At 37.9% G+C, this 130,498-nt stretch overlaps 9 protein-coding genes and 3 long non-coding RNA genes across 17 annotated transcripts; 4 read left to right on the top strand and 8 right to left on the bottom strand.

Moving 5' to 3' along the window:
* Positions 1 to 26,586: 26,586 nt before the first annotated feature.
* Positions 26,587 to 28,823, bottom strand: LOC126583133 (trihelix transcription factor ASIL2-like). The gene has a single exon (XM_050247429.1). The coding sequence runs from the start codon at positions 28,028 to 28,030 to the stop codon at positions 26,966 to 26,968; it is 1,065 nt and encodes a 354-aa protein (XP_050103386.1). The 5' UTR covers positions 28,031 to 28,823; the 3' UTR covers positions 26,587 to 26,965.
* Positions 28,824 to 36,325: 7,502 nt separating this feature from the next.
* On the bottom strand, positions 36,326 to 39,008 carry LOC126634068 (adrenodoxin-like protein 2, mitochondrial). Its single transcript, XM_050304553.1, has 8 exons — positions 38,913 to 39,008; positions 38,528 to 38,611; positions 37,891 to 37,958; positions 37,742 to 37,800; positions 37,417 to 37,523; positions 37,017 to 37,066; positions 36,746 to 36,828; positions 36,326 to 36,640 (listed from the first exon to the last, which is right to left on the bottom strand). The coding sequence occupies exons 1-8, from the start codon at positions 38,929 to 38,931 to the stop codon at positions 36,529 to 36,531; spliced, it is 582 nt and encodes a 193-aa protein (XP_050160510.1). The 5' UTR covers positions 38,932 to 39,008; the 3' UTR covers positions 36,326 to 36,528.
* A 4,106-nt stretch (positions 39,009 to 43,114) lies between these two features.
* Positions 43,115 to 45,211, top strand: LOC126583311 (acyl carrier protein 1, chloroplastic-like). Its single transcript, XM_050247651.1, has 4 exons — positions 43,115 to 43,216; positions 43,425 to 43,538; positions 43,859 to 43,978; positions 44,860 to 45,211. Exons 1-4 carry the CDS (start codon positions 43,115 to 43,117, stop codon positions 44,983 to 44,985), a joined length of 462 nt encoding a protein of 153 aa, XP_050103608.1. The 3' UTR covers positions 44,986 to 45,211.
* A 236-nt stretch (positions 45,212 to 45,447) lies between these two features.
* On the bottom strand, positions 45,448 to 56,293 carry LOC126583312 (dormancy-associated protein homolog 4-like). Its single transcript, XM_050247652.1, has 3 exons — positions 55,771 to 56,293; positions 46,348 to 46,450; positions 45,448 to 45,849 (listed from the first exon to the last, which is right to left on the bottom strand). The coding sequence occupies exons 1-3, from the start codon at positions 56,012 to 56,014 to the stop codon at positions 45,822 to 45,824; spliced, it is 375 nt and encodes a 124-aa protein (XP_050103609.1). The 5' UTR covers positions 56,015 to 56,293; the 3' UTR covers positions 45,448 to 45,821.
* Positions 51,386 to 51,779, top strand: LOC126583313 (uncharacterized). The gene is made up of 2 exons (XR_007609717.1): positions 51,386 to 51,462; positions 51,631 to 51,779. It is a non-coding gene; the product is annotated as an uncharacterized LOC126583313 (long non-coding RNA).
* Positions 56,294 to 64,145: 7,852 nt separating the features above from the next.
* On the bottom strand, positions 64,146 to 68,754 carry LOC126582806 (uncharacterized). Of its 3 annotated transcripts, XM_050247012.1 has the most exons (7): positions 68,602 to 68,754; positions 68,344 to 68,470; positions 67,838 to 67,931; positions 67,660 to 67,730; positions 67,163 to 67,219; positions 65,297 to 65,539; positions 64,146 to 64,676 (listed from the first exon to the last, which is right to left on the bottom strand). In XM_050247012.1, the coding sequence occupies exons 2-7, from the start codon at positions 68,446 to 68,448 to the stop codon at positions 64,524 to 64,526; spliced, it is 723 nt and encodes a 240-aa protein (XP_050102969.1). In that variant the 5' UTR covers positions 68,449 to 68,470; positions 68,602 to 68,754; the 3' UTR covers positions 64,146 to 64,523. The 3 variants fall into 3 exon arrangements, with proteins under 3 accessions (XP_050102969.1, XP_050102970.1, XP_050102968.1); XM_050247013.1 differs by having other exon boundaries at positions 64,146 to 64,680; positions 68,344 to 68,738; XM_050247011.1 differs by having other exon boundaries at positions 68,344 to 68,737.
* Positions 68,755 to 72,456: 3,702 nt separating this feature from the next.
* LOC126582529 (calcium-dependent protein kinase SK5-like) lies at positions 72,457 to 74,438 on the bottom strand. The gene has a single exon (XM_050246671.1). It carries the CDS (start codon positions 74,161 to 74,163, stop codon positions 72,667 to 72,669), a length of 1,497 nt encoding a protein of 498 aa, XP_050102628.1. The 5' UTR covers positions 74,164 to 74,438; the 3' UTR covers positions 72,457 to 72,666.
* A 1,797-nt stretch (positions 74,439 to 76,235) lies between these two features.
* LOC126582531 (uncharacterized) lies at positions 76,236 to 82,877 on the top strand. Its single transcript, XR_007609545.1, has 2 exons — positions 76,236 to 76,292; positions 82,809 to 82,877. It is a non-coding gene; the product is annotated as an uncharacterized LOC126582531 (long non-coding RNA).
* A 6,817-nt stretch (positions 82,878 to 89,694) lies between these two features.
* On the bottom strand, positions 89,695 to 93,987 carry LOC126583939 (probable complex I intermediate-associated protein 30). 4 transcript variants are annotated; one of them, XM_050248486.1, is made up of 9 exons: positions 93,747 to 93,977; positions 93,555 to 93,610; positions 92,599 to 92,669; positions 91,993 to 92,106; positions 91,660 to 91,710; positions 91,108 to 91,199; positions 90,632 to 90,712; positions 90,423 to 90,521; positions 89,695 to 90,034 (listed from the first exon to the last, which is right to left on the bottom strand). In XM_050248486.1, the coding sequence occupies exons 2-9, from the start codon at positions 93,593 to 93,595 to the stop codon at positions 89,849 to 89,851; spliced, it is 735 nt and encodes a 244-aa protein (XP_050104443.1). In that variant the 5' UTR covers positions 93,596 to 93,610; positions 93,747 to 93,977; the 3' UTR covers positions 89,695 to 89,848. The 4 variants fall into 4 exon arrangements, with proteins under 4 accessions (XP_050104443.1, XP_050104447.1, XP_050104446.1 ...); XM_050248490.1 differs by lacking the exon at positions 90,423 to 90,521 and having other exon boundaries at positions 90,583 to 90,712; positions 93,747 to 93,987; XM_050248489.1 differs by lacking the exon at positions 93,555 to 93,610 and having other exon boundaries at positions 93,747 to 93,975.
* A 1,377-nt stretch (positions 93,988 to 95,364) lies between these two features.
* LOC126633701 (uncharacterized) lies at positions 95,365 to 97,575 on the bottom strand. Its single transcript, XR_007627139.1, has 2 exons — positions 97,105 to 97,575; positions 95,365 to 96,887 (listed from the first exon to the last, which is right to left on the bottom strand). It is a non-coding gene; the product is annotated as an uncharacterized LOC126633701 (long non-coding RNA).
* Positions 97,576 to 100,832: 3,257 nt separating this feature from the next.
* Positions 100,833 to 101,552, bottom strand: LOC126634203 (agamous-like MADS-box protein AGL29). Its single transcript, XM_050304699.1, has one exon. It carries the CDS (start codon positions 101,550 to 101,552, stop codon positions 100,833 to 100,835), a length of 720 nt encoding a protein of 239 aa, XP_050160656.1.
* Positions 101,553 to 103,799: 2,247 nt separating this feature from the next.
* On the top strand, positions 103,800 to 104,193 carry LOC126582147 (uncharacterized). The gene is made up of 2 exons (XM_050246159.1): positions 103,800 to 103,979; positions 104,068 to 104,193. Exons 1-2 carry the CDS (start codon positions 103,800 to 103,802, stop codon positions 104,191 to 104,193), a joined length of 306 nt encoding a protein of 101 aa, XP_050102116.1.
* Positions 104,194 to 130,498: the final 26,305 nt, after the last annotated feature.

Raw genomic sequence — 130,498 nt, 5'->3', positions numbered from 1 at the left:
TGCCACCAACTAGGTGATGAAATGTACAACCTGTACTCTCATTCATGCCACCAACCAGGTGATCAAAAGTACGCCCAGTACTTCAAATTATACATGAGCATTACTCATGTCATTCATACATAAACATTCATGAGCATCCTTCATGACAATCATGCATAAACATTCATGACCATCATTCATGTCAACATTCATGAGCATCACCCATGTTAACATTCATGAGCATCACTCATGACAATATCCATGAGCATCACTCATGTCAATCAAACATTCATGAGCATCACTCATGTCAATCAAACATTCATGAGCATCACTCATGTCAATCAGCTTCAAAAGCTTCATTTACAGAGCTCTAGCTTCAAAAGCTTCATTTACAAAAGCTCCAGCTTCGAAAGCTTCATTTACAGAGCTCTAGCTCCAAAGCTTCAACTTGCAAAGCTTCACCTACGAACAACCGCCACTTCGGCCCATACATAGATTCAATTTGAAGTCTCCAGCCAACAGATTCTATTGACTGAAGACTTGGGGGACTACACACACCATATATTGGGCCTCAACTAGGCCTCATGAAAAATACTTAGGGGACTTTAGCCCATTATTTATGTATTGATGAGCGAGCCCTTATTTTATAAAAGGGATTCCCTCACCATCATTAGAGCAGCATTAACTCTAACCCATTATTCATGTGCTGAGGAGCAAGCCCTTATTTTATAAAAGGGACTCACTCACCTTCGTTAGAGAGCAACGCCGCTAGTTGAGCAACCGCCTTGCCGTGAGCATCACTCCTAACTCATCACTTATGTATTGAGGAGCGACCCCTTATTCTATAAAAGGGACCTCATCACCTTCAATCGCCACAAGCCGAGCCAACCAAGGCAACATAAGCCACAAGCCGAGCAGTCTCGCAACATGTGCTGCTTATAGTTGAGCATCATTTCACTTTGAGCACCGCCTTTTATCAAGTATTAGTTCAAGACGACATCTAGTTACTTCGGCACCCACACATGGACTGAATTTCAAGTCTCCAGCCAAAAGACTCTTAACTGAAGACTTGGGGGACTACTGTTTATACCATATTTAGGGCCTCGTATTTAGACCTCGTATAAATACTCGGAGGACTTAAATGTAATTATGTAATAAAAGAATGGGCAAATATGTAATAAGTGATGAGTTCTTATTCTATAAAATGACCCATCACCCTTACAATTAAGGAAGGCCAATTCCTAAGGCTCCACTTACCCCCTCTCAACGCTCTTACTCTCAAAGCTCTCTTTCTCCCTCAAATAAATACAATCAGTGTGGACGTAGCCCAAACCTTGAGGTGAACCACGATACATCTTGTGTTATTTACTTTACTTGCAGATTCACGGTCGGATTTACGTTGTTCCAAGACCTCCGGTTTTGTGCATCAACACCTGTTTGTACCATACTTAGGGCCTCCGTATTTAGACCTCGTATAAATACTCGGGGGACTCAAATGTAATTATGTAATAAAAGAAGGGGTAAATATGTAATAAGTGATGAGCTCTTATTCTATAAAATGACTCCTCACTCTCCTCATTCGGGGAGGCCAATTCTTAGGCCTGCGGAGCCTCATTTTCACCCTCAGAGGCCAATTCCTAGGCCTGAGGTCTCTCATATTCAGAGGAAGCCACCTCACCCCAGAGGCTTCACTCTCACCTCAGAAACTCTCTCTCCCTCACAGATAAATACATAATCAGTGTGGACGTAGCCCAAACCTTGGGGTGAACCACGATACATCTTGTGTTATTTACATTACTTGCATATTCATGATCGGATTTACGTTATTCCTAGACCTTCAGTTTTATGCATCAACATTTGGTGCCATCTGTGGGAATCGAGAAGAAAAGCTATGTCGGTTCTCTTTCATTTTTTCACCTCCACCGTGAATTTGCAAAACTCGTTTCAAATCTCCAAACACCACTCAACACAACTCAAGAAAACCTCAACTCATCATTGTTTATTTCGCAATGAGCTTCTCTGCTGCTTCAATCTTTGTCGTTCATCATGGTAATAAACACTAAAACCCAACTTGTGGAGCTCAAAATGTGCAGAGAGACGAAGGATCTGTTTCTCGAGCTCGATCAAACGGTCCAGAATCCTTCAAAATCCCAGATGTTAGTACTGTCCCATGTTGCCGACTCCTCGCAGTACGATCTCCTGCACTCCCCGACACTCCTCGACGGACGCCATCTCTCGCCCACGCAGAAACTAATCGTTAGGTGTAAAGATCTGACGTTGGAGATCTTCTGCTGGAGAACTGATAGTCCCCGAGGGCCACGTCCTAATCTACGTCGGCGAAGAGATGGAGCGGTTTATGGTCAGCGCCGAGCTCCTGAACCACCCAATCTTCGTCGAACTCATCAACAAGTTAGAGCAGGAGTACGACTAGGAGCAGAAGGACATCATCCCGCCCTTTGATCCACTCGGTCACTCAAGCTCTACAGGAATGACTCTCTCTCGACCCTACTCTTTGTTTTCCCTCTTCAACACCACTTCCCATTACCAATTCATCTGTCATCTCACACACACAAGAGACCAAAGAGCGAGTGGTTGATTGAGTTCGTCCGAAGTATGATTCAAAACTGATATATGGTTGCGTAACATCCCTCTATGATGCTGCTACCAAGATTCAATTTTTCACCCTCCAACTTTCACCATGATTGCAGGAAAAGAAAAGTAATTGGGATTCGGGAAGCGATTCAAGAGTCACCAGCCGCTCCAACTCCAAGTCTCTGAGGATGGGTTTGGCTGCTTATGACACTATGTGTAATCCAATGTACTAACGTGTTTGCTAGAATGAATTGTTTGCTTCTATATTCTGGTAGGCCTTTGAATTTTGGGCTTATTCCCTAAGGTATTGATCAAAGTTGAGTCAGGAACACCGTCGATCTCAATGCTTATTCCCATCCTCGAGAGCTTCTTCAAATTATTCCCCCAAAGTCTACCATCAGAGGTTCATATTCTATTGTTGTTGCAAAATCCTTCGCCCACATGCTTAGCTTGGCCAACTTGGCTGAGGAGGTCCAGATTGCTTACCATAGACGAAACATGCAGATCCGGAGGTTATCAACGCCTAAGAACTCATAGAGGGTCTCGAAGAAGGACGAGACATGCAGCAGCAACAACATGCCGATTAAGGTTTTGGATTCGATTGCCCTCGACGCCAAGCTGAAACAATTAATCGCAGAGTAAAAAAAGCAGAGTAGCAAAACACGAAAAAGAAGGAAGCAGCGAGCAACAGATATGGAGTTAAGGGGTAGGAACAGACAAGTAACTGGGCACGGGCAGGGTATAGGATGAGCACATCCCTCAGCTGCTTCGCCTCCTTTCTCTCTCCCCCGTCACCAGATCCATCTGGTTTCTTGCATGCGGCGGCACTCACGTTATTGCCTTAACCTTAGGTAGGAAGGTACTGACATGGGGAAGGGATGCAGAGATCTTTTCACGTGCGGAGATGGCTCGTTTGGTCAGCTCGGGCATGGTGATTTCCAGTCGCATTGCTATCCTATCTACCTTTGCTTTTGTCGATCACCGAAGAAGATGCCCACACTTTCATCATATACAGGTTCCCATTTTTTGAGAAAGCCAGAGAAAAACAAGTGGGTGTTGTCAAGGCTGTCCAGGCAGCTGTTACGTTTTACAGGAGAACATGCAGGAAATGCAAAAAAGAAAGTAAAAACAAAAGGAGAAAGCAAAAGAAGCAGACATAATTGCAGTGGTGATGACATGCAGAAAAGGGAATTATGGGCGTGACCCATTGAGCAGAGGGTCAGATTTATTTTTGAATGATGTAATTTATTTTTCGTATCTTTCGGAGATATCTGTATAACCCTATCAGAAGGTAATAATAATAAAAAAAAACAACAAGCCCAAAGTAATAGGCTGGAATATTATGTGGAGGGCGAAGACCCATATGCGCAAAAAAGCCAGGCCCTATATTATCACTAACCAGGTGATCAAAAGTACGTCCAGTACTCTAAAATTATTCAGCAATACGTCCAGTACTCCAAAATTATTCGGCAACCAGCCGTTATTACCACCAATCAGGTGATCAAAAGTACGCCCAGTACTCCAAAATTATTCGACAAGCCTGCCGCTATTATCACCCACTAGGTGATCAAAAGTACGTCCAATACTCCAAAATCATACATGAGCATCACCCATGTCATTCATACATAAACATTCATGAGCATCACTCATGACAATCATACATAAACATTCATGACCATCATTCATGTCAACATTCATGAGCATCACTCATGTCAACATCCATGAGCATCACTCATGTCAATCAACATAAACATTCATGAGCATCACTCATGTCAATCTCGCTTCAAAAGCTTCATTTACAGAGCTCCAACTTCGAGAGCTCCAGCTTTAAAAGCTTCATTTACAAAGTTCCAGCTTCAAAAGCTTCACTTACAAAGCTTCACCTACAAAGCTTCAGTGCAAGGTATACAAATACGGCATCCGAACAACCACCACTTCGGCCTATACATGGATTCAATTTGAAGTCTCCAGCCAACAGACTCTATTGACCAAAGACTTGGGGGACTACATTATGTACCATATATTGGGCCTCAACTGGGCCTCATGAAAAATACTCGGGGGACTTAGCCCGTTATTTATGTATTGAGGAGCGAGCCCTTATTCTATAAAAATGACTTCCTCACTTTCATTAAAGAGCACCCATTATTCATGTACTGAGGAGTGAGCCCTTATTTTATAAAATGGACTCCATCACCTTCATTAGAAAGCATCGCCGCCAGCTGAGCAACCACCTCGCCGCGAGCATCACTCCTAACCCATTATTCATGTATTGATGAGCGATCCCTTATTCTATAAAAGGGACTCCCTCACCATCATTAGAGAGCATCGTCGCCTACTAAGCAACCACCTCGCCGCGAGCATCAACTCTAGCCCATCATTTATATATTGAGGAGCGAGCCCTTATTCTATAAAATGAACTCCCTCACCTTTAACGTCACAAGCCGAGCCAACCAAGGCAACATAAACCACAAACAGAGCAGCATCGCAACATGTGCTACTTCTAGTTGAGCATCATTTCAGATTAGGCACCGCCTTGTATTGAGTACCAATTCTTGATGACATCTAGTTACTTCGACCCACATATGAATTGAATTTCAAGTCTCCAGCCAAAAGACTCTTTTGACTGAAGACTTGAGAGACTACTGTTTGTACCATACTTAGGGCCTCCGTATTTAGACCTCGTATAAATACTCGGGGGACTCAAATGTAATTATGTAATAAAAGAAGGGGCAAATATGTAATAAGTGAGGAGCCTTTATTCTATAAAAGGACTCTTCACTCTCCTCATTAGGGGAGGCCAATTCTTAGGCCTGATGAGCCTCATTTTCACCCTCAGATGCCAATTCCTGAGGTCTCTCATATTCAGAGGAAGCCTCCTCACCTCAAAGGCTTCACTCTCACCTCACAAACTCTCGCTCCCTCACAAATAAATACATAATCAGTGTGGACATAGCCCAAACCTTGGGGTGAACCACGATACATCTTGTGTTATTTACATTACTTGCAGATTCACGATCGGATTTATGTTGTTCCAAGACCTCTGGTTTTGTGCATCAACAAGTTGTTTGACTCATTCTACATTCGTTTAAAACGATTTATACCATCTACTATTGTTTTCGTGAAAGAAATGGGTTTGTTAGACTAGTTAACTGCATATTACACATTTTATGATATTCTCCCTGCCTAAAATATGTAATAGGTTGAAGTTTATATTAGATGGTGTAACCCTTGCATCCATTTTTCCCTTTCACACATTTCATGTTAATTTCCGTCATTTGATCATTTTCAATTTATTCGATCAAACGGACGGAAATTGAAAGGAGTGTGTGGAAGGTAAAATTTGGTGTGTAAATAGTACAACTTGTTAAAGGATGAGCATAAGTGTATGTCTATTTTGGCCAAATGTTTAAGTGCAAATCAGTTTAGAAAAGTCTTATTGGATGAGGTTTGGATGCTTTAGTTTATGAACGATTGAAACTGAGAATTGATCATATAATTACTCACTTATATTAAAACTAGGAGACAATGTTAGATTCCTACAAGGATTATGTTGATGCACAAAACCGGAGGTCTTGGAACAACGTAAATCCGACCGTGAATCTGCAAGAAAGTAAAGAACACAAGATATATCGTGGTTCACCCCAATGTTTGGGCTACGTCCACACTGATGTATTTCTCTTCTCTGTATGAATTACAAGTGTAAAAGGGAGTCCCTCAGAGAAAGAAAGAGTTTGAGAGAGCTCTCTGTCTGTGAGGATGAGAGCTTGGGTTTTGTGAGGGTGAGAATGCCCTTTTATAGAATAAGGGCTCATCACTTATTAGATATTTGCCCCTTCATTTATTACATAATTACATTTGAGTCCCCCAAGTATTTATACGAGATCTAAATACGGAGGCCCTAAGTATGGTACAAACAGTAGTCCCCCAAGTCTCCAGTCAAGAGAGTCTTTTGGCTGAAGACTTGAAATTCAGTCAATGTGTGGGCCAAAGTAACTAGATGTCGTATAGAACTGAATACTCGATATGAGGCGGTGCTCAATGTGAAATGATGCTCAAACTAGAAGAAGCACATGTTGCGAGGCTGCTCGACTTGTGGTTTATGTTGCCTTAGTTGGCTCGGCTTGTGGCCTTGAAGGTGAGGGAGTCCCTTTTATAGAATAAGGGTTTGCTACTCAATACATAAATGATGGGTTAGAGTTGATGCTCGTGGCGAGACAGTTGCTCAGTAGGCGGCAATGCTCTCTAATGATGGTGAGGGAGTCCCTTTTATAGAATAAGGGTTTACTCCTCAATACATAAGTGATGGGCTAGAGTTGATGCTCGCGACGAGGCGGTTGCTCAGCTGGCGACGAGGCGGTTGCTCAATTGGCGACGATGCTCTCTAATGATGGTGAGGGAGTCCCTTTTATATAATAAGGGTTCGCTCCTCAGTACATAAATAATGGGCTAGAGTCGATGCTCACTGCGAGGCGGTTGCTCAGCAGGCGGCGATGCTCTCGAATGATGGTGAGAGAGTTCATTTTATAGAATAAGGGCTCGCTCCTCAATACATAAGTGATGGGTGCTTTCTAATGAAAGTGAGGGAGTCCCTTTTATATAATAAGGGTTCGCTTCTCAGTGCATAAATAATGGGCTAAGTCCTCTAAGTATTTTTCATGAGGCCCAATTGTGGAAGCCCAATATATGGTACATAGTGTAGTCCCCCAAGTCTTCAGTCAATAGAGGTTGTTGGCAAGAGACTTCAAATTCAATCCATGTATTGGTCGAACTGGCGGTTGTTCGGAAGCGGTCTTTGTATACCATGCACTGAAGCTTTGTAGGTGAAGCTTTGAAGTCAGAGCTTTGTAAATGAAACTTTTGAAGCTGGAGCTTTTGTAAATGAAGCTTTCGAAGCTGGAGCTCTACAAATAAAGCTTTCGAAGCTGGAACTCTGTAAATGAAGCTTTCGAAGCTAGAGCTCTGTAAATGAAGCTTTCGAAGCTGATTGACGCGAGTGATGCTCATGAATGTTTATGTTGATTGACATGAGTGATGCTCATGGATGTTGACATGAGTAATGCTCATGAATGTTGACAAGAGTGATGCTCATGAATGTTTATGTATGATTGATATGTGTGATGCTTATGAATGTTTATGTATGATTGATATGTGTGATGCTCATGAATGTTTATGTATGATTGACATGAGTGATGCTCATGTATAATTTTGGAGTACTGGACGTACTTTTGATCACCTGGTTGGTGATAATAGAAGGCCTAGCTCTTTTGGGCATATGGGCATTCGCCCTCCACATAACATTCCAGCCCATTATTTTGGGTTTACCGTTTTTTGTTTTGTTTTTTTTTTTTTTATGATTACCCTCTGATGAGGTTATACAAATGTCTTCGAAAGATAAAAAAAATAAATTACATCATTTAAAGTAAGGAACCCTTATCTTCCTCCTAGGTATTCTCGTAGCTTTCTCAGAGAATGGGCAGGGAACATGCATTCCCTTTCATGATGAAAATTTCATTGTTGGTAGGCATTTTCTTTGGTGGTCGACAAAATGTTGATGCACTGATAATAAAGATAATAAAGTTATCTTCTTCCAGTGGTCGACATCATTTTTTGTTTATGGCTTTTCACATGTTATGGCATAATTTCCCACTTCCTTTCTTTTCTCTTTTTGATTTTGCTTTCTCTTTGTTCTTTCTTCTTTTCTTTCTGCTTTTGTTTCCCACTCCATTTCCAGACATCTTTTGCTTTTTCTTTTCTCTTTCCACTGCGCCTCTCTCTGTCTCTGTCTCTGCGTTGCCAGAGATTTGGCTTCCACTTGAAAAGCTCAGACCAGAAGTCCTTGCAGATGAACTTAATTGCATCCAGATGATCAGTAAGCCAAGGCCGCTCCATCGTGTAGCGTTCGGAGAGCTGGTGGCCGACCTGGTAGCCACTGGAAATTAGCCCAACAAAAAATGAACAGTCCAAAGCAATTACCTTGTTAGAAACAATAAGTACAATCTTCAGAATCTGAGTGGCCTTATCAAGAACACCAAGCGCATAATTGCAGTACTGGTCACTCGTGGCCGCACCAGTATAGCTAGTCCCGACAAAATCAACATTGGTCCCATCTAGGTGCACCACAAGCTCGACCCGTTTGGCTCGGTTGGCGTTTCGAAAGAGCTCGGTTTTGGTCGAATTGGGGTCTGGCTTCTTGGTGGGGTCAAACCCAGATGAGAAATGGGCCACTATAGGTGGGGTTTTCTCTGGGTTTTCCTGGTAGACTTGGACGGTGACTTGGACGGTTGGAATGGTTGGTACGGTGACTTTCTTCTTCTTCCTCTTCATTTGCTGCGGCAGAAGGCTAAGTTTTTGCTCTTTTAATTTATTTGCATCCGTATTTTCTTTATTTGCATTTGCACTCTCTCTACAAAGCGTAGAACTCAACTTTTTGGAACTCTCACTCACCACCACACCTTCAAGTGGCTTGGATCTGCGGGTTTGGAGAGGTGAGCAGAAGAAAAAGGCATCGTCTTTGGAGATTTCACTGGTGCTGCTGTTTGAAATGGCGTCGCCTTGGGTGAATTGAAGCAGCGAGTCGTCTTCTCCTGCGATTTCGATGAGTGGGACGTCGGACTCCATCTCTTTCTCTCTCTCTCTCTGGATATCTAGAAAGATCGAATGATCGGAGGAAGTTGTTATGGATGGCAGAAATGGTCGAATCAAATGGGTGTGCAAAGTAGAGTAATGGAGTGTGCAAAGTTTATGTTTCTGTGTGGGTTTTGCAGATCCACGGCGGAGGTGAAAAATTGAAAGAGAACTGACATAGCTTTTCTTGTCGATTCCCACAAACAGCGTCGAATGTTGATGCACAAAACCGAAGGTCTTAGAACAACGTAAATCTGATCATGAATCTGCAAGAAAGTAAAGAACACAAGATATATCGTTGTTCACCCCAATATTTGGGCTACGTCCACACTGATGTATTTCTCTTTTCTGTATGAATGTATGAATTACAAGTGTAAGGGGGAGTCCCCCAGAGAAAGAGAGAGTTTGAGAGAGCTCTCTGTTTGTGAGGATGAGAGCTTGGGCTTTGTGAGGGTGAGGAGGCCCTTTTATAGAATAAGGGCTCCTCATTTATTAGATATTTGCCCTTTCATTTATTACATAATTACATTTTAGTCCCCCTAGTATTTATACAAGATCTAAATACGGAGGCCCTAAGTATGGTACAAACATATTCTTATAAGAGAATCAATGAGATTGTTTGTCAATATAAATGTAGAAATAGTGAACCCTATTCTCACATATAAAAGACACTCGTTATTGGTCCACAGACCTATTATTTGGTGAAGCATTTTGTATTTGATAAAGAAGATAAGCTTCCTATTGAAATCGGTCATGACTTCATCTTTTTAAATTTCGTTCAGGTCAGATTTTGTTCTTTCATGTGGTATCAGAACCTAGATTGGAAACTTCGGATCATACAAGTATTGTATTGATGATGACTTTAATGTTATGAATGTAAATGATATTCCAGTTTTGGTAAGACCAATTTTAATTAATTATGGTTATGGTTAAGGTATTGCATAGTTTCTAGCTGAAACTTTATGGTGTGCAGTGCAGTTACGACTGTGTTGGCATGTTCCTAATTATCTAACAACATGTATGTTTGAATATTTGGGTTTCAATTACATGTTGATTGTTGCTAGTTGATACTATTAGTTTGAACTGTCATTCAAAAGAATGGCCATGAGTAGAACTTATTGTTGTTTATAATCTGTTTTATTATACTTGTGAAAATGATAGAGTTTTAAGATACTTCGCTCATGGATTGGGTTTTGTGACTTTACTCGATTTTTGTTACTATCGCACGAATATGACTATTGGAACTTTAAAGAAATTAAATTTATTTTATGTCAAAATTTTGTTTTTCTTCAAATATAAGTTCTTTTGTTCCTCTTTTGATATATTTATGATTTCGATTATGATTCATGCTTCCAATATTTAGATTGGAATCGCAAATTGAGACTTATGTTGTGTCCATTTGATTATCTCTTAGGATTTGTTGATGTATTTGAAATCTAGGTGTCTTTAAAAAAAATAAAAAAAGCTAAATTTTAGTGATTTTCTATTTACTTGAACTCATTATAATTCATATAGTTTTTAGCATAATACATATTTGATTCTTGCACATTCAATATTTTTGTAAAACTAACTTCTGCAGGAAGATGAATTTTGAGTTTTGGAGAAGTAGTGGTCATGATTATCTCGTTTTAATCAATACATAATATTATTGCGATATCTGACTAGTATCAAAATTTTGGTTGATTTTGTTCGATGGATATGAACCAATTAGAACTAAATTGAATACAAAAATATTATGCTTGCTTTTAAAATTTTGGTCGTCATAGGAATTGGTGATTTTAATTTATGTGAGATGAGTTGTTCTGAAATGATTGAAACTATCTTTTAATACATAAACAGTTTGAATAATGGAGTATTATTTGATCAATTAGTTCAATTTCATATAATGCAAGAACTATAAAAATAAATTCATCATGAACAATTGGTTCATGTCTTTGATTTCATTATTAATTATGATAGAGCTTCAACTTATGCTTAAGTGGAAGAATGATAAATATTAGCATAAAGTTTAAATGTTAGACTTATTAAGTGGACTATAACTTCATTTTTTTTCTTATGTTAAAGGTCAGATGTATTTCTTAAATATAAACATATTTAATATATACTAAAACCCAAAACAAACTGTTTTACTGTTCATAAGCACATTGTGCTTCCCATTTTACCCCTATCAAGTTTGGGTTTAATCTGCAACTTGATGTGTTTGGAAAGGCTCAGGACTTTATATGCGTGTATGGAGAAAGAATCAAACAAAAAGCAGACCTAAATCACGTTGAAGATCTGTGGTATCCAGTAGAATGCCAAGCTTCGAGGGAGGAGTTTGTCAAGCACTACCGTACTTCTTGGTTAAAATCCGATATCCCTAATTCTCAAATTTCAATTTTTATTCACATTGATTTTGAGTTTATACAAGGATTTGACTTGCTTTACAAGATAAAACGTTAGAATCTACTTTCAAGCAAGATTCGTTTTTGTTTTCTTAATTTTATTTAAAGATTACTGTTCTCATATTTAGTTTTTTTTTTCATTCCCTGTTTAGAAAACAATCAAAGGTATAAATATTTTGCATCATTATAATTATTCTACTTGGTTAGCTTATACAAAGATATGACTAATTGCTTTTTTGTTTGTTTGTTTTTTTTTTTTTTTTTTTGTGTAATAAATTATCAGCTTTTGATTTCATCTTGTAAGTTTTTACTTATTTGTAAGCGAAGTATTTTAGTCACCAAATTGTTGGTTTTTGTAGAGACAATGTGTTGTTCACCAAATTGTTGGTTTCATAGAAAGAAGTTTTGTAACAACAAAGTTGCTCCTCAATATATTCCCATACAAAACCTAATAGTGTGCATTTCATGCCTTCAAATGATGTCAATCAACGAAAATGGGTAAGAAATGATCATTGCTTTCTTTGTAGATCTTCTGTTAATGCATTGTTGACAACTATCATAATTCTTCTGTTGAAAAGATAAAATGCGTTGGATGATAACTTCCATCATGGTTTAGTCTAGATACAGTTTAAGATTTCTACTTATATGACTAATTTAAACTAGATTCACATGTTATAGTATGTGGTCAATTTAACCTCACTTTCGAATTCCTCAAGTCCTTGAGTAGATGTTTTCGAAAGTCTTTAATGTTATTTCCTTATCTCTCCACAACTTACCCTAAGAAAACCAACCACACAATTTATATGTGTATGTGTGTGTACATATATTATATACGAGTTATATACATTACCAATGTCGGTAACTTGGAAACCCCATTGGATAGCTGCAAACTCCTAAACCCTCGTCCAACACGTTGCATTGTGAAGGAGAAAACAATGAAGAGGGTTGAAAAAGGAAACAAAGTTGTCGACTCTATCTCTTTCTCGGTCTCGGTGGAGTCGGTTGAAAAATATAGAACAATAAGAAAATGGTGTGAAAGGTATGGTTCAGGCACAAGAGACCTAAACTTATCCTTTTAGAAGTTGTTGAGGGATGTTTTGTCCGATAACAAGATCCAACTCTACACTACGTATATGAATGTCTTACCACTTCACTTTGCATCCTACATTTTAGTTGCTTCTCATTGCAGTTTCTACCGTGCACCTTGGCGTTGGGCCTACCGACCCAAGGAGAAAACACCAAATGGTCACCTAAGAAGGCATAAATATAGCGGAAATGATGTCTGCACTTCCTTATTAGCTCGTTGCATTCCTTTTTGTTTCGATATTTTTAGGGGAATTTTTTTTTTTGGGTCAAATCAAAGAAAATTATGAGATCAAAACAAATGAAAGAATGCAAAAAGAGAAAACGAGAATGTAAAAAATCATTCCTTAATTTAACACCCATATCAAAATAATATACTTTTCCAATACTCACTGGTTACTAATCTCAAACCCCATTGCTTATATGTAAAGTATGTTTTGCGTGCAAATCAATGTTGCATAAGCTTTCCGTTCAGTCTTAAGGGAACTTTAGTAACATATTCCTTAGTTTAATCCCAGTTTCTGCATTCCTTTATAATTCAAGGTCTTCAATTCCCTCGAAGGCTAATTAACACCAGCAACCACAACTATTGCATCTTAGGTACAATTAAACAACCATAATTCCCAAATTTTGATTTTTTTTTAATTAATCCGCTGCCTTTTAAATACGTAATCACACCATCCATGTTGATATGAACAACCGATGATGTGTGTGTGTGTTTTTTTTTTTCTGTTGAATGTAAATTTTTATTTTTTTGGGTTTTTTTCTTGAGTTTCTTTATTTGTTTGAGTCGGTTATTGTTTGCTTATGCCTAAGTGTTTGGTGACTTTGTATTGCTATTGAATATTTGATTGTTGAGTATGAGATAAAAATGTAAGCTTTCACATAAGTAAAATATATTTTGCTTCCAGTTTTGTGTTGTCATCTGAGTGTTTTTTATGATCATCACTTCCAGAAGATAGATTTAGGCAGTGCATGTTCAATTTGGAGATTGGCCACTTACATAAAGTTTATATTTCCATTGAAGTGATTTTGTTAGATGTTATACCAAGCAATCGTTTTATATTATAACCTATTCTAAGATTATAGAATACGAGTAAGTAGGATTCTTTCTGACCAGATTAGGGCAAGAAAATGCTGATGAATTTTCTTTAAATTGTCATTAAGCTTCTACACATTTGGTTTAAAAATTTATTTGCATCTTAAGATTTTGTATTATAAGGTATGTTAGTATGTTTTTTTTCTTCTGGTTTTTAAATACTATATGCATCAAACAAAACATTCCCAATCAGTACTTGAATTTCATTTTTCAAGCAGAATATTTTCAAATTGTATTTGAAAATAAGGTGTCTTACATGTAACATGATTCAATTGTTGCAAAAGATTGCAATGGGGTTAATAGGTTTATTGTATGACTAAATAGCTGAGAAAGATAAACATGCACAACACATAGGCATGGAACTTAATTCGTCCAAGATTAGTTTATAGCCTGTTTGGTATCCTATTTGAAATTTTTTATCATTTCTCAAAACATTTTTTAAGAACATTTCTTGCAAACAGTTTTCTTGAAGACTAAAAAACTTGATTGGTTTCCAATTTAAAATTTTTAAATCTTACGACTTAAACTATAACAAAGAGATCTAAAAAGAGGGGGTCGCAATAGATGTAGAAAGAGGAGAGAGGAGGAAAGAAAGTAAGAGATGACTTAAGGAAAAAGAAAGGAGAGAGAATCGGACGAGATAAAGAGAAAGATAAATGAGAAAAAGAACCTAAAGAATGAAGAGAGCGAATTGGAGGAGAGACAAAAAAGATTAAAAAAAAAAGGAGAGAGAGAGAAGAAAAGAGAGATAGATTTGGAGTGAGAGGGGAGGAGAAAGAAAAAAGAAAAAAGTGAGTTTAAGTTTAAAAACTCTAAAAACTCACTTTTTATGTTTTTGGAGAATAGACTATATTTTTTAGTTAGTTTTGAGTTCAGTTTTTAAAAATAGTCCTACCAAACAAGTTTTTAAAGCCTAAAACTTCAAATTTGTTTTTGAGTTAAAAAAGTTGGATTCAAGTACACTACCAAACAGGCCCTTACTTTTTGTTGAGATATATAGCTTCCCTCTTTTTATGTAATCAGTTTCATATCTACCTAAAACTAAAAAGGAGGTGCGCATGGATTTGATGACTTACATATTTTGGTAGAAAAATCAACGGCCTCAAAAATCTATGATGAATTGGGTTTTTTTTTTTTTTTTTTTTTAGCAAATTGGGTTTGAAGGTGCTCAACCTGTGGTGAAATCATTGTTCAAAAGGCTTGGTGTGGAGCCGATCGTGATTGAGTTGGATGAACTAGGTACGAATTTTTTATTGTCTAATACATGGCAATGCTTCAATTTGCGGTTCCGTTTTTAAATTAATGTAAATTGAATTTTGTCATATTTCTGAGCCCGTTGTTTTATCTTTGTTGGGATTGTGAACGAATTTTTACTATAAATTAGTATGAGAAAATATATATACTATGAACTTTGTCAATAACTTTCATATTGATTTGTTATGATTAATTTAGAATAGTTGGTTTTAGGAGCCAACTGAGAATGAACAAATTGATGATGAAGAAGATACAGCCTATGACATTGTGGAGCTCATTTGGATTCTTGGCTTGATGTCAGCTACTCCACATTCTGTTTTTCTTTCTGCCACTAGTGTTTCATCTTTTGTTTAAAACAAAAGTCTTAGTTCAAATAAAAATGTTAACCTCTTTAACACTTTGTATATGAATGAATCAAGAGAACACACCCCGACCTGGAATGTCTACTAAGACTCCGTATAGAGCCGTGTTGGCCGACACCTGGAAGGTGACAAAGCCATAAAGTGTATTGATGTGGAAAATGAGAATAAATTTAAACCTAAAAGTGTCTAAATACAAGAGTGCGCTAGTGAGCGGGAATGAACTCATTTCACACGTGATGTCAGAGCATAAGTAAAATACAGTAAAGTAGGATGAGAATTATACCTTTAAAGGTAATCTCCAATACCAAGATTTGCCAAGAATCCTTGTCGATATGTAAGCTCAGCTACTGAAACCTGGAGGGGCCAAAAACAAGGGTGAATGGGTTTGAAAGTAAAGTTTTATAAAAACCTTTTGAAAACGTTATAACCCCTCGCCACAAAACAAGTATAGTTTCCAAAATATATATACTACGTGTAGTAAGAAAAATACCTATTGTAGCCTGCAAAATCATAAGATTGCCATAAGTCGCAGTATTGCGTAAATGAACATATAACAACCAATATCACATAATCTCACCTAAGCAAACATATCATATCATGTGCTCATTGACACATGTTGACACGTGAGTTCATGCAGAGGTATTCTGACATGAACAGGACTAGGTGTAACAATAATATACGTTATGGTGCTACAATCACGTTAAGACTGGCACTATTCACGATCACATACAAGTTGGAGTTGCCTATTGCAACATGTACGGGACTGGCACCTAGCTGGATCCAAGGTGAGTCTGCGGTGCGGATGTGAACCCAAGGAATATTCCAAGAATATTCCAGCCTATCACAAAAATTAGGCCGACCTGGGACAAAGTCTCAAAGGTTGGGTCAAAGATTTTTGGGTCGGGTTTTTGGGCTTCAAGCCTTTTTTTTTCCTTCATTTCTTCTCCGGCCGGTTGCCACTACAACCGCTGGATTTAACGGGGGCCGGTCGACATGATTTCTCAACTATTTTCAGCACACGATATGTGGATTTAATGGTATCGAAGAGTATATTAATAATATACCGATATGGAGCTAAGTTGTGGCCGGTAATGGCCGAAAAATGGCTTGCAACCGTGCGGACTTCGAAGGAAACTGGGGAAAACTCCCTGAGATGTTTCAGTTTCAATCTCCCTCCAAATAAAATTACAAGGTCAGGAATGATACTAGATCATGATTAAAAAGGAGAATCTAAGAAATCCTGAGGCTTACCTTGATCAGAGAACCGAGAAACCCCACCGGAGTTGGTCTAGCTAGGTTGGGTTTCGCTACTGCTTGCTTTATACCAGCTGAGGTAGAGAGATAAGATAAAGATAATGAAGGAGGGAGAGAGGGTCAGATAATGGTGGTTCATATGAAGCACGTCGGAGGATGGTGGCTGCGTGGTGTAACTTGACAGCTTGAACAAACGATGACGATGGTTCGTTTTGCAGAGAAGAAGAGAATGTCTAAGAATGAGGAAGGGCAGAGAGAGTTAGAGGGAGAGAAGTGATGTGGCAGCACATGAGAAGTTAGAGAATTTATAAAATAAAATAAAAAAAAGATAGAGAATGTTTCAGAAAGAAAGGAACACAAGAGTGTGGGGAGAGAATGGGTTGTGGGCCCCACGTGGCACACAAAAAAATATCTCTAAATATGAAATTACTAAATCTCTCTTCACGTTTCTTAGTTTTGTAAAATCTTCATCGTAGCTCCAAATTTGTTTCCGCTTGCGCCTATGCGTTCGTATCGTCGAGTACTTCGAGAATACGGTAAAATAGTGGCTTGTACATATCACGTAATGATGGTCAATAACAATCAACAATTCACCTCAAGGGGCATTTTGGTCAATTCACTCTCTTAAAATTTATAAAATTGTAAAATAAGGGACGGGTTGTCATAATCTACCCACCTTAAAAAAATTTCATCCCCGAAATTTGAAATCATTTGCTATACATAATAAACTCCAAAAGGTAGGAAGAAAGTACATATAAGGGAGAAGTCAAGCTAGAGCGGTTGCATAAAAGAAAATGTCATTCTGTCGCGATTGGAGTGTGGTGATTCCTCTTTCATGCCCCCAAACTCATACTTTCCTGCTCCTTCAGTACAACAATATAATATACTACTTTTATAAAAGCATAACGTCGAAAATATTTATATATGTATAGTAACATCCCATCAAAATACATCTATATAATAATGCAAAGTTAAAGTATTTATACTGAAATTAAAAAAGAACATAGAATATTTTCCACCTACGCACTCGATGCGTTACATACTTCGAAGGTAAGCGTGTAGTATCCTTAGCACAGAAGGCTTTTAATGCAGAAGGCTCGAAAAATTGATACGAGGTATAAATACCCAAAGATCGATGAGGAAACTAGATACCCAAAGATCGAAAAATTGATTTTGGCGCTAGTTGTTGCGGCTCGGAAGCTTAGACCATACTTTCAAGCTCATACAGTTATCATCATGACTCAATATCCTCTACAATCATTCCTACATGGTCTGGATACTTCTCAACGAGTGATGAAGTAAGCGTTGGAACTTGGCCAATACAGTTTAGTTTTCCAGCCCCGCATGGCAATAAAAGCCCAAGCCTTGGCGGACTTCATAGCAGAATTCACGCCTAGCCTAGGCGACGCAACAAAGTAGCCCAATGACGCCTCGAAAGTAGCCGAGCACACCTTAGCTACGCCTACTTCCCCCAACAGAGACTTCTGGCATTTGCATGTTGATGGCACATCTAACTACAAAAGCTCAAGAACAGGCGTGGTTCTTATCACCCCAAACGGTTCAATGCTCGAGCAGGCGATCGCTTTAGGCTTCAAAGCATCCAACAACGAAGCCGAGTACGAGGCCCTACTAGCAGGTTTCCGAATGGCAAAAGACTTAGGGATAAAGAAGCTTGCAATTCATTCCGATTCCCAGCTAATCATCAGCCATACTATTGAAGAATACACGGCAAAACATCCAAGGATGGCGCAATACCTAGAAAAGGTATACGAGCAGCTTGAGGCATTTCAGACTTACACTCTCACTTAAGTTCCGTGGACAGACAACCCCCATGTAGATATGCTAGCCGGCTTAGGCTCCGCTCTCAACCACCAACTCAGACGCTCGATTCCGGTAGAGTATTTAGACAAGCCAAACATAGAGGCGAAGCCGGCAGCTGAGGTGTCATAACTTAGTATAACTCCCAACTTGCAAAGTTCTATTATAGACTACCTGGTCAACGACACACTCCCCATGAAAAAGGTTAGAGTCTAGAAAACTCCAAATAAAGGCAGCATGCTACTCCATGTGGAATGGCATTCTCATCCGAATATCCTACACCAAACCACATCTCCGCTGCCTAGCGCATCCCGATGACTTGAAGGTTCTAAGCTCAATCCACGAAGGCATTTGTAGAAACCATTCTGGAGGCTGATCCTTAACACAGAAGGCACTTAATGCAGGCTACTACTAGTCTGCCATGCACCAAGATGATAAGGAGTTAGTACAAAAGTGGGACCGCTGCCAACACTATAAGCCAGTACCAGCACTGCCTGCCGAGCGCGGAACAACCTACACCAAGTTCCAAAGTGTTATGGTACTTGATACACAACCTATGAAATTTGAGAAAGCCAAGGTTAACAGCCTAGTGGTTACGCGGACTTATCTACTTCTGTAAGGAAGGCATCTGGCTGCTAACCCTATGACTAACAACTTTGCAAAGTTTTACACCAACACTTATGGCTACGTAGGCTACGCAGGCCTGTTTGCTTGTAGAAAAGCAGCACGCCCGCCACTGGCCTATAAAGTCTAAAAAATTAGGGTATGAACAGAAGAAACATAAATCGAGAAATGCGAAGGAAGCAAGTTTGTTAAATTTTCTAGCAAATTTGATAAACAATTAGTAAAGGCCGAAGGAGTTCAAGCAAAAGCAACGAGGAAAACAAAGAAAATCCTAAAGGTTACCTAGAAGACTACTCTTTAGCAGCTTGGACATCCCACGACTACTCGGTTACCACACCTTCAACAACTGCGACACCTTCAGCAGCGGTATCATCCAGCGTTTCATTCCCAGTTGCCTCAGCCTGGGCACCAACCTCTCTGACTACTTCACCAATAGAAGACTCAAAAGTAAAGGTGAGTAAGTCTTCTGGAGAAATAGAGAAAGTCTTGAAGTCTTTACCAGAAAATTCAAAGTCGGATAGCCACCTGAAGAAATGATCTACATAACCCAACTTGTAGAAGTCAGCTTAATTCTGAGTAAGTGAAGCCTCAAACCCAGCCTCGAACCCTTCAATTGCTTATTCTCCTCGAGCAGACAAGCACGAACCCATTGCAGCTCCTCCACTTCTTTCTTCAGATTATCGTTGATCTTCAAGGCACCTTGAAGTTTCAACAATTAAGGCTCAAGCCTATCAATAACCTTCTTGAAATGGATCACTTGGTTGTAAGCAGAGATCAGTTTTTCATCCTTTGTATAAGCAACAGAGCGAAATTCAGAGATGACACAAACTTCAGCACCGGATGCATGAAGAAACTTCTACGCTGGGTAATCCTATCAACGATCGAACTAGTAGCCTTCGGAACGGCAGACGTCACCGGTACAGATCTAGCAGCCTCCTCTTTCTCACTCTAATCATAAGCTTAGGAGCAGCCCGTGAACCCTTGCGAACAGCGGAATAAGTCTTCGATTTCTCCTCAGCATGTATCTTTTAAGCAGCCGGTGAACTCCCGCGAACAACAAAAGAAGTCTTTGATTTCTTTTCAGCAAGCGTATCTTGAGTAGGCAGAGAATGCCTCTTTTTCCCACCTTTATTTATAGCAAGCTCCACCATAGTGATAGGACGAGCCAACGCCTCAGCCTTGATTCATTTTATCTCTTTTCTCAAGGGTAGCCTACCTTTTTCCCTACGAAGATTACTAAGCAGTCAACGCCACTCACGATACTCGGAGGGGATATCTAGAGCAACATGCACTTTCTTCATGTCCAGAGAAGTCTTAGGAGTGAAGCCAAATTTCGAATCTAAAAAGCAGCAGAAGACAATTAGAAAATTAAAGAGCAACTTAGCACAAATACAAAGTAGCCGAGAGATTAAGCAGCCCACTCACCAGATATGAAAACCGTTGGTACACGCAGCTCGGGGAAAGAATCAGACTCCCATTCTCCACTTATCTCCAAAGTCTCATTGGCCCAGTCATGATCTCCCTTGCTCGAGTTATCAAAAAGCATATGGCAAGATCGCAGCTGCCCAACTCTCTCAATATGACCTATGTCAAGGAAGTACCAAAATTTGTTGACGGTTAGATCTAAGTCAAAGAATTGGCTTAGATTGTGGAATCCCACCATCACACGAACCGCATTCGGAGAACATTGGGTGAGGGCACATCTCATGGAGCATAGCACTTCTTGGAAGAAACACGGCATAGGAAAAGTAAACCCCAACACAAAATAGTAAAGGTGGAACTTGATGGCTCTCCGAGCCCCATCACATGGTTCACGACTGCTACCATCCTTAGCATGCTTCACACGTATTCCCAACAGAATGGCATGCCTATATGCCTTGAGGAAGTCTCTAAACAAGTCATCAGAGCTAATCTTGAAGTAAGCAACCTTGCTCAAAGACCCGCCTTGACAATACAAGGGCGGCACACCATCATCATTCTTATGGCTCGAGGAAAACATGTTTGAAGAAATTCTACAAAGATACAAGAGGAATTCGTTAAAGGGCTATTAAAATAATAAAACAAAACAAAATAAAATAAAGCTCTCGGCCTAAACTTCAAGCAGGCCAAGCCTTTGGCCTTCTTCCTTTCCTCCTATGCCAGGCACGGGCCTAAGCCCAACCACAAAAAAAAAAAAAAAACGAAAGGTAGCTTTCGGCCGAACTATGTGGGCCAAACCTTGCGGCCCGCTGACTTCCACTCTTCCTTCAAGCATGGGCCCCAGCCTAACTTAAAAAAAATAATAAGAAAGATGCCCACGCCTCATCTCTTGGCCTGAGCTAGTCATGCGCCGCCAACCCTCAACCCAAGCCGAGTTACCTCCATGCCAAGATTACCCCATGGCAGCCTTTGAAACTGTGGCTTTTCAAGCCATTTTCTCACACTTCCTCGACCCCCATTGAGCCAATTTCAAGCCCCGAGGCTTCCAAAAAATTATGAAGACAAGAAATTAATTTTTTTCTTACCTAGAAGCAATGAGAAGACGAAACAAGCAACGAAAGACGATCCTTTGCACATGCAAGATGTAGAAGATTGCTAGAGGAGGGGGAATAAATATCCTCTAATATCTCTCTCTTATAGGGTAGAATAAATCGATCTCCAAAGTTGATTTAATAATCCACTTAAGGTGGACTTAAATAGGCTTTGAGATAAATTTATTTCCCTTTCCTAAAAGGATCTATTTTCCTATTAAAGAGGGAATCTACATCAAAATAGGAAACAGTCCGAAGTTTCCTAAAGCAAACAAATCTCTACACCTGTTGCCCTTTTCTGCGAGCAGCCCAATAAGTGTGAGAGCATTTGTGAAGCCAAAAATAATCACAAGACGACACGTGGATTTTTGGGTTAAAAATAACAAAATTACCCTTGAGGCAAACCGGGACTCCTACGCTCGAGCAGTGGGCAATCATCCCTCAATCAAGTCAAAAGTGCCCAAAATAGGTAATAATTCAAAACTTATTTCATCCATCTTATCAAATCCTCTCCACAAGGTAACTTCCAAATCATTCCTCTTTTATTATATTAATTAGCAAATTAATTGATTTATTATTCAATTATTCCTAATTAGCTACAAATCATGAACATCACCCAAAATACCAACCAAATGGTTGGTCCTCCTCCTCCTAAAGGGGCCGGCCACACCTCTATAAATACTACATCATTCTCTCCAAAACTCAATTTGAATTCTCTTGCTAAATTCTCTAAATTCTCTAAACACTTTTCCCTCCTCACCCCCTATTCATCGTTGGCGCATGAGGCTCTAGGCCTTGACCTAAGGTGTTATTTGTTTTGTAGGTACAATTTTGTCCAAGATCAAGGAGGAAGAAATTTTTGGTCAATTCATGAAATGATGATCAATAACAGTCAACAATTCGCCTTAAGTGGCATTTTGGTCAATTCACTCTCTTAAAATTTATAAAATTTATAAAATTTTAAAATTAAGGACAGGTTGTCACACAAGATCCCAATATATGGTACAAATTAAATTGTGGTGACATATAAACATTTGGCCAAAATTGGGCTTTAAGACATATTTACCATGTAGTGTCAAATTTTTATCTCATCGTTTTTAATGAATTCTTTATGATCAATGCATAGAGAACCCTTTATGCCTTTTTTTATGTTTTTTTTTTTTGGGTACTAAGGGAGAGTTTAATATGTCTTAGAAGACCGGAGGCCTTTACTTTAACTTTCAAATCATCAAATATGCTTATGTACAGAACTATGTTTAACCTGAATAGAAGATTTTTTTTTTTTTTTGAACAAACAATATTATGGGCTAAACCTCACAATAGGCTAGTAATAATTTGGTTCAAAATCATCTTTGGTGAGAATCAAACTTAAGATCTCTCACTTACAAGTGAAGAAGAATACTAATAGACCGTTATACTAAATGGCAGAAGAGTTAAATACTAATTCTTTTCTTTGACCCTTTTAATCTTTTTTTTTTTATTTGATAATTACCCATATGAAATTTGTGATTAAATTTTGTAACATTTTTTATAAAATTTTAATATGTAATTTGTGTAAAATATGCAAGGGAGTTCAAAGTCAAGAGGGGTAAGCATATATTAGGGCTATAGGCTATGTATCTCAATCTGATTGTTTGTAGATTTCATATAATTTTTAATAGGACTATCTTCAGATCTTTTGAATGTAACTAGTATGGATACATGTTAAGATTATCCTTTGAATGTAAATAGTACTATATACAAAATCTTCGTACATTTTTCAACACTGCAGTATTGCGCTGGACATTTCTTGCTAGTTGCTTCGTAAATCTCATTAAGAAAAAGATCCCGTAAACCAAGTTCTCTGCATTGCACAGTTACTTTTCATGAAAGAAATTTGTGCCATTGTTATCACTCTTTTGTTTATCCATTAGTTTTATTCACGCAACACAAGCTAACAAGGGATATAAACATAAACCACAGAAGAATAATGTTTAAGAATCCACTAGAGTTTGGAAGAAAACCGAAAAGTTAATTTAACTAATTCTTGAATGTGTATTACAATAGCAGCCAAAAGGCTTAAGGGTGCGTTTGTTGCACCAGACTATCTCGTACTGGACTAGCTTCAGATACTAAGCTAGACTGGCTTAGACTAGACTACGTTGGACTAACTTAGTGAAGCGTTTGGTGCAGAGGCAGCGCTGAGGGAGAGCGAAAGGTGCAATCTCATAGGGCCCCCAAATTTTTTTGGTATCTTATATTTTTATGTAATAATGTTATATATTAAAAAAATACTTTTATTAGCATTTTAAAATCTTATAGTGCACTTTTATAAGTGTAAATTTTTTTTCTTTCTAAATATAAAAATTTGGAGTGCACAATGAGATATTAGGAGTGCTAATAACAACACCTTAAAAAAGATTTTCTTTTCAATTTTATTAATTATATAATAATACTATATTTTCAAATGAAACTCTAAAGTTATAGTTTTTGAAGCTTTATTTTTCATTATTTGATTGCTTAAGATTGAATTGTTTTTTTTTATTATTTAGTGAAGATTATGTTTGTAACTCTTTTTACTTATTTAATGACACTTGTAAACTTACAATCGGTGAGTCCTAAAGGTTGTTTTAATTTAAGTTATTTTTTTCTGGTACCAATATATTGTCATACTTTAAAAATATATATATCTTAAAAAGTGGCCCTTTTATAAATTTCGCACAGGGTCCCCGAAATCTTAAAGACGGCCCTGGTTTGGTGCAGTGTCGGACTAAAAAACAGGATAACTATTAAATTTAGATACTAAATTATTTAATCTCTATTTATTAATATTGTATTATTAATCTATCATTTTACTTGTTTCTAGAAACACCTATCTAATGGCCAGTATTTTTTTTTCCAAGCATATCACTCTAACCCATTCCTCTTTCCTCCGTTACTCTCCCTCCCCTCTCCCTCTTTTTTATCTGGTTCGCCACTTTCTAGAATTCTCTTCCACTCTCCGTATACATCTCTATATTTTCCTCCGCCCATCTCCCTCCCATCTCCTCTTTTCCACCGTCCACTCTCTCCCTAACCTCTCCCTTTTTTCCTTATGCAGAGGATTCACCAGAGCTCACCACCCAACGCCTCCTCTGATTTTCTCGAAAAATCTCGGGATTTTCTGGTGATTTTGCGTTTTTTGTTTTGAATTTGTTAAGGACATTCGTCTGCATGTTTTTGGGGGAATTTTAGATTTGGATTTTGAGGTTTTTGTTTTGAATTTGTTCTGGAGATTCGTCTGCATGTGCTTTTGGGGGAATTTTAGATTTGGATTTTGAGATTTAGGTAGTGGGTGGTGTTGGGTTTTAGATCTGGACAGGGGTAAGGGAGTAGGAGTTGCAGATGACAAAGGTGTGCAAATGATGTTGGAGACGGGATTAGCAATCCCATGGTTTTTGGGGGGTCTCACTAGGACGACTTAGCGAAGCTCTTAGTTGGAACGAGTCCAACTTAATCCCATTAAGTTTAGTCCAGCTTGCACCAAACACGGGATTAGTAGTCCTACCAAAGTAGTCCAATCCAGTGAACTTTAACGAGGGCAAACAAACACGCCCTAAATAGACTTAAACTTAGCCTTCAAAAAGTTCAACAAAAGAGACCGGCAGTTGCCGCACTATCGCCTAACGATCAAATTGACGGTTTGACTTCGAATGTATGAAATTACAACTCAAATACAAGTTTTTGTATGAGATTAAAATGTTTTAAAGATATTATACAAGGTTGCAATTGCATCAAAACCTAAGGGATAAAATGTAATTTACGCAATAAAAATGAATGGGTTGGGTTTGGAGCCAAATCATTTTAGGGGTCACAGCCACCACCCCTCACCCTCTCTCTCCCTCCCTTCCTTCCTAACTCTCTCTCATGGGTGCACGACCACCTATACCCTTTATCCGCTATCTTCTCATTTTTTATTAACTCCTCACCAAACTAATTTTGACGGCGCTCCACCCACCTGGAATGGGGCTTTAGCTTACAAAAAAAGAAGAAAAGCCATTGTTTCTCTAATTTCTTTTTGCAATGGGTCTCCATAATCAATTTTAATAGTACTGATGAGGGTGGTGGGAGATGCAGAGGACGAAGAAGAAGAAGAAGAAAGGGTTTAGGAGGCCGGTTTGAGTTGAATTTCACAGTTGAGATGGTTGTGCCAATTTTGTTCTCTATTTTTAAGTATGGACAACTTAAAAATATTATAAATTTATAAGGGTGTCCTAAAAATCATGTAACTTTAGTAGAGGTGTCCAAAAAATAAAAATTGGGTGTAGAAAAAACCACTCTCTATGAACAATTTGTGGCCCAACTTATTGACTCGATCCATATAGTACACCCAACATAATATGGGCTTAATCACTTCGGCTATGGAGCTCATCAAGTAAACGGTAAACATCTCATACAAACATTCAATCTCATACTTACATTATCAGTTCTCACCACACTAGAGATTTACAAAGTAGTTTTTCTTTTTTGGCTGAAGTCCGAGGCATCCCATACCCTGAATGGTAGGATTAATCTCTAAAGAGCTCGAAAAGACAAAAGGAATTCAATGCACCTGAGCGACGACAGTCAAATAGTACACGTCCTTTCCAAACCAGGGAATCATTCGTGTTTTTACCAGCATCATCCTTCAAACCCAATACCAAGAGCATACCTGACTTAAAATTCTACCGCATTTCCAATTGATCACATATGCTAAAAAAAGCTTCTTTTTTTCCCCATCAAAACGTTTCTGCCTACACTTTAAAAGTGTTTTTGGTTCCCATAACGCTTTTTAAAGAATCTTAGGTGCTCCTTGCGAAAGCACTTCCAACTCTTTACAAAAAGCACTTGGGTTTTAAACAAAAGTTTCAATGTTTTTCTAATAAAAGTGTTTCTACAAAAAGTGTTTACGAGGATAAGTGTTTCTTACAGACGCACAAAAGCAGTCCTAGACGAGCCACCATTCATCTCATAAGCAATCTACAACCAGCAATGACAATTCGAGATTCTCACAGTAACGACATTTCATTACAAGTGACCATAAAAATACATGAAGATCATACACTTGATAAGCAGCAAGCAACAACACTAAATTTTTCGTTACTCCCTTCGCTAAGGTTGATGCTTACTTCATTAATCCGACAATACTTCCGGTAATAATCCAACTCTAAATCCTAATCAACCATTTACCAATAACCGCTACTCTCTCCTAACAACATGATTTCACAAACTGACTCAACTAATATGTCACAAACCCCACAAGAAACAGATCATACACTCAAATCTACCATTTTTTAATACAAATTTGCCAACATGGGTTGGTTTTTTTACCTTTCCTAGCTGCTACAATCACTGTTGTTGTTGTTGTTGCTGCTACGATGGTAACTAGCATTCCCGACCCCCATTAACCCCGCTTTTTCTTCCACTTCCGCTCTTCAGCTGAGAAATCTCCACCTGTGTCTTCATGAAAAACTGCAGCCTCTGCAACTCCAACTCCTTGGCAAACTTCATCCTCTGCTTTTCCATCTCCACCACCTGCTGCAGCTTCGCTGTTTCTGCGTGCTCATAAGCCTCCCCAAACTTCAATATCGCCCTAGTCAATTCCCTCACCGAGCTCCCCCACCCTCCGCCTCCTCCTTCTTTCTCTCTACCCACCGCACAAGGCTTTAATCCACCCCCTACCCCCTTCCCCACATTGGCATTGGCATTGGCATTGACATTGGCAGTCCTCCTCCTCTTCCGCTCGAAAACCTCATTATCAATCGAAAAAGGCGACAGCTCCCGCGACTCATCTGAGTCCCATTCCACCAAATCCTTTTGTCTAATCTTTCCCTCCCGTTTCGCCCTATGCCCCAGAAACTGGCTATGTCGAACCCCGACCGGAATTTTCTGGCTATGGCCCGAAAACTCACCACTACCACTACCACCACCACCAGACCCAGGACCCACCTTGGCACCAGAGGGACCAACCAAATGATCGAGCCTCTCAAAAAAGGGCCACTTGCTGGGTCCTCCTCCAGCCCCAATCTTCGATTTTTCCAGCTTATATTTCTTCTTCACAGTATCAATCCTATTCTTACACTGTATGTCAGTCTTGGGAATCTTACCGTACTCCTCCCTGCTACTCACGACGTCTGCCACCTCCTTCCAGTGCTTCTGCTTCAAATTCCCCCTGCTCAGCTCCAAGTACCTCTCCCCCCACGCCTCGATCAGCACCGCCGTCGCCCCCTCGCTCCAGCAATCTTCCCTTCCTCCGCCGCTACTCCGCCCTTGCTGCTTACCCGACGACGGGAGAGCTAGGGTCAGCGTTTTGTTCTGAGACGGCGTCGATGCTGGAATCTGCGCCGGCGGCACCGCCACCGTCACCGTAATCCGACCGTTCTGCCTCTGCGACGTCGGAGATCGGCTTCCTCCAGACGCCGGTGACAGGATCTCGTCGTCCTCTTCCATCGATGCAACTGCTATCCCACGCCGATCTGGATCGGTCCGATCTAGATCCAAGACTCGGTGGCAAACTGCGTAGAGGTGCGTCGAATGTCACCGATCTGGGAGCTGGGAACGGTTCAGAGGGATTGAGAGTAAGGATTATGGTGGGCGCTACCGTGCGCCGGAGGTCGTACGATATGAGATATCGGCGATGTGACTTTTAGGTTTTTGGGGGTTGGAATGCATTTAGTGCGAGAGACGGAAGAGAGGAGAGAGAGAAGCTGTTTTGGGTTGACCGGCTTTTCGCGTTTACGGAAAACGTTAATTTGGTGTTTTTTTGTTGGGTTGCGTTTACTCGGTTGACGGAAAAAACTGAATGGGGGAGGGAGAGGCGTTTGGGTGTTTGACGGCGTCCGTCGAGGGGTACAGAAGGTGGGGACACGTGGCGAGGGTTGGGGACGGGGCAGTGGAGATGTCCGGATTTGATTGGGTGAGAGGTAGAGTCCCCGTCACCGGCGTCACGGGAGAGCCGGCTTGGTAGGTAGCGTATGGAACTTGGTACCATTTGTCCATACACTGCAGTTACCGCAGCGGTCATTTCCTACCTACCTGACCTCTAAATGGCTCGGATTCCCTGATCTGAATTCCGGTGTTCCGGAATTCCTAATAGGAAAAATATTCTTTTGATCAAAGTTAGGGTTATTAGTACATGAACTGGAACATACACAAAGATCAATATTTGTTTGCTTTTCTGGCAGAGGATCGTCTCCGAATTCTCCAATCGTCATGTGTTTAATTTCCCTCAAGTCATTAATCTATTTGATTTATAATACGATTATATTTTATTAATGTCGTCAGGCTATACAATTATAACGAGTCGTACCCATGCATTGAGAGCTATATATACGTAAACTCGAAATACTCAAACAATGTGAAACATAGAACCGGGATTTTCAAACGATGCGGTCATAATATCAACTAAAAAAGTTTTATTAGGCGATTTCGTCAAACACCTAGTTAGCACATGCCAAAAGTTTATGCCAACATGTGTCGATAACTACTATTATATGTCGAGGCTTGTTGAGGTTGGATGCAGGATATAGTAGAATAATGTTGAAAACTACTAATACTTGTCAACTAAGGTATTTCATCCAACACATGGTGCATAAGAGAGAAAAAGAAGACAAAAATGATAGAAGAAAATAGAAGAAGTAGAAGGAGAAATACATTACACAAATAAATATACATGAGATTTTTGACGTTACTAGTGTAAAGAACAACTAATGACCTGATTAGAGTATCATACTCAAATTTCTCTGTAAGATTGTCTGACTATTCACCTGGTTAGAGTATATGTTGACCTTAAAAACTATTAAGCCTACGTGACGCGCAGGTTGAGTAACTAATAAGCTAACTACGTCCTTCGATTATGTGCGAGGCGTGCCAACTCGTCGGCCAAGCTCAGCCAGGGAGTAAAATGTGTTGATGTGAGCGCGTTGCTAACTTCTCGATCTTGCGAATATGGCCAAGGAACGAACACGTTTTGGCCTTCGGGTTCTAGAGCCTGAAGATAAGGCTGTTAGTTTTATGAAGTTCACAAATAGTTGGTGTTGGGTTCGATCTCGGTAATTATATTTGTGAGAGTATAAGTATGTCGAACATGTACCAAACTATATAGACACAAATACTCGAAAGAGATAAATGTCTTGATCGTTAATGTGGTTCGGCTGTCGGAGTGCCGAACTCTAAAATGTATTTGTGAATATCCAATCATAAAACAAAACTCGGCTTTCAATGTGCCGAGCCTAGTAACCTAGTAACACCTTAATTTGCCGAGAAAGCTGATGAGATAACCTCTATCAACAAGGACTCGAAAATCCTTGTCGATCGAGACTTGGGTAATAACTAGTCGGCCTCGAAGCAGTGTTGTCTATCCAAACTGAAGGTGTTCTTTGATTGGTTGATTCTGTGGCTCTAGTGATGTCTATCCAAACTGAAGAAGTCACCGGTTGACTTCACAGTGCTATTTATCCAAACTGAAGATGTGTTAGCGAGAAGAAAGGGTAAGAGGATAAAATCTCAAGATTGTTGAGAGGCTTTGCGCAGGGCAATTTGTGTGTTGATTTAGAGAGGCCTTGAATGATGCACTCCCTTCTCTGTTTATAGTAGTGAACCCCCTTCATGACCGAACTATAAATGTACTTGGATTAGAATTCCTCAACCCAATCTGATTATGTTTCAGCCAATCCTAGCTCCAATGGGACTTTGAACTGAACTTCATAACAAACCAGATTCATCCCCTAATTCTAAGCATCTTCAATTTTAAGACTCCTTGTTGCACTAGGGTTCGATTACCTCACCTTTATCTAAACCAATCATTCTCGCAACAGGATTCAACCGACCTTGACTAGACAGCCCATAACAAGATTCCAGATGAATGCTACTGGGCCGAGAATGACTCTAAGCTCAGCCCAAAATATTATTTTGGGCCCAAACAATATCATACTCAAATTTCTCTACTTTCGTCATGCAACCAAGAATATAAGTCATATGGCATGTTTTCTCTTACCATTAACTCGTTTTCGCGTTATTGAAAAAAGTTCAAATTTCATTAGCATCAAGAGTTGATACGAAGGAATCAAAGGTATCATTTGTCCAAACAATCCACACAAATTACAACCAAAAGGTTAGATGACAAGAAAAAGAAATAGGACATAAATGTATCAATATGTTGAGGGTAATAAAGTAATTTTAGTTGAGTAGTTAAATTGTCAAGCGAGCACAGCAAAAGGCTCGGCATTCCGGTAGGGTTGGGAATTGGAATTGCATTCTTCATACATCAAGGAAGTTCATTTAGTCAGTCACCGCTTAATCGGACGGTAAACCAACACTTGCCAGTGATCGCTGGTGATGCCACAATAAGGGAACGGGCTCACGTAGGACATAGGTAAGGGTCGTTGGGAGCTTGGACGCTGTCAGGCTGTCACGGGGCTGCACGGTCAAAGCCGGCTCTGATTGGCTACGTGTGATGTGGATATGCCAGTTATTTAATCTCCCACTCTCACAGCTTTACAATTACCGGAAGCTACTATGGCATATAGTTATGAGTTTTTATCATTAATTTAATATTTTATATTTCAAACTCATCAGTTTCGTCCTTACATCACTTTTGACCTTGTTGATGGGTTTTTGAATAACACATAAACGCGGTTCACATAAGGTGATAATGATAGTTGATTTTGTGGTTTGTTTGATAAGTTTATCGGTTTTCAATTTTGCATGTAGTTTAATATCCTAGTATATAAGGTGTTGAGTTTTCACTTATGATTCTCGTGTTTTAAAACTTCACTATCCCCTAAATTATTGTAAGGTAATGCTAGAAAGACCAAAATATTAACCCAAATTTACAAACTAAATGATATGTTACTTGAAACAAATAAACACCTTAATCAATTCAATCATCAATAATCATATCATTTGATTTAAAATTTTGATTTCCCTAACATTATCCTTATTATAAAGTTTCAAACCCTTACTTCCCTTAATAATAAAAATAAAAAAAATAAAAAATCCCGGTCATAGAAAATTTTATAATTAGTTGGTTCCAACTAATTTAATGTTGTTGTAGATGTCTGGCTCAAGAAAAATAAAAAATATGGTAAAAAAAAAATCAACTTAAGGAAAAATAGGCTTCATACCCACCCAAGAAATTTTAGATTCCAGTTTCAGTTCCAGGGTTTATTTTTTATTTTTTAACAAACGATATTATCTACACTAAAATGGAGGAAATGGATTTAGCCTCATAATAGGCTAGAAATAATGTGGTTCAAATTCTCTTTTGGCCATAATCGAACCTAAAACCTCTTACTTATAAGTAAAAATGAATACTAATATCACTATATTGTAGTACTAAGTGGCACTAGGGTTCTTTATTAGTTGCTTCTAGTTACATATTCTTGGATTTAAATAAAATTTAGTAAAAAGAAAGTAAAGTTCTATTTACACCTCTATTTTTTTTAATACATCGATATTTTCATACTAAGGGGAGGGGGAATTCAGTTAAGTCATATAATGGGCAACTTAATTTAGTATCGAATTCGTCATCCATGAGATTCGAAGTTAAAACCTTTTACTTTCAAGTGAAAAGGAATATCACCAGACCGTAGTACTGAGTAGCATTTGCACCTCTATTTTTACTTTTTACATATATTTGTTGGAGAATTAAAAAAGGGTAAATTACATTTTACCCCCTCATGTTTCGGTGCAATTACAACCTCATACAACATCTTTAAAACATTTCAATTTCATACATTTACTATTATTGTATTTCAATTTCATACAATTGTTACAAAGTCTGTTAAATTAACCGTTAAGTGATGATATAACGAATATGGAATCTTCATTTGTGCTAACATGGCTACCAAATTAGTGTCACGTGGCTAAACACTTAATAAAAAAATTAAAAATAATAATTAAAGAAAAGTAAAAAATAATAATAATAAATAAATAAACAAACAAACAAAAATCCCCTTCGTCTTCCCCACCCGAGCCCACCCCCTTATCCCATCCCCCATCACCCACCCCTTCTCCCATTAATTCTCAAACCCAAAATTTGCAAAAAATTACTCACACAATGAAGACTTTCTTCAATTCGCGCATGGGTTCGGATATAGGTGGAACTAAGTTTAGATTTGAGTTCTTCGAGTTGCGGGTCGGGCTGGCGGGTCCAAATCAAGCAACGACGACATCGAGGTTCTACCATGATGCCGGTGCGAGATTTCTGCGCTCCACCTATATCAAATTTTGAAGGCAACCGAGAGTTTTGTGCACTTCGGGGTCCTGGTTCTTGTTGACAAGGGAGTCCAAGAGAACCCTAGCATTAGGAAATTGAAATTTTGAGAGAGATGGAGGTGCAAAATTAATGGGGGAAGGGGTGGTGATGGGAGATGGGAGAAGGGGGGGGCTCGGGTGGGGAAGACAAAAGGGAATTTGGAATTTTGGAATTTTGGGTTAGATGGAGGTGTAGTATTAATGGGGGAAGGGGTGGGTGATGGGGGATAAGAGAAAGAGGTGGGCTCGCGTGGGGAAGACGAAGGCGATTTTTGGATTTTTTTTTTATTTTTTTATTTTTTTTTATAATTTTCTTTAATTAATTATTTTAACATTCTAAATTTTTTATTAAGTCTTTAGCCACATAGCATAAACGTGGCAGTCACATCAGCACAAATGAGGACTCTATATTTACCATGTCATCACTTAACGGTTAATTTAACAAACTTTGTAACAAATGTAAGAAATTGAAATAAAATAATAGTAAATGTATGAAATTGAAATGTTTTAAAGATGTTATATGAGGTTGTAATTGCACTGAAACATGAAGGGGTAAAATGTAATTTACTTATTAAAAATTTAGCTTTAAATCATTCGTCAGGTGCAGACTGGAATTGAGGTTTTTCTGTTTAGCGCGCTAGGCTTGTTTTCCAGCATGTTGGGCTTATGTGATGTGGCCTGTAGGGTGTAAATTTGGTCCTTATTATTAATAAATTGTTTATTATTATTATTATTTTTTTTAATAAACGATAATATCTACACTAAGAGCAATTTCACCGTTGCTAAGGGCCCCTAGGGCTATTCACTATTTAATCCATCCAGTGAACAGTAACAGCCCTTAATAAACAATAACAACCTTTTGCATCTCCACCCCTACACTGAATAGTTCTGGCAATAGGCAATAAAATATTAGTATTTTTTTATTTATAAAATAATAAAAAATAATTTTATTTGTAATTTCAGATAAAATTTTTAATCGTTCTCATTATGCCACGTGTCATTATCCGAAAAGACAATTATTCGTGATGGATTTCTATAAGATTTTTATCCAATGTCATCGTACCACGTGTCATTACCTTTTTTAGAAATTTGAGGATAGATTTCCGATAAGATTTTTAACCAATCACGTCGCGCCACGTGTCACAATCTGTTTACAATCTTTGAGGATAGATTTCAATCAAATTTTTAACGAATGACAGCATGCCACGTGACATTATCTACAACATAATCCTTTCTGAATCCTTCATATAATTCATCATCCATCCTCAGGGGGGAGTTTCCGGCACTTGTTATGGGTCATCTTCATGAACATGGGAGGAATGATCGAGCGTAGAGTGTAGAGGGATGTTGTTCATGACAACTTCTGGATCGACATGCACAACTCTAAATTTAGGACAATCTTTGACAATATTCCAATATTCCCACTGGGTGAATGATTGCTTTTGGTTTTTTGATTTGGCATTATACCAAGATTGTGCTTGAAGTGTCTACAGAATGTGGGAGATGAAATAATTATAATCAAAGTAGCTAATGTATATTTGGGTATAGTACAAACAAATAAATAATATATTGTTACCTAATCCGCCATATTTTTCCCACTTCGAAGATTACTACTAGCTTGTGCCAAGGCGTCTCTCCACATACTAAACGATTGGCTAAGTATTTTCCAACTACTAGACATCGATTCTTTGGTTCTTTTCCCACCAATTTTCTCAAGATAATTGGTATGAATAAGACTCAACATTTCTCGCAACTGCATCTCATTATCCGTAATCGGATCATGAGTAACTTCAACCTAGTTAGTACACAACACAACATCTTCAATAAGCGTCCAATTCGTACCTGCATCATTAGTCATTTTGTTGGAAAAAAATTGGATTGAAACTTTGAGAGAAAGATAGGAATGTGGTTGAAAGTAGTTGAGAAAATATGAAATTGTGGTGTAAGGTAGAAGATATTTATAGAAAAGTACAATCTTTTTTTTTTTTTTTCAGATTTTTATTAATTTTTTACATTTTTTTTAATTTTTATTCACATAATTAATCTATGCCGTTGGATTTTTAAAAAATTTTGAATTCCAACACTCCAGATTGTGCCACGTGGCACAACGGTAATATTTCAAAATTTTAAACTTTTTTTTAATTTATAAAGGCGAATAACGTGGACCGTTGATCTCAGATCCAACAGCTGAAATTAAATAAGGTTTTTAATTTTTTTTTACCGTTGGAAATCCAACGGTCCATAAATTGTTGCCATCGAAATCCAACGGACGTGGGGAAGCCACGTGGCCTCCCCAACGGTAAGATTTCTGAAATACGTTGCAGGCCCCACGTCTGAAACCTTGTCTGCGGACGCACGCTTGAAGTGCACGCACCTGACACAAAAAAGATATATAATGTGGCTGACGTCAGCCTTGGATCACGTGGCCTTCAGGCTCTCGGGTCGCCTACTCATGCCAGGTCTCTCCCTTGGGCCCGCTAATGCTCAATCACCAGCAAACGCTGGACCTTCTTGCTCGGGCTATTTGGCCCTGTTTGATAGGCAGTACATCAAGCTACAAGCCCCGCTGGAGCTGCTTTAAGGAGGTGAGAGATTGCGCTAAGTCTTACAATGAACTAGTAATTATGTGGTTCAAATTCGGCGAGAATCGAACCTAAGAGCTCTAACTTGTTTATTAGGTATTTTTTATTAACTTTTTTTTTAATCTGAAAGGCTTTTCATTAAAACCCTCTAAAAAATCGAAGCTAAAAATTTCGTGTGCATGAATGTATGCTTTTAATTACTTGAGCTGCAAATTATCTTTTGCTTTTAAGTGATTTTAATCTAACTTTAATATGATAGCATGGACTTTAGTTATGTTTGCCTGAGCAGATTGACCATCGATGTTGGCTTTAAAACTCGAAAGTCTAAAGTAATAAGGTAGCTCACAATTAGCATGATTTGCTATTGAGTTAGAAACTCCTAGTTTTTTATTCCAGAAGCAAAATGGCTTACCTACGATGGGATAATTTCTTTGGTCCCGTAAACCGCGTGGATTGTCCGGCAAAACACACTAGGTGGAAGTAAACGTGGAGAGGGTCTTTGGAAAGACATCTGGATTGGGTATGGTGTAAGGGAAGTGTTTTGTGTCTGGGTTCAGACGATCACGTGGTCTGGTTGTCGGACCTCAAAATTTCTCCTAAATGTGGGGGTTGGTGAGGCCGGAATGCAGGTATTTTCTCACACATGACGAGATATAGAATGTGACTTTACATAGTGTGTAAGAAAGAAAGACAAATTTATTGAGGGTAAGCTTAAGTTTCAACCTAGAAGAAGAGCTTGATGACTATATCCTCTTTTGTCTGAGGACTTCAATGTAACCCAGTCTTCTTGACGGGGGTGAAGCGATTTTTGTACTAACATTTTTCTCCTCATGCTTTTCGTTTAGGATTGAATAACTCAAATAGAATTCAAGAACAAAAACAAGGTAAGTAGTGCAAAAAAAGAAAATAAAACGGAAATGTGAAAATCAATACACATAAAGTATTCAACCAAATTCCTAGCACAACCAAATTTCATCGAGTTGCTTCTTTAATTAGTTTTTGAAGCGTAAAACTAGCAATATAGGACGTGCTACAAGAATGGCATAGCTCCATTTGCTTCCTCAGCAAAAATTGTCCTACCTGTCTCCTTCCTATCAAAAGAATTCTATTCTATGTGGCCTTGGCACGCCTATCAACAGCAAAGTTGCGCGTTGCACTCGGCAGTTCAAGGCAAATTCCGTCTAGTTCTGGTTTTGCAACCATTTGACAACCCAGACGAGACCTGCAAACGAATATCAACTTATATAGAATTCAGAATTCATATTTCAGCTACTACTACTTTGACATAATATTCCCTGCAGATTAATTCCAAGATATAGGGGCTTACGTCTCTGTGAGCCCGAAAGCAAGATCCAGCATGTCATTTTCCTCATCAGTTGGATCTTCGAGTTTATTGTAGTATTCCATATCCTAACCAAGAGTTCCAGAAGTTAGCTCAGATGAAATTTTAGTGCGAGGAATGGAAGTTTTCAAGGCAACTTTCACCGGATACTAATGAAACAGAAACCAGTTCATTTTGCATGTCTCCTTGTATCCAGTGAATATTGCCTTCCTATTATGATTCTTTGTCTGCAAACATCAGGTTTCAAAGTACATACTCTCACAATCACATGACATGTCGAACAAGCACACGATCCTTCACATGCTCCTAAGATCACATTAAAACCAACTTGTTAGAGATAGACAATAGAGATAGCCACACTGACGTAGTTGATCAACTCGATTCAATCCAGCCAAGCCTTGGTTTTAATCACATAAGTTCAATTTCCAATTTCATCTTATCAATTCAATTCTAACAAGCACTTTAATAGTCTCATAATAAAACAATCTTGAAGGGCAAGCTCACTCATCAACACCACTAAAACAAAATTGCAAGGAGTTAACAGGGTCTATATTCTACATAGAGCTCAGAAAAGTTTTTGATAAAAGTTAGGATCCTACTAAAACAAGAGGAACCAAAGTGGAATGCACAAAACATCAAATGACATGCCAGAGTACCTTCAAGTTCTATGTCATTTTCATGAGCAGCTTCTAACATGGACATTCCAACAGGAACCTTAATATGCTTCTCCATCTCATCCTTGTCAACAAACGTGACAGAAATTCTGCAGATTTAAACAGAAGGTTAAAGAAATCTACAAAAAGATGCAAGTGTTCCAATAACACAGATATTTAGTTGCAGGATAGGATGAGAGCTTGTCTTTAATGAAATATGCCAAATACAGGAATTCTCTCCAAATTGTTCACTGATGATTGAAACAATATGTAAAGAGTTGTTGCTACAAGTTCAACACGGTTCTTTTTATGTGAAAAAGCAACTTACTCTTCTACTTTTTTATCCCCCTCCTCATGCGGGGTTGTCGTAGAGAAAGCTTGATGCTTCTGAAAAAATAGAGCGAGATTTTGACGGGTTAGTCCGAAAATTGAAAATGAAACAAAGGTCCATTGAAGAAAATTCATTAGGAAGCTAACCGGAGTATGGAAAATATAACTGTAAAGTCCACCGAAGTTTCCTGTCTTTGGTGAAGACTTCAATGGACCTGGAAAATTCATATCAATTAGTTCTGAATTGTTTTTAAAGATACCAACTTAAATTACAATTTAAAATCACAAGAGAACCTTCACTACCTTACTGGAATCATAAGAGAACCTCCGCTTAAGCAGTAAACTAATTATACAGTTGTACCTTAATTGAATTAAAAAGACACCAATAAACTAAAACTATATGTTATCATGTATAAAACTTGAAACGTTGAACAACCCATCATTCATCCCAACGATCCAACATAGCAGATATCAGTCTCCTGTCACACATATCGAGCTACATGTCAAACAAGATCATTCCTTGTGCAGCATTACCTTAGCATTTACCACAACGATTTCACTCCCAGCACCTTAGGGCATTACATATTATATATTAATTGCAGTTTGGATATTTGGTAATAAACAACAGTTCAATAAAAGTTTCAATGTCGATGTAATTAACAAGATATTAAGCAAAGAAACGAGCATGGAAGAAGTTAATGTTGAATTTTAATAAGGGGCTGAGAGTATTGGAAAAGCAAAATAAAGATAGACCAAAAATGAAAAAAATTCACAGAACAAAAACCTTTTGTTACATGGTTGATCATCTGAGTTCTGACAGCGGCTAGTCTAGAAACAAGCATGGTCGGCAGGAACCTCCCAGAAGCACCTGGGAAACATGAACAAATGAAGTATTACAACATAAACCACAACGAATAAAAACCGAAACGGTTTCGTACGTCTTTCATACAAAGTAACTCTGAAAAGCAGAGAACTTGGTTTGGTTTATGTCATTGGAAGAAAAAAAGAATTTAGTACGAATTTGGAGGAAATTCGGTATCAAGATTGAGAAGGAGACTTAAGCGGCATTAACACAAACAGATGGTTGGCGCCCGAAAGGAGAATGTGAAACCATATATACACACACATATACGAAACGTAAATCTTAAAAGTCTCGAGACAGAATCAACCATAATCTGCATGAATCATTCAAACACAAAGCTTATTCATTTTTGGAAAGAAACGGAAGCATGGTGCATGGACGACGGACCTCTGTGATCTTTTTGTCAGCGGCACAAGTCGAGCGTCTGTGGGGCACAAGAAAGTCACCAAAGCAGATGTATGTCGGCATCCTACCCAAGACACCTCGCTATTAGGTGTGATTTTACAATTTTGGTCTTTCGAGATTTTTATTTTTATTGCAAATTATATTCCACGCTACTTTAAATAAAATGAAACTTTAAATGTAAAACTTCTGATACTGTTCATTTTAACGACAAAATTATATTTTTACATTAAAAATTCAATCATAGTATTATTCACTTTACCTCTTATTTTGTGTTTATCTTTAAAACTCAAAGTTTTTAAGTCATTTTTATTAGTTTTCCTTTAAATAAATGACAAGGATAATGGCTTGTAGTTTTTTTTTTTTTTTTTTTTTTAGAAAAAAGGGAACAATTGATGGTAAGCAACATTTATCCACTCATTTCTAGTCCGAAAAGGTCATGAGGAATTCCACCTTACTTGTGGTCAGAGTAAAGCAGACTCATCAACTCGGAGTATTGAACCCAAGACCTCCTATATTTTTTTTGTTCATTGGAGAGCCATAATCCATATCTTTACCACCAAGCCACTTAAATTAGAGGTGGACACAGTTTGGTCAGGTACAGTTTAGACCTCAAACTGCTACTGGACTAGTACAACATCACTGTTTGATTTGACCTGGCTAGGTTATAAACTTGGATAAGGATCGTCTGCCCTCCTTGTTCTCGTGCCCTCCCATGCCCTCCTGTTTTGTGTGGTCACGGTTAAGCCACGTCAACATTTTATATTGTTTTTATAGAGATAATAAGACAAAAATGAATAGTAATATAAAAAGTTGATTTGGCTTAACCGTGACCACACAAATAGGAGGGCACGGAAGGGCACGGAACAAGGAGGGCAAACAATCCTTGTCCTATAAACTTAACTATGAGTGTAACATAATCAAACGAATTCATAGTTATCGAACCACGCTCATCCTTTTAGTTAAGACCTCTTCTTAGAGCACCTCCAGCGGGGGAGGTTGCTCGGGGGCCAGTGGGTCAAACAGTAGCAAATTGCTGGGGGGATGACCTCCAGCGTATGGAAGCCCGAGCGACAGGCGAGGCCCGAGGAGCAGGCCCGTCGAGGATTGCCAGCCCGAGAGCCCGAGGGCTGCGTCAGGCGCGTGCGTTTCACGCGCGCGTGGGCGCGAGTCGTCCGACAAAAAAACAGGGCAGGGGCCCGCGATTTCAGTTTTGAAAAGTTACCGTTGGGGAAGCCACGTGGCTTCCCCATGTCCGTTTGATTGAAACGGTCCTATTTTATGGGCCGTTGGATTTCCAACGGTAAAAAACATTTAAAAATCTAATTTAATTTCATCCGTTTGATCTAAGATCAACGGTCCACGTTATTAGGCTTTGTAAATTAAAAAAAAAAAGAAAAAACAGTTTAAAAATCTAAAATGTTACCGTTGTGACACGTGGCACAATCTGGAGTGTTGGAATTTAAATTTTTTTAAATCCAACGGCAGAGATTAATTAGGTGAATAAAAATTTAAAAAAAATGTAAAAAAATTCTTAAAAATCCGAAAAAAAATTATGAAAAATTATAAAAAATTTTGATTTCACTTCACCTATAAATACCTTCTCATTATCTTCTACCCTACACCACAATTTCATATTTTCTCAACTACTTTCAACCACATTCCTATCTTTCTTTCAAAGTTTCAATCCAATTTTTTTCCAACAAAATGACTACTCAACCAGGTACGAATTGGACGCTTCTTGAAGATGTTGCGTTGTGTACTAGTTGGGTTCAAGTTACTCATGATTCGATTACGGGTAATGAGATGCAGTTGCGAGAAATGTGGAGTCTTATTCATACCAATTATCCCTGGAAAACCTCGCATCTCGCCTTTCTTCAGAAGCCTTTGCAAGTCCATATGAGTAGGTCTCCGGAGGTACTCTGCGGTGTAGATAGATTCGATTGCCGAACAAAACCTCATGAGGGACTCAAGAATGGTTGATTGTCCCATCCTCGTTATCTCGTCCACTTGGTCTGCAGCTGCTCCATATGCAAGCATCCGCAAGGCAGCAGTAATTTTTTGCTGAGGCAGGAGACCCATAGCACCAAAAGCATCCGGCTTTTGCACAAAGTAAGAATCATGGTTGCAAACAGCGCCCATGATTTTGTTGAACAAATGTCGTTCCATTCTAAAACGACGTCGGAAGTATGTTTCAGGGAATGCACTGTTACGGACAAAATAATCGTCCAAGAGCTCCTGACCTCGTCGTTGCCTGTTTCTATCAATGTTTACAGCACGGTTGGGCCTGCAGATATGAGCCACAGCTTGGACGACTCGACGGGATTGTGAGGCTCCTGCCATTCTTGATTCGTCATCTCTCCGTCTACGCTCGTCATCCTCTTCCATCTCATTTTGGGCCCAATCCCTAACATTGAACATTCCTTGTGATTGGTTAAACAATTCTTCCTCTTCTTGCTCGATTTCCCACATCATCTTTGAAGAAGAAGAAGAAGACATTGTAAAAAGGAAGCAGAAACTATGAATAATGATAGGGATTTTGGTGAAGAAGGAAGCAAAAACTATGAATAATGATAGGGATTTTGGCGAAGAAGGAAGCAGAAACTATGAATAATGATAGAGATCTTGAGAAAATTGGTGTGAGATTTATGAGGATGGATGGGGGATTATATGGAGGATTTAGAAGGGATTAGGTTGTAGATAATGCCACGTGGCATGCCGTCATTCGTTAAAAATCTGGTGGAAATCTATCCTCAAAGATTGTAATCGGATTGTGACACGTGGCACGACGTGATTGGTTAAAAATCTTATCAGAAATCCATTACCAATAATTGTCTTTTCAGATAATGACACGTGCCTTGACACAACGATTAAAAATCTTATCGGAAATCCATCACCAATAATTTTCTTTGCGGATAATGACACGTGGCGCAACGAGAACGATTAAAAATCTTATCCGAAATAACAAATATAATTATTTTGAATTATTTTATAAATACAAAAATACAAAAATTTTATTGCTATTGGCTTTTCGGATAATGACACGTGGTGCAACGAGAACGATTAAAAATCTTATCCGAAATTACAAATAAAATTATTATGTATTATTTTATAAATAAAAAAATATTAATATTTTATTGCCAATTGCCAGGGCTATTCAGTGCAGGGGTGGAGATGCAAAAGGCAATTGACAGGGGAATGCACTATTCATTAAGGGCAGTTACTGTTCACTAGGTGGATTAAATAGTGAATTGCCTGGGGGGAGGGCTCCTACACTGGAGTTGCTCTTATACCAAGTCAATAAGGCTTCGTTTGGTATATAGAATGAATTGGAGTGGATAACTGTTAATTAAAGTTATCGTGAGAGGAGAAATGAAATAATTATGTCCAACTAGGATTACTCAGGAATAAAACTTTTCTATTTCAATCTTCTTCAAAATGATAGGATTACAAGGGATGAGTTTTCTTCATGCCTAGTCCTTCCCTCCAAATGAAATTTCATTCACTTCTACACTTCAATAAGTTATTCATTCTAATCCAACGTACCAAACCAGCCCAAACTATCAAATTATGTTGGTCTAGTGCCCAAAACATAAACACAATTAGTTTAGAATCAAAAGTTGATGCAAAGGCAGATTGAATATGAATTATAACAAGGGTAGTGCGATATACACATCTTTTTTTACCTTCTAGATATTCATCTCAATTTTTGACCATTTGATCGAATGAATTGAAGAGGATCAAGGGATAGAAATTAACAAAAGGTGTGTGAGAGGTAAAAATAGGTGTGTGGATGGCACAACCCTTGTAACAAAGTTTAGCTTAAGCTTATATGTTGTCTTTGACGAAGGGCTCTACTGAGTCCACCCAAAGCCAGCTTTACAAGCACAAGAGACACAGTTTATGGTATTATCCGCCAATTACATGGTCATTACCATATGATTTATTGTAATCATCGACCAAACCCCTAGACATTTTTCATGTATCTCTGCATTATATATGAAGCAAATTACAAAACCTATATGCCTATACGCATTGTAAGAACAAGCTGTTATCGTTATTATTCTTCTTGTTTTACATAATTATTCAAGCTTCCAACTCTTGATCATGGCTTCTTTTGGTTCAATTTCCCCAATCTCTGTTGCCACTCTACCTTACACCGCCAAGGGCAGAAGCACAACTTGCCAACTCAATGGATTCTTTAGAATTGTAAGTGCCACGAATTTTGCAAGAATCATAGATTATTGGGTACAGGCTGTCGTATATATGTCACACTATGTGGGAACTCACATGCATGGTTCTGTTCATCGTGAGCAGTTGCAACAAGCTTCGCGTATTCCACAGTTTATGAGTGAGAATAGATAATAGAGAGACCGGATTTTTCACTAATTGTATGATTTGATTGTTTTCAATGCAGGAAGGGCCAGTGGTCAAGGGGCTAAGACTTGTACCAAAGATTGCGATCACCAAGGCAGGAGGAAGATCATTTGCACTCCCTAGTTGCACTAAGACTACAATCTCATGCGCCATTGTAAATATATTTACATATATTTCTGCAAATATATATTTTAACTTGGCTATCTATAGTAATTTTACACTTGCTTTCTCTTGCATCTTATTTTTTTCTCCTTATTTTTTTTGTAATTTCTCATGCGATAACTTCCACTAACACATGCATCAGAGTTATTAGTTATAAGCTCTACCGAATGCCATCAGAAATGTATGCAGTTACTTGAAACATTTTTCGCGGTACACTTTATCCGTGCTTATTCTATGTATGTTATTTTAATCATATCTCTAATCCGTGATTAACTAGAATAAGCACTTACCTAGTTTGATTACCTTGTGCAGGCTCAACCAGAGACCCTGCTAACTGTGCAAAGCACAATTGCCAAGCAACTCTCCATTGATGAAAGCACTGTGCTTCCCGAAACAAAGTTTGTCGATTTGGGGGCGGATTCTCTCGACACAGTATGATGCTCGATCTTCATGCTTTCTCTAATTACTCTATAGTTTTTTTTTTTTTTTTTTTTTTGTCTTTAGCTTTAATTGGTGATGAGTGATGTTTTGGCAGCTTTGCATAATATATCGTAACATGTTAAATCGATTAGCTGTGACTTGTAAAAAAGTACTAATAATTGTGGTGTTCTTCATATAATTTCCACACGAAATATACGTAATTTATTTCAGTTTGCTATATTGTAACTTTCAAAAAAAAATGTACCACTTAATTATTAATTATGACTTTTATCATGTAACTTATCGTTAATCCTATATATATAGGGTAAAAATGAGGCCCTTGGGGTTAGGATTAGCCAAGTGGTGAGATTGTGAGAGAAAGTGATCGAAATTGAGTTAATTAAGAATATTATAGTTTATTGATTCGAACGCTTCTAATGTAACCAAGTCATATGCTCATTAAGTCATATAACAAACACATAATCAAGTAATACAATTTTATTTTTTTCTGATATTAATATTTAATTAGGATGGATGAGTACTCGATTAAGTGTATATAATCGTTTTTGTGGTGATGATTAATACCCAACAAAACTTTTGTATCCAGAAAAAAGGATTGAAAAACTAATTCAGAGATAATTAGGTATTGACTTAAGTTGGAAGTTGGAACTCTCTCTAATTGATGGTATAGTGAATAGATTAATCACCCATTAATTTGACGTCAAAGACCAAATATTCATATGCTTGATTAATGTCATTAATTTGACGTAAAAGACTAGATATTCATATGCTTGATTAATGTCACCGATCTGTTCAATATTTTACTTTTTGTTCAATTATTTATTTCACTCTCTGCACATAAATATCTGATCAACGGAAAGAAAATGAAACAGGTTGAAATCCTGATGGCTTTGGAGGAGAAGTTCGGTGTGTCCGTCGGAGAAGGAGGAGCTGAGAACATCGCAACCGTTCAAGACGCTGCTGATCTGATTGAGAAAGTGAAATCTGGTTCAACATAGGGACCTCCAGAGTTGATATAAAAAAAAACAATACCTTGTTTCTCAGTCAAGTTTTGTTTCTTTTTTCCCCCTTCATTTTCCATTTAGATTAAGTCGAACTCGAATGCGGTATAGGGCTCGAACAGCAACACTCTTGAATATTCAAGATGTCAATTTTCATAATTATTGTGTGTAATCCACATAAGAAGTTTTACTCAAAGCCAGAATATCTGATCGAATGTTTGAATTTTATGTTTGGTTTCCAATATTATACAATAAACACAGCAGGAAAAATATTGCACTTTGAAAATAGCTAATTATTAATCCCACACTTCTATACGCATGACGCATTCTCACACTTTTATATGCATGTCGCGAAATTGTATGGGTTCGTTTGATAACCATTTGTTCTTTATTTATTTTTTTTGCTTGAAATATGAGGAAACTTACTACTGTGTGAACAAACAATGATGAAAATCAAGATTTAAGAGTAAACTTTTAAGTTAATTATTAAGCTCCAAATTTAGGAGTTTCATGAAGGGGAGGATTGAATACACAAATCCATATGTACAAAGATCAAATAAAAATACAAAACAAAACTTGAAGATCACATGGAAACATGAAAATAGGTGAAATAGCAAACCCTACTTCAACTCCTCCATAATCTCCAAGGAGCATCGGTTCCTCTGCTGTTCCTCGTCAGTTGAACCGTCTTATTATTATATGTAGTTCGTACTTAGATAATTACATCTATACACTTGTATATGCATCAAGTTCCCATAAAGGTAAGGTTCTCTATGTACAATGATGTGGAGTCGCCGGCCGATACTTTAGCAAAATCTTCTTCACTTCCTCTCTCAACGATCCAAAGCAGTAATTACCATCCTGTAATACACACAAATAAGAAATAATAAGGGAGGTTAAAGTATAGCTAGTATTTGTTAAACAATCTTCTCCTCCGATATTAATGCATCGATTATCTACAAAAAGAACCTTAGTATTTTGTGAGACCTATATAAGGAAGACTGTGTCAAGTCTGCACGTTATATTATCATACTCAATCTACATGCATTTTGAATGCATGGTCACGTTTGACAGTCTAACAATATAACATATCAGATTATTTAACTACCCTATGCATATCTAGCCCAAGGGTAAGAGTACCAAATTCATTTCCTAGATAGTCCCAAATTCCTAATCTTGTTTTCAATTGGGGTTGACTTGATCAGTTCTTAATCTAGTGAGAATTATCTAAACCAAATGATATATGCATGCTTCTTCAAGTTGACTCTGATATCTACTGGGGGTTAGCTAGAGAAGCAAGGATATATATATGCATGCTTCTTTTGATTCACTATCATTCTAAACATAGCTAACACTTACCAATCGTAACCAGTCGGACTTCTAGGTTCGGCGCGTGTCAAAGCATCAGCAGACGATTTCCTCCTTGTTAATTTCTTGAAATTCCTTGCACCTGGTGTTCCAGCTGCACGTAAAATCAAAAGAATTCATAGACATTGTTGATGCACAAAATCAGCGAAGACTTTGGTACAACAGAAAGTGTCAGGTTTTGTGACCTTCGCTTGGTTGCTTGGTTGCTTCAGTCACTAGTGAGGATAAGTACGTAAATGAATAGAGACAGAGAAGCAAACACAGGATGTACGTGGTTCACCCAGATTGGCTACGTCTACGGAGTAGAGGAGTTCTTATTAGTAGTGAAGGGCTTACACAAGTACAAAGGATCAAGCTCTCAATTTAGTGGGTTCTTGTGAATGATTTAACACAAAATGGCATTAGGCAATATTGTGGGGGAATGACCCCTATTTATAGAAAAACTTGTAGCTTTGTCACATTGACATGTGTCATGTTATGATTGGTTCTTGATGTTGACACGTGCTGCGCTCTGATTGGCTTCTAATCTTGACACGTGTCGAGTAGTGATTGGCCTCCTGGTCGGAGGGGAACTCTTCTGGGTCCTTGACAGTATAGCGTTGGCTGGTGCTCGGTAGTTTCGGGATTGGTCAAGTATGGTACAAACAGTGCTCCCCTAAGTTCCCGAGTGAGGGAAACTCCTCGGTTGGGGACTTGCAAGATCCAATCCCTTGAGTAATCACGAAACTTCTAAGTACCAAAGTGTGGTCTGATCTTCATCTGCCCTTCTCTGGAAGTACTTTTCCTCCATCCGGGAATGGTGTATTTAGCTGATGTTGACGCACAAGGTAATGTATCAATTTCACTTGAAGCTTAGTTGTAGTTTCGGGCTTAGTCAAGTGTGATACAAACCCTATAGTAGGAGTCCCCCAAGTCGCCGAGCTAGGAGATCTGCCGAAAGAGGTGACAGACAAGGTAAGCAGTAAAACTTCCAAGTAAGCAACCCAGGATCAGAGGTTTGACTTCGGCTTCCGGTTGATTGTTCTCATTCTCCTTGTCTCTCATTCAACTGCCAGGATAAGGAGAAGCAAATGGATAAGAGATGATATGAGATACTTTTGCTTTTGAAGAAGTAACTTTCCACAGGCTTATTCTTGAACTGTGCTGGAGGGTTTTCTGGTGCCCTTCAGAGTATAAGGCCGACTCAAAAATTTGAGGGTCAAAACAAGTCCATCAAATCTAGAGTACGTTCGACCTTGATGATATGGGATACTTTTGCTGTTGACGGAATAATGAATGTGGTATGGAAAGGTGTCGTGCTGTAGTGATCTGTTTTAGCTCACCGTTGAACCTTCTGCTTCAATCTTTTGCATGGCAGAAGTGGTGTGCAACCTTTGCATTTAAATGGTCCTTCAGAACATTCCTTCATAGTGACTCATCCACGCTTGGCAGCTTCAGTGTAAAGAGCCAATATCTGATCAACTGTCATGAGGTATTTGCCGGTGGAATTCGTGACCTTGACAGCAGTTGAGGATGAGTACTCGAGAGCAATGCTAAGTAAGCAACCAGGCAAAGGCTCCAGGCAGTCAGTTCTAAATTGGAGGTTTGATTTCAGGTTCCGACTGACTGCTCTCTTTCTCCTTGTCCTGCAGGTGTGGACAAGGACAAAGACAAAGATAGGGAGAAAGCATGATATGAGATACTCTTGCTTTCGACCCTGATGATATGAGATACTCTTGTTCTTGGTGTGGCTTATTTGCTGAGGTATTATCGGGGGGAAATAAAGCTGAGTATTTCGAGAGGTTATGTTGAGGGTGCCTTTTCGAATGCGAGAAAGGGTTGAGCATTTTTGCAGGTTTGCCTGTCCGTTGAGGAGGGAGGTCAATGTATATAGGGATTTCCCAATAACAAGTAGTAATGCTATTCCTTTACCCTTCTTGGTCACAGCAATGTAGTGGGAGCTGCCAGCTTCACGTGTTTTAATTTTGTCAGAGCACTTTGAAAAAGTGGTATGTGGTATCTGGAAAGCTGATGTTACGTGTGAAGATTACAGACAAGCTTTATCTAAGGAAATCTGGCTCTCGAAGTTCTGAGAGTTGTGCCTCTTCGGTTTTCGAACAAGCAATCCCGTCGAGGATCTGACTCTCGAGATTCGGAAAGCGGTGCTACTCCGGTTTTTTAGAAAGTAATTATGTTGGGAGTCTTTTCTCGAATGTGAGTAAAGGTTGGACGTTCTTGCCAACCTGTCTTGCCGCAAAACCCGGAGGTCGACACACATAGGGACTTTCCAGTTGTCAAGCAGTGGTGCTGTTCCTTTACCCTTATGGGTAATAGTAGGGTAGCTGGAACTTCGAAATTCTCGTGCCTAAACTTTGTCAGAGATCTTTGACAAAGTTATATGTGGTACCCGAGGAGTTGATGGTGCATATGGAGAGCGGTGATTGAACAGTAAGATTCACGTGCTTTCTACTTCACCAGAAATCTTCGACAGATTGCCCGTAATTTCCGCAAAGCTGAGTGTGCATGTGACAGGTGCTGACGAGGCTGAAAAAGCAGGTGCTTCTTCGATTTCTGAGATCGGCCCTCGTGGTCTCTGAGCAGCCCAGCTTTTGAGAAAGCAAACGCCTCTTCGATTTCTGAGATCGGCCCTCGTGGTCTCTGAGCAGCCCAGCTTTTGAGAAAGCAAACGCCTCTTCGATTTCTGAAGCTCCGTCGAGTGCAGATTTTTATAGAGGCTGGCATTAAGTTCCACAGCACACTTGAATCTCTACCAGTAGAAGCTCATTTCTTGCACTTCTAAGATCTTGATTTGTCTGACCTCTTCCTTCTTCAACACATTTGAAAATGTCTGGACCCTCCGACCGTCGTTTTGACTTGAACCTTGGAGAAGAGACAGCCACGCCTTCTCCAGACAACATATGGCGCCCATCCTTCATATCCCCTACTGGTCCTCTTACCGTTGGGGATTCTGTGATGAAGAATGATATGACCGCTGCAGTGGTGGCCAGGAACCTTCTCACTCCCAAAGATAATAGACTACTTTCCAAACGGTCTGATGAGTTGGCTGTTAAGGACTCTCTGGCTCTTAGTGTTCAGTGTGCAGGTTCTGTGTCTAATATGGCCCAACGCCTATTTGCTAGAACCCGCCAAGTTGAATCATTGGCTGCTGAAGTGATGAGTCTCAAACAGGAGATTAGAGGGCTCAAGCATGAGAATAAGCAGTTGCACCGGCTCGCCCATGACTATGCTACAAACATGAAGAGGAAGCTTGACCAGATGAAGGAATCTGATGGTAAGGTTTTACTTGATCATCAGCGGTTTGTGGGTTTGTTCCAAAGGCATTTATTGCCTTCGTCCTCTAGGGTTGTACCTGGTAATGAAGCTTCAAATGATGAACCTCCAATGCCTCCTCCTTCTGGGGTTTTGTCAAGTACTGAGGCTCCGGATAACCACCCTCCGGTGCTTTCTCTTTCTGGGGCTCTACCGACTGCTGAGACTTCCCCTAAGCAACCTTTGTGAAGGCTCCCTTTTGTTTGTTTATTTTGACTCATGTATATGTACATATTTGTGGCTTATCGAAAATATTAATAAATAAGCTTTGCTTCATTTCAACATATTGTGTTAAATACACCAAAGCCTTCTTCATAAAGTTCTTTGAATTTTTGCTTTTGTTGAAACCTGTATTGTTGAAGCTTTGTGAGTGAAGCATGTAGTTTGAGGTAGTGTTCCCTTAATTTCCCGAGTGAGGAAAACTTCTCGGTTGGAGACTTGAAAAATCCAAGTCACTGAGTGGTTGTGAGACTGCCGAGTATCAAGGTGCAGTAGCATATGGTGGGAGTCCCCCAAGTCTTCAGGCGAAGAGAGTTGCCGAATGAGGTGTCTCGCGTGTTACTAATTTGTCAAAGTAACGAATTCTTGTTTCGATGTCACACATTCGTATATGCTTTATCTAAAAATATTTCCAACTTTTGTGTGTTTGATGCTGCATGCTATTGACTAGACAAGATCAAGTGCAATTAGTAGCTTTTCTCTCTTTTTCATCTTTTCTTTGGTGGAATTGCTTTTCGTTTCCACTAATCAGCCTGAGTGGATGCAAGATAACACCTTTCTCTATAGCTCAGATTGCAAAGTCGTCTTCATGAAAGTTTTTCCTTATCTTGTGAACTACAACATATCCAAATTTGAGATCCATCGGAGTAGTACAACTTCAGAAATTCAAGTATGATGAGTAACTGTTCATCAATGTTCTGTTAATCCGTCAGACTTGTTGTGAGCTTCGAAACTCCATTTTCTCTTGTTCAGATCAACATACTTTCTTCATTGAAGTTGTTCCTCATCGACTCTTTCATAACATATCAAAAATTCAGGATGAACTAACGGTTAAATATTTCCAGATCTTCGAAACATCACAACAGCTTCGAAATCTGCAAGAAGCCGACTATCATGTTTGGAGCTTCAACACTTTAATTTCCGTCGCTCAAATAGAAATGGTTCCTTCTTGAAAGTTGTTCATATGCTCAAGAACTATAGGGTGTCCAAAATTCAGCTCCATTGGAGAAGAGCAGAGGTTGCAGAAATTTGATAGATGAAAGGAGGCGGAAGAGGGAGAGAGAGAAAAAGTCTCTTGGGTTGGATTTCTATTTTGGGGCAGATTCCAATTTTTGTAGCACCTTCATTATTGATGAATTGCTTGTACTTTTGTCCATTATGAAACTTGGGACTTTGGCTTGTTGTTGGATCTATTATAATATGTTTGGGAACATATATAAGTGAATAAATAAGAAGGAAAATTTTGGGCCCTTGTGGGTGTAAAACAAAAAATGTTTATGTTTACCCAAGTGTTTTTGTACAAGTTCAAGGGCATCTTGGGTTTTGTGAACAAAATTTGTTTATTTGGAGCAAGGTTTTGTGTTGAAGCTTTGTAGGTGAAGCTTTGATGGTGAAGCTTTGATGGTGAAGCTTTGATGGTGAAAGTATGTAGAGGGAGCTTTCTAGGTGAAGATTTTTTAGGTGAAGCTTTGTAGGTGAAGTTTTTTTAAGTGAAGCTTTTCGGGTGAAGTTTTTTTTTTGGGTGAAGCTTTGTGGGTGAAGCTTTTTAGGTGAAGCTTTGTGGGTGAAGCTTTGGAGGTGAAGCTTTTCGGGTGAAGCTTGTTGGGTGAAGCTTTTTAGGTGAAGCTTTGTGGGTGAAGCTTTGGAGGTGAAGCTTTTCGGGTGAAGCTTTTTGGGTGAAGCTTTTTAGGTGAAGCTTTGTGGGTGAAGCTTTGGAGGTGAAGCTTTTTGGGTGAAGCTTTGGAGGTGAAGCTTTTCGGGTGAAGCTTTTTGGGTGAAGCTTTTTAGGTGAAGCTTTGTGGGTGAAGCTTTGGAGGTGAAGCTTTTCGGGTGAAGCTTTTTGGATGAAGCTGTTTTTTTTTTTTTTTTTTTTTTTTTTTTTTTTTTTTTTTTTTGGCGCTTGACACGGTCTTCATTTGCTTGTTTTGTAGTGACTGTGGAAGACGGATTGCTTTCTGATTGAGAAGGGTTCTGGCATCACTTGCTATGAATGTAAAAGAGTGAGGGCTGAGTTGGCTAAATTACCTCTTTATTGAATTCATTGCCAAATGGCCTTCATTACATAGGATGCCGAACGGCTATAGCTCAACACTTGTACATCGTGAGTCTATTTGTAGTAGTACTTCAAGTGATCAGCGTTCCATGGATGGCCAAGGGTCTTGCCATCAGAGCTTCTAAGTGTGTAAGAGCCAGGGCGACTGATGCCAATGACTTCATACGGTCCATCCCAGTTTGGACTAAGTGTGTCTTCACTCGGGACTCTGTCGCAGAGTAGTCTTTTCTTTAAGACCCAGTCTCCTATTTTGAAAGAACGAGGCTTGACCCTAGAGTCATAATAGTTGGAGATGCGCTGCTTGTAGGCGACATTCCTCAAGTGAGCTTGGTTTCTGTGTTCCTCGACTAAATCCAAGTTGAGGGTGAGTTGTTTGTCATTTTCACTTTGAATGTAGTTCTGGACTCGGAATGTTGCTTGCTCGAGCTCAACAGGGACAACCGCCTCTGTGCCAAAGGCAAGTGAGAATGGAGTTTCTCCTGTTGAAGTCCGATATGAAGTGCGATATGACCAAAGAACTTGGGGTACAAATTCTGGCCAACAGCCTTTAGCTTTGTCTAAGCTGGTTTTCAAAGTGCGCTTGATTATTTTGTTGATGGCCTCAACTTGTCCATTAGACTGGGGATGAGCTGGAGAGGCAAAGCATAAGTTGATGTTGAACTTAGAGCAGAACAACCTGAACTTCTTGTTGTCAAACTGTCGCCCATTGTCAGTGACTATCGCATTGGGAATGCCGAATCTACAAAGGATGTTCTTCCACACGAAGTCTTCTATCTTTGCCTCAGTAATGGTTGCCAAGGGTTCTACTTCGGCCCACTTTGTGAAGTAGTCCACTGCAACGACTGCGTAACAGACTTTGCCCTTCCCTGCCGGCATTGGGCCGATCAAATCAAGTCCCCACTGGGCGAAGGGCCAAGGGCTGATCATAGGAGTAAGAGGCTCTGGAGGGGAATGAGGAATAGTTGCATATCGTTGACATTTATCACATGAGCGGGATACTTTGATGGCATCCTGGTGGAGTGTTGGCCAGTAATATCCTTGGCGAAAAGTCTTGTGTGCTAGGGACCGAGATCCAGCATGATCTCCACAGACTCCCTCATGTATTTCCCGAAGGACGATTTCCGCCTCGGCAGGCGTAAGACACCTTAAGTATGGCAGGCTAAAACCTCGCTATTGTGGCGATACCCTTGACGCGAGTTTGACCCACTGCATTGACTGCCTGGGGGCGAGCGCTATTGTGGCGATACCCTTGGTTATCGGGATAGTGTCCCTTACTCTTTTTACTGAAAGGAGAGTGGTGAGGATGGAAATCCTTCCTCTTGCCTTGAAATTGATATGTCTGTTGATTCGGTGAAGCATTATGCAAGGCATGGGGAGGTGCCACTGCTGTTTGGAAAGTCGAGGTCTTCTCATTTAGGTGAGTCTGGCTTCCACCTCCCACTTGTTGATAAAGGATGGTTGTAGGGGGTTTCTCCTGATATGTCTTTGCCTCGGCGGAGGCATGGTTATAAGCCTGCGCCATCACCTCAGAGTAAGTCTTCCAAGTATTGGCATTGATCATGTATTTAAAGAAACAATCACGTAGGCCTGCCGTGAAGGCTTTGAGGGCAGTCTTGTCGTCTGCCTCGGCACACCGGGAGTATTCATGGCTGAAGCGGCCAACATACATACGTAATGACTCGTCTGGCTTCTGGCGGATAGTGTACAAGTCATCTGCAAAGTGCAAGCGATCGGTTTGGAAAATGTGTTGGGAAACAAATAGTTTCCTCAATTCCTCAAATGAGTCTACCGTCTCAGGTGTAAGACGACAATACCAATTTAGAGCTCCACTAGAGAGGGTGAAGGGGAAGAGAAGACATCGCTCTTCGTCGGTGTGCATCCGGTATGCCATGGTGGATTCAAAGAGGTTAAGGTGCTCAATCGGGTCCTCTTTTCCAGTATAAAGTTGCAAGCCAAGCTTTTGCTTTGTCTTTGCTTGAAGGGGGGTGTTGAGGATCCTCCTTGTAAGAGGGCCAGGCCTGGGTTGGTTCCAGTCAGGTATTTCAGCCTGACGTTCAGCCTTCAACTTGTTTACTTCCTCAAGAAGTTGTAGGACAAGGGGGTCCTGAGCGGAGTTATGTGTTACTGGAGCTTTCTTTCGTAAATCTCCATCTCCTATTGGAATTAGGAAGGTTTGATCAAGGGCATGTGATTTTTCCCTAGACTCGCTGTACTGGCTTCCAGGGTATGTCTGTCGGAACACCTCTGAGTCCCCTGTACCCTCATGTCTCTCTGGGACTTGTTGCCCCTTCCCCAAATTGGTGGCCGGCTTGGGCCGTGGCAGGGGACCGAGTCTCTCAGAAATCCTTGGGTCATTAATCTTTGAGCTTATATGGATGGAATTCTCTCGACGTTGCTTCAGGAAATCCCGACAATCGCGAAAGACGGCTTTCGATCCTTCTGCCCCTTCAACAAAGAGGTGTCTCCCTCCACTTCTCATGGTTCGGGTCGAAGCAACTGGGTTAAGAGAAGCCTCATGTTGATTATCAAGTCGAGGGGTAATCTGTTCCCTATCAGGGATATCTATGTCGAATGCATGTGACCCTCCATGTTGGAGGGCACCCAGTTGATGGTTGACTTCCACGGGGGCAACAAGCTCGCGTGTCTGAGCTTGCCTAGCTTCGTGGAGTGTCTCGAAGAGCTTCTCATATTGCTCCTGGAGGACCTCATTCCTCATTGCTATCTTGTTGTTCTGAGCTTCCAACTCATCGACTTTAGCTTGAAGAAGAACTCGTTTTCCTTCCTTCTTTCGTTGTTTCGCACTATGTGCAAGGGGGGTGTCATTCTGTGTGCTGTGGCTTCCTTCGCTTCCCATGTTGGAGAGGGATGCCTGGTCAAAAGAAAGTGTACGAATGATAGAAACCAGCTTGACACAGCTGAAGAGAGTAGGAATAAGTGTCGTTTCCCACAGACGGCGCCAAATGTTGATGCACAAAATCAGCGAAGACTTTGGTACAACAGAAAGTGTCAGGTTTTGTGACCTTCGCTTGGTTGCTTGGTTGCTTCAGTCACTAGTGAGGATAAGTACGTAAATGAATAGAGACAGAGAAGCAAACACAGGATGTACGTGGTTCACCCAGATTGGCTACGTCTACGGAGTAGAGGAGTTCTTATTAGTAGTGAAGGGCTTACACAAGTACAAAGGATCAAGCTCTCAATTTAGTGGGTTCTTGTGAATGATTTAACACAAAATGGCATTAGGCAATATTGTGGGGGAATGACCCCTATTTATAGAAAAACTTGTAGCTTTGTCACATTGACATGTGTCATGTTATGATTGGTTCTTGATGTTGACACGTGCTGCGCTCTGATTGGCTTCTAATCTTGACACGTGTCGAGTAGTGATTGGCCTCCTGGTCGGAGGGGAACTCTTCTGGGTCCTTGACAGTATAGCGTTGGCCGGTGCTCGGTAGTTTCGGGATTGGTCAAGTATGGTACAAACAGACATAAACAAAATTAAACATACAAATATCTCACAAAAAAAAGAGTTATACATTTAAGAATATGATACCTATATCCAAGCAAGTTGGTCGCAACAGGAGTGTAGTATATTTACACTCGTTGTATCTAACAATTTTTCCATGCTAGACAAACAATTTTTCCATGCTAGACAAATATATCGATATTTCCACATATTTGCATATCAATGTCCACTGATACAATATTTTAAACATTAGAATTACTATTAGCACACCAACTAATTCTGTTATTTCTTTTAAGGCATACCAAATTTATCACGGTGTCAATTCATGTTATTTGTAGTTAATTTAGAGACTATAAATTAGATAACTTACGGGTTCTTGGAGTTCCTGGTGTGGTTGGGGACTCTGAGGGGGAGCCGGAATCAGGTGAAAGGTTTCCAAGGGTGGACGAACTAGTCCTAAGAATAGTAATGCTCCGAGTGACCGGAACCTCATTCGCAGCCATTGGCAAAGAGGACGGGATAGACATGGAGTCGTACTTTCGGAGCTTGCCGAGGCCGGATTCAGGTGCCGGTCCGGCTAGTGTTTCATCCCAAAGCTTGTGAAGAAAACCCATGATGACTTATGTTTTTATTTATTCTAAAACTAATTGTCTCTCTGTAACAACCGACGAAGCTGGCCGTGTGATGTACCAATGAACGTTGTTAGTGTAGGTTCGTGACCCAAGCTATACGACTGTTACAAAGAGATTGGGAAAACAAAGCAAATGAGAGAGAAGATGTGAAAATTAAAACGTAGAAAGGAAGGTCTTTCTATGAACACAAGGTGTTTCAGGGTTCTTATAAGAAGACGAAGGCTTTGAGACTTGAGAGAGAGAGAGAGAGAGAGAGAGAGAGAGTTGAGGTGGTGATGGCTTAAGCTAAATTCAGTAAAAGAGCAACCGGCTAGAATTGAGGTGGTGATGGCTTAAGCTAAATTCAGTAAAAGCAACCGGCTAAAATGGCTTCATTACTTTGGAGCCATCCAATTTGCTTCTGTTTTTTTTAGAACTTATTTGAGCAACTACTATAGTGTTTGGGGTTAAGGGGGCAATACACGTAAGCATATCCAGTAATTTTGAGTGATGCTATTTTCACCTCATCTCACTCTCACAGTCTCACTCACCTGTTTTTTCTCATTCTTTCAATGTCTTTATTGTAAGGATAATTTCCTTACTCACTAACTCACTACTTAACTCTTATCTATTTTTAATTATATTTACACATATTTGTTAATTTTGTCTTAAAATAGCCAAACAGGATTTACTCCGATCTAGACTTACACCGCTCCATCCAATACTTGTTCTTCCATTTACAATAAGAGGTATTTGTTGATTTGCTCTATGAACTTATATGCAGCTGCTAATTTTTCTTCTTATTGGAAGTCTTGGATGTCTAGTGGTTTATTAGGGTTTCTAAAGTATTATGGTGCTTCACTGTAAAACTGGACAATAGGGGTTTAGTTACTATTTCCTAAGTGCCGGCTATTTTATTTTTCTTGTGTTTAGCAATCCTTGTATAGTTGTCAACTCCTTAATTCAAGGAGCTGTTGTTAGCTTGCCTAAGCCGCTCATTATGGCGTAAATTAAGGAAGGTTAGAGTCTCAAGGAGGGATGGCCTCCTTATACATGCCTGTATAGTTGCGTTGCAGATTATGAAAGAAATACAAAACAACCTTTAAACATCAACACTTCTGAACTTTAATTTTAGTTGATTACCCCCTTAAACTTTTTCAATTAGCAAATTTCTCCCTTGAACTTGAAATTTAGCCGATTACGTACCTCCTTGAACTTTTATAAATAGCTAATTCCCCATACATTAGATTTTAAAAAACAATACTTTCATTCAATTTTTCATCCATCCAATTTTTCATCATTTTTACCCTTATACAGTTGTCATGTGTTGTTTTCGTGATAAAAATGGATGGAAAATTGAATGAAAAGTTTTAAATTCTAACACCAGGAGGGAAATTGGCTATTTATAAAAGTTCGAGGGGGTAATCGGGTAAAATTATAGTCCATGAGGGAAATTGGCTATTTATAAAAGTTCGAGGGGGTAATCGGGTAAAATTATAGTTCAGGGCGAAATTAGCTAATTATAAAAGTTCAAGAGAGTAATTGGCTAAAATTAAAGCTCAGGGGGAAATTGGTATTTCCACACAAGTTTAGATAGTAAATCAATAAATATGCCTTGTAATAATGTATCTTAATCATACAAACACATAATAGGTGCCTTTTATTTGCTTTATTATTATCTAAAGATTTACAAAAAATATAAAAATAAAACATTCAATAAAAATAATTTAATCATATTCATATGAATCAAACAAATAGACATATTTTTTTTCCTTTTTTTTTAGTAAAAGTAGCATTCTCAAAACAATAAAAAGTAAGCTTAAAAAAAATGAACTTTAACAAAAAAAACTTTCGTACTGTTTATTTTAACGAAAAACAATATTTTTACACTAAAAAAATCAATTCTGATACTATTTACTTTACTTTTCATTTTATTCTTATCGTTAAAACTTAATATTTTTATACCATTTTCATTAATTTTTCGTAAAAAATATAAAGACAATATAGTTAACCCACGTAAATGAAAAAGATGACAAACTCATGCAGCGAGCCAAATTCTGGGAAGCCAAGCAGAATCAAGCCACGGATATAAAAGATCGGAGATCGTAATACTGGAAACAGGATGACTAGGTCAAGTGGTTCGACAAGTGTCCCATCCTTTTTAAAGATAGCTTTTACACGTCACTGGATAAGCTTGAAGACAATCTAGATCCACCAAACATTGAAATGTTGAGGTGTTCTGTGGGTCCACCCTGTGTCACGTTACAAGGATGGTACATCGCCCTCCCTGAGCTCCTGCAAGCTTGAAGACAATCTAGGTCACGTTAAACCCTAAATCAAAGTTCCCAGAAAAGAGACCCTGAATTCTGTCTAGTATTGGATTGGACTCAACAACTCATTAGATTCAAAATATATTAAGTAACAAAAAAGATAATTATGTTCTTTCCAATGCACGAAACTTCTTCTGCATAATTTAAATTAATTTAGTGTATAGTACCACCAATATAAAAAAGAAGACAGTATAATATTAATGGAAGGGTCATGTTTAATAATTGTGTTTATTGTCTTTTAGGTAAGAAATTAAGAATAATGTTTCTTTTTAACTTGTAGAACTGGGGACATATTAGACTCATATTGAAACATTTTGAAGTAAAAAAGACTACATGGTGGAAATGAGTTATGCTATTGTATCTCGACGTGAGTTTGAACTCCGTCAGCTCTCTAATCTAACATTTAACCACTAAGCTATTGTCTTTTCCCAAAAAAAAAAAAAAGACAAAAAAAAGCTTAAACCACTGAAAATCAAGCCAATAACAACCCTAGCTAAATATCTAACGGTTAAAGGTTAAGTACTAATAATTATTATCTGCCTCCAAATCTTCGACCAACCAACTCTAATAGGACAGTGCTCCAATGTAAAATCCACTTGATAATCCAATATTGCAGAGAATCTTTGTACACCACCTCCACCTTCTGAGTTTTTACATGGTAAAGTTCTCGATTGCATTGATTAAATGACTTTTAAATGAAAGGAAAGTTAATGAAAATGGTTTGAAAACTTTGAGTTTTAACGATAAAGACAAAATAAATGGTAAAATGAATAGTACCATGATTGACTTTTTAATGTAAAAATGTGATTTTTCGTTAAACTAAACAGTATCGCGGACTTTTCCTTAAAACTCTCTTAAATGAAACGATCCAGTATTTTTGTTTTCTTTTTAAACAACTACAATTGGTCTTTGATGCTCATGTCAGCAAATCCTGACCGTTAATACATTTCCTACATCCATCAGCATTCAGGAATTGCCCACACATTTACGGGTGACTCACCTTAGAACACTCTAATTATTCGTTTTATTGGTCTAAAGTCAATTGATGATTCGAATACTTAATCACCCAGATAAGGGCTCTTCCAGTAAATAAACTAATTAAAACGTCTTGTTCCTTTCTTCTGGGAGAGAAAAATGGACTTGTCTTGTGATTCCACCATAGGTAATATCATTATAAAAATGGTCCCAGTGACTGCGATCCCTCTTAACTTTTGTCACAGCCTTCAATCAGAAAATTAGATGCTGGCCCCTACACAAAGACTTGAAGACAATTAGATCATTGTTTTCAATAATTCAGTAGGGTTTGGTTAGGTAGTGCTATCAATCTATGATTGTGAAAGGAAACACATCATAATGTTTTTCAAATTGGACAAATTAAGCACAATAATTTATCAGTACTAACATCAACTTTCACTTATTTTTTCTTATTGGGAACGCAAGCCAATTAAGATTATCTCCAAGTTTTCTCATCCCTTATGATACGTTAAGATGCTAATATTCAACCACATTCGATTGATACCATCTGAGATATCCTAGTTCTGATCGTAGCCATCTTCTCTTTTGAGTACTTATCATGATCAATATTATCATGACATGAACATTAGTGAATTATGAGTCTTCCATGCATCAACGATTATAAATCAACACATGCGACTATAGTTGTATCTCATATCAAAATACATACCACAAGCATTTTGATTCAACATTCACAATAGTGGTGACTACAAAAAGAGGAAACATAGTTTTTTTTTTTTTTTTACCCCAAATCCCTTTTCCCTTTACTTTCTTGTATTGAAGATCTTTTCTCTCATCTAATACTCTCCACTGGTGCTGGTATGTTCTGAACTGAATACCGAAATCAAACTTAACATATTTATTATACAATTTAAATCTTGAAGTTACATAAAAATTTGGCACTAAATTCAAACCCTCAAGCTCACATAAAATTTACACCAAAATTTGGCATTCAAAATCACTTAAATAAAAATAAATAAGAACTCGAAAAAAAAAAAGTCACTTAAATATGAGCCAGAATTGAGAGAACTCAAAAAATTAGGCCTAACAATCAATAATGCCCATGGTATTAAATATCGATGATATCGGTAGTCCAAAAACATGGAAATTTCAATGAAAATATTGGGATATTATCGATATAAATAAAAATTGAATAAAAACCAAGGAAATTGTAAGAAAAACTTGGAAATTTTTATTGAAACTTTGGATAATGTTTATTTAGTCAATTATCTATTAGTTTATCAAAAAAAAAAATTAGAAGGCAATGCATTACATGATGGATTTAACTGATTTAAGTTGATTATACAGCGAGCTGACAAACACTGTGAGTGTATAAAATATGTAGTAATTAATGAAAAAAATATTAAACACACCATAATCATTTATATATAATGATTTACTACAATATTTTACACTTTATACATTGCATGGTAAGATACATGAGTGATTTAGTACCACATAAAGTTCCTATGAGGTTCAAAACTTTCACTATCTTCATCATCTCTATGTGTAGAGTAAGTTTATTGTGAAGAGTATTCATCAAATGATAAATCCCCAAAATAGTTTTGCATGTAATTGTTAACATGCCACTCATATAAATATAAATATTTTAGCATATTATCATTAAAATATAAGTGATATATGGTGGTTACGGTGTTGGAGGAGTAAAATGGGAGGGGTTCAAATCCCCTTTGTATGTACATGGATATGTTCCGAAATATCCGTGATTCGAAAAAATTGAAATATCCTCAATATTTCGTCGATATTATCGATATTTCAGACTATGATAATGCCCAATCCAATTTTGTGTTTACCAAACCAAATTGAAACCCATCTAATTTTAGGTTTATCGAATTTTGGTTTACCTCTCCCCGATCAAAAAATGTTTTTACCAATAAATTTTGTTTGGCAAGCAACCCAATGTGGCTGATCTGAAAACCCATCACAACGTTGGATTAGGCACTCATTGGAGGCCTGCTTTAAAAGCCCATCATAATGTTTTTTGATTGAAGGCACAATGAATTGCTTTGTAAAGCCCAAGAAAATAGTTGAGAATGCACCAAAACTAACCTTTACAAGTATTAAGAACCCTAATATGTTCATACTCACTTCATTCACTCCCTAAATGTTCTCATTTATTTTTCGGTCTCTAATTTATATATTGGGCTCTTATTTGTTCGTAAACGCTCAAATAAAATACAGAAGTAGGGAGAGGAGATCGCATGAGTAAATTCTGAGGAAAACTAATGAAAAGGGCTTGAAAACTTTGAGTTTTAATGATAAGGACAAAATAAAGGGTAAAGTAAATAGTACCAAGATTGACTTTTTAGTGTAAAAATGTGGTTTTTCGTTAAAGTGAACAGTACCGGATGCTTTTCGTTAAAGTTCCCTAAATTCTGTACCTAAACCCATCGAAAAATGTGGTAGAAAATTTCTAGAAACCTCGCGGACACCGATGAATGTGAATTTTTTTTAGAGAACATGGGTAGCAAAAATAGTGAGCAGGGAAATAACATTCACTCGCCCTTGTGTGAATATGCCGGTGTGTTAAATTTGATCGAAGCTCCACAATCAGAGGATACCATTCTTGCAAGCAAGTTGCTTATTTGCTATAAGGGTACATAATACGCTACTGTAGAGAGAGTGGGGTTTGGTCCACACTATATAATGGGTGATAGACTTTCGGCTGATAACATGTGAGTATATTAAGAGAATATGCCAAGGAATTGGAATATTATTAAAATTTTACAACTCTAAATACCTGATCATCACGAAATATACTCTTATAAAATATGGGATTTTGGCAACATAGAAAGGACCTTCAGCTCAACTCACAAACGCCCTGTGAAAATCTCGTTCTACGCCAACCTCTCTCATTTTCTGAGAAATCACTAACTTTCCTAACTTCGTCATCACATCTTCAGTTTGGATTAACAACTATGTATTGACAACTAGTGACATCTTCAATTTAGATTAATAACACTGGAGTCAGGAGACCAATGAGCATCTTCAGAGAGTAACAACACTGCTTCAAATTCAGCTAGTTATCTATCCAAGCCTTTGCCAATGAGGAACGCTTGGTTTTCTCATCGAAAGACGTCATCTCATTAGCCTTCTCGGTAAAGCGAGGTGTACTAGGTTATTTTGTGTTCGGCTCATTGAAAACCAAACCTTATTTGAACTTCACTAGCAACCTTGTCTTCAGGTTCTAGTACCCAGAAGCCTAGATGTGTTCCTTCCTTGGTCATGATCGATTGGATACATAAGTCAACAGCGTGTTCGACACCATCACCACATTCATTGAGTTCGGTGGCGAGTCGGTGCGCCCGCATTCACCAGAAGGACATAGTTAGCTCTTAGTTACTCCGCTTGCGCGCCACGTAGGCTTAGTAGTTTTTAAGGTCAACATTATGTAACTCAACACAAATAGTAGACCTCATTGTCATCTATAAGAGCTGAACATGAGGAACCTCTCACTTCTTAGTTACAAGTTTCTTTGATTTAGACACGCAAATCAACCCTTGTTGACACGCCTTCTGATACATGTGAATCTCATATGTACAATCATTTATTAAATAGCATTCAACAAATCAATTTTGTGCTTCTAAGTACAATTACTATAAGATCACACATCAATAATTCTAATCTTGTTAGTTTCCTAGTTCCTGCTTAAGGATCCAACTTTGACCATAGTACTTTCCAAAGAATAAGTATAATATGAAAAGTGATTTCCACACGCATTTTTTCTTTCCTACACACTTTTATTTATTTTTAGCATAAATTGAGTAGAAGGAGAATCAATGGATGATAATATCGCAAATGCAAATACAACTAACATGAGTGTAGGAGCAAATCTATTTAGACATTCTCCAAAGTTTTGAATTCAAACATACAAAATGTGCTACTTGATTCATAAACAAATGAAAAAAGTAGTTGTTGGCCTCGAAAACAACTAATACTATAATTATGGTCATGCAAATTGGGATTATGGAGGTAATTAAATAAAATTAAAGATCGATCATCTTCTAGGCAAACGAAGACTTTGATATATTATTCTATATGTGCCAACTAGTTGCCACCCATACATGTACTATAATACCTGGACTTTTCAGTCCCTAAACATCGTTTTGACGTTTTTTTTCTTCACATTCCTTCCACTTTTTGCATACCAACTTGCCCATTCAACACGCTTTGCCCAACTTGTGCATTAACATTTGCTTAGTGCCATGGAAATTTGTTGAAAACGATACACCATTTGTCGATGGACGACCCACAATAACGATCTGCATTATCATTTTGGCAACTTGCATGGGACTTTGAGGTCCTAAGAATATTTTTAATAACGGAAAAGATAAACACACGCTGGCTCTTTTTAACATTTTACACATTCCTATTTAATTTTATCCGTTACTTTTATTTAATCTGTCAGAATATTCATTCTGACAGCGACTAAGGCAAATATAATAACGTGGGAGATGATAAAACTGGCGAATAAGTCTAAAAAAGGACGGGACTAGTGGGTCAATTTGCCTGCCTTTCACCATCTGAAGGCGAAAGGCATAACAGCAGCAGATGAACGAGGCTTTTCCTAGGCAAGGAAGAGGGGTCACTAGCAACACACGTGGGGTCTTCACCCACGTGCCCCGTAGGGCTCCACTCTCTATACCTTACCCATGATTAACAACCAAACTCCAACTTTGCCACTTCTTTTTTAGGACAGACAAATCACAGTTATGGTCGCTAATCACAATCTAACATATAAATTAGTAGAAGCGAAACAAAAGGAAATCTTCTGCACGTGTCAAACTGATTTGTCCATCTGAGAAAAACTACATCCTACATGTAACGAGTCAAGTATTTTTCCGATTTGAAATAATAAAGAAAAGGGAACTACTGAAATCCCAACATCAATGGGTAACTAAGATTACAATTGAAGACTTTGAAACAATGCCATTACCACTAATGGTATGGCATGGCAGGAATTGCAACAATGAAAGCTTAAGCCCTAAACCCATCCCACCCCCTGCTAAACCCTACAATGCTGCCTTAAAGTAACAAGTAAATTCCTCGTGGTGGTGGTGGTGTTACTCTTCTGCACTCTCCAGGGTGATTTAAAAATTTGCCAATTAAGTTCCCAAATAAGTCCCTAAGTAACAGGATCAATAACTTCATCTAGCTGATATACCAGAGTAGTCATTTGAAGAAACATCATTACCAGATGTAACCTTTTGTTTCCTGCCATGCCTTCGATTACCGGTGGCTTCTGCGCGAATCACTTCTCTTGCTGCCGTCCCCTCCCCGATGTCTTGAAGGCTTTCCACCTGTCTTCATAGCACCAATCACAAACAATATGAGGCTTGTACATTACAACAAGTGACAAAAAGAAGAAAAAAAAAGGGGAAAAAAGAGGTAGTTAGCACAATACATTTATTTACTATATAAAGAAACCGAAAGAGCACTTGATGCTTATTTTTTCATACCTTAAGGCTTAAGTTCAGAGTCCACATTTGTTTGCCCCAAATGTTATTTTATTTAAGAAGATAATGCCTTCACCAGTTTCACAATGCACACATAATACATTAAGCACTTGTTAAGACACAGTTCCGAGACTACTAGATGGAACGAAAGTCGCTTTAGCCTACCATTCGGTCGTATTATTTATTCAATAACGATCAAATTTGACTCGAACTCTGGTCAGTAATTGGATTCCTTTGTCAACTTAAATGAAAAGTAGATTAATTTTAGCACCTAGGATTTCGACATAAGACTAAAATATCTTAATTTCAGTGCCTTGCGTTTTATAAGGATAACGGATTAGAGAGCGTCATCCTCCACACTGGATTTCATTAGCTTATCAAAAGAACCGTCGTCTATAGGTCTCATATTAAAAGCACGCTAAGATAAAAATCAGGTTACTAAGCATAAAGAGGAGGGTACTGACCCCAAAACAAAAGCTCTGAAATTGAGTGTCGAAGCCAGAAGGATCATCCAAGGTCGCCTTCTCATAGTTCATTTCAGAGCAATTCCGCTTAGTACTGGAACTTGAACTTTCACAGTAGGACACATATGAAGACGTAGAACAGGAACTAGGAGGGTGAGAGACTGGCCCATAACTCCCAGTATCCCCTTCAAACATTTCATCAAAGAGATTTTGCAATTCTTCAAAGGTCTCCTGCCCATTTTCCTGTCAATTACACATTCTTCATATGTCAGTAGGTACTCAGAAACAATATCATCATCGGCATCATCATATGATTAGTCAAGATGAAATTTCTCTAGAAACTTCCAATCATATAGAAACTGAAAAAGACTGTAAGTTCCTAAAGTTTCTCACTGCATTACCATATAGATTTATGATTAGTCACAATGTTCAGCTCACAATTTTTATTAAACCTGGAAAAAGATGAAGAACAAAATATGAAACTTTTGACAAAACAAGCTCTCAATCATTCAACATAGCTGATAGGACTAGCGCATACCCCTTCAAAAATGTTAGACTCCACGTTTTTGGGTGTCCTTAATATTTTGGAAAATACAAATTAATTTAACTTTTTTCAAATGTTGAAAAAAAAAAATTATCATTTCTCACTGAATGAGCACTAAACGGGCAATAGAGCACATTTTAGTGCCCCTAAATTGTCTGTTTAGCCTCTTTTTAGTGTAAAAAGTTGTATTTATGTGTACTTCCTTAATGTTTTTGCGAATATTACTGGCCGATGCCCTTTGCCGGAACTGGAAGTGACTACAGCTAACAGAGATCTCATACAAATCAACAGCTTACACTTGCCCACACGCGTGTTAGTAACTACAACTAACCAACCTCTAAAAGGTCGTACCCAGTGCACAAGGCTCCCGCTTTACGCAGGGTCTGGGAGAGGTGAATGTCGGCTAGCCTTACCCCCATTTATGGAGAGGCTGCTCCCAAGTCTCGAACCCGAGACCTACCGCTCATGGGCGAAGGCACTTGCCATCGCACCAAGTGCGACCTCTACAACTAACCAACCTCTAATTACAAATATTTTCTAGTCAATCATGAAAATATGAGCATTTGAACACAGAACAAGTCCAATACACTTGTCATATGCCAGGTGACACCTGATGAACTTCTTATAACTATAAATTTATCACTAAGTAGTGGGCTAGTGGCACCTCAATGCCTACCCTTCGTCTTGGGCTTCCCTAGATCGCAATTAAACAAATAAAACTGCATCACGGGATTGGTGGGTCCACAGTGACTGGTATTTTAATCTATACTAAAAGAAGATAGATTCAAACTAGAGTCCAGAAGGGTGAGCGACTAGGCTCCACCCACCTGCGGTCAAGGCCCTAACTAATGGGCCCTTCAGGAATAGACTTCACCAGGATGTTACTACAATTGTAGTTGGACCTATACATTTGAACAGGACTAAATGGCCCTTCAACACGCTTTTCTAGAATGTCTTGGCAAAAGTGAGGGCTCAAGGGAAAAGCTAAAGTAAACCAAAAGGTTTTCCCAAAAAGTGCGAAGTTTTTTTGTTTTTTGTATTTTTAGAACTTTAACGAAAAGCTTCAGATACTATTCGTTTTAACGAAAAATCATATTTTTACACAAAAAAATCAATCATATTGCTATTCACTTTATCCTTTATTTTGTCATTTTCGTTAAAACTCAAAGTTTTCAAACATTTTTTTTTATTAGTTTTCTTTTTTTTTAATTTTTGCATCCCATTTTTTCCCTAATCTATTTCAACGTGTTTAAAACATATATATGTTAGTAAACGCAAGGAAGTTGAAAATTAAAAAGGAAGAAGGGTGAATTTGTACATACATTAGGCTTCGTTTGGCGCATCATCATTGCCATCTCGTCCAAAAACTCACCCATCCCCTGCACCAATAACAAATTTTAAATCGGTCCACATGTGAATCAGATGGGCGGCTACATTTGACGGATTTCATACAAGTAATAAATAAACATTGGCGAATGTCATCGGGACTGGAGCAGTTTATAAACTACCAAATTTGATACAACTTGGTAATAACCGCAGGGATTACAGGGATACAATTTCCGCTCACCCCAATTAAATGCATTGAGTGTAATGAGGAATAGAGTCCTACTGTGATTGGTTAAATGGTCAAAAGTGAGCAGTATAAGTGTAGATAATGCTGTAAATTCAATAATAGAGAGTCCACTAATTGAAAAGAACAAAAATTCTTGATGCTGCGTAATTGTTTTAGCCGTTAAATTTTATATTTTTAAACAAAGATCTAACGGTTAAAATATTTAAAATACAGACCTAATCAAATCCCAAGAAAAAAAAAGCTTACATTGTTTTCGTCATCATCACTGCCGTAGGCTCCAACATCGTACAGAAACCTCTTATTCGCGTCAGATAAAACTGTTCAACAAAAAACAGACCATACGCTTCCCTCGTGAGTCGTGACCAATTTACTAAAAAAATAATTAAAAAATAATAATTAAATGAGAATCGGAGGTTGAAATTACCAGAATAGGCTTCTTGGATGTCCTGGAATTTCTTCTTGGCTTCCTCCACGAACTTAGAATTTCCGGAGGCCGAACACCGATCCGGGTGCCATCTCTACACCAGCAAGCATATAAAAAAATCAACAAAAAAATTCAACAAACTCAAGAAAAATACACAATTCCCTGAATTTCTCAAGAATCCCAGAAAAGTTTCAAACTTTTTCGATCTTTCTAACCTGTTCTGATCATGCAGTGAAAACCCATTTCCGGGATTTACATCCTGAAAGCCCAATTTCCCAGACGTTTTGAAGGAACCCAATGATGTTCAACCCCAACAAATAGTAGAAAGGTCCCATTTTTCAATGATTTGGCAAAGACCCAGAAATTCAATTCAGGAAAAGATTTCTACTTTACCTCTAAATTTCAATTCTAAAAGGACCCAAATGAAAGAATTGTCAAAAAAGGGGTTTAAATTCAATTGTGCAAAAATGGTGATGAAATTTAGTCTAAAAAAAAAAAATTCTAACCAGTGCAAGTTTCTTATAGGCATTTCTGAGCTCCGAGTCTGTGCATTCCTTTTCCAACCCCAAAACTGCATAGAAGTCACTGCCTTTCTCTTCCCCATCCGCCATTTCTCCTCCCTCCTTCCAACTCCTTCAATTCAAACAAAATCCAAAAAATACCCAAGAAAAACAACCTTAATTTCCTCGTTCGTTTCTTGTCGACAAATTATAGGACCCAAAATCCCAGAACAAAACACAAAACACAAAGATTTTATGTCGTACGTAAAACTACATCCTTGTGATTTGGAGCACGGAACCTCTAATCGAACGGGAAAGAGTGAAGGAAGAGGAAAACCTGAGCAGCTTCCGCCCTTCTGCACATAGAAACTCAGGCCCAATTAAAAGAACACTCCAGAACCCAGCCCCATTTAAATAGTTATTTTATTTTATTTTATTTTATTTTAATCGATTTCGAGGATCTTTCGTGATGGACGGTTGAGAGTGCGCGAGAGGAGGTAGATATTTATGCAGATTGTGAATCCAGAAGGTTCTCTTTCTCACTGTTTCTGAAGCCCTTTTTGACGTCAACTAAAACAGACCAGGATCGCCTACGGATTCTTATTATGAGGACACTGAGATCAATTCATCTTGGCCGTTTATCAAATATCATATTGTCATGAGTCAATGTTTTTACTTTACCATCCCTTGAAGAAAGCTTCAAGCTCTTAACGAAAACACAAAAATCGAGTTGAGAGTTTTCAGTGAATTAAAATAACTTTGGCTTGAGTGGCTGCAAATTTTAAATTGAAATAAATACCCCTTCTCTCAATATTTTTCAACTAAAAGAAATATGAAGCATGAACTGGTTTTTTGAATCTTTCAATTTTCAACATAAAGTTCCCTAGTTTCATTTTTTTTTTCTCTATAAAAAAGAAAATTGATAAAAGATAGCAACATTTTAGAATGTGATGTTTGGTGGAAACCATTGTTTTTTTTTTTTGTCAAACGATAAATTTTGTTAGATTAGTTACCGATTGAGTGTAAACCTATGTCATCATATAAAAGCTCAATATATTTCTATCACTGTGATAAATTTTGTAGAACTTGGTTTGCATTCGATGCTTTTGATCCAATTTCTTCAAATACGAAGTCTAAAATCCCTAATTATTTTTTTGGAACACATCTGAAATCCCTAATTGACAAAAAACTAAACACTCAATTGACATAAACCCAGATGTTGACAAAGAGTTTGAGCGTTAGGTGTCTTATATTGTGTATATTGGGGTTGAGGGTAGTATTGAAAAAAATGTGGGGTGTATTAAGATAAATTTTAGTTCAAAAAGTAAAAGTGAGGTTTATTAAGTATATAGAGTGTAGTCAACAAAATGTGGGGTGTAAATAAAACAACCCTAAATCTATTTCTATTAATTTGTCTTTAAATTTAGGTTTTAATGTTATTCTTATGAAGTTATTGTTTGACAGAACTTGTGATATTGCATGTAGTTCAATATTCTAGTGAATAGCGTGTTGAATTTTTACCAGGGCCGGTCCAGAGATTTTTGAGGCATGGGGCGACGTAAAAAAAAGTGCCCTAACTTCATGTAAAAAAATTATTTATTTTCACACATAAGACATCGAAAAAATTATACTTAGAAAAACACTTCAAACTCAATAATTTAGAAACACAGAAAGATTAATTTATTTTGTATTGAGAGAGGGAAACAAAAAAACTTCGGGCTTACAAGTAGATAGATGATGAATTTTGTTTTCCATCTGAACTTTGAATGTGTTTTTGAATAAATCGTGAGATTTTTTTTCTTATTTACTAACCTTGTCAATATGGGACTAAAAAATAATGATGTTTTCGAGTCTTTAATTGATATGTATTATTAATGAATAGGCACTAAATTGAACATTTTGATGACATGTCATATAATTTGCAAATTTGGTCTATGTATTATTCTTTGTTGAAGATTAGACTTGAATTAAAACGAATATTTAAAAATAACAACCCACATAGCTACTAGATAGTAACTAAAAATAAATTAACAACCAAACAAAAATTTGTAAAAATTGAAAAAAAATAAACATGCACATAACATTTCAAACTTAGGATCTCTTGTTAATTTTAAACAACAAAAATCATTATTTCTAATTAAACTTCTGGATCCTTTAACCAAATTTTATAAATTTATACTCTTATAAAAAGAAATTTGTAAAAAATGGAAAGTAAATATGGTGTTTTGAACCCAAGACGTCCTCATTATTTTCAAATGACAAACCACAACTTCTAGTTAAATTCTATGTCTTTGAACCAAATTTTATGAATTTATACTCTTATAAAAACATATATAAATATACCATCCCAATAATTTTGGAGCTCCTAATTTTTTTGGGTCTTGGACGGTCGCCCTGCCTACACATGGGCGGGCCTTAATTTTTACCTATGCGTTTTAGGTTCGAAATTTTCTGTTTTTTAAATTAATGTAATAGTTACGTATTCTTGTCTTTAACCTTTAATAGTAGTAAAATTAAAGAAAAATATGGACACTTGTGTCACTGAATCAAGCATACCATGTGTTTGATGGCCTTGTTAGTAGTATGGAGTTGGCACACGCTAAAATGCCTCCTCCAATTTGGACAACAGGCTGATACAAATGACACGACAAAGTAAAAAGGCATACGTCTTCTAGCTTCTAGAGAATTTTTGTACGAGCTGTCATGTGCGATGAGATTCAATTCCAATGAGGATAATCTCCAAATTCTTTTTACGATGATCTTGAGAATTCTCAAATAATGTTAATTTATTATATATCGTGCAGTTATAAATTATTTTAAATATTTTTATTTAAAATTAAATATGAATATTACTTGACAAAACTGACCTTACGATATATAATAAATAGACACGATTTGAGAATTTCCAAAATCCTCATAAAAAAGATCCCGAGTGGATTCAATTCACATGTACGATGATCGGTGAGGTCTATTCACCTTTTCGTTTTGGGTCTACCAAAGCTGCTAGTTCAATCACTTGTAGAAAACACTTCCATCTCCTCTTCTCAAACTTGGAATTTTGACCCAAAAAATAGAAAGAATTCGGCGTTGATTTAGTATTTAATCAGTGAAAATTTTGACCTGTAAGAACTCAAGTTTGTGCTTTGTCGGTTGCCAGGATATGAGATATGGGGAGAAAGAGGAGGAGGAAAACAAAGGTGCATCACCCCTGGTTTTGCTTCAAGTAAGTTTTAAAAAGTAAATTTAATCTTAGGCCGCACGAGGCCAGGATGATGTGGATCCCTCGATAAAAAAATTCGGAGAGGATTCTATTCTAAAATTGGGGCTGTCCATAGATTTTGTAACTTCATGTTTTTACCACAATGTTTTCTACTGCTGGCACGAAAATTGACGTTAAATTGTGATGTGTGAGGTAGGCCATAAAGAGTCTCACTTTTGAGAGTCTTCTTAGCATTTCTTAACATGAAATTAGTGGTACCCAATCCAATCTAGTGATAATTTTTTGGGAATTATGTCCGTCGTCATCGTTTTTTTTTTCAAACCAGAAACTTTCATTCACTACAAATTATTAAATGAAATAGAAAGCTCAAAGACAATCCAAATACAAGCATAACTCAAAAGAAAATATAACAAAAATACCCAAACAAAATAAGTTTACAACAACAAAAATCATAAATCTAGAAGGTTGCTGCCTCCATCGATGTTGTAAATTAGATTATGTATTTGCGTGTCAGTTACAAATCTGTCATGTTTTTACTCGCTCCTCTTAGTGTAGATAATTTCTATTAAAGTTTGTGTTTGTTTTGTGATTCAAATTTAATGAGACTAAGTTCACTCCCTCATCTTAGTGTAGATAATATCGTTTGTTAAAAAAAAAAATTAATAGGACAACTCAATAAAACAGAAAGAAGTCTACTGGGCTAAAAGAAAATAAAGGCCTATGACCTAAAGCCCACATAAGGTGGAGAGTCGAATTTTCGGGTATTGGGCTAGAACAAGAAATGGGTTTTGTAACATTGCTCTAATAATGAAAAGTTTCGTTCTTTGATAGTGCATTATTGAACCGAGATGCTATGTGGCCGTAAATCTGTTCTAAGCAAGTTGCTCTTCGTATCCACATTGAACAAAACAAGAAAACATTGCAATTCCAACCACCATCTTTTGCTTACATTACAAGAAGATTTCAACCTTGAATCCATACCCAAGATTAGCATTTTCTTTGTGCTAGTCATGACAATTAAGATTTAACCCAAAAGATTTCCTCCATCCAGTTCTAATCACCAAAACAAAAAGGGTTTACCACCAACTCCACGTGAAGTAGAACTTGTTCTAATCGGTTAGTTGGCCTCCTAGCCCCAAAGCATCCCCCAAATTCATTGTCCTTGTCATTGTTCTCCTCCCAATCCCTCCCCCATTCCCCTTCCTCATCATTGCAGCAAACTCCCCATAATCTATCTGCCCATCATCATCCTGATCAATCTCCTTGATCATGTCCTCCAGATGCAGCTCCCCCAATCCAAACTCCCTGCAGGCTTGACTCAGCTCGTCAATGGTGATGAACCCGCTTCCGTCCTTGTCGAAAAACGAAAACGCCGACAGCAGATTCTCCTCCCTCTCCAGCTTGTTTAAGTGCACCGTCGCCGCCAGAAACTCGCCGTAGTCAATCGTCCCACTGTTGTCAATGTCAGCCGCCTCCATGAGATCCTTGATCTCTGACTCCATTAGCTCAGACCCCACTTTCCTCAACCCCTCTTTCAGCTCATCGAACGTGATGCTCCCACTCCCATCTGCATCAATCATCTTAAAAAGCTCCCTCAGCCCACCAATCTCCTCCTCCGACAGCCGCTCCGCGATCACTCTCAGTGCCATTTTCTTGAGCTTGTTCATGGCGGAGAACTTCTTCATCCTCGACAGAACAGCCGAGTCCAGCGGCTTATCGGGCGCAATCGTGTCATCTACGATCCAAGGATGGCAAAGCACATCATGGGCAGTGATCCTTTTCCTAGGGTTTCTCTCAAGCATTTTACCGAGCAGGTCACGTGCACTATCAGAAATCCCAGGCCACGGCTCGGACTCAAAATCCAACTTCCCCTGCAAAATCTGCCGGAAGATCCCAATCTCCGTCTCCGCCCAGAACGGCGGAACCCCACTTAGCAAAATGTACAGAATCACCCCTGCACTCCACACATCCGATTCCGGCCCGTAGTGCTTCCGCAGCACCTCAGGGGCAACGTAATACGGACTTCCAACAACGTCACAAAAAGTCTCGCCGGGCTTGTAGAATACAGAGAGACCGAAGTCCGTCGCCTTCAGCGCCGCGTCTTCTGCCTCGCTGTCGAACAAGAAGTTCTCCGGCTTCAAATCCCGATGCATAACCCCGAGCGAATGACAAGCCTCCACAACCCCAACAATGGTCTTGATCAGCTTCGCCGCCTCCCGCTCGCTGTAGTGCCCCTTCTTCACGATCCTATCGAAAAGCTCTCCGCCGCGGCAGAGCTCCATGACCAAATGAACGGCGGCGGCGTCCTCATAGGTGCCGCGGATTCTGACGACGTGGGGGTGCTCGGAGAGGTGGTGCATGATCTGAATCTCTCGCCAGACATCCTCGTAGTCCTCCCGGCAGAGGAGCTTGCGCTTGGGGATGGACTTGCAGGCGTAGGGGTGTCCGGAGGAGATTTCGGTGCAGAGGTAGGTGGTGCCGAACTGGCCCTGTCCAAGAACCCTCCCCAAAGAGTAGAGGTCAGTGAGGTTCTGGGTCTTGTAGGGTAGGACCCAAGTCGTCGCCTTTGATGATGCTTTGGCAGCTGAGCTTGATTTGCTGCTCATTGCAGTGAGATCAGAGAGCTCTGCTAGTTTGGGGAAAAAATGGAAGCTGATGGCTGATGACCCAACAATTCTCAAGGCCTAGAACTCTTCTCTCTCTCCTGCTACAATTTCAAACTTTTTTCCCTTTTTCTTCTGTGAGAGAGAGAGAGAGAGAGAGAGGTCGCATCTGACCCAATTTTGTATTGACAACTAGTGCAGCGAGATATTTTACTATTTCTGGATCGGAATTTATCATAATTGTTTCACAAATTCAATCTCTTGCTTTTTGCACTCGTAGTGTCACTAGTTTCAAACTTCTCTCTCTCTCTCTCTTTTTTCATTAGGAATCTAATCTGGTCTGTTACTTTATTGAAGGTGAATTCAATTAACAAGGATAATGACTTTAGCGGTGCATGTATTGTTATCATACCGTTTACATTAGTCTTAAGATGATGACGACACAAAAATGAGGTGATAATGTACTCATGTTATAAAAGTTATTTTTTTTAAAGTTACTTTGTCATTATTTGTTTTCTCTCACACCTTGTTATTTGGTATGATGTTTGCTTTGGTACAAGGAATTGAGATCCAACAATACATTATCAGAAGAAAAAGAAAAAAGAAATCTAACCCTAGTAGCAGCGTTGGTGTATGTCAAATTAATGAGCTTGTTTGACTGGCTTAAAACCTTAAACTACAATTATTAAAGAGTGTTTGTTTGAGCTCCCTAAGTTTTATTGGACTATACTACATTAATTATTTGTATAGTCTCATATTTGGTAGGGGATTAATTTAATGGGACTGCATCGGACTCATTTCGACTAACTCCTTTGCTAGGAGTTATTAGCGTGGGCCTCTGAGAAGTATGGGATTGCTAAGAGCATTGCTCTGCTTTGTCTTCGTCTTATTTAGCTCGCTTTCTCAGCTCTTTGAAAATAATTCAGTTCAAAATAATCCGATGCAACGAACGCACTGTAACAGAGTTAGATTGGCTCTACAATCATCTCAAAGTTTGTGAAGCAGATCTAATATATATATATATATAAAAACAAGTTCTTTGAGGCCATCATGCAAATTGTGGTTGGACAATGAATCATGGGCTTTACCATAAGCAGATATTCTTACAAGCACATGTGGTCCCAAAGGCAAGGCAAGGCAAGGTCTTGGGAAAATTAAATAATTTGGAATTTTTTGGTCATCGGTTCATGTATCAAGATTCGATAAATTCTAAATAATTGGAATATAAGAAAGTGAGTGTGATGAAGTGAAATAAAGAAACAATTTAATTAATCATACATGTTAGAAAATCATTGTGAAGTAAAAAATAATCGAGAAAAAAATGGAGGAGACATGTGGATTCTTGGGTGAAAAAGACAAAATCACTCTCGAGACACACCGGAACTCCTACACACAATCAGCGGACAATCACGACTCAATCAAGGTCAAAAGTGATCAAAATAGGTATTTATTTAAAACTTATTTCATCAATCCTCATCAAATCCTCCCCACAAGGTAACCTTCAATTATTCATTCAAAATATGATTAATTACCTAAATTAATTGATTAATTTCCTAATTAATTAATTAATTGTCTAATTGATATTATTTTGACATAATATCTTGCAATTACATCCAAAAAACACCATAAGTGGCCGGATCCCTTTTCTCCAAATCGGGGCCGGCCACACCCCTATAAATAACGCCCATTTCTCCCAAAATCTTAATTCCAACTCTCTTACTAAATTCTTCAAATTTATCTAAACATTTTTCCCTCAAATTCTAACTTTGGCATTGCAGGTTCTTTGACCAAAGCTCCCCCCATTCATCGTGAGCATGTGAGGCTCTTGGTCTTAACCTAAGGTGTTAATTGTTTTGCAGGTGCATTTTCGTCCAAGAAGAACAATGCGGAAATTTGCATCCACAATCATGTTTAAATTAAAGACACTCATTAATTGATTCAGATAAAAGAACATTATAAAAGAAAATAGAATTAAAAGTGACACTCGAACAATTATTAGTATAATACAGTATATGTTGCAGTCATATTTAGAATAACAATGTGATTGTGTAAATCCTAGGAAATATGGGAGTGTTCTTATATTCCTATTAGGATTAGATTACCTATTAAATGTTGTAATCCTAAAGGGAAAGGTTTTACCCTTCCTACTATTATAAATAAAGGCACAATGAGGTGAGATAACACACACCCACAATTACACATCTCTCTATTCTTCTCTCTATTGCCGCACCCCCTCTCTCTCTAAGGCCTCCATAATTGTTCAGTAAATTATGCCTACAACACGTTATCAGCACGCTCTTGACGCTATGCTAACAAGAGAGTTTGATCTTCAATTTGGGGAGTATTACGTTTTAATCATTCTTTTCATGATTAATTTATTATTTTATTAAATTGATCTACATGCTATTGATTCAATTTAATTTTTCTGTGTTGAACGTAATACAACGCATTGGAGAATTCCGGCTTTCAAGAAGGATCTTCTACAAATTCAAAGGCTTTTGTTGTTTTCTGCTACTCAGGTACGCTTAAAATAAAGGAAGATATTTGAAACGACCCATGAAGCATGAAAACATTCCCCATGATGCATGAACCCCCTACATTTATATTTACCTTCCGATATATATATTGTATATGTTCATATATTGGTCAATATATATATTTGTTTCATACATTACGCAATAATTGCTATGTGAAATTTGTGAGTCAAAGTATTCAATTAAATTAGAAGCATGTTTCGGGTTTTCCTAAACCCTAAAGGATTTGAAAAAAAAAATGGGGGAATCAGGACATGGTGCGGCACACCACCGCACCATCATTGTGCAAATAATCACCAGGCATAGGCCTGGATTTTACCTCGGTAAGGCCTGCAGCCCTGAGCCTATGCACACTGGCCTTGGCCCGCAGCCATCTAACCTGCCCAATTGTCTGGGCTGTCATTCAATACACACGCTGCAACCTTTTTGGTTGCTGGGTTTTGTTGCTCTGGCCCGCATACATATAGCCGTCATATGCTGGGCTTGTCACTGCGCCACCCATACCCAAGCCCGTGACCTGCAGTGACTATGGGGCTACTTTCACGCAACCAGCCTTCGCTGGGATCCCCGTGACAACCCACAGGCCAGCTTGCGCTAGACCTGTCCGTGCACTCCTTTATGGCCCAAAACACGACCCAGCTGCGGCTAGGGTTTCCCATTCCTCACCCGTGGCCTGCAGCCACCACCAAAGGAACATTTGGGCCTCGCCTTATGCTTAAGGCACCCAACCCGTGCCTCTTAACCCCCGGCATTAAGCCCAATTATTTTTGGGGCTTTATTTTCGATCCAATAATATTATTTTAATATTATTTTGCTTCTACGATCGACCCCGAATGGTCATGATCTGTTGAATTAATTAAAAGTGACCTGCAGTCCATTAATCTGATAATGAATCCAAAATTATTGACTTGAAGATCACTTTTGGACATTAACGATTTAATAATTTATTTCTTTTCTTTGAACCGTCACATACTTTCGTAGTAACGAAGCTCTCACACTTGAGTTCCCGAAGACAACTCAAATCCACTACACTAAGTTAGTATATTGCATTCTGAGTTTCTTGCAGGAACCTCTCCTTTATGAACTAAACGTTCATAAACTAAATTAAACCTGTAGTTTCAAAATTTAGTGCCTTTGAAACCCGAAGATTTCATAAAACAATACACCCATTAAAACCCGACGTTTTTCATGAAAACCATGTCTTAGAACTCGAATGTTCTAACTTTGATGCTTATGGATGATTCATTCCCGTAGCACCAATCACAATCTTGTTCCCTCAAATTCAGTGGATTGTCGAATCGTCACAAGTTTGATTTTCCTGATTTGGATGTTTTCTAATAGAAACCACTTTAGGTGTGGGGTACAAGACGTGAATCTCCACTTGACTATCAAGAAGCTGAGAAACCATTGATGCCAACAATGGCAAGGAAGAGCTGAATAAGCCTTCGCCATAATCTTCATTCGAAGACTTATGCTCAAAGCATTACAAATGGAAATACTCCCCGAACGAGGATTCCATGGCTTTTTGGCTCGCTTTTATAGACCGTCTAATCGTGAAAGAAATTGCCCGTAGCAAACCATGATTACGTTCATGAATGAGTACAATTTTGAATTTTATAAATCTGATCGAATCTTGACTGGATAATACTTTTCTCGTCATTCCATGTTTCTAACTCGCTCCTGAAGCAGCAGTGTAGAAAGTGGAAATTTACCAAATTCTCGGATCTGATTACTACCACAAACGTGAGAGAAAGGTATGGACCCAGTTCGGCTGGAGTCTACCGAATGGCTCGACCTAGTTCGGTCAAAACCTAACCAAATGGTGATGCACTGCTTCGGCAGGGATACACTGAATGGCATATTCTTTCACAATACAATTTCGAGTTTGTGTTCACAAACATATAGTATAATCAGGGTCTGCCAAGGTGTGGCATCATGCTCGAAGCATGATCCTTGGTACATAAGACCTAAAACTTCAAGAATAAGGGATAATATTCTCAAACCTCAACCTTGCAAGAATCTACTCCCGTCTTGATGGAATAGATCATTGGTTATGCACCTATTCGTGCCCCTACCAATGTTGTTAAGGAGGACCATTCTAGTAGTCAATATGTGAGATTGATTTTGCTCCACCGAACATCGTTGGCAGAGCAAAATTTCGACATGGATGGCCTTATTGGCCGAATCCCCCTTAGTAAATTTACTTTGTGAACATTTTCCCATGTTCTTGGATTCAAGTTTGGTGCATGTTTTACTTATGGATAATCTTATTGATACTGTCCTCGAATATGAGTTAACTGAATCATGTTTCTTAATACATGTGACCGATTCAATTAAACACGTGATTAGGTAGGAATGTGGGAAAGTTAGTTGTCTGGATGAATGTGTACTACGCACACTAACTTTACACCTAAATCACATCTCTAACAACGACTTCAGGTCTATCCAACTTGATTAAGGGCATTGGCACGCTCCTCGTTGTATGAATGATACTGAATTATCATTTAAAGGACCTTAAATTCTTCCTGACGTTGAGTTTTTAAGGATATTCGAGATGACAATGATCATAAATGAAACCACTGGAGAAAATAGAGTGAAATATCTTTGCACCACCTTAAAAAATGAGCCTGAAGCTTTGATTTGGGGCCAATGGGTTGTCTCCCAATTGGGAATACACCACATGTGGTCGGCCTATAGCCTGGTGATTGAGCAGTTTACTTGCTTTGGCACGACCTTTTGGGACACTTAGGTCGAACAATGATGCTACAATGCATCTCCTTATCTGAAGTGAGGATTTTGTGCCTATAAGCACACTTTGCCAATCCTGCTCATTAGGGAAATTGATTTTCTATATCATTTCTTGCAAAGATACGACACGACTCCATTTTCGCAGTGGATTCAAGGGAATATATGTGGACTAATCCAACCAAAATGCGGACCATATAAATATTTCTGGTTTTGGTTGATGAATCGACAAACTGGTCACATGTTTGTCCACACACATTACTGCTAAACCTCTTGGCCGATTTAGGGTTCACCACCCTACTTATCCCTTAAGGTCTAGAAGACTGGATAATGCTAGAGAGTTTATATCGACGGTTTTCGATAAAGTATTGCATGTCATTTTGGGTTTTTAATTGAACATCGCATTCCCATGTTCACCCCAAATAGCCTAGCCTAGCGATCATAAAGCGCAATTTAAATGATCGCCTGAATTTTGGTAAACGTACCAAGTTTTCGGTCTTTGCCTAGGGCTATGCAATCTTGCACGCAGCTATGTTGGTCCGCCTTGAGGCCCATTGCCACCCAACCTATATGACGTTACAGTTGGTTACTGGGTACGAACCTGACGACTTTCGTATTTACGCATTTGGGTGCGCATTCCATGTGCCAAGTTGTGCCGCCGCAACGTACCACTATGGGTCCTCAAAGAAGGATGTGTATATTTTGTCGATCATGATTCTCCTTCACACTAGCTCTCTTTGAGCCCCTGCACACGATCTCTTTACCGCTTATTTACGGGTTGTCACTTTAATGAGACAGTCTTCCCACCGTTAGGGGGAGATAAGAACGTCAACGTTCCTGTAGAACGGCGTGAATTTGCATGGACGTTGCCCACTATGTCTCATCTCGATCCCTATACCACACAAGTGTGATAAGCAAGTGCGACGAATTCTAGATTTCAGAATGTTGCTCCAGATGCATTCCTTTGATCTAGCTAAAGTGACGAGATCATATACCAGCTGCAAACATGCCTGCAAGGATAGACGTACTTAACGGACATCGAGTCAACATCCCTGGAGGGTGTGCCACCCATGTTGGACGGTTTGGACACCCCTGTTGGACGGTCCGGTACACCGGCGGATAGCCAATCAATATGTCTTAGCCTGGAGCATGACATATCATTCGGTTCGTAGGATTCACTTCTCTGGAAGAGGAAGACACGGCACAACAATGAATCTAAACTCGATCGCTGTCTCAAATCATTTCCATCTCATGAGATTAATCCAAATTACTCCCGATACTTGAAGTTCTTGGTCCAGTATACTAGTTTGGATGAGAAAATGGAATTGAAATGAGATTATCATCGATGATATTTTCACTTATATGGTAGCTACTGACATAAATGAAAAACGACGATATCGAACCCTGTTCCGTTGATTAAGTGACAACGTAGAACTGATTGGACAACTAAAGTTACAATCCAGGTCAAATTCCTTACCAAAGTGTGTATTGGACCTGTCGTTCCTACACTGCCCAAGGTAACCCTGTTGAGTTACAAGTGGGAAAGGAAACGTTATGAGATGAATGAAATAGTGCGATATGATGCACGCCTTATGGCACAAGGTTTCTCTCAAAACGTCCTGTGATTGATAGCAACATTATGAAATGTGGTTAGTATTTCTCCATGGGGATATAAATACGGAGATTTACGTGTAAGTTCTCGAAGAATTACATTGATTGGTTCAAATAGTTCCAAACTACGGAACACCCTCTTAACTCGTTTTGAGGCGTTCACTTATGGATTGAAAAATCAGACGGTTGTGGTATACCCGTCTAAGTGATTATTTGATTAGTCAAGGATATGAATTATGCCCTTGCGTGTTAAAATATGAAGTCTTATTCCAAATTGCTAGAGTTACAGTTTATGTCATTAACACGAATCTCACTAAGACTCTGGAAGAGCTTGAGAAAACTGCCTCGCACCTGAAGATGGAATTTGAGATGAAGGATCTTAGGAAAACTCGTTTATGCCTTGACCTGAAGTTGAAGCATTGTTCTGACGGTATTTTGGTCTACCAGTTGAATTACAATCGGAATGTGTCACCTTTGAGTATACCCATGATCATTCATACATTATATGCAAATGAGACTCTTGAAGAGTCTATGGAATCCGAAATTCCATATCTAAAAGTTCAACTTTGCACTTCGTTTTACTTAGCTCATTGTATTTAGACAGGACATCTCATTGGCTATTGATCTTGGTAAAGATGCAGCACCGCGCCTACACGCAACCACTGAATTGGTATTAAAGACGTACCCTGAAGGTATTACGTGGGCAAATCCCCACGCATCTTGAGCGGATCTAACCCCCCCCGATTCTCGAAATGATGCTTGCCTTGTTTGTTATGCTGACGCTGGTTACTTATCAAACCCGCACAAGGCAAAATCCCCGAATGGTTATGTCTTTACCGTTAGGGATATCGCAATATCTTGGAGGTCCACGATATGACCCTAGTTGCGAAAATCTTCGAATCGTTCCAAGACTCACCTTACTTCACTATGCCACAAGTGAGACATGGTTAGGAGTTCTTGTTGAGCATATTCGAAGTACTTGCTATATTTTCATCAATCGTTGAGTCCCAACGACGATCCATGAAGATTATGCCACATGTATCGACCCGACCAAGCCATGATACATCAACGAAGTCAACACCGAGACATATTGCGTCTACATCTACATCAGCAAAGCATCAGGAGATTGAAGTCATGCAAACCGATCCCAGACAACCTTGCTGACCTCTACACGATGTCACTGCCGAAGTCAACCTTCCAGAAGCTTGTCCGAGGAATTGGTATGCCTAACTACTCATATGCAATGCTTGTAGTTCTCATTTGGAAGTTATGTCAAACTCAGGGAGTGTATCCAAAAGTATACTCACTTGATCTTAATGTACTCTTTTTCCCTACGATTAGGAGCATTTTTCCCACTGGGTTTTTGCTACCTAACTAGGTTTTAACGAGGCACGCATCATGGGCTGATCATACCCTTGACTTAATGCAACTTCTAACTTTTCTCCTTAGACTATGAGTTTTTCTCCTATCTTGGGTTTTACCATAGCGAGGTTTTGTGAGTTTTACTTTTTATGCATTCTTCCGTTGATTTGAGACTCGCATTTGCCCATTGTGCCGACGACTTCATCTACTGTACTTACTTCATCAATGAAGACTTGATGCGCCATTTACTTGAGTATTTACACACTCAAGGGGGAGTGTTGCAGTCCTATTTAGAATAGGAATGTGATTGTGTAAATCCTAGGAAATATGGGAATGTATCTTATATTCTTATTAGGATTAGATTACCTATTAAATGTTGTAATCCTAAAGGGAAAGGTTTTACCCTTCCTACTACTATAAATAAAGGCACAATGGGGTGAGATAACACACACCCACAATTACACATCTCTCTATTCTTCTCTCTATTGCCGCACCCCCTCTCTCTAAGACCTCCATAATTGTTCAGTAAATTATGCCTACAACAGTATAGTGATATTTCTCTTAACTTAAAATATTTGTTAATAATTAAATGCCATGATAAATAAGGTATTTATTCTACTTGGCATTCGTGTCGTGTTTTCCGTGTTCGTGTCGTTTTCGTGTCATACCTGATATCGTAACGGGTCGTGTCGTGTAACACCCGTTAAAATAAACGGGTAAAATGACCCGACCCGAAATCGACCCGATAATATTAACAGGTAATATGACCCGACCTGTTACCCGTTAAGGAAAATATATTTTAAACCAATAAATAATCAAATGAAAAACATAATACTAAATAAGTATATACATTCCATATTATCATATTCAAAACATAAAAACACAATTTTGTTTTAAGTATATTTTCGCTTACCTAAAGTCTTTAATAGTTTTTTAATTAATGTAGAAGTGTAAAAAAATATAGAAAAAAATATATAAACACTCGTAATGACAAGCTTTATAACTTTCATGAAGAGCATAACTTCGAAATTCGCCACTATAATCATATAATTCATAGATCAAAATTTAACCGTTGATTGTTGTTTACATTTATGCTTCATTGTTCTCATCAAATTTCGTTTTTTTAGATTTTCTTTTTTGAAAACATGATCTATTAGAGGGTGCAGGTAGATGAACGGTTTGGATCGTTGATATTATATTTAGAGTTTTACGGTTAGTGAAAATATTGCTTGATGTTTATAAAGTTTCTACAAATTATATCATATTGACTCATATTTCAGTTAACCGTAAATATCGAAACGTGATATCATCTTCTTACATCCGCCAGATAATCATGTTTTAAAAAAATAAAATTTTAAAAAAGAAATTCAGTAAGAAGAATAAAGCGTAAATGATAATCGACGGTTAAATAAATTTAAGGTTTCACTACAACAAAATTATCTATTGCTGGCGGTTCAAAAACTTTTTTCAACGATCCAACCGTCAAACTTATTTGTACACATTCCAAGATTGCATACGTAAAAAATCCTAAAAAACAAACATTCAGAGATTACGTAACGGAACAAAAGTTTTCGACGGTTATAAACGAAAAATCACAATTTAACGGTTATTTTAGCTCCGATTTTGATGAATTTTTACAGATACACTCCTCGACCCTATAAGAATGTAATGAATAAATTTGATCTTTAATTTAAAGTATTTACAATAGTGGATACCACAAAAACTTATTTTATACTTAATAGAAGTATAATATTAACTCTAAGTGTTTGTTTAATCTACCGTTTTGACACAATATGCATTCTACGAAATTTTTTTCAACGATCCAACCGTCAAACTTATTTGTACACATTCCGAGATCGCATACGTAAAAAATCATAAAAAACAAACATTCAGAGATTACGTAACAGAACAAAAGTTTTCGACGGTTATAAATGAAAAATCACAATTTAACGGTTATTTTATCTCCGATTTTGATACTTTTTTACAGATAGACTCCTCGACCTATAAGAATGTAATGAATAAATTTGATCTTTAATTTAAAGTATTTACACTAGTGGATACCACAAAAACTTATTTTATACTTAATAGAAGTATAATATTAACTCTAAGTGTTTGTTTAATTTACTGTTTTGACGCAATATGCATTCTACAAAAAACATTTCAACGATCCAACCGTCAAACTTATTTGTACACATTCCGAGATCGCATACGTAAAAAATCATAAAAAACAAACATTCAGAGATTACATAACAGAACAAAAGTTTTCGACGGTTATAAATGAAACATCACAATTTAACGGTTATTTTAGCTCCGATTTTGATGATTTTTTACAAATACACTCATCGACCCTATAAGAATGTAATGAATAAATTTGATCTTTAATTTAAAGTATTTACACTTGTGGATACCACAAAAACTTATTTTATACTTAATAGAAGTATAATATTAACTCTAAGTGTTTGTTTAATCTACCGCTTTGACGCAATATGCATTCTACGAAACTTTTTTCAACGATCCAACAGTCAAACTTATTTGTACACATTCCGAGATCGCATACGTAAAAAATTGTAAAAAACAAACATTCAGAGATTACGTAATGGAACAAAAGTTTTCGACGATTATAAACGAAAAATCACAATTTAACGGTTATTTTATCTCCGATTTTGATGATTTTTTACAGATACACCCCTCGACCCTATAAGAATATAATGAATAAATTTGATCTTTAATTTAAAGTATTTACACTAGTGGATACCACAAAAACTTATTTTATACTTAATAGAAGTATAATATTAACTCTAAGTGTTTGTTTAATCTACCGTTTTGACGCAATATGCATTCTACAAAACTTTTTTCAACGATCCAACCGTCAAACTTATTTGTACACATTACGTAAAAAATCATAAAAAACAATCATTCAGATATTACGTAACAGAACAAAAGTTTTCGACGGTTATAAATGAAAAATCACAATTTAACGGTTATTTTAGCTCCGATTTTGATGATTTTTTACAAATACACTCCTCGACCCTATAAGAATGTAATGAATAAATTTGATCTTTAATTTAAAGTATTTACACTAGTGGATACCACAAAAACTTATTTTATACTTAATAGAAGTATAATATTAACTCTAAGTGTTTGTTTAATCTACCGTTTTGACGCAATATGCATTCTACGAAACTTTTTTCAACGATCCAACCGTCAAACTTATTTGTACGCATTCCGAGATCGCATACGTAAAAAATTGTAAAAAACAAACATTCAGAGATTACGTAATGGAACAAAAGTTTTCGACGGTTATAAACGAAAAATCACAATTTAACGGTTATTTTATCTCCAATTTTGATGATTTTTTACAGATACACTCTTCGACCCTATAAGAATGTAATGAATAAATTTGATCTTTAATTTAAAGTATTACACTAGTGGATACCACAAAAACTTATTTTATACTTAATAGAAGTATAATATTAACTCTAAGTGTTTGTTTAATGTACTGTTTTGACGCAATATGCATTCTACAAAAAAAAATTCAATGATCCAACCGTCAAACTTATTTGTACACATTCTGAGATCGCATACGTAAAAAATCATAAAAAACAAACATTCAGAGATTACGTAACAGAACAAAAGTTTTCGACGGTTATAAATGAAAAATCATAATTTAACGGTTATTTTAGCTCCGATTTTGATGATTTTTTACAAATACACTCCTCGACCCTATAAGAATGTAATGAATAAATTTGATCTTTAATTTAAAGTATTTACACTAGTGGATACCACAAAAACTTATTTTATACTTAATAGAAGTATAATATTAACTCTAAGTGTTTGTTTAATCTACTGTTTTGACGCAATATGCATTCTACAAAACTTTTTTCAACGATCTAACCATCAATCTTATTTGTACACATTCTGAGATCGCATACGTAAAAAATCATAAAAAACAAACATTCAGAGATTACGTAACGGAACAAAAGTTTTCGACGGTTATAAACGAAAAATCACAATTTAACGGTTATTTTAGCTCCGATTTTGATGAATTTTTACAGATACACTCCTCGACCCTATAAGAATGTAATGAATAAATTTGATCTTTAATTTAAAGTATTTACAATAGTGGATACCACAAAAACTTATTTTATACTTAATAGAAGTATAATATTAACTCTAAGTGTTTGTTTAATCTACCGTTTTGACACAATATGCATTTTACGAATTTTTTTTCAACGATCCAACCGTCAAACGTATTTGTACACATTCCGAGATCGCATACGTAAAAAATCGTAAAAAACAAACATTCAGAGATTACGTAATGGAACAAAAGTTTTCGACGGTTATAAACGAAAAATCACAATTTAACGGTTATTTTATCTCCGATTTTGATACTTTTTTACAGATAGACTCCTTGACCTATAAGAATGTAATGAATAAATTTGATCTTTAATTTAAAGTATTTACACTAGTGGATACCACAAAAACTTATTTTATACTTAATAGTAGTATAATATTAACTCTAAGTGTTTGTTTAATCTACTGTTTTGACGCAATATGCATTCTACAAAACTTTTTTCAATGATCCAACCGTCAAACTTATTTGTACACATTCCGAGATCGCATACGTAAAAAATCATTAAAAAAAAATATTCAGAGATTACGTAATGGAACAAAAGTTTTCGACGATTATAAACGAAAAATCACAATTTAACGGTTATTTTAGCTCCGATTTTGATAATTTTTTACAGATACACTCCTCGACCCTATAAGAATGTAATGAATAAATTTGATCTTTAATTTAAAGTATTTACACTAGTGGATACCACAAAAACTTATTTTATACTTAATAAAAGTATAATATTAACTCCAAGTGTTTGTTTAATCTATCGTTTTGACGCAATATGGATTCTACAAAAAAAATTTCAACGATCCAACCGTCAAACTTATTTTACACATTCCAAGATCGCATATGTAAAAAATCGTAAGAAACAAACATTCAGAGATTACGTAATGGAACAAAAGTTTTCGACGATTATAAACGAAAAATCACAATTTAACGGTTATTTTAGCTCCGATTTTGATGATTTTTTACAGATACACTCCTCGACCCTATAAGAATGTAATGAATAAATTTGATCTTTAATTTAAAGTATTTACACTAGTGGATACCACAAAAACTTATTTTATACTTAATAGAAGTATAATATTAACTCTAAGTGTTTGTTTAATATACCGTTTTGACGCAATATGCATTATACGAAACTTTTTTCAACGATCCAACCGTCAAACTTATTTGTACACATTCCGAGATTGCAAACTTAAAAAATCGTAAAAAACAAACATTCAGAGATTACGTAATGGAACAAAAGTTTTCGACGGTTATAAACGAAAAATTACAATTTAACGGTTATTTTAGCTTCGATTTTGATGATTTTGTACATATACACTCTTCGACCCTATAAGAATGTAATGAATAAATTTGATCTTTAATTTAAAGCATTTACATTTTTTTATATATGAGTGATTGTATATATATATTTTTACATTTTTTACACTTCTACAATAATTATTATTAATTTTATTAATTTTTCCCTCAAATAAAAAACATTATTCATGAGGGTTTGAAGGATTTTAAAAATCTAAACGATAATACAAGTGTAACAATTATCTATTCGTAGAGGAATAATGATAAATCACAAGTGTTTATATATTCTTTCACATTTTTCATACTTGTATGTATGTCTTCTTAGTTCTTGCATATACAAATACTATACTAGTATATTTTAATTTTGGACAAGAATATGTTATGTAAAATTTATCCTAGTAATGATAATAAGGAACTCTCATAATAAAAATAAATAATGACTAAAACTTTTTTATTTTATTTTATTTATAATTTATATAGAACAATAATACAAAACTATATATTTAATATAGAATATATTGTATATATTAATATGACTATTGTATTTTATAATAAATCTTTTAGTAATTAAACTTTAAAATTATTAAAATAATTTTTTTCTTAACGGGTCGAAACGGGTTACCCACGTGTTACCTGCGTGTATACCTGTTAAGAACCCGTTATTAACGGGTTCTTAACGGGTCACCCTATAGTGACCCGATAAGTTATCGTGTTGACCCGAAACCCGTTATTTTCGTGTCGTTTTTGTGTCGTGTCAAAAACTGCCAAGTCTAGTATTTATCTTCAACCCACTACATTTTAAATTTAAACGCTATCTCATCTTCTTAACATCCACGCGAAATAACAAATAAATCTCCATATATTATACTAACCAATAGTATATAAAAGAAAAAGCATGACTTGAAGGAAAAGACAAAGATTTTTATATTTGTGTCGGATATGTTGTTTCTAAATTCCCCCAAAAGAAAACAAGAAAGGGCCTGTCATGCATTTTCCAGATGTGAATTATGACTACTTTGCTTTTCTTTACAACAATCAAAGTAGATCTTGAATGAAAGGCTGGCCATGCATTTTCAATAAGTTAATTATCACCGACTTTATATCTAATTTAAGGATACTTTTGGTACAGTTCTTCATGATATATATTTAAATGTTTTTTTTAGTCAAAATGATGAATAGAGTTTGCATTCATTTTTAATTCTTGAGATTTGAAATCGGTAGAATTAGTTTCTGAGATTGTCCACCATTAATCATTTTGGTTCTTCATAAAAAATCTCTATTAAATAAGAATAAAATGATAAAAGTATCCTCAATTTTTGTCAAATCATTTTGGCATATTATTTATTAAATTAAGAGTATTTTTGTTATTTTGATCCTTATTTAACATAATGTTTCACAAATGGACCAAAATGATTGATGGTAGACAATCTCAGAGACCACTTCTATTGATTTTAAATCTCAACGACCAAAGTGATGAGTTATACAAATCTTAAAAATCATTTAAAATATTGTAATTTTCTTTAAAAGAATTCACATAAAAGCAAAATGAAATTAATCTCTAAAGTTTAACCGTAGTTTAGATTTATTTTTTGAAATAATAACTCGTTATTTGAGATCACTGAATTTGGCAAAACCCGCTCCTTGACCACTTCTTGATATCTTTTTGTCCATTTGATTACGCAACAAAACAAAGAACTCACGATTGGTCGCTGAAATTTGCGTGTCACAAAAAGACTCGGAAATTTGCGTCCGAGTGGAAAGTACGGTTCATATTCCATACACAAGACCTTCTTGAGAAAACAGATCATCTAATATTCCAAAAAGTTTAAAACGCTATCAGTGTAATAACCTGCAAACTGCAAAAATTTTCAATTGTGTATTAAGCAAGATAGCATCAGGATTCAGGAGCATTCATTTTCTGGGTATGTCAAACCTTTGAATACTTAGTTACCATAAACACAAAACTTGGATGCAACCGACCTTCGTTACTCCGAAATATTTTACAAGGTTATTATGTTCGTAAAGCCTTGATCCAATCAATTTCGAGCTTGAAATCACCCGCTCCAGTTCTAGCACCTGGGAGACCGCCTTCTGCATTGACTGATAGAGACATGCCAACAACGCGCGAAGGGTTCATTTCCATTTCTGCATCGATAACATTTCCTCTCCATGTTGGTAGATACAGAGCAAGAGGAATCTGAAAGATCATACATAATCAGCACAATGCAATTCTATCATGCCTATCATTTAAACAAATTTATAGATGCACCAACAAATGGAAAACTGGTTCAGTGTTTTCGGAGTTTCCTAGTACCGTATGATAAGATAGGCAAAAAGAGAAAGATAATGCATTCAATTATAAACTGCACAAAAATGACGTCATGGACTCAAATCATCAATACGGAGTTGACAAATTCGAAGACATTCCATTAAATTGAATTTCATGTTTTTCGGGTTTGAATTTCATGTTTTTCGGGTTTGAATTCCATGTAACCCAAGAAACATGAAATTCTTGGCTCCCTTTGAGGGCCAGGTCCATCATATCACGTTTCTAATCACCAAAGGTTGAGGCAAGTAGAACTTGCCTTTGCAATGTACCAGTTATCTTTCGGTACAAAAACAAAAGCCTGCCACGAATTATCTTCTTCTTGACCAGGTGAATTTACCCAATTTTCTGTATAGATCTGCACATGCAAAAACCACATCAATTAGAAATTAACAGACAAAGAAGTTTGGATTACATGCCTTGCATTCCAACTCCTCTCATTGCTTGATCATAAACAAAAATAGTCACCGTGGAAATGTAGCATCTTCCATCTCCTTTAACTTTCAGTGCTATGGTATCATACGGGTCCAAATCAATGTAGCCATCAAACTGCAGAAGAAACAAATAAATATCGAAATGATGCCCACGAAACTGTCTTTGGTGGAATAGGGTACTTATATGATGTAAGCATGAATCCAAATTTTGCAGTACGGTCATTGCACATGTGTAACAATTTTCCATGTCCATTTGGAGTCAGAAAAACTGGAAACCTGAAGATCTTCATCGATCGGAAATGGGAAAAACTATAACAAAACACATGCACGCACAGAATTGAAATAAACAAACAACAAAAATTACTGTGAATTAGCTAATAATTCGACACCAGAACATCTTAAGATGTTAAGATTCTCAGAATATAATAAAATATTCAAATATCATTAACAAAACTTTTCTGTCTTCATTTCAGACTTTTCATCTATATTCCTAAAATGTTCACAGCTCACCTTTTTGGAACGCATTCCACAAAAGCCACTCCTGTTTATCTTCAGCTTTGCACCCTCAATGAAATCCAACGAAAGGTTACCCGAGAAAATTCCTAAAAATTTAAAGGAGAAAGGTTTCGGAAGGTAAGTGCGTATATCAACTATATTGGTAACAGTGATATATAATGAAAGATTGTAGGCTAGCAGCATAATGTGGATTCACAAACTTTTCAATTTCATAAGCTAAGATAATGATTAGTGATTACTCTACTCATCTGAATTTAACATTCAAATGAAAGATACTATCCTACAACTCTGCCACTAAGGTAGTCGCATGCCTTATCAGTGAGCGGTAACTCTCCATTTCACTTTATTAGCATCAAAACATGAATTTGTAACTTTTATCACAAAAAAGCATACATTCAAAAAACAAGTTTCTAATTTCAGTTTCTTGTCCTTCATTTCTTGAAACATCCTGATTAACTTTCTGTGCATCAAATTTGCGTTCAGAGCAAAAATAGCTTAAAGCAATAACTATAAAATATATGTTATTAGGTATTTACTGTCAATTACCAGTGGGCCCATTTTCATTATCTGGAACTTCTAAAGATGCTGAGGACAACCCTGCAAAAGAAATAGGCATGGATATGTATATTAGAATCTTGGCATGTTGACATACAAAATGAAAGGGCAAAAAATAGTGAAATCAATAAAACAATTTCAGGAAAGAAAGTTGCAATTCCAGCATCTGATACAGAGCAAAGTTCATACAGGGAAAAACTCCATTGGAAATCATAACTGCATTTATATACAAGGAGACTAAAAAGCTAGGCATTAGTCCCAACTGCTTTTAGTTTTTTCTTATATAATCATAAAAGGAGATATCAAAGTTATGTACATCGATACCTCCGTATTCAGAGTCAGAATATAGATGCCACTTCTTGAGCTCATCCTTCGAATTGAAATTGAAAATAAATCTCTCAGTTGGAGGCACCAGGTCTTCAACATTCCATGTAAGTGCTAAAATTGGCATTTGATATAAAAATCAGGAGAATGTTGATACAAATAAATTGTTTCAATATTGATAACTTCACACAAATTTCATAACTTCATCTATCAATGTGGAAAAAGCAAACATCTGTACTCACTTACTGATAGGTAACCAAGAAGTGGACTTTAAAGTCCGATTCCCATATAACTGGAAGAACACAAATGCAGAAATGCTTGGCCATCATAATTCTTTTGGTGCTAAGTGTTAACGTACTATTCAGGCATTAAACATGCCCTTAAATATATTCATACATAGTAGGTGAAATCTTTTATATTCATCAAATCTAGAAATATATGAAAGTATAAACAAACACGAAAGATTTTGATTCCCCTAGACAAAATGAAAAGTAAATAGAAGGACAAATTTATAGAATGTAAGGTAGTTACACAAATTTTATATGCATGAGATTTTGTATTGTATCATGTAAAGTTACGTAGAACAAATAAAAGTGGTGATACTACCTTTCTTGGTTGCATTTAGGGAAGCTTGCAACATTCCTCGAAACCTGGACATTTCTCTTTCCACAAACTTCCTACATTAACAAAAAAAATCCAAATGCTGTCCAGATTTCAGCATGTGTGCTTGGATTACGTACTTTGAAGTACCAAAGAACTTCAAAATGACAGGATTTTCAGTGTGAAGATTTTTTAAGTGATTTGTTTGGCTAAAAGCTTAAAAATGATGAGATTTACTGTGGGGGCTCCAATACTTGAGATGTATATTTATATACATGTTCCAAATATTCAAATGCATATCCACATATATTAAACAACTCATCTCAAGACTAGAAAATGAACTCATTGCAAGAAAAATAGGATAAAAAGGGTCTCAATACTTAAGTGGGACATTATCTCAAACACCATATAGGCAAGTTCGGATACCCAATTGAAATTCACAAAGTCAAACACAAGGTTCCAGGATCTACTCGCAGCAGATTGATATCAGATAGCTTATCAAATTTCATTTACATAAGTGTGAAGCGTATCGTTATTCCCACCTAAACCCAAATCTACATCCGAACACAGGGTAGACGCACATTTGGAGTTCCACTGCATATCAATTGATCCTATGTTTTCCAACATTCAAAGAATATAGACATTTATGAATAATATACTAATAACTGACATCTCAAATGTAACTAATGAAATCGAAAACCTATCAGTCCAGAAACACTAATTCTCCAACGTTGCCTAAAACTTGCAAACACCGCTTATATATACCAAAAACCGTCCTTGTCATCTGAAATGCTTGCTTAGTACCATTAAGTAGCTGTATAATTCTACCGATTCGAAGTCTAGTTTCTGATCAATTTCAAATAAAACATAAATCCTCTTAATCTGTGCAGCTCAAAACAACAAAATTATACTCGAGCTCAAAACAATAAAAAAAAATACAGCAACCCATTTACATAATTTACCCATTAAACAAAACCCATGAACTTGCAACCCCATTTTCCATCTGCTGGGTTTTTTCCTGAGAAAAACCCATCCAGCATAAACCCACAAGTTTGAACTATGAGAAATAAAAACGATAAGGATAAATAAAACCCACATAAATTTGAATGGAATTAGTATCTGCAGTCTAAAATTGTAGGGAAGAGAGAGCTTACCAAAGCTAGTTAGATTGCTGCACCGAATTGAGTCACCAAATTCAGCCCCTTGTTGGAGTGGAGCCGTTTTAACTTGTAAGATTCAAAGAGTTTCCAAACAAGGATACGATGTCGTTTTGGAGTTCCAAATCTTAGAGCTATCTCCAATGGAACCTTAAATGGAGTCCCTACAATCGTATAATCCCTAAATATAGAGACAAATGACTTTCAATGAGCCGGAATTGAAGTTCTCAAAGTATCCTAATATATAGGGATTCGTCGGATACTTCAAAAGAATTCTCAAATACGAGGACTACATATAAGGACTAAAATAGTGGACTCCATATTAATTTTGAGTGGGAATGATTCTGCTTTTTGTTTTTTTTTGGACCGAAATAGAGTTATGGCCAATACATCTAGTCCTTGCAGCAATAGGTTCCTTATTCTCATTCCTAATCACAAAACCAGCAGCTATAACTTGATTCACCACCGAGCTATTGAAGTTAAGTTTAACAAAACCAGCCTTTGGAGGGCGCCATCGGATCGAAGAAATCTAGGAGGGATTGCTACCATTATGACTCATAGGACTAACACTATTGGCCACAATGAAATCCCTCCCAAAATTGATGGCAGATTTAACAATCCATGTAGAGTTTGGAACTTTATTCTGGAACACCACTAAATTCCCCTCATTCCAAATTTGCCAACATATGAGTAAAACTTTACTAAGATCACACAGTCCTGCATCAACTTTAACAGATAGATCATTATGCCAATCATTAAAATGAAGAGATTGATTTAATCTTATGCTATTAGGGATAGACTGATAATTCCACACTAGCTTCTCAAAATTACAATTAAAAAATAAATGAGATATGTCATCATCTTCAGCACTGCAATCTGCACATAGGACAACAACAACAACAACAACAACAAAGCCTTTTCCCACTAAGTGGGGTCGGCTATATGAATCCTAGAACGCCATTGCGCTCGGTTTTGTGTCATGTCATCCGTTAGATCCAAGTACTCTAAATCTTTTCTTAGAGTCTCTTCCAAAGTTTTCCTAGGTCTTCCTCTACCCCTTCGGCCCTGAACCTCTGTCCCGTAGTCACATCTTCGAACCGGGGCGTCAGTCGGCCTTCTTTGCACATGTCCAAATCACCGGAGCCGATTTTCTCTCATCTTTCCTACAATTTCGGCTACTCCTACTTTACCTCGGATATCCTCATTCCCAATCTTATCCTTTCTCGTGTGCCCACACATCCCACGAAGCATCCTCATCTCCGCTACACCCATTTTGTGTACGTGTTGATGCTTCACCGCCCAACATTCTGTGCCATAAAACATCGCTGGCCTTATTGCCGTCCTATAAAATTTTCTCTTGAGCTTCAGTGGCCTACGACGGTCACACAACACGCCGGATGCACTCTTACACTTCATCCATCCAGCTCGTATTCTATGGTTGAGATCTCCATCTAATTCTCCGTTCTCTTGCAAGATAGATCCTAGGTAGCGAAAACGGTCGCTTTTTGTGATCTTCGCTAGATTGCTCCGGTCATTAGTGTGGATAAGTATATAAATGGATAGAGATAGGAAAGCAAACACAAGATGTACGTGGTTCACCCAGATTGGCTACGTCCACGGAATAGAAGAGTTCTCATTAATTGTGAAGGGTTTACACAAGTACATAGGTTCAAGCTCTCCTTTAGTGAGTACAAGTGAATGATTTAGTACAAATGACATTAGGAAATATTGTGGGAGAATGATCTCGTAATCACGAAACTTCTAAGTATCGGAGTGTGGTGTCGTCTTGACTTGCCTTATCTGTCTCATAGGTAGATGTGGCATCTTCTCTGGAAGTACTCTTCCTCCATCCAGGGGTGGTATCTTTAACTGGTGGAGATGCACAAGGTAATGTATCAATTTCACTTGAAGCTTACTTGTAGTTTCAGGCTTGGTCAAGCGCGATACAAACCATGTAGTAGGAGTCCCCCAAGTCGCCGAGCTAGGGGGTCTGCTGAAAGAGGTGACAGACAAGGTAAGCAATCAGAGCTCCGACTGATTGTTCACCTTCTCCCCATCTTGCAGCAGCATGAAGGATAAAGAGAAGAAAAATGAGAAGAGATGATATGAGATACTTTTGCTTTTGAAGAAGTAACTTTCCACAGGCTTATTCTTGAACTGAGCTGGAGGGTTTTCTGGTTTCCTCCAGAGTATAAGGCCGACTGAAGAATTTGAGGGTCAAAACAAGTCCATCAAATCTAGAGTACGTTCGACCCTGCTGATATGGGATACTTTTGCTTTTGACAGAGTAATGGATGTATCGGCACGTGTGCTGTTACGCTTGTCTCCACATGCTTCCTTGTATCCTTCGCACTTGCCCTATCTGTTCCTCAAGCAGATGCGGAATCTTCCCTGGAAACATAACATGTTGAAGATGAGTACTCGAGAGCAATGCCAGGTAAGTAATCAGGTAAGGGGTTCCAGGCAGTCAGTTCCTAGCTGGAAGCTTGATTCCAAGTGCTGACTGATTGCTCTCTTTCTCCTTGTCTTGCAGGTAAAAACAAGGCCAAAGGAAAAGACAGGGAAAAAGCATGATATGGGATACTCTTGCTTTTAACCCTGATGATATGAGATATTCTTGCTCTAGTATAGCTTGTTTGCAGAGGTATTATCGGGGGGAAAGAAAGCTGAATATTTCGAAAGGCTTCGTTGGGGGTGCCCTCTCAGATATGATGAAGGGTTGAGCATTTTTGCAGGTCTGCCTGTCCGTTGGGGATGGAGGTCGACATATATAGGAGTCTCCCTAACAACAAGTAGTAATGCTATTCCTTTACCTTGCTTGGTCATAGCACGGTAGTGGGAGCTGCCAGTTTCACATGTTTTAACTCTGTCAGAGCACTTTGAAAAAGTGGTCTGTGGTATCTGGCTCTCGAGATTCGGAAAACGATGCCTCTTCGATTTTTGAGAAAGCAATCATGCTGGGGGTCTGGCTCTCGAAATTCGGAGAGCAGTGTCTCTTCGATTTTTGAGGAAGTAATCATGTTGGGAGTCTGGCTCTTGAGATTCGGAGGGCGGTGCCTCTTCAATTTTGGAGCAAGCAATCCTGTTGGGAGTGTTGTCTCAAATGTGAGTAAAGGTTGGGCATGTTTGCTAGTCTACCTTGCCACGAAGCACAAAGGTTGACACACAGGGACTTTCCAATTATCCAGCAATGGTACTGTTCCTTTACCCTCTCTTCGCTTTTGAGAAAGTAGTCATGTTGGGAGTCTGGCTCTCGAGATTCGGAGGACGGTGCCTCTTCGATTTTGGAGCAAGCAATCTTATTGGGAGTGTTTTCTCGAATGTGAGTAAAGGTTGGGCATGTTTTCTAGTCTACCTTGCCACGAAGCACAGAGGTTGACACACAGGGACTTTCCAATTATCCAGCAGTGGTACTGTTCCTTTACCCTTATGGGTAATAATATGGTAGCTAGACCTTCAAAATTTATGTGTCTAAACTTTGTTAGTGCTGTTTCTTTGCTATTCTTTTACCTTTCTTGGTCAGAGCGATGTAGTGGGAGCTGCAAGCTTCACGTGCTCAACTTTGGCAGAGAACTTTGGCAAAGTTATCTGTGGTACCCATGAGCTATTGTTGCGTGTGACAGGTGCTGACAAGGCTAGAAAAGTAGGTGCCTCTTCGATTTCTGAGATCGGCCCTCGTGGTCTCTGAGCAGCCCAGCTTTTGAGAAAGCGAGCGCCTCTTCGATTGATTCGGAGAACGATGCCTCATCGATTTTTGAGAAAGCAATCATGCTGGGGGTCTGGCTCTCGAAGATTCGGGAAGCAGTGTCTCTTCGATTTTTGAGAAAGTAATGGAGTCTGGCTCTCGAGATTCGGAGGGCGGTGCCTCTTCGATTTTGGAGCAAGCAATCTTGTTGGGAGTGTTTTCTCGAATGTGAGTAAAGGTTGGGCATGTTTGCTAGTCTACCTTGCCACGAAGCACAGAGGTTGACACACAGGGACTTTCCAATTATCCAGCAATGGTACTGTTCCTTTACCCTCTCTTCGATTTTTAAGAAAGTAGTCATGTTGGGAGTCTGGCTCTCGAGATTTGGAGGACGGTGCCTCTTCGATTTTGGAGCAAGCAATCTTATTGGGAGTGTTTTCTCGAATGTGAGTAAAGGTTGGGCATGTTTGCTAGTCTACCTTGCCACGAAGCACAGAGGTTGACACACAGGGGCTTTCCAATTATCCAGCAGTGGTACTGTTCCTTTACCCTTGTGGGTAATAATATGGTAGCTAGACCTTCAAAATTTATGGGTCTAAACTTTGTTAGTGTTGTTTCTTTGCTATTCTTTTACCCTTCTTGGTCAGAGCGATGTAGTGGGAGCTGCAAGCTTCACGTGCTCAACTTTGGCAGAGAACTTTGGCAAAGTTATCTGTGGTACCCGTGAGCTATTGTTGCGTGTGGGAAGTGGGTGATTGAACAGTAAGATTCATGTGTTTTCTACTTCCCCAGAAGTCTTCGACAGAATGCCCATAATTTCCGCAAAGCTGAGTGTGCGTGTGACAGGTGCTGACAAGGCTGGAAAAGTAGGTGCCTCTTCGATTTCTGAGATCGGCCCTCGTGGTCTCTGGGGAGCCCAGCTTTTGAGAAAGCGAGCGCCTCTTCGATTTCTGAGATCGGCCTTCGTGGTCTTTGAGCAGCCCAATTTTTGAGAAAGCAAACGCCTCTTCGACTTCTGAGATCAACCCTCGTGATCTCTAAGCAGCCCAACTTTTGAGAAAGCAAACGCCTCTTCGATTTCTGAGCAGGCGCCTCTTCGATTTCTGAAGCTCCGTCGAGTGCAGATTTTTATAGGGGCTGGCATTAAGTTCCAAAGCACACTTGAATCTCCACCAGTAGAAGCTTCATTCTTGCACTTCTAAGATCTTGATTTGTCCGACCTCTTCTCTCTTCAACACCTTTGAAAATGTCTGGCCCCTCTGACCGTCGTTTTGACTTGAACCTTGTTGAAGAGGCAGCCCCGCCTTCTCCAGACAACATATGGCGCCCATCTTTCGTCTCCCTTACTGGTCCTCTTACCGTTGGGGATTCCGTGATGAAGAATGATATGACCGCTGCGGTAGTGGCCAGGAACCTTCTCACTCCCAAAGATAACAGACTACTTTCCAAACGGTCTGATGAGTTAGCTGTTAAGGATTCGCTGGCTCTCAGTGTTCAGTGTGCAGGTTCTGTGTCTAATATGGCCCAACGCCTATTTGCTCGAACCCGCCAAGTTGAGTCATTGGCGGCTGAAGTGATGAGTCTCAAACAGGAGATTAGGGGGCTCAAGCATGAGAATAAACAGTTGCACCGGCTCGCACATGACTATGCTACAAACATGAAGAGGAAGCTTGACCAGATGAAGGAAACTGATGGTCAGGTTTTACTTGATCATCAGAGATTTGTGGGTTTGTTCCAAATGCATTTATTGCCTTCGTCTTCTGGGGCTGTACCGCATAATGAAGCTCCGAATGATCAACCTCTGATGCCTCCTCCTTCTAGGGTTCTGTCCAGTACTGAGGCTCCAAATGATCCCCCTCCGGTGCCTTCTCTTTCTGGGGCTCTACCGACTGCTGAGACTTCTCCTAAGCAACCTTTGTGAAGGCTCCCTCTTGTGTGTTTATTTTGACTCATGCATATGTACATATTTGTAGCTTATCGGGGATATCAATAAATAAGCTTTCCTTCATTTCAACGTATTGTGTTAAATACACCAAAGCCTTCTTCGCTAAGTTCTTTGAATTTTCTTTTGTTGAAGCTTGTATGTTGAAGCTTTCTGAGTGGAGCATGTAGGTTGGGGTAGTGTTCCCTTAATTCCCGAGTGAGGAAAACTTCTCGGTTGGAGACTTGGAAAATCCAAGTCACTGAGTGGGATCGGCTATATGAATCTTAGAACGCCATTGTGCTCGATCCTGTGTCATGTCCTTCGTTAGATCCAAGTACTCTAAGTCTTTTCTTAGAGTCTCTTCCAAAGTTTTCCTAGGTCTTCCTCTACCCCTTCGGCCCTGAACCTCTGTCCCATAGACAGATGGATGAAATATTGTTAACAAATTTGGATAATCTGTCTCTAGTATAATGTGACAACCCGTTCCTAACTTGACAATCTTATTAATTTTAAATGAGGGAATTGATGAAAATGCCCCTAGAGGCGAGAGTGTTGACCTTTGTGGACCAGCGTATAGTGAGACGTACAAAATATTCTTTTAACGTATCTTTGTAGTACTCGTCGCAATAAAAGCGTGGGCGAAAGCGGAACCGAAATCGGAGCTATAGTTAAAATTTTACGAAACTACGAATGTGAAGGACGTTTTAGTAATTTCATGCTTTCGGAGTTATTTTTCAGTTTTGTCATTTATGACTTTGTTTTGTGAGCCAATGGGACCCACACCATTCCTTCCTTCACTCTTGTGTCCTCTTCTTTCTGGAGCACACTCTCTTTCTCTCATTTTTCTTTCAAACACTCTTCACTCTCTCCCATCTAACTTTTTCTTCACTTTCTTTCTCCCTCTGTAAATACAAAGACCTGCCATCACCACCACACCTCCGGCGAGCTTCACTGAACCGTCACCTAGGTGCCATTACCTGTCAACCTTCCCAAAACTCAGATTTAAGTGGGATCGAACTCCCCTACCTATCAGTCTAAGAAATAAGCAACAAATATTCATTGTATGCAAGAATCAACAATCACATAAAACGGACAAAAGAAAAGAAAATAGAAAAAGTAAGTAGATCCATTCATATATGTTTAATTTTCAGATAAATTCCAGATAAAAGAAGTACAACATGCATAAAGCATCCCAAACCTCATACCAAGTAGCATGCATATATGACTAATTAATTTAAAGAACTAATAAACTAACTATATATACGTTGACATCATAAGACTAGCTGATGATAGCCATATATAAATAAAGTCTATCTTTTGACAAAAGAAAAAAAAAAAAAAAAACTTCTTGATGATAACCATATATATAACCTGTTCAGTCATCAACCCTATCCAGCTAAAACCCTTCATCAAATGCCATGACGATTACAAAAGATAAGTAACTCCGTTCCAATCATACTTATTTACATCGATATCATATGAAGAAATTAAATTCTGGTGCCATGCACCCTTGACGCTGGCTTAATTCAGGAGAATTCCAGATATCATCCATAAACAAAAGCGGGGAAAAGTGAGTGGAAGGACTAGTTTCCCGGATCATCTGATTCGTTCGAACCTCCACATTGTGTTTCAATTTGTACAAAGCATCCCTGTACTCTTCCAACTCTTCCAAACTAGTCATCATCCCAATTGGCCTCTCCCACCACCCATAAGAACCACCTCCATCTCCTCCATCTCCTCCATCTCCTCCATTATTATTACTATAATTTTTCTTCCCACCCTTCAATACTTTCGCTTCCTTCAAGCGTGTCGAAGCTTCCACATAATCCTTTATTTGTTTCTTATTACTAGAATGGTGAATGTTGTTGTTTTGGAGATGATTATCTGGTTGACCTGCAGGTAGTAAGAAGGTATTGTCACTAAGGTAGCGCTTGATGACGGTGTCAGGTGAGGGGCTTCCGAAGCAGAAAACCTTGCCATTGCTTGACACGACAATGGCAACCGTCTCTGCACCAGTAAAAACGCTGAGCTCCGCGGCTTTGTTGAAGAGACCCCTTTTGCGCTTGGAGAAGGTCACGTGACGCTTGTTCTTGTCTTCAACTCTCTTGATTTCAACCCTTCTTCGACCTTTGCTCTCCTTTTTCCCATTAGTAGTACCTATGTCTGTGATCTTATTATCAGGACTCTTAACCATTGTTAGTAATAGTACTTGTGATATTAATGGAAAACCCTAGATGGAACGAGAACGAATGGCAAACCCTAGAGGGAAGGAAACTATTGGCAAACCCTAGAATATTATTGTGCAATCTTGGCGAGAATATGGCAAACCCTAGGGGGATGGAAACTAATAATGGCAAACCCTAGAATATTGTTAAGAAATTTTGGAGAGAATATGGAAAGCTCTCAAGGTTTTGGTATGTCTTTGCTCTGAAGAAGGTAACTGATATATATAATGGTAAGAACCGGTGACTTGGTTGTGAAGCATAAGATTAGGATTGGATATTGGGTCGGTGATCTCTTAAGTTTAGGCTTAAAATATGGATACAAAGATATTACATCTCTTAATCCTGTCTTACTGACCACACGATGTACGATAAACGATTAAGATGTGAGGATCCCTAGATCCCCACAATTTGGATCTGGATGGGATCCAAATCCTAGAGTATGGATCGCAAATTAGCACCAAATTTGCAACTAGATTTTTTATGGGTAAACACTTTGTGGAGAAACTTTTATGGGTATCAGGAATAAAATCATGTGATATACTATTTAAAAAAAAACATGATTGATATAACTCACTTATACGATATATAATAAAATTTTGGGTGATTTTGTATAAAATCAATTAAAAGTTATGATATTAACAATAGGTCAATCAAATTTATTGGAATTATAAATAGGTTAACGAGACTTTAAGATACATTAAAACACCTCAATCAAATTTATTGGAATTATAAATAGGTTAACGAGACTTTAAGATACATTAAAACACCTCAATCAAATTAAAATTACAAATGATGCATTACCATTTAAAACACAAAACCTTTCCATCTCCTTCATTGTAAATCGCGCCTCCCACCACCTTCAACCTCCATTACTTCAACCTCTCCTACCTCCCATCACTTTCAACCTCCATTTTTCGAACACTGCAACACAGTTTTTGTTTTATGTTCTATGATTGTGCATTCAGATTCAAATAGGTTTGTGGATTCAGATACTTCAATGAAGTGTTTGTTTCTTGTTATGTGATTGTGCATTCGGATTCAAATAGGTTTGTGGATTCAGACACTGTAACACAGTGTTTGTTTCGGCTATGTGGATTCAGACACTTCATTGCAGTGCTTGTTCCCTGTTGTATGATTGTGCATTGAGATTCAAATAGGTTTGTGGATTCAGAATGCAGTGTCTATTTCTTGTTCTGTGAATTCAAACACTTCGTTGCAGTGTCTATTTCATGTTTTGTGCTTTTACGTTAATGTGCTTTTACAGTGTTGGCGTCTTTATCTTCGCCAACAAGTTGGAGTCTCAATCTTCACCAACAAGTTGCAGTGTCTATTTCATGTTCAGGGGACATGGCACACGAGGGTCTCCTTTGTCGATGGAGATCTCATCGGTGCCATGTTGAATCCGCTTTAGAGAAATGTTGTGGATGTGCTTAGAGGGGATGATGGCAACTTTCTCGAGGATCTTGTTGTTGGTGTGAAGTCAAGGGCCATGCACCAGTAGCAGCAATCGATCACCCGGGGGGAAAATTTATTCACTGATTTTGTGCGGACTCAGCCCATGGTAGTGGATCCCAAAGGAAGCAAGAAATTAGGACAAATTTGGTGGTGGAAACAAGAATTGGGTTTTGATCCCAGAGGAAGATACATTAGTACAAAAAACTACTTGCGCGACAGACAAAACAAATTCCGTCGTGCAATGGTACCTTGCGCAACAAGGAACAGACCTTCATTCGCAAAGATAGTGAAGTTTGCGTGAAGGAGCACTTAGTCGTGCAAAGCCTTTTGCACGATGACAAAAAACATGATCATCGTGCAAAGCTAACAAGAAAAACTTAGGGTTTTTTTTTTTGTTTTTTTTTTTGGCGAGAAACCTAACCTGCGACGAAGATTTTTCCTCTACATCTTTGAGCAACAAAGGGTTCGTTGCGCAAAGCTTGTTGTATCTTTGTGCGACAAGGCTTTGTCGCGTAAAGCTTGTTCATTTTCTTGGGCAGAACATTTAGCACTTTGGAAACCGAGGAACATTTGCGCGACAAAGGCTTCGTCACGCAAGTTATAGTCAGTTTTCAGAGCATTCAGTGCATGTGAATCAACAGAATCTGAAACTATTTAGTGAGGTTTTTGCGCGACAAAGACTTCGTCGCGCAAAGGCCTTATCCTTCCCATAAATATGCCATTCTCTTCTCTTTTTTCTTCACAATTCTGTTTGTGCTGAGATGGAGGATAAGAACAAGGATGATAATGTGACTGATGCCGACCTGAATGATTTGATGCAGCATTTTCAGTTCACGCATGCAATTGCTGTAGCCATGGGGAACAATTGTCTGACTACGGAGTGGCGTTCTTGGAAAGATGTGCTAGAGAATGCGAAGAAGGCTGTGATGGATGAATTATTAGTAAGTATACTATTGATGGATCAATAATTAATTTTGTGAAATTTGTTGTTATATGTTAGAATTAGTTATTTGCATATATGTGTAACAGTGTAAGTATACTCTTGATGATGAGCCGAAAGAACTGTTGAAGAAGTTGATGGAGGATGCATTGGAAGGAGGTTACAATAGGTGGCGTTATGATGTCTTGCATAATGGACCAGGACCATCGAAATAGTAGTTTTAAATTTATGTTTTGTATGACAATATTTAAATTTAAGGTACTTTTTATAAGTTAAGTATTTCGACTTAATTATGTTTTAATTAATGTTTGGTTATTTAAATAATTGAATGGAGTATAATATCAATTTATTTAAGGTATTAATTGAATGGAATATAATACTAATTTATTTAAGGTATTAATTGAATGAAATATAATACAATTTATTTAAGGTATTAATGATTTAGTGTATTAAGTGAATGAAATGAAATATAATATCAATTTATTTAAGGTATTAATTATTTAATGTATTAATTGAACGGAATATAATATCAATTTATTTAAGGTAGTAATTATTTTTAGAATACATATTATAACTGAAAATTTGTTGGTAATTATAAAGTTTACGTAAACATAGATATCTATGTTTACGTCAATCTTATTATTACAATAAGTTCGTCGCTAAAACCTTTGCACACCAAATATGTTGTTATGCAAAGTCTTGTGCGACAAACGCTTCATCGTGCAAGGGTCATCATTTATAGGTCAACGTATTTGGTGCATTTGAATTAGAGAAATAAATAAGGTATTTATTGCATGTGTTTGCGCGACAAACATTTCATTGCGCAAAGTCCCTAACCTTCCTATAATATGCGTTTTTGTTGTCCTTATTATGTACATTCGTTTCAAAAACACTTTGCAATTATGACAATTATAATCAGTTCGTTCTTTGAGTGTTGGTACAATGGGCGACAAAAATGCACGTTCATTAAAGGCAACAGATGGAGAAGGTTCTGGAAAAGGTTTGCGTTGAAATTTTTGCATTTTGTATAAAGATTTTATTTAGCTTTAGTATTATGAAATTATTTTTTGTTGATAGACAAGAAGAAAAGAGCTGCGGTACGGGTTTGACACATATATGGGAAGAGCTGTTGACATACCCTGATCGAGATCAAGGCATGCTGGCCGGCACGTGAGAGTGACGTAGCCATGTGCACAGTGCGGAAGCAATAAAGATAAGAATTATATGAATAATTAAGAACTAAATTACGAGAGTGCACTACTAAACAGAAGGTGATAGAAGTTAGTTACAACAGTAAACACTCCTAATCAGAGCATAATAAGTCTAGGTGCAGTCCAGTAGGACAAGTACTAGTTACATAGTACTAGGAATGTCCTACTATTAATCAAATAGGTCAGAACAACTGACAATCCCGAGCCACCAACATCAAGCTTACTTAGAACCTGGAGGGGCGCAAAACAGAAAACGTGAGTGGGCAAAAAAAAAAAAACAAATGTTTTACAAAATCATTTCATTTATCAATATACTAACCCCTCGCTGTAAAACATGTATAATTTTTCCCAGAATCAGAATATAAGCATATACATAATTAGATATGAAATATATCAACTCAATTCATGCTTCACATAATCATATTCATATGTATGCCATGCCAAAATATAACAAAGTAAACAATCCAGGTAAGAATGATTTCATAGAAATATGATATGTTAGCCGGAACCCCTGAGGTAGTTTGTATAACTAAATTCATAGCTCAAAAGTCAATCTGGCCGGAGTCACTACAGTGACCTATACGGCAATATACTACACATAAGTCGAAACCACTAAAGAGGGTCTGTACGACAAGATTGGGTGAAATATAATTATGCTCAACTTTATTCTCTCATAATAGCCGGACGATAAATCGCTAGTTACCTATGAGTCGGAACCATGAATAAGGTCTGTACGACAAGACTGTGCACTTAAGTTGGATCCAATATGAGCATATAGTGTGGGAGGTGACGTAAATAAACAGGCCTGTACCTCATATCTCTGGCTAAATCACAATCACCTTAGGTGCAGTTTTATGAGCTCAACATTATTCAACCACATATCACATCATCGATGATTCACATAAGCAAACATAACTTACCTACACTTACTTGTGCCTCCACAACACCACATTTATATATATATGCAACCATGAAATGCATATTTAGTATATAAAAGCAATTGGCATATTATTTCAAAGCATACATTACTAAAAATGCATTTCTGGGAAATATATCAAATATATAGATATATACTGAAAACAAAAGCCCACTCACTGGTATGTTGAAGGGTCGTAGCCCCTGAGTCGCCTGTGGATAAGCTCGTCATCAGGATAGGCCTCACCTATATGCGAATTAACTATAAAAATATTATTTTAAAGCACATATACAAAACTAGCTAATAACTTCTCATACATTATCCAATTTGGGTATATGAATATACCACAGTGATCTACACAACTCCACGGACCTACCCAAATTTTCAAAATAAAATTTTGACCCCGTACGCGCCGGCCAAGGCATGGCAATACACGCAGCCACGCGCAGGAGATCCTGAGGGATCCTTAAACGGCGTCAGGAATATTCCTCGAAATATTCCGTTAAATCCTAACGGTAACTGACGGCGTGAGAATATTCCGTCATACTTGACAGAATATTCCTTCACCTCCTAACTCCAGATCCGGCAACCGTCGCCGGCACCAGAAACTGGGCAAAACTTCAAACTCACTATTCTCCTTCGTTTCTTCACCATTTTTCATGCAATTGGTACCAAAATGAAGCTAATAACATGTAGAATCACATTATACTACTTTTAAGCCTTGAATTCCACTAGAATCTAACTGAGGAAGCTCGATAATCCGGTCGACTTTGAAAAGCTTTGATCTCGGTCCTCCGACGTCCAAACTCTTCCAACGAGCTACCTCAAGGCTCGTGAGGACCTCCTTAAGCCTTCTATGTACTTAGAATTCCCTGAAATGCAAGGTTTTACATGTGCATGAATAGTGCACAAAATCAGGGTTAGTGTTTCTCAGGTTTCCGACGCATTCCCATCCAAACAAGGGTATCAATAGACTCATGAGGTTACAATGAACAAGGACCTTACCTTTAAAGCTTTGATTCGTACTCGAGGGTGAGCTTTGTGTCTTGTCCATACGTAAGGGAAAGAGAGAGAGTGTCTGAGAGAGATGAGAGGATACGGGAGAGGAGAAAGAGTGAGTATTATGTGTGTGAGTTCCACGTGGTCACTAACCAACCAAGGAAAAATATCAAGTCTCCAAAACAAGTCACACACACACTACAGCTTTAACGTTCAAAGGTTAGAACCGTCATTTCGCACTGTCGAAAATCAATTATTTGGGATGGGTTGTGACAGCCGTTACCGAATCAATGCGCTGCAGCACTACAGCAAGAACAAGAAGTACCGGCGATTGAGTAGAGTAGGATTTCTTATTTTAATATTATTGCTTATTAATAATTATTTATGAATTTTAAGTTTTTTTAGTATGAAATTTTTTTATTAAATATGTACTTGATGTTTATTATGAATGAAATTAATGCATTTTAATAAGTAAGTATATTAATTAAATATGCACAAATGGAATTATTTATTAAATATGTATGTGGTTTGAAAAAATTTGAAGAGTTAATGAAAAAATGTTGCCAATATCCCAAAAAAAAAAAAAAAGCACACGCATGACAAACCATTGTTCGTCGTGCAATGGGTTTAAAAAACCCAGGAAAGTCAAGGGCATGCAAAAAGTGTAGTGCAATGGGTTAAAAAATCTTGGGAAATCGTAGTCCAATGGCGCCAAAAATGTTGAAGCCCAAGGGTTTGCTCGATGATGGTTGCGTCGTGCAAAAGTTTTTGACTTTACTGAACTTAAACAGATTGCCGGAAGGCGGAAGCTGCCTTCCCCTGGTGCAATTTCCAACAGTTTGAGGTATCATTTTTCTTAACTAAGTTATCTAATTAATTTCCATTCATTTAAATTGTGTTGTATGTAGTTTATAGGTGTTGTGAGTTTATGTATTTGTATGCAACCATTTTTGTATGGATGTACAAAAAATGGTTTGCAATGTTCATATGAGCTTAGTTTCTCGTTTGAGAATTAGTTGGATTTTGCAAATGGATGTGAAAGTATGACTGCGGTCCAATTAATTCTTGAATTGTCCCAAATTTTTGGACAGTTTGAGATTGCACATGTACATGTTGTAGTTTGCGATTCACGCATTAGAGTTTGAGCGTGGGATATGTGGTAGCATCTCTTTGCGTTCTTCGAGTGCTTCGTAGTTTTTTGTATCTATGTCATGCACTTGAAGAACAATGATAGGAGCATATTCATGCGACTTAAATGGCTTGTCATGCACTTGAAGAACAATGATAGGAGCATATTCATGCGACTTAAATGGCTTGTTCTCGTACTTTTACGTTATGTTTCTTTAGTTATTTTAGTCGTTTATGCTTCTTTTGTGTGTTTTCAGGTTCTAAGGGCTTAAGGAGCAAAGAAGTGCATTTAGGGGCCTTTTTGGAGCACTATTGGGCTAAGGATGGATAGCTTAGGCTTGGAGCCAAAATGTTGGATGAAATTGAAGGCCTTGTATGCACTTGAGGACACAAAACAATGGCCCAAACCCAATTACACAACCTTGCCATGGGCTTAACCATATAACACCATTCCCTTGCCATGCAAACCACCCTATTTTAGGCCCATTTTATGTACTTAAACCTTAGCCCTTTAAACTTGCAGCCCTATTATGATTTATTCACTTCCATATCCTTCTTTAATCCACATGCATTCATCATAATTCACAACACAAAACAGCCATACAAACCAACCCATTGCCGTGCCTTCCCTTGCCATTTTTAGCCATCACACTTCATCATTGCAGCCACCATTCACCCTAGTTGTCAATCACATACTTTCCCATTGTATAATTCATCCACATGCAGCTTTAATCATTCACTCACAAGTTTTCCCAACAAACAAATCAGCCACATGCACACCAAACCACCCATGCCGTGCATCCCTTAGCAATTCCAGCATTCCACCATTTTTTCCTAGTTGTTTTTCACATGCATCCCCTCACTCTTTAATCATTTCCAACCTAGCAACCCCTTTAATCATTCATCCTAGCTGCCATTAACATGCTCTCCCATCCATTCTCTCCCTATAAAACCATGCAATGCATTCATACAATTCATTGGATTTCACGACAAAACAATCACACAACACACCATCACAAAATCCCATTCTTTGCCGTGCATATCCCTTCCATTTTCTGCATATTTTCTCTTCATTGCAATCATTCCCCACTCCATTCCACATACACCTAAAGCCCTAAACATTTCCTTAGACCTTGTGCTACAACAAAGAGGAATAGAAGAGGGCCTAAACGTTCATACAATTCAAGTTTGAGTTGTTGGAATGTTTAGGTGTTTCTTTGATTTCAATGTTTAAATTCAATTCTCTTTGTCTTGTAAGTATGAGGAACTAAACCCCCCTTTAGCTAGGGGGTGATTCGAAACTATGTTTATGCTTGCAATATGAATTGATTACCTTTGGTTGGAATTTCATAAGTTGTGGATTCAATTTGTTTAACCGTTTGATTGATAACTTATTTATGTATGTTTATTGAGAGTGCACGCTTAATTTTCATGCATAAATATGACGCTAGAATATAAGTGAGTTTCACCTAATCGTTATGAACTTATATTCACAAGTAGTGGAGGTTGCTTATAAACAATCGCGTTAAATGAATTCTTGGCACTAGTTTCATGCTTTTCATAGTAATGAATGCCTCGTCAACACTTATAGTTTTCATGATGCTTAATGATCTTTGATTGTATCTTTATTGTGCTTTTCACGTAAAGGACTTTTGGAGAATGTTGTGAATTGCGTTGCGCAAACCCATCCAATTCATTAACTTAAGGAGAACTTGACGGTTAATTTAAGCGGACCTAATTAACCTAGGGTGTTGAGTTTCATAATTTATCGAAAGACCAACTGAGAATCGATCTTGTATTGCAAGTGTGACATGTGTGGAGAAGAACCCCTTAAGCTATTCCATCATCCATATTTTTCATCGCATTCATATTTACATTTTGCCCTTAATTATAATCTGTCCATTTAATTTAATCTCGTCAAAAACAACTCAATTTCCCCCCCCATATTTTGTTAAAGTCTTAGTCGTTCAAATCTATCTTATTTTATGCTTTTAAGTATTTGGAGTCTTTTGAACTTGTTTTGAGTCTTTTGGTTTGTCTTAGTGTTTTAAAAGTTAGTTTTATTTATTTGAGTCAAGTGTTTAGCACCCCTAGTTAATCCCCGGTTAGAACGATCCCTACTTACATCATTACTACAATTGTCACAAATAGGGTTTAATTTGTGTGCTTATATGTTTCGCATCAAACAACAGGGAGATGTTGTCGAATTTTTTCCACGCTCGAATTCTAATGTGTTGGAACTGTAAATTACAGCACATAACTGTGCATTCTTGAATGAGATAGGACCCATAACGGAGGCATAATGTGGCATGTCATAATTGAAGTTGTTGTAACCTTTGTAATTTTTTTTTTGTTTGCAGGTGAAATGGACAAACAATGGATACATAATCCTAATAGAAGTGCTGATGATTATTTGGATGGAATAAATCAGTTCATCGATTTTGCAATTGCAAGCAACCATGGTTCAATTCAAATTTGGTTTCCTTGTAGAAAGTGTAACAACTTAATGATTGAATATTTTGAAACTGTTCGATACCATTTAGTGAGAAGTGGGATGATGGAAGCCTATACTACGTGGAATCATCATGGAGAACAAATACAATATGCTTCTTCATCCGACACTACCCGAGCAGTGGATACAGCTGACTCTGTAGTGAATCCAAATGATCAAATTATGGACATTATCAATGATGCTTTTCCAACCGCTAGTTCGAATACGAATGTGGAAGTAGAAGATGGTGTCCCTCCCACCATGGATAACGAAGCATTTGAAAAATACGAAAAACTATTAAAAAGTGCCAAGCAAGAATTATACCCCGATTGCGAAGGATTTTCGATGCTCACAGCCATTGTTGAGTTGATGCATGGAAAAACAAAGTTTCATATGTCGAACCAGTGTTTTGATTACATTTTGGGGGTTTTCAAGAGGATGCTTTGAAAGGACAATTGCCTTCCTAAAGATCATAAAAGTGTAAAGAAGGTGTTGAGTGGTCTTGGATTGGGATATGAAAAAATTCACGTGTGTAAAAATAATTGCATTTTGTTCTACAAAGAGAATAAAGCATTGGATAAATGCCCTGTATGTAATGAGTTGTGGTTTAAAATGACATCTTAGAATAGAAGAGTGAAGATTCCACAAAAAGTTATGCGTTATCTCCCATTAAAGCCTAGGTTGCAGCGATTGTATACGTCAAGCACAATGTAAGCGACATGAGGTGGCATAAGGACAGACGGGTGGATGACGATGTTATGAGACATCTTGTAGATGGAGAGGCCCGAAAAGAGTTTGATCGGTTGTACCCCGAATTTGCACGTGAACCCCATAACATTAGATTGGGACTTGCGACAAATGAGTTTAATCCATTCGGGGTTCTAAACCAATACCACAACACTTGGCCAATCTTCGTAATTCAATATAATTTGCCACCTTGGAATTGCATGAAAAAAGAATTTATGATGATGACATTGTTAATAACCGAAGATCCAGGCACATGTATTGATGTGTATATCCAATCGTTGATCAATGAACTATAAGAATTATGGGAAAAAGGTGATCCCATATACGATAAATTTACCGGGAAGATGTTCACTTTGAGAGCAGCCTTGATGTGGATTATAAATGATTTTCCTGCGTATGTTATGATGTCTGGGTGGAACACTAAGGGCTACTACGCATGCCCAGTTTGCAAAGAGGACATGACGTCTAGTTGGCATGCAAGAATTTTTTTTTACCTAGGGCATCGTAGGTGGTTTTCGTGGGACCACAAATGGCGTCAGAATGAGATAACCTTCTTTAACGACACTTAGCTTTGGCCAAGTCCCAGAGAATAGTCTGGCGATGAAATTTTGGCTCAAGTGAATCGGTTGGATTTTGCTTCGTTGGGCAAGTCCGTAACTAGGACAAGACCAGACACACATCTAAACTGGACACATAAGACGAGGTTGTTCGAGCTCCCGTACTGGTCCAAATTAAAATTGAGACACAACATCGATGTAATGCATGTTGAGAAAAATGTGTTTGATACATTGGTTGGAATTATATTGGATATCGAGGGAAAAACAAAGGACACAATAAAAGCTCGGATCAATTTGGAAAAAATGGGAATTAGGCCAGGTTTATGGACGATGAGGGACGTACACATAGCTAGAAAGAAGCTCGCATGGTTTTCGGTGAAGCCGGATAAGAGGAAAGAGTTTTTGTAGTTTCTATCTTCTGTAAAGTTTCCAGATGGGTAAGCTTCAAACTCGTTGCGCAAACGTGGATGGAGGCAAATTTTTTGGCCTTAAGAGTCATGATTGTCATGTCATACTTCAACGCCTTCTTCCAGTGGGAATTCGACACCTCTTGCCTGAAGACATGATTAAGCCAATTATGTTGTTGCTTGAAGAGTGGATGGAACAGGGCAAAGCCCGAATAATCAATCGTGGAGGCATGGGTCAGCTTTGAGTCCCTTACATTTTGTGCAATGTACCTACAAAACGTTGAGACTACGTTCAACCGACAATAGCGCAATAATGACGGTGGTGTGAGAAGTGAAAAAATTTATGTTTTTTTTCCCAAATTGCACGACCATATGGCGAACCAATTAGAAGGCAGGCGTGTGACAAAAAGGACATGGATGTAGCACATTCGTTTGTACTTAACAATTGTTACGAGACAATTATGTACCTAGATGAGCATGAAGAGTTGATGAAGCGGGAACATCCTTCACATTTATATGCTAAAAAGCATCGTGAATTGTTTCCTTGATGGTTTTGTGAAACTGTATGTTGTTCGTGTTTGAGTTTGTTGCATAATTTTAAATGTTAACCTAACTCGACATCTTTTCCTCTTTTATTTAGGTGAAGAAATTGAAGGAAATTAATTTGCCTCCTTACAATGAAGAATTGTACAGCTTGGTGATTGAGCCCCTAAGCGTAGAATTGTTGTACACCCCGCCCCCGAAATATTTATTTTCGGGAAATAATTTCGATGATAGGCCCAAATTAAACTCTTATTTACATTACTACCAATAATCACAATTCTTTATTTAACTTTCTTAATCTCTCACAAAAACTATAAACATAATTATCTTGCCAAACATACAATTAAATTTCATAATTTATCACCAATTTTTTCTCTTAAATCAAATTCCCAACAAGAGATAAAATCTCAATTATTTAAGGCTGCATCTAACCCAGTTAGACTGCTTACGTACCCTTGAGCGGGATCAAGCCTTTCGTAGTTCACCCTTCAATTTTAATCCATTTCTGAAAATAGTCTATTAACCGAAATATCCAACATTTGTGTTAATAATCGAAACACATCAATTGGTTACCAATTATGGATTTAAAATATCTAAATTTGCATAAAAAGGCAACATCGACCCACTGGCCACACGCCACCGTGGGTGGTAGTAGGCCGTCCCGACTCGCCGGAAAATTGAACTATTTCAAAAAATTACCAAATTTTACAGGAATGTACAACTCAAGGAGATGAACATTTTTCATACTTGGACTAAGGTCCAATTCGGCCGAGAAAAGCCCCAATTCCACTTAAACCCGTTAGAACCCAAGAATTTGGGTGCTCTTGATTCAACTCCAAAACAACTCCGCTAGCCCCAAAGTTGTTTGGGCTTTGTTCCTGAGCTTAAGAGAATGCTATAGGTGGTGGTGATCAAGGGAAATTGTTTCCAAAATTGGAGAATCAACGTAAGAACACCTACACCCACCGTGTGGTTTTTCCGAATTCCAAGCCAAATACTTTTGAGTTTGGAGTGTAATAGGAAGAGGGAATGATGGGAATGTTTTCCTGATGGTTAGGTGACTTGGTTTGCCGAAGAAATCGATGAAATTCATCGGGGAACATAAATGGAAGCCGAGTCGGGTCGGGTCGAAGAAGGGGGACGGGTAAAGGATTCCCTGTTTCCCCTCTCTCTCCTTTCCCTTTATTTCTTTCTTTTCTGATTAGTCCTCCCCCCCATCCTTTTCCTCTTTCCTCTCATTTCTCTTATTTTCCTTCCATCACAGTCGTGCATCCCTCTTATTTCTTTTCTTTTCCTTTCATCCCAACCACACACGTGGTAAATCCTTTGCTCCAGAAAATTTGGAGCCTTCTAAATAAGGGCCAAATTACAAAAATGTCCTTAACTTAAACGTTAATAACTTTTTGGTTATAACTCTGTTTCACGAATGGTTTGCGCCTACACGTTTGTGAGATCGAATTCTATCTAAATATGCCAAGAAATACGATAAAATATGCGATGATAAAATACATCCTCATATATTTCAATTTAGCCAACTAAATTATAAAAATTCCGGAAATAAAACTTTAAAATTTCTCAATTCAATTTTCATAACTATAAATTGATTTATTTTCGATTTTCTCCACATATTCGTATATTTAAATTTTTAGGGTATTATAATTGTACTCCGGTTGTCATGTAAATGACATCAAGTTTTTGGCAGCTAATCGTGATGACAAGCTTTGTACGCAAAATAGTGGGGTACATGTACTGAGTGCAGGCGACAATGCAGACATTGATTTCTATGGAAAACTCACAAGTGTTGTGCAATTGCTTTACAAAGACCGGTGTTAAGTTATCTTCTTTAAGTGTCACTGGTTTGATACAAACCCATGTCGGGTTGGAAGTGTTAAGCGAGATGATGGTTTGCTATCGGTCAACACTAATAGATGTTGGTGTAATGACGACCCATACATTTTGGCAACGATGGCTAAACAAATTTTCTACATAGATCATCCTAAGGCCATGAGGGGATGGAAAATAGTTCAGAAGATTGAGCATAAAGAGGTGTATGATATTGCGGATCGAGATCTTGTTGCCGATGACGATTATGGTGACGTTGCTGACCAACAAGTGGAGACTTCAATGGCACTTGGTGCATATACACTGCGGGATATGACTATTGTACAAGAACCGTATTAGGTAGTTAGAGGTCCTGAAATTGAAATATCCATCGATTCCATTACGATTGACCTCGAGGATCTACCTCAATACAATGCACCCGTGCAAAGGACGATGTTGGTGTGTGTACAGACGAGGAGGAATGAGAGTCTGAATTTGACGATAGTGATGATCTTTATTCTAGTTCAGATGAGGATTAATGAAAAATTGTGATGTATATTAATTAAATGTATTGAATGGTATTAAAAAATGTTGTATACAAACAAAAGTTTCCTTTAAAATTTGTAACAAAATTAAATTAAATTTTTTTATTATTTATTATTTAAACCAAAAAATAAATTAAATTTACAGTTATGCACAATGACGTTTTATAAATAGTTGTCGTGCAAATGTTAAAACATTTATTTAAAAAAAAAAATTGGTTGCGCGACAAATGTTTAAATATCTTTGTTGTGCAAACATGTAAAAAATTTGATTTTTTTTCCCAAAATTGGGCACGTTTGTAAGTCTGTGCCTTCAATTCATTTCGCGCAAATATTTGTCTCAGACTTTTGCTCATCTCTCTCACTTCTAATTCGAACTCCTCTTAGACCCAAGCTGCTATCTCTCTGGCTCTCTGTCTCTCTCTCTGTCTCTCGCTTGTAATTCGAACTCTATCTCTCTCTATCTCAGACTCAATCTCAGTGTCTCCCGCTTTCCCTCTCTCACACTCCCTCAGTTTCTCTGTCTCTCTGTGACTCTTCGGTTCAAAACCACATCACTCTGACGCCACACCGCACACAACTTTACTAGGTAAGGACCCAGTCTCCCTGAATTCATCTCCTTAATTCAATTATTTATAAGTACAATTTTATGAATTTTGATCTTCAATTGTTTTAGTTACAACATTTAGGGATTTAGGGTTGGAATTGGGAAGCATGGGTTAGGGATTTAGGGTTGGAATTGGGAATCCTGGGTTAGGGATTTAGGGTTGGAATTAGGAATTGTAGTTGCTCACAGTGTAGGGTTTTTGAATTAGGTTTGAATTACATATTTACAAGTTGGGGAATTTTTTATTTATTTAGGGTTTTGAATTATGAGAAATTAGTAAGGAAGGGAATTTCGATGTCCAATCATTGTTGATATAGCCCTGTGTTGGATTGGTGAATGTTTTCAATTTTTTTTTTATAACAAGCTCACAACTAATACTACTTTTTTTTTTCTGTTGGATTGGTGAAGGTTGGATTGCTGAATCGTACTATATATAGCCCTGTGTTGTCATTGTCCTACAAAAATTAAACTGAATTTGGTTGTGTTCAATTCCCAATATAGTTGATAGGAGTCCAGGGAATTTGCTAGCAGTTCAAATTATTCTTGCCATTCGTTGTATATATACTACTACTGCTTTCACGAAACATTCAACCCTATGTAAATGTAGAAACGAGGCAGATTTGAATTGTTTAGCTAAGAAGGGAAAATAAAGTAGTTTAGTTCATAGATGATAACCTCTACAATACCACTTTTGATGTAAGTATTGCTTAACATATACATATACATATGTGTGTGTGTGTGTGTGTAAGTATTGCTTAACATATACATATACAAAATAAAAACTAGTTGCATGATCAATGATATTAAATACTAATCTTATAGTGAAATTGCAGTGTAGAAAAACATGAATGATACTAATCTTATAATAATCTTATTGTCCGACCAACTTCAACGCCATTGTTTTTGTCCATTTGTAACTGCTCATGTTGAATCAGCATCTTGTCCTATTGCCTTTTGTAATCATTGTCCATGTACAAGTCTCTTAGCTTCTCAGAAGAGCAATTCTCAAATAGCGTCACACTCAAGTATGTCAAAGGACCATCCTGAATGCAAGAAAAAAGATACATAACATCGGGTTGGGATTTAGGGTGTTAGGGCAGCAACGGGGATTCTTTGGTCTTAAGGAAATAAAGCAAGGTCTATGAAACAATCCTTGATAGGGGCCATTTCTATATTCAATCATCTAAGCAACTTTTTAATAGAAGAACCTTTAGATAATTCTGTGTTTGATTTTCCATTTGATATGTGACATGCATTACAAAGTAAGCCTTCATATTGGAACCTATTATGTGAAATGCTTTGCTATTTGTACAAGTCAGAAAATAAAATGGAGCTTCTATCACTGTTGAGCAAAAATTGTACACAATATGTAAACAAATAATTCACTCGACACAATTTCACCCTCGTTCATTCTTTTGAGGAGGGTTTTATTAATTCGAGTTCGACCCATTCTAGGCTACGCGCCTATTAATTACAACCTTTCTTTTGGGAAAGGAATACCCTTTGATTCTAATATGAATAAATCGTAACTTGAGGATTTGGGTGTTTATTTGATTTTGTGACTGCATCTAGGTAGAGCCTTAGATTGCCTACGTACCTTCGTTGAGGGATCAAGTCACTCGTAGTTCCTTGTATGCTTGATACTTGTTTGGATTTGATGCCTTGTGCAGTTTTAGCTCATGCGGGTGAGGATTTTGCGTCATTGGAGCGTTTGATGCCTTGTGCAGTTTTAGCTCAAGCAGACGAGGACTTTAAGTCGTTGGAGCATTTGATTCAGCTTCATGCCATTTGGGACTTGATGCGGCTTCATGCCATTTGTGTCTTGTAAATTTAATAGGAATATTTGATCCATTGGAGCTGTTGATGCCTTGTGCAGTTTTAGCTCGTGCGGGTGAGGACTTTAAACCATTGGAGTGTTTGATGCCTTGTGCAATTTTAGCTCATGCAGACGAGGACTTTAAATTGTTGGAGCATTTGATTCGGCTTCATGCCAATTGAGATTTTTCTTCAGCTTCATGCCTTTTGGGATTTGACGCGGCTTCATGCCATTTGGAATTTGATGTGGCTTCGTGCCAAATGTGAAATGGCTTTGTACCATTTGAAACGGCTTCGTGTCTTTCGTAATTTGAACCGGCTCGCTTCTCTTTTACTCTTCGTAGAATTTGTAATTAGAAGTGAATTTAGTTTATATAAACCAGGGATTCGTCTTGATTTCATGGTTGCATCTATAATTTGATATCAGACTACCTACGTATCCTTAACGGAATCAAACCGGCGTAGTTCATAGTGTTTTATTTGGATTTGCCTAATTGTGTTCAGTCTTGGTAAAATGAGTGGTCAATTGGATTTGTTTGAAACCCATACATGACCTTTGGTAACATCCAATAGATCCCTGTGAAATGGGACTTCACTTTTTTCTTCAAGTAGTAACCCACGTGGGATGCGCAGTACAAAGTAAATAGGACTTTGTCCTTTCCATGAGTAGAAGGTGGGATTCACGCCATATGAACTGAAAAAGGCATTTATGTAGTCAATAGGATTTGTTTGAAACCCATACATGACCTTTGGTAATATCCAATAGAAATTAATGGGTATACTCGTAATAATCCCACTATTTTTTAGATTTGGCATTTGACTTTGGCTTGTACTTATTGTTTTTTATCTCCGCATTTCTGGCTACAAGAAACAATTTTTAACTTGCAAAAGCTACATAAACCCCACATGAAAGAACATCTTATTTTTTTCCTCCTCGTTTACAATTTCTTTCTCCTGAAAAATTTGTAGAGAACCATGCTTGGAATAGAGAAAATGTTTCATTTAATTCCTTCACAGAATCCATTCCATACGGATTATGTCGAACACAGCCTTCCCCTTGTTTCACATTTTTCTTTTGTACTTTCAATCCCATCTAACCATGGGATTTTGAAACCATTTGACCCAAGTCATTCCACAAAACTCCTTTTCCTCTCCACGTGAGATGCATGGTTCAAGGCGAAATAGACTTTTGTCTTTTCTTTAAGTTTAAAGTTGGGACTCCCAAGTTTCTGACAGCAACTTTAAATTTATCTCCCCTTCTTTTTTATATGACTTTCCAGGCCTTCAAGTTCCAGTAAGACTTTGAAAGTTCAACAAAACCTTCTTTCTTTTCCATATGAGGAGACTCCCACGTGAGGTGATCACTCTTTGGCAATTGAAAAAGGCATCATGGCAGAGAGTTCATGGCCGTGAACGGTATTTGTTCGAACGGGGGAACGACGGATGCGCTTTCTCCTATTTCAGTAACCCAATGGTCATTTTCTCTGCGGAATAAAAGCACCAGTTTTGGTGGACTTTGTTTCTTTTTCTTCTTTATCGTCAGCAGCCCTTTTTTCTTCACTCGACGGCTACGACGGGAAACAGAGCTCTTGGATTTGATCGGAACTTCACGGGGTGGTTTAGACCACCCCGAAGAAATTCATGGGATTAAACTGCAGCGGCGGGGAGCGGAAGTGGTGATTTCGTTGGCTTTGTTGGACTACAACTCGAGAATGCTGGGGAGTGGGAAAAGTTGAAGAAGCAAAATGCTTCTTTTCTTCCTACAAAGCAGAAGAAGGAAACAACCCAAAAAATTAAATGAGATGGCTTTATACCTTCAAATGCTGTGCAGCTTTTCCTGCTCTTTGTTCTTGCGTGTAGCTCTTGATTTCTTCTTCTTCTTTCTTTTCCTTTGTTGTGCCTTTGCTCTCGTGCTTTGCCTTTCTATTGTCTTCTCTGTGCTTTTCAATTTTTGCAGCGTCTCCTCTCTTGTTCCCGTTTTTTCCCTTTTGCACTGCAACTAGTACTTATTTATAGGCATGGTTGGAAGGCTTTGGAGTCTTTACGTGGGGGAGTAGAGGCCTTCACTTTCCCTTAACTTTTCCCACTATCTATGCATCAATCTTCCACGACTGCAACCTTCCCACGTTTTGCAGAAAATAAGGAGTTTTTGCACCACGTTTCTTCCTCTTCTGTAGGGAGATATATGTGTTTTTCTTTATATATATTTATTATTATTTTTGCTCCCGTCTTTGTCGACTTGGGTTTTCCAAGTCTGAGACGTGCTACCTTTCCTTTGTCTTTTGAGAAGTTTGATTGTTTGCAAACTTCTCTTTAATTTTTTTTTAATTTTTTTTTGTTCAACAATCACTCTTTGGATACATAAAGCATCTAGTGTGATGTTTGTGTGGTTGAAAGATCGAATAACTTATAATTAGTGGCTTCAAGCGTTGAATAAATCATGGTTTATGGTTTTTTGGGTTTTCTTGTGTTGTTTTCATTCACCTTATATATGTGAAATGAAATGCATATAATAATTTGATTATCTAAACAGATTCATGATTGTTTTTGTAGATGTCGAACTTAATATTATATCAGTAGACAGCTAGTAGGGGTAGTGAGACACCTTATCAAGAAGGTAATGTTACTAGCACCTCCACACCTGATTTGGACACGACATGTGTCTCTCTGGTCGCGCCATTAAGGCCAATGGTGTCTACGGCTGCTGCGTTACCGACTTCTTCGATGACTCATCCTGTCCTAAGCGCCCAACAGACTTATCGACGACCCTGGACTTCTGAGGAGGCTCAACCGACTGGTGACACTTCCTCTGTCCATAGAGAGGCGTCCCAGACAAGTAGGCTTGCTCCCTCCCTCCCTCCCACCTTCTCCTCCTCTTCTGGTGTATATTAGTGTAGATAGCTTATATGTAAACATATTTAACCAAACAAAATAGGGAACGTATAATTATGGAGATGCTCATTTAAAATGATTCTATTATACACCATTTGAAGTACTTCAAGAACAATAATCATTTTGATCTTGTTTTCAAAAAGCATCATAATTAAATACTATTCTTGCTTTTTGAAGAAACTTGTATGATTCATAAGAGCTAAGTAGTCCTCCCTAAAAAACCAAATGTGATATAAAAGGAAGCATATATTAGCTACTGTAAGTATAATTTTGTTCACTAAAACATTGACAGAAATTATTAAATTGCATGGAATTCCCTTATCATTAATCAGCTTTATTTCTAAAGTGACTTGATGGTGTTGAAATTTTTTTTTTTGTTTTTATTTTTTTTAAAATAGCAGCATGCCTGTTTTAGATTTAAATTTTCCTATACTTCCCGAAGTCGAAAATCCTTAAAAGTTTAACACAACTTCGTTTTAGGTGTCTACTTTGAATCTGAAAATTTTCATACTATTTTGGTTAAACGAATTATTTTTAGTGAATTTTACAGTACAGGTCGTTTCTGCAGTTTTTATTACCACAATATGTCTTTAATTTTATTTCTTTGAGTTACCTTTGTAGTTTGGTGTAATGTAATTCTTTAGTTTAAATCTTCATTGACATAATCTTATGCTAATATTTGTTTTACACCCTTAAAGAACCTTTTTATTCTATTTATTTCTCTTAATCTCACACGTCGAGTTTTGGGGTGTGACAATTTTGCTCCTAGCAACTAGAGGCATAAAGTGCAAATTTACTGCATTATTAGTTGGATAATCAAACTTCCACTTAAAAGATGGATATTCAAAATCCCACAATTTCCCTTCAAGTATAGAATGTGAACTTATCTTGTGTAATTAAAATGTGAACCATAATATAATTAAGGAATCTTATCATCTCTAATAATTGAGCAGCAACATTAAAAATATTTGATGCAAATCGAACTGATCTTTTAATTTATCCAGAGAATAACATGCATGCTAGCTAGTTATTTTGAATTGTGATTTTGACATATATTAATGATTGTTAAGTAGCACTAAGAAGTCATATCAATTTTGTTTTAATGTCCCTAGTTGGTATAAACTGTTTGAATTGTTGGGTGGATGTGTTGTTTATGTTGTTATATTGTGTGTAGGTTTTAGGAAATGTTATAGTTTTAGGAGAGGTTCTGCCGAATTTTCGGTAGAAAATAGAAATTGTCTAATGTTTACTTATCGTGCGGCTGCAACAAAGGAGCAGCACAATGCGTTGGCCACCGACGTTGGTTGCATTATCAGGAGCCATTGCCCCTTCAGGTGGGAGTCATGGAGGGCTATGCCACAAGAAACCAAGGACGCCGTGCTTTTTGAATTATCGGTAAGTATTTCCAACCTCAAATACTACATTTTTATTAAAGTATACAAAGATTATAAATTTTAACTACTATTTATTTGTTGAGTTTTGCAGCATCATTATGAGCTCTCCAACCTGGATTCCAACCAAATGGAGTACATCAACGACCTTTGATCTAGTAGGTTCACTCAATGGAAGAGCGACCTCCATAAGCATTATGAGCTATATGACGGTCCGGAGGCCACTCTAGAAGTTGGGTGCCCTATGGAGTTGCTAGACCGTCGGGATGAATGGGAGTGACTCTGCGGCCATTTTCAAGACGAGAAATACTTGGTACCTATAATTTATATTTCAATAATATATTAATAAAAATTTTTACAATTTAAAATAAACATTTCATTTTTTTTTCGTTCATTTGTTATAAATATCTAAACTAATACGTTTTTTTTTAACTCAACAAAAAAAAAAGGTGAAGGCAAACTTGATCAATCAGTCGAAGAAGAAACTTCTTTACCGATCCGGGTCACGACGCTTCTCTTAGAGGTTGGAGGAGCGATGTAAGGTAACTATATATTTATTTTAATTATTCAATCTTTTTACTCTTTATTACAGAATTGGTAATCTATGTTAAAACTTTTTAAAAATTTTCAAGGGGGGTCAAAGTTTCCTGAAATTGACATGTTCAAGGAGGTGTACGTTCGGCCCAGGGATGAGCTGACAGAGCAGCTTCATGTAAGTTCTTTCACATTTATAATATTCAATTTGTATTAATATTAATTATGTTTATATGCAAATTAATTTGTTTTTTTTTCATTTTTCTAGTCTACCATGGTGAAGAAGGGCCAGACAGTTCTGAAGAAGGTGGCTTCCCAGCTTCCCCTAGATACCCCGATCAAGGAGGTGTTTCCCCCTTAGGATGCTGGGTTTCAGATCATGACTGACACACTTGATCAGATCCTCGGTTGTCGGAGTGGGAATGCTTATCGGGGGCTTGGGACCCATCTGCCTCATCCTTTAGGCAGAGAACTGAACAGGTAGATACGTTGACATCTGAAGTGGTGGGCTTGAAGGAGCAGATTGCGGCCCAACAGTCACAGTTGCGGCCCAAATCAATGTCATGAACCAAATACGTCGTGCACTTCAGATTTCTGGCATTCAATTCCCCAATGTTGAACTACCTCTAGAAACAACCTCCCAGCCCCATGTCGCAGCAGCTAGATCCTCCTAGCCCCCCGTCACAGCAGCTACGACCTCCTAGCCCCCTGACACAACAACAACACCACTAGCCGGCGATTGTAACTTCGAGGACTTCTTTTTTTAGTTTTGTTTTAAATTGTTTTAGAATTTAAAAATACTTTTTTCCATTGTATGTACATTTATAATAATTTTTCAATCAATATTCTTCTTTACATTTTCTATATTTATTTTCATTAAATTGACTTTTACATAAGCGAAAAAAAAATATTTATAAAACTAATTTACAAATAAATAATAAATAAATAATAGATTACTTAAAAAACTAATTTTAAAATTTGACTGCGACGACCTCTATATTCGTCGTGCAAAGGTTTGTGGGTCGAATGACAACCTCCGTCGCACAAAACTTTGAGGGTCGAACCCGTACACCGTCGCGCAAGAGTTTGGGGTCAAAACCCAGTTTCGTCACTCAACACGTGCAACGACCATGACTTCTGTCCCGTAATCTTAATTTTCAATCGACGAAGATATTTTCTCTGTCGCACAATGCTTGACGTCACAAGCTTTGTGCGACGGAGTCTTCGCCGCCCAATATTTCCGGCGATGATTTTTCCCTTTGCGCGACAATTTCCCCTTCGTCGCCCAAGATGTTATTCCTAGAAGTGATAGGTGGTGGAAATAGGAATTTGGGGTGTTTGGTGGTGGATGCAGGATAGGAATTTGGTTTGGTTTTTTTTATTTTATAATATTTTTATTAATTAAATAGTTAATTATGTGACATTCATCATTGACCTAATTAATAAAAATATTTCTTTGATATATGGCTTAATAGTACAGTTTTTATTAACCTTTGGCTAAATTATCATAAATTTTACGTGTTATAATTTAAGTAGAACAATAATGTTTTATGTTGTGTTTTAAGTACATTTAAAAATGCTTATCCTCTACATTTTCCAAAAGATCGATTCATGAACCTCATTTTCTTTACCTTTATTATTTAATTCTTTATTTACTTTCTCTCATAATTAATAATAAATTTCATATTTGTTCATTTTTTTAATATAAAAACTGAATTTGTGAACCATGGTGGTAACACTCACCACTTAGAAAGGGTGGCAGAGTTAATTTGAACAGAAACTAATAAGGATTAAAGGACATTGTTTCACTTTTTATATGGAAAAAGTCATTCCTTCTTACATGAGACATATATCAAAACTCAAAAGTGGTGTATCCAGTCTTTACACCTTGGTGTTCCATGTTCTTTTAGCAAGTACTAATACGCCGTAACTAGTTTAACAGATATCGTTACTCCATAGCATTCATTAGCATATAGCCTTCTTCTTGTCCCATATGGCGGTTATTGGTAATTTATAACTTGATAGCCCCAAAATGTAATACTTTAAAACTTAAGTTCTGTCTGAAGGCAAATTTCATTCGTGCAAAGAATGTTCCCTTTTGTACCGGGCATTGGTGGATATCTGAACAAATTAAAATAAACAGACTCAATTGTTTTATATGCACCCATACATTATATCCAACAGGATCATCTTTGGATTCTTTTGGTAAGGATTTTGAAAATTCGTAATCGTGTTCGTTTATCGTATATCATGCGGTCAATTTTTATTAGGTATAGTTTGTATTTAATCTTAAATAAAAATATTTAAAATGATTTCTGACCGTACGATGTACGATGAATGAATACGATGCATGGATCTCCAGAATTCTCACAAAGAGAAACCAGATTCATATTATATATACATGATTAGACACCTTGGAAGGTTATTAACCTAGCTTTCGAAATTTATAGAGAGAGGGTCGGCAACGTTAAATTAATTAGTCAATTCATATATGGTCAAAGGTTAAACCCAAAATGGCCAAGACATGAAATAATATATAATCTGGTAGATGCAAGAGGAATATACGTATGGGGCAATTACAGAGCAAAATATTAGTTGCATAGGAAACGAAATTATTAAAGCTACTTTTAAATTTGTAGTCAGGGCATGTTGCCTAAGAAGAATAATTTACATGAAACAAGTTCATTGTCACATGATATTTTAATTTAATAAGACATTGTCATATGGTGAAAAACTTACACTTGACAATGTCTTATTGGATAAATAATACTACGTGGTGGTGACTTGTTCTATGTAAGCCATTCTCTTTTGTAGGATAATATACCTAAACAGTTACCAATTTTTTAATATTAATTAAGATGTATGTCACAATCATCAAGTTACTAACCCCAAAGTCATCAAGTTACTGACTTCAAAGAAAAATACGATTATCAACATCTAACTAATTTTGTTCGTAAGTTGGGAACCAGCACCTCCTGAGATCTCTTTCTCAAAAGTCTATCTTTTTCTTTCACTAAATTTCTCTTTGTGAAAACCTCCCAGCAACTTCGTCGCCGGCCCTAGCCTTTGGCTTGGGTGCTGGAGGCATTCTCCCTTCCTCCCTTCCTTCCTTCCTTTCTTCTTTTCCTTATTTTTCTCCTTCTCCTCCTAAGTTTTCTTAGGTTTTCCTTCCTTTGCACTTTTCCTATTTTTCCTTCTCCCCTCTTCTCTTCTGCTCCTCCCCCCTCTCTGCTTCCCTGCTTCCCTTCCTTCATCTTTTCCAGTTTTCTCCCTTCGTTTTTAATTCTCGGTTCTCCCCTGAGTTTAATATCAATTTTCCTTGAGCCGTGCCTCAACTATCCAAGGCTTCTTGCCTCTTATCCGGCGTTTTTTCGCCTGCTTTTATTGCTTTTCTATCTTTTATTTCCTTTCTTCCTTCCTCCCCAGTTGTGATACTTCATCCTCAACCCACCATGTGCTTGGATTGGCGGGCTCTATTCAGAAATTGGATATCAGATCAACTTCCCTCCCTCACTTCCTCTCCCCCAATCGCCATGCCGGACCTCCATCGAGGCCAAGTGTTGGGTATTTTACATACCCCTTAGCCTCACCATTTTCCCATATGTTACTTTGTTTGTATATATTTACAGGGGTTTGTGAAGGGACTTGGATAGTGCTTACTTTCTCAGTTCGAAGTTTGGTTTCCTTCGAGGATGTGACGACGGCGGCGATGTGGTCTTTGCTGTTGGAGATCAGGTTTTTTATTGTCTATTTTATGTTGCCTTCGGGCCTAAACTTGTGTAGGCCTCCTGTTGTATCTTAGGTTACTGCTTTTATTTTGTTTGAGCCTTTTACTTTCCTTGTAGTTGTTTACCCCGTCCTTTTTGGGCCTTGTACTAATTTTTATTTTAATGAAAATTGTCTTTGTGATAAAAAAAAAAATCAATATCTAACTGATATGTAAATTAATATATAGTACTAGATATTTTAGCAAGGACGCGGAATATGCACGGCTGTAAATTATATATTTACTAAAAGAAAAAAACAACTGAAGCACTGTTTATAAGCACAGTGTGATACCAATTTTGCCCCTGCTTGATTTGTTTAATTTCATTTGGACTATTTTTAGATGTGTTCTTCCGTTTTTGCCCTTCAACTGCTCTTCAACTCATGTTTTTTTTTTATATATTGCACAGTAAGATGACGATTATATCCTTGATGTCCACTAGAAATCTCTCGACTCTTCTACTTTGTTTTGTTTTCTCTCAACCAAAAATGCAAATCCCTGCTTCTTGAATGCTCTCTCGCAGTGGAACCACCGCCACCACTAGGCGTCGTTGCGGCGTCAAATTCTGGGCCTCCAACGACATCGCTTTCTAAACCCTCTCTACTCAAGGTAGGTTATTCTAGGTTTTAGTCCATATTCAGATCATCCCCAATTTTGAAATTTTAGTGAATTGATTCGTTTTTGTGTTGCATGTTTAACCTTCATCTGGGTGATGGTGGTTTGAGGGCGTACGAACTAGAATTGTTGATGGTAGGCTTGAATTTGGACAAATTTGGCTAAGAACCGTGAAACTTTAATCCTAATTTTGTCCTCCAAATTTAAGAGCGAAATTTGTACTAATAGTTGAGTGTACCTTTATATATTTGAAATTAATTGAACTATTGATAACTACCAAAAAAAATTGCAGTAGCTAGTAATTGGAATTCAAGATGAAGAGTGTGGATGCAAATTTCTTCTTTCTTGATCTTGGCCAAAATTGCACCTACAAAACAATTAACACCTTAAGGTCAAGGCCAAGAGCCTCACGCGCCCACGATGAATGGGAGGGGGGGCTTTGGCCGAAGAACCTCCGATGCCAAAGTTAGAATTTAGAGAGAAAAGTGTTTGGAGAGTATTGAGAATTTTGCAAGTGTGTTGGAATTGGCTTTTTGGTGAGAATGGGAGTATATTTATAGGGATAGGAGGTGGCCGGCCTAGCTAGGATTTTTTGGGTTTAATTTAGATTTAATTAGGAGTTACAAAATTAGCCAATAACTCCCTAATTAACTTGGCTAATTATTTGTCATACAAAGGAAAAAAGGTAGAAGGAAAGGCTGATTTCTTTTGGGGATGAAAGATGGCCGGCCTTTTTGTGGGAGTTAGGGTAAAGTGAATGGTCTAAATGCTAATTAAGGGAATAATTAGATAATTAACCCATTAATTAGCTATTTATCATTATTTTAGAAGGAATGTTTTAGGAATTATGGAATAAGTATAGTATTTAGCTAATTGATTAGCTAAATAATGAAATAGGAAATATATGAATAAATTAGGTTTTAAGTTGATACTTATTTTGGGCACTTTTAACTTGGTTGAGGGATAATTGCATGCTGCTTGCGCATAGGAATCCCGGTATGCCCCAATGGTAGTTTTGTCTTCTTTTGTCAAAAATCCACGTGTCACCTTATGAATATTTTTGGCTCCACAAAAGCCCCCACACCTGTTGGGCTGCTCGCAGAAAAGGGCAGCAGGTGTAGAGATCTTCGTGCTTTAGGAAACTTAGGACTACTTCCTATTTTGATGTAGATTCTCTCTTTAATAGGAAATTAGATCCTTCTAGGAAAGGGAAATAAATTTCTCTCAAAGCCTATTTAAGTCCACCTTAAGTGGGTTATTAAATCAACTTTGGAGAGCGATTTATTCTACCCTACAAGAGAGAGATAGCTTAGAGGATATTTGTTCCCCCTCCTCTAGCAATCTTCTACATCTTGCTCGTGCAAAGGACCGTTTTTCGTTGCTTTCTTCGTCTTCTTTATGTCGCACCAAGGTAAGAAAAAATTAATTTTCCTTATTTTCTTCTTGGATAGTGCTACCACGGAGCAGTCGTCGGGGTGGTGCGGCACGTCGGCTGGCATGGGCTAGGAATCGACTCAGCATGGGCCGATGAGGTATTGTGGTAGGGACCACTACTTTAAGCTGCTCGACTTGGCTAGAACCAAGGGCAGCTTGTGTGACTAGGGCTGCAGATTGTGGCGCTGAGGTGCAGTGCTAGGCGAGTCACATGGCTCATGTCCTTTTAGGCTTTTGGACATGACGCGAGCTAGGCTGGTGGTTGAGAGAAATGAAGAGGTTGTGGGCCTCATGAGCTGCTGGAATATTGGGTTGAACTTCCCTGCTGGGTACCACGAATGGCGTTGGCTACTTTAACTATCTTCGTTAGGAGAAAAAGATGAGGTGAATAGGATCAAGGTGGATACATTGGCTCGTCCAATCATTGTTGTGGATCCTGTTGCAAGTGAAGGTGGAAAAAGGGATTTTCCTGCCTGCTTAAGAGATGCCGGCTGAGAAAATACCAAAGACTTCTTTCGCTGCTCGAGCGGGTTCATCGACTGCTTCCAGGCTTGTGATTGACTTGACTTTTTCCAAGGGGACAAAAAATGAAGCTGCTAGATCTGAGCATGTGGTGCCTGCCATGCCAAGAATGGCTAGTACGATTGCTGATAGGATTGTTTGGCATAAAGGTCTTGTCATGCCCCTAGTGCCGAATTTTGTACCAAGACGTCTGTTGGGAGCTAAGTCCGGTTCACCTTTGGAGAGGCTTGATATTATAAAGAGCGATAAGGTGGACTATGCTACTAAAGTGGCGCCAAGGCCCACTCCCTTTGCTGCTGAGACTGATCCTGCTAAGAAGGAAGAGACTGCTTGCATGGGCAGCTGTGAAAAATTCACTAGGTCTGCTTCTGGGGAAGCTGCTGAGATCTGTGTGCTTTGAAGCTAGATCAGCTTGAAAACATGGATGCTTGTGCCAAGTTTGTTGATGGCAGTAGAAAGGTTGTTTGCCCAAGTTCCTTTGCAAAGCATACGACCCAATATAGAATGACTGTTCTGCTTGCTATGATGTATATACAACAAGGCTGGCAAGGAGGTTGTGAAGACTATGGCAGTTGAAGCTTATTCCTCAAATGAAGAGATCAAGAGGTTGGATTCTAAGCTTGTTGCTTTGAAGGGGTCTAATATTTCTGCCCCCAATTCTCTGCAGCTTGAGACCGCTCGCCACGAGATCGTTGACTTGAAGACTAGGCTTGACGCAATCCAAGTTAAGTATGAAAGTGTAAAGAAGAAGATTGGATGTTACATACTTTAGATTCAAGATCTTGAGTTTGCAGTTTCTGAGCTTCGTTTCGCTGCTTATGCAAAGGATAAAGAGTTTATTGCTGCTTATAATCAAGTGATCCACTTTCAAGAGAATCGTCGATAAACTTGAACCCCAAGTGTTGGAACTTCAAGATGTACTGAAGATCAACGAAAGTTTGAAAAATGGAGTGGATAAGCTGCAGCGCGTCCGTGTTAGTCTGCTTGAGAATAACGAACAGCTAAAGGGTGAGAATGATGGGCTTGAGGTTTCGAGACCTTCTCTATTTCTCCGAAAAACTTGGTTGCTTTTACTTTTGAGGCTTCCATTGGTGAAGTAGTTGAAGAAGTTGGTGCCCAGGCTGGGGTAGCCGAGGGTTAAGCGTCAGATGATGCTGCTGCTAAGAGCGTTACGGCTGCTGAAGGTGTGGCGACCGAGTAGTTGTGGGATGTCCAAGCTGCCATAATCTTCTAGGTAGTCTTTAGGATTTTATTTGTTTTTTCTTGTAACTCTTGTTTTGGTTGAACTCCTTCGGCCTTTGCTAATTGTTTATAAACATGTTTTCCTTTACTTTTCTTCATCTTCGCTTTTTTTTGTTCATGCCTCAACCTTTAGACTTGATAGACGAGTGGTAGGCATGCTACTTTTTTATAAGTAAACAAGCTCACGTAGCCTATGCAGCCGTAGGTGTTGGTGTAGAATTTTACGAAGTTGTTAGCCATAGGGTTGGCAACCGGATGCCTTACTTACAGAAGCAAACAAGTCCACGTAACCACTAGATTGTTAACCTTAACTTTCTCCAATTCTGTAAGTTGCGTAGCA

Source organism: Malus sylvestris, chromosome 9 (genome assembly GCF_916048215.2).
Source record: "Malus sylvestris chromosome 9, drMalSylv7.2, whole genome shotgun sequence".
NCBI classification, from domain to species: Eukaryota; Viridiplantae; Streptophyta; class Magnoliopsida; order Rosales; family Rosaceae; genus Malus; species Malus sylvestris.
The sequence above is the reverse complement of the archived record's forward strand: the minus strand, read 5'-3'. Positions and strand labels throughout refer to the sequence as shown.

What these genes read in the sequence shown, in the direction of transcription:
- LOC126583133 (XM_050247429.1), bottom strand. Translation starts at nt 28,030, where the DNA reads ATGGAAGAGGACGACGAGATCCTGTCACCGGCGTCTGGAGGAAGCCGA.
- LOC126634068 (XM_050304553.1), bottom strand. An exon ending in CATGTCATGTGATTGTGAGA is followed by an intron (nt 36,829 to 37,016) that starts GTATGTACTTTG and finishes ACTCTTGGTTAG; the next exon opens with GATATGGAATACTACAATAA. An exon ending in GCTTTCGGGCTCACAGAGAC is followed by an intron (nt 36,641 to 36,745) that starts GTAAGCCCCTAT and finishes ATTCGTTTGCAG; the next exon opens with GTCTCGTCTGGGTTGTCAAA.
- LOC126583311 (XM_050247651.1), top strand. Translation starts at nt 43,115, where the DNA reads ATGGCTTCTTTTGGTTCAATTTCCCCAATCTCTGTTGCCACTCTACCT. An exon ending in CTACAATCTCATGCGCCATT is followed by an intron (nt 43,539 to 43,858) that starts GTAAATATATTT and finishes TACCTTGTGCAG; the next exon opens with GCTCAACCAGAGACCCTGCT. An exon ending in GGGCGGATTCTCTCGACACA is followed by an intron (nt 43,979 to 44,859) that starts GTATGATGCTCG and finishes AAAATGAAACAG; the next exon opens with GTTGAAATCCTGATGGCTTT.
- LOC126583312 (XM_050247652.1), bottom strand. Translation starts at nt 56,014, where the DNA reads ATGGGTTTTCTTCACAAGCTTTGGGATGAAACACTAGCCGGACCGGCA. An exon ending in ACCAGGAACTCCAAGAACCC is followed by an intron (nt 46,451 to 55,770) that starts GTAAGTTATCTA and finishes TTTTACGTGCAG; the next exon opens with CTGGAACACCAGGTGCAAGG. An exon ending in AGTCCGACTGGTTACGATTG is followed by an intron (nt 45,850 to 46,347) that starts GTAAGTGTTAGC and finishes TGTGTATTACAG; the next exon opens with GATGGTAATTACTGCTTTGG.
- LOC126582806 (XM_050247012.1), bottom strand. Translation starts at nt 68,448, where the DNA reads ATGGCGGATGGGGAAGAGAAAGGCAGTGACTTCTATGCAGTTTTGGGG. An exon ending in CCTATAAGAAACTTGCACTG is followed by an intron (nt 67,932 to 68,343) that starts GTTAGAATTTTT and finishes TTGCTGGTGTAG; the next exon opens with AGATGGCACCCGGATCGGTG. An exon ending in TTCAGAGCTTTTGTTTTGGG is followed by an intron (nt 64,677 to 65,296) that starts GTCAGTACCCTC and finishes CTATGAAGACAG; the next exon opens with GTGGAAAGCCTTCAAGACAT.
- LOC126582529 (XM_050246671.1), bottom strand. Translation starts at nt 74,163, where the DNA reads ATGAGCAGCAAATCAAGCTCAGCTGCCAAAGCATCATCAAAGGCGACG.
- LOC126583939 (XM_050248486.1), bottom strand. Translation starts at nt 93,595, where the DNA reads ATGGAAAATGGGGTTGCAAGTTCATGGGTTTTGTTTAATGG. An exon ending in CCTAAATGCAACCAAGAAAG is followed by an intron (nt 92,107 to 92,598) that starts GTAGTATCACCA and finishes TGCCAATTTTAG; the next exon opens with CACTTACATGGAATGTTGAA. An exon ending in TTCTGACTCTGAATACGGAG is followed by an intron (nt 91,711 to 91,992) that starts GTATCGATGTAC and finishes TTTCTTTTGCAG; the next exon opens with GGTTGTCCTCAGCATCTTTA.
- LOC126634203 (XM_050304699.1), bottom strand. Translation starts at nt 101,552, where the DNA reads ATGGTTAAGAGTCCTGATAATAAGATCACAGACATAGGTACTACTAAT.
- LOC126582147 (XM_050246159.1), top strand. Translation starts at nt 103,800, where the DNA reads ATGGAGGATAAGAACAAGGATGATAATGTGACTGATGCCGACCTGAAT. An exon ending in CTGTGATGGATGAATTATTA is followed by an intron (nt 103,980 to 104,067) that starts GTAAGTATACTA and finishes TATGTGTAACAG; the next exon opens with TGTAAGTATACTCTTGATGA.